This window comes from Ptychodera flava, chromosome 17, assembly GCF_041260155.1.
Source record: "Ptychodera flava strain L36383 chromosome 17, AS_Pfla_20210202, whole genome shotgun sequence".
NCBI lineage: Eukaryota > Metazoa > Hemichordata > Enteropneusta > Ptychoderidae > Ptychodera > Ptychodera flava.
In genome coordinates this window covers 15,389,944-15,534,122 of record NC_091944.1, presented here as the reverse complement: position 1 = coordinate 15,534,122, position 144,179 = coordinate 15,389,944, and the positions used below count along the sequence as shown (strand labels likewise).

Sequence of the window (144,179 nt, the reverse complement as noted above, 5' to 3'; positions counted from 1 at the left end):
ATTTAGACAATTGGAGAAGCGTAGCTTGGACGGCACCTGTCAAGCTTGTCTACCGAGAAGTAAAGTCTATATAGTACCAACGAAACACTATTTCGAAATGTTGGGGTAAGCTTACAACAAAAAGGTGTTCTTGCAAAACCTGAACATTCCACATATTAAACTGCAAAAGTTACTGAGTATAACAAAGTATAGATGTCACTCAGAAAACAAATGCTAAACATCTTGGTAAAAGGTGAAACTGTCTCTTCCATACAACACAGTCCCTCTATCCATAGTGGATAGAGGGACTGTGCATACAATTAGAATTTTTGCAGTAAGAAGAGTGGGTAGCTGAGCAAATCATAACAGCCTCGAGTACAAATCCTCCTTTTTAAGTGTCAAATAAATACTAGTCCTGAGCACTGTTTCTGTTGAGTTAAATGCTCCATTAGCTGTAACTTTAAAGGCTATTTATTCTGAATTTTGTGTATCAACTAGTCTTTTACCCGCAATAGCGCTGTTCACGGTTACAGGTTTGTTACTAAATATAGCTGTACGCGCGCGACATTGGACACGCAGCTTGAAATGCGGACAAATTTTATCAATGTTGCATGCGTGGCTGTTTTTGCAGCTTGTACTCTGAGTCGTTAATATGTTTTTTAGTATTCATTGTTACACTAGCAGTCACCCACTGAGATGTATTTTCGTCGTTCTTGCATGCGTAATTTTCAAAAGCGTAATCTAAAAATGCGGACAAATATTTATTTTTGCATATTAATGAGAGAACAGTGACGTAAACTGTGAACAGTCCTATTCTAATAGCGCTGATCTCGGTGTCAGGTTTGTTAATAGCTGCGCGCGCGACTTCGAACACCGCTGCCTGAAAATCGGACAAATTGTGTTACTGCATGCGCGGTCGTTGTTGCAACTTGTAGTCTGAGCCATAAATTCATATGAATTAGTGTGATTTTCTGTATGCATTATGACACTAGCAGGTTTTAATTTCATTGTTCTTGCCGAAAATGCGGACAAATTTTTGCACATTAATGAAAGAAAAATGACGTTAAGTGATCAGCGCTATTGCATACTAAAATGCTGAATATTCTGTTTGTCAAGACAGCAATGCCGAATGGCCGTTGCTATTTTTGAAAACTGAATTCTAATCCGGACTTATAAAATGACCACATCGTTTTTAGCACAAAACAGTGTTCAAAGTGAAAGCAACTTATACTGCGTACGAACTATTTGGAGCATTCAAGAACGAACATTTCATCGGCGGTAACTGCTTGCCCCACCACCGGGCTGCTTGCCCCCTCGTGATCAATCGTGGATCGCGCAGAAGCTGATGGAAATTCAGTTCCATTCCTTATTCGAAGCTAAACCAGTCAAGAATTGTTTTCGATCCGTCTTGTATGGAGACCAAGCCAATACAGCGCACTTCCGCCGATTTGGAAACTTTGAGGGAGAAATAAACTTGTGAAACGGTCGATCGATCTTCACTTACGGTATACTGCAGTCCACTACAACAGGAGGTGCACATGTACACTTTACGTACAGCGGTTGATGTAACCCTTTACGATAGGTAATCTGATTTGTATCGAAACGATCGTACGACATTTGCGTTTTGAGACATTTGAGTAAGTTGCTGCGTCATTGCCAACAAAGGAAGGACACAACGCGTCGTATTTTCGAGCATACGATCTGTGTTTGTTTTTCATATTTCGTCCAAAAACCTACCCGCACGCGGACGGCAAACAAAGAATTTATTTTACGGCGCCAAAGTAAGTAAGACAGAGAAAGACTGACATTCATCGTTGTCTAATTCTTTACATGCTGTATTACGCGCGTACACCATTGATGCAATGGACAAACCATTCCCGTATTTTTATATCGACATTAACAATAAAATGCCAGTCTTTCTGTTAAAAACTGTCTGTCTACACTTTATAATATTTGCCACATGAAGTATAGAATGTCAACGCTCCCTAATCTTATATGCACCAGTACCCATTACCTGAAGCTTGTTTAACAATCGATCCTATGCAAACAACAACGAAGCTACACTATAAGCATGATAAGGCGTTACGCTAATATAAGTTAAAAGTCGATGATTAATGCCACTATCATGTTGTGCAGCAATACCTCACCAAGTGTGATTGTGTGACGTCAATACCGACAGGATCAATGGTCTATTATTTGTCCCTCCCTTATCATGCTTATGAGCTATCGCATCAAATAATGCCTAGGAACTGTTCAGAACGAGTAAATGCAGACTTCGCTTTAAATTTAGGGTCGAACGAGCCTCGGGGACAGACATTCGGTTTTACAAGTCTTTCCTGATCTACCACTTGTCGGGGTTCATTTTAAAGCCCTTTTCAGAAAGAAAAACTTTCGCCGTCTTAGTGTTTTGAAAATCGAAACTTTTATTTTTCTATTTGGAATTAACACAGGGACGGCGGCCATTTTGAATTTCAAATATCGATCAATCTTGGGTAATTTGTTTCTGTGACGGTGACTCCCAATTTTTATTCTTGATTTTGAAAGAGAATGGTTGAAAGAGTCCCTTGAGGAAAGTTTGAGCAAAAGTTTAAGTCTTTCACTTTCAACTAGTGTAGATGTTAATTAATTAAATTTTTGAAACTTTTCTTTTATTTTTTCTCATTTCTTGCTCAATTTTCCTCTAAAACTGTTCGTCTTTGTAACTGTTTGGCATCATCCTGGAAGGACCGAATGTCATGTTTATCTGTGGACTTGATGAAATATAGGACGACATTTAATTATTACGGAATATTCTTCGTTGACAAAATTATCCCTACACAGGACACTTCATTTGCTCAGCTCGCATTACGAAAGACGTGAGTAACAGTTGCGGCAAGAATGCCATTAGAACAAACAAACTGACATTTTTCTCGATTATAACTTCTATATCTGATTTTTGTATTGCTTTTTTATTTCCCAACAGTGATAGTGTCCTTCGGGAACAGAATAGGAGGATTGAGGGAATTCCCCCACACTCTTGACTTCAAAGTCTGGGGTTTATTCGAGGTTTGTCGGGACGTGAAAGCAACCGAAGAAAGGTCTTTTGGTGGCATGTACTGCTTGTCAGACAATGTAAGTTTCTAGAAGGGAGTATCAATTTCACTTTGATACATTAAAGCACTAATAGCTGCGAATTTTATACACTTTTTTCATGATTGTATTCTCAAACCAAAGTTGTTTCGCATAAATGTGCTGACTGAAATATATGTATAGAAGTATCACTGCTCGCTGATTTGGACCATGCCTACACGCTTAAACAGGTTAAATAATAAACGGATGCCGCATTCATAAAATGGCGCCCTACGGAAAAGTACAAAAACGCAGTATTTCCTGCACATACACATCGTGATCACGAAGGAAACAAACGTTTGTTTAACATGATGTCATTTACTTGAATGCACATCACACGATGGCCAACATTTTGTTGTTGTAATCTTCATTTTCTCTGTCACATTAGTTTTTGAAAATGGCGGGAAATCTAAAATGATGTTCAAACGTTTGTATTTACTTGCTACTTTCGACACCTTTGACAGTGTTACACACTTTTTCAGCCTTTAATGGATCTTATTCAAAAAACATTCTTGGAAAACAGGATATTTTGTGACCAGTTTAATACATATTTGCAGCTATTGGGGTTTTACTACATATACAGCTTTAGAACTTACCTATTTAAAGTCGCTTCGCCTTTCTATTTTCTCAGGTGTGGGGAACTTGTTTTCCAGACAGTTGCAATGGTACTGAAGTACAATTCATTTTAAACGAATGTAAGTAATGAACTTGCTTATAAATATTATCCGTATTGTACACATGGTGGCTACATCTGTCTCTCCACCAATCTATCAACCTGTCTATCGATAGATCGACTAACCAATATCTCTGTGTCTGTCCAACTGTATTTCTGTAAATCTATCTGTCTGTCGGTCTGTCGGACTATCTCAAACTCTCTGTCTCTTTACCCAAGTCGCAACTACTGTATCTTCGTAAATGTATATACTTGTAAATATATTCATATCATATGACACATATTACATATCTATTAAGATGTTTGTAATCTGGAATTGACATATCTGCTAATAACATTCTTCTGCTAACAAGATAGATGTCTTCTGAAAGGGTTTAATTTCTTAAATTAAGATAAAAATAGAGAAGACAATAAACCGCGTTAACGTTTTCAATGGATTCCCATTATAATCTTAATATCTTGGTTCTATCTGGTCGAACACTTGCGAATAATGATTTTGCAATCCATCTACTCAATGTTTCTTTTTCTGTTTTGATCATTTTACTGTCGTATCTTCTATGAACAGTGCCCTCTACCGCATTGTTTTGTTACACTGCAAAAATACTCCTTTACACCTCACACCGTCTACCACGCTATCTTACTCCGCCGAGTATCGTCTGTGAGATGAGAATCTTACATTTTGTTTCTTTCCCCTGAAATATCTACATCCGTTTTATATATCTTATGTTGGACAACAAGTGTCACTATTATTTCACTATTATTTTCTATTTTCTGCTCAACTTCAGGATTGTGTTTTTATATATATATATATATATATATATATATATATATATATATATATATATATATATATATATACATTTTATATATTATATATATATATATATATATATATATATATATATATATATATATATATATATATATATATATATATATAAATTTGTTACATAGTTAAAGGTGGAAAACCTCCATATAAGCTGACGCAGGCATGTACAAACATTAGTAAAAAACACAGATAGACAGACACAAATGTATACATACCTGCACAGAAATAAGTCTGTCGCAACATTTAGTAACTTATTACGTCAAATATATACAAAGACTTGACAAGGAACGATTCTTTTATTTTTGTACAGCCGGCATTGCAATATCGGACAATGTATACTGCGTTAAAGACATCCCCTTTCGGACTGGAGATTACGTAGCCATGTAAGACACGAACTATTATTTTAAATTTTCCTTATCTGCATCGGGCTATTCCCTTCAAATGAGCTCACTTTTTACCTTCGCCGGAGGGCTGCGGTAGGTCCTATTGAAATTTATGTGATCACTGTAGCTGCTGTGTAAATTTGAGAACAGAAATAAAAGAAACGCTTCTAGAGTTCAAGAAATCGTTAGAACAAATTTCTACCGGAAACTTTGCAGTCTTTGTACAGGGGAAGTAAATACTTTTATTTTTTGTTTGTTTTTTAGGTTATTGACATTATCTGTCATGACTTGTGTAAACAATAACTACAAAATACAAATCACATAATTCGCCACAATCAAAAACATATACAAGTTTGGTCGGTAGACTTTTACTTCTTCAACAAAATGTTATTGAGTGACCTCCCTCGGAATAGATAGTGCCTATGCAATAAAGGCTGTACCTGGCATTGTGATTTAATTTCTTTAACGTAGCATGCGCCTCGAATGAGAGACTTAAACTTTTGCTCAAACGTTCATTTATTCTCGTTCGAAATCAAGAATTAAAATTGAGGGTGCAAATTTTGGTACTAGAGAAACAAATAACCCAAGATTTACCGATATTTGAAAATAAAAATGGCCGCCATCCCTGTGTTAACTCTATGAAGGAAAATAAAAGTTTCGAATTTCGAAAAACTTCGCAGATGAAAAGTTTTCTTACACCTAGAGCTTAAAAATGAGCCCCCACAAGTGGTAGATCAGAAAAGAATTGTAAAAGTTTGAGAGTTCGAATATCTGTCCCCGAGGCACATTCTACCTTAAACCTCCAGACCAGTCCAAATCTGCCAGCAGTGTTTCTCATAGTTTTTTAGGAGAACTCATTGTTCGGAAGGGCTTGAGACCTTCATTTACATTTACATTTTAATGCTACATTGATTTATTTTCACAAAACATCATCAGTCAAAAATAAATTTGATGTATTCCTGTACCTTTAGTGATGCTCAACATGTTTTAAATGTAAAAATTATCAGAGTTTGTTGATTTAATCTGACTATGTCCCTCTTCGATAGCCGATGCATGGTTTTCGGGTTACGCTATTACGCTTCAAAGTATTCGGTGTGGGATTCCCATTGAAATACTAGATCTCCTAAGACAGTACAGAAAAAATACTCACATGAATTTCACCTCTTTATACTTATACTTACATAGATTTTCGCCAATACATTCATCTACCTAATCATTATCACATAACAGTGAGTGCGAATCTTACACAGCTTGTAGCCAAACAATCGGCCAATCGTCTTGTAATCTTTTGGGAGAAGACTTGTTTCTTCTTGTTAAAGAGATACAGTTGTCGGAACTGCGTTCAAACTTCGTATGGGACCCATTCGACCAATGTAAACACTGTATCCAAGGTACGATGTTGATTGATGAAAGTTAAAACAAGTCTGTCATAATCTACATCGAATAATTTAAATGTTGCAGCTATGATGATGAGGTGCATCTGGATATCTTGCACGAAATACATTGTTTGTAAACAAGAAACTCGCACAGGCGCAGTTCCGACGACTGTTTCCCTTTAAATTTGACGGAGAGTGACAAAATCAACTTTCTATATGTTATCATTGATGAAGATTGGACAATGACACTAGCAATGATTTTATCACTTTTGTTGATTATGTGTCATTAATTTCCTCATCAGCGTAATATGCAGTATCATAGCCGGTTTGATGATACTTGGCACTGCCTGCGATGTTATCTGGCAATGGAACCTCAAACGAAAGATCAAAAGAAGTGAAGAGATCGCTAACATGGACACAATAAAGGAAGAACTGATAAAATATAAGTCCACGGTAGACGAACTCAAGAAGAACACACCAGGTATGAATATACTGCAACTTAGTTGTCTTACTTAAAGAATGATGAAATCTAATTAAAATGTACCCCTTTCAATATATGTATTTCACAAACAGGATATATACAATTACAACGGAATCTTATAGGTTTCGTGATCCTAACATATAGGATGGGAGTCTAGTGTTTACTTATTCCAGAAAAACGTAATGTAGTTAAGTTGCAGTCTAATAACATGAAGAGTCCAAGTTTTCGCCGTTATTTTCCTGTTATTTTTCGTTATTTTCCTGTTCTAGGTGTTCTGGGCAGGGTGTTAATTTCGTTTTCTGTCGTCGCAAACGGTCGAAAACTTCTGAACACAAGCTCTGGTAGTTCCGGAACGATCTCGTCAATCAATGGAGTACGTGTAATCAGCATGATGTGGATAATGCTGGGACATTCCTACTATTTCTCCTATCGATCTGTAGGTTTGTACGTTATAACTCCCATTTTGGTGTACATAAGTAAAATGAGGGTTTTCCATATATATGGAAAATTGAGTGTCTGTCTCTCTATCTGTTGTCTGTCTGAATGTCTGTCTGAATGTCTATCTGTCTGTCTGTCTGTCTGTCTGTTTGTCTGTCTGTATGTATGTATGTCTGTATGTATGTATGTATGTATGTATGTATGTATGTATGTATGTATGTATGTATGTATGTATGTATGTATGTATGTATGTATGTATGTATGTATGTATGTGTGTGTGTGTGTGTGTGTGTGCGTGCGTGCGTGCGTGCGTGCGTGCGTGCGTGCGTGCGTGCGTGTGTGTGTATGTATGTATGTATGTATGTATGTATGTATGTATGTATGTATGTATGTATGTATGTATGTATGTATGTATGTATGTATGTATGTATGTATGTATGTATGTATGTATGTATGTATGTATGTATGTATTGTATGTATGTATGTATGTATGTATGTATGTATGTATGTATGTATGTATGTATGTATGTATGTATGTATGTATGTATGTATGTATGCATGCATGCATGTATATATGTACGTACGTACGTATGTATGTATGGACATGCGTATGTATTGTCTGGCTGCACATTGCATAAGCTTACAACAAGTCATCGTAAATGACATGTAGTCCCCACTTGGTAAATAAATGTGAAAAACCATTGACGGAAATCATTGTCTATGAATATGAAATAGAAAGCATGGTAATTTCTTACATCAGCTGTAATTATTACCTGTATGTCTGATCTAGTACCACACGGTCATTATTGCGAATACTCTTGTTTTCACAGGAGACTTTAAGTACATTCTTACTGAGGTTACAAAGAGATTCTCATACCTTGGATTGTTAAACACTTTCTTCGGAGTGGACACTTTTTTCCTCCTTAGGTAGGTCACCAGGTATGCACATAATCATGTTGCGGTATCCTTAGGCCCTATGTTCACACGACTGTAATCCCGTGCGTCCTAGCATATTTTATCCATTCTGATACCAGGGGAAAAAGTTACTAGAAGAATACGTACACGGTCTATGACCTGTGTGACATAACACCGACAAAATTCGTCTTTATCGTGCAATAATTGCATCTCTGCAAGGAATCTTATTCAATCATAACAAATGCTGTGAACGTCCAAAATGGTCAAAGTCTTGACAAGCCATGCGCCCTGTGTTGCAATTATCTTTATAGACGTTAAAAGAAAATAAACTTCATTTTCCGAAACACAAATATCGGGGGAAAAAAGGTTATTTTACCGTGCTTTTATGAACAATGAAGGATTTCTGTAAGTGGATTTGACAGCGATGTGAAGATAATATCATATACATTAAAAATCAAATCAAATCGCAATATCATTTCAAAGTCTATATAATAGGAGTATCTTCATCTTGCAGTGGATGCCTTGTATGCTACGTCACGCTGAAACAGTTACATAAAACCAAAGGCAGATTGAATTGGTTCCTATTCTACTTTCATCGTTGGTGGCGTCTCACCCCTGCGTTTGGACTGATGTTGTTGATATGGTCTACGCTGACACTGCACCTCGGAAGTGGTCCAATACACGATCAAAATGTCTTGGAATCTCAAGAATTGTGTCATGAGTATTGGTGGGCTACCATTCTCTACTTTCATAACTTGTATCCATGGCCGGCTAGTTTATCCATTGTAAGTATTCTTCTTATTAAAATATATGGACCGTACGATTTTACCTGAGACTGTGCATCACACGCATAAGCATGCATGTAATACAAAATTAAAGTTTTGATTTCAAAGCCCAAAAATCCGGGTCAGAATTTGGCGTTTGATCAATGTAGTAATTGTCAACTTGTGTCTACTTTTTCGTGTGTACCGTCAACGAAAATTTCTTCTCTGAACTTGTTTGCAGGATTGACCTGATTTTGTTTCAGATCCATAGTTCGTCCTAGCATATGGAACGCCGTAACTTTTGAGGTGATACATTTATATTATGTGACGCAGTGCACGCGTAATGTTATGTAGTATTCCATTGCGTGGTCTAGTCCTGTCAATATGTTATGTAGTCTTTCCATTATGTGGCGTAGTTCTGTCATTATGTTATGTAGTCTTTCCATTATGTGATTTAGTCCTGTCATTATGTTATGTAGTCTTTCCATTATGTGGTGTAGTACTGCCATTATGTTATGTAGTCTTTCCATTATGTGGTGTAGTACTGCCATTATGTTATGTAGTCTTTCCATTATGTGGTGTAGTACTGCCATTATGTTATGTAGTCTTTCCATTATGTGGTGTAGTTCTGTCATTATGTTATGTAGTCTTTCCATTATGTGGTGTAGTACTGCCATTATGTTATGTAGTCTTTCCATTATGTGGTGTAGTACTGCCATTATGTTATGTAGTCTTTCCATTATGTGGTGTAGTACTGCCATTATGTTATGTAGTCTTTCCATTATGTGGTGTAGTACTGCCATTATGTTATGTAGTCTTTCCATTACGTTAATTGATGCAATAATTGACGAATGATTGTGCAAAATCATTATTGTATGTTTGTGTTGTTGTTCTGTTTATTTACTAATTTACTTGTTTGTTTACTTTTAGTGTATGGACTGGGTTTGGTATCTATGCTGTGACATGCAACTTTTTATTCTTAGTCCATTCTTCATCATTCTGCTTTACAAGTAAGTCAGTTTATGTTACTTATCTTATTCAAAATAGTAAACATATTTCCTAGGAAGACAACATTTATTCTCTGGTTTGAACTTTAAATAGGATTTATTGTCGAGCATCAAGTTTCGTTGACACTGCATAAAAGGTAGACGCCACTCACAAGTTAAGGAATGTCAAAAAATAAATTAATGAAATTGTCAACCAATTATCTTGAACAATTATCCTGAACAAATAACGAACACATTCCCGTCGATGTAATGCTTGGGGAGTCTTGATTCAAAACCACCGGGAAAACAAACAGCGTGACAAAACCTCTTGACGATCAAATCAAAGAGCATCGACCAAATTCCCTAAAAATGAACAGGAGAACAGAACTGGAATCACAAAAATCCTTTTGTGTTTTTTCTGATATCATGTTTACATTACAAACAAGAACACGCAGACGGACTTTCAAGATTATTGTCAAAACTCTTACCTTGTTCTTTATTTTAGTTAACTTAGCATTTTAAAAGGGCATCAGACTGGTTCAAAATAGTGTACTTTGTCCATGGCATTGTGTAATTCTTGCACATTCCAGGCGGTCTGTGACGTCTCTACTTTTCTATTATAGGACTCCCATAAATTATACTTCATGATCTATGTTCCATATCTGTCAACATTCATTTCTTTTCTCCACACAGATCACCAAAAGTTGGTACCTTCATGGTTGGAACGTTCACCGTCATTTCCATAGCAATCGTAGCAGGGCTTGCAACCTACTTTGGCTATCCCTTAACAGCTGATCCCACGTAATTATAAATTGTAAAATTTCCTTATGAAATTTTGCTGACTATATATACATGCTCGATATAATTTCTCCATCATAAGTTTTTGCTATCCTTCATTTCAAGCAAAAATTAAAGTCTCCGGACTAGGCGAAAGAATTGCAAATGATTTTTCAAAAGGAAGTATATATTTTCAAAAGGAAGTATATATATATATATATATATATATATATATATATAATATATATATATAATATATATATATATATATATATATATATATGTATATATATATATATATATATATATATATATATATATATATATATAGTGTGCATATGTGTATGTGTGTATGTATGTATGTATGTATGTATGTATGTATGTATGTATGTATGTATGTATGTAACTATGTTTAATGTATTGAAATATATATCGCACATTGCTGTCTGCATTATCCTGTATTTGCCTATCTGTTCAGGTGCATGTTACGCTATATAAAACTCGTATCTACAACGATAAAAAATTCCTCCTAACTACGTTCATCTTACAGTTTCTACAATGATAATCTTCCACTTGGTTATGATCATATTTATCCAACACCTTGGGGTCATCTGCAGTCCTACCTGGTCGGTATCTATCTTGGTTATGTACTCTGTCGACTCGACGGACGGAAAATCAAAATTAATAAGGTAGACGGTTTAACCATGAACTTATTGCACTGTGGTGCTTTAGTATGCATCCAGGTACAATAATGATTTGAGGCTTCACGATTTGTTAGTTTGGAAGGCCAGTGAAGTTTTTGTTATGTACGGCGAGGTCACTATTAAATATCATTATAATATTATCCTTACACACGAATCAAAGTAATTGGTTTCCCGTAATTTTGTAAAGTGAGCCCCAAAGTCTTGGAGATTACTAGATAAAGAAAGTTCTCTACTGGGCCAATGATGTTGACGACTGTTTCACCATGTAGCTTTATTACTTACACTGTGAAACGGTCGTCGGAACTGCGCCTGTGCGAGTTTCTTGTTTACAAACATTTTATTTCGTGCACGATATCTAGATGCACCTCATCATCATAGCTGCAACATTTAAATTACACGATGTAGATTATGGCAGACATGTTTTAACTTTCATCAATCACCATCGTACCTTGGATACAGTGTTTGCGTTGGTAGTATGGGCCCCATGCGACCTTTGGGCGCAGTTCCGACGACTGTATCCCTTTAAAGTACACAGTGGCTACACACAGTGAAGCGTAACACTAGGGTGAGAGACAGTGCAATGTCGGCGTTGAGTCTAGTGACGTGAAGTGTCTCTGTAGAAGGTAGTAATGTCTCTGATTTGGGAAGGCGAGGTTTTCTCTTACTGAATGTTTTTTTTTTTCGGGAAAAGTCAATGAGTCATGAGAAAAGCACATGGTGGATTAAACCGATTGTCTTAGCAGATATAGAATCTCCGGTTGGTAGAATAAACATTAAGGGGAAGCTTTGCCTCAAAGCTGAAATCTTAGAAGGAATGTCATCAAAGTATCTATAGTAAGAAAATATGCTAAAATTACGCAATATAAGAATATATATCCTAACACAATCGGTTAAGTGTTATCTTTGTACCCAGAAAGTTGGATGAGTTGGCCGGAAGACATTCTAAGTGGTTTCCCATATGTGCGTATAGGGAATGTGAGAATGAGCGCATACAAAGTGTTTACGAGGGATGTCACGGTGCGAGTGGACGCGGACCTAAGCGATCAAATTATATTGATCTTGCACGTGTTATTGCCATATGATAATAGGTTTATGACAAGAAATTTTAACAATAAGAAAAGATGTGTCTTTCAATTTTATTTTCCATCTATAACCTTTGACATCAGTTCTCTGTGTGCATCAACCGCTTCATTCCTCAACTCATACTCTAAGGTAGTATGCGCCTCGAAAGTGAAAGACTAAAACTTTTGCTCAAACTTTCCGCAGTAAAATTTTCAACCATACTTTCATCAAATCAAATCAAATCAAATCAAATCAAATCAAATCAAATCAAATCAAATCAAATCACATCACATCACATTCAGGGGTCACCGTGCAAAGGTAGGTACCAGAGAGACAAGTTGACTAACATTTACCGATAAACTAGAAGTCACCATCTCTATATGATTTTTTTCGATTTTCGAAAACAAAGCTGGTGAAAATTTTTCCTAATCCAAGAGCATTAAAATAAGTCTCACAATTGGTACAACAGAGAAGAATTGTAAATTGTTTTTTGAGTCCGAATATCTGTCCCTATATTCCGCCTTTAACATTTCAAATTACGATTTAAGCAACAGTAAAGTGCATTTTCCAAAACCGACTTGAATAACTCTATCCAAAAAAATAAATGATCTTATTTACTTTTCAGTGGTTTAATTTGATTATGTGGTGTGTAGCTATCGGAAGTGGCCTTGCCGTGGTCTATGGCCAGTATCCAGCCTTACAAGGGAATCATCCAGACCAATGGGTGGCAGCACTCTACCAATCCGTCACCAAGTTTGCTTTCGTCACGGCCGTCGCCTGGGTCATATTCGCCTGCGCTACAGGAAATGGAGGTGACTATCGCTTTTTAATACTCCAAAACCTCATTTTTTTGTTTTTCGTTAAGACGGTATTATTTCAACATTATTTACAGGGAACAATACAAAAATACTCATTTTTCTTTTTAAGCCCCAATAGCTGCAAATGTTCAATAAACCGATCTCAAAATATCCTTAGTATTCCAAGAGGTTTCTTTGAAAAAAAACTCATTAGAGACTGAAATAGTGTATAACGCTGCCATGGGTGTCGTGAGTGGCATGTAAATTCAAAGGTTTTAACGTCATTTTAGATTTCCCGCCATTTTCAAAAACTAGTCATATGACAGAGAAAATAAAGATTACAACAACAAAATGTTAGCCACCGTGTGATGCATTCAAGCAAATGGCATCATACTTGTTTCTGTTGTGATCACGATGTGCAGGAAATACTGTTTTTTTTGGGGGGGGGGGTTTGTATTTCCTGTGGGGCGCCATTTTATGGGTGCGGCACCCGTTTATTATTAAACCTGTTAAAACGTGTAGGCATGGTCCAAATCAGCGAGCAGTGATACTTCAATACACGTCCTTCAGCAAGTACATTTAAACGAACCATCTTTGGTTTGAAAATAAAATCATGAAAATAATGCATAAAATTAGCAGCTATTGGGCTTTAAATATGAAGAAAAGATCAACAATTACTGTTACAGAAACTGTTCCTTTAAAGAGGAGAACTACCTATGGGTAACCATGGCTATTTGCACATTTCTGTACCTAAGAACTTTTCCTCATTTTTGGTGAAAACGTCTTCGCTGAAATAGATATAACAGATTTCACGTTTGGTTTAACGATGCCTAAAGGGTGAAAGCAGTAATATTTGTTAATAGAATGTGAAGAATCTTGCATATGTAAATACGAAGGGTTGGTTTTCTTAATTTTGAACACGACATTTGATTCTGAAACCTTTGAAACACCATTTTGTCTCTGTTTGTCCATGTTGCTTTCACATTGATGATGAGTGAACTTTTAAGGGACAACTTCATCAATATCTACAGTTTATAACAAAATTTCAGAGAGGCAATACGTGGCAGCACTGCTTACTTTGACCTTGATATCATTTTCTCATAATATAACCTGGCTGATCGCTGCAAGCTTTAAGTATGTAGGTTCCTGTAGGGATAAGCTTATTCATATACCAGTGCATATTGAAAAGATAAATTTGCATACATTAATTTCTGGACCAAAACTTTCTCGTTCTTGGCCAACACAACTCTTTCACTGCAACCAATTGCCTGATACACTGGAGCACTTACACTTTGCATCTTGCCAAGCATGTTCGCATGCGTAGATGGTGATTTCAACTTTATCAGTTGTCAAAACTGATAACTATATATAGGGTCTCTGTCACCTCTTGCATGACGTAAGTGTCAAAATAGTGTGTCCTACGTGACGTAAATCGGCAAATCGCGACACGGGTTATGGATGAGGTGTGCTACATAACAGCATGTTTGTCTTTGCAACTTCAGGTACGTTTAAAACATTCTGTCGACAACAAAAAATATTTCGGTATGTTAAATATATTATTATACTTAAAATGCCAATTTGACTTTTCTCATACACAAGAAAGACATTTCAAATATCATCACATTCTACAATATTGTTCCGCAATGAACATAGTCTTGGCTACCAAGACTGCTCTGCGGGGCTCTCTCTTCAGGCCGCCCCGGAAAAGAGAGCCCCGCAGAGCATTCTGGGTAGCCGAGACTACAATGAACACAGATTCTTACATCATTCTACAGGACCTGTTGATAGTCTCTTATCATGGAGTGCCTGGAGTCCACTGTCTCATCTGACTTACTGTGCATACTTGGTACATCCGATAGTCATGTACACTTACTATTGGAGAGAAAAACTGAGATAAATTATACAGAAATAAACATGGTGAGTTGTATAGTTTAATTCACTCGTATATATTTCATTTTTGTCATCTTTTGCCAAAAATTTCACAAACCTTTGTTTGTTTGTCGTATGTATTCTACTCATCTTACGTGAGATATTTATTATGCAAGGATCACGCATCATTTAGTTGCCTATTTTACATTTTGTTTTTATTTTTTGCATTACAGATTTATTACTATGTGGCAAATCTGGTTCTCTCTTACGCCGTGGCGTTTGTTGTATCCCTCGCTGTTGAGTCACCAATGATTGGATTGGAGAAAATAATTTTCCGACGATGATTTCTAAAACGTACAGCTCGTACAGTCTTCCCTGTTTAAGGGGACTTCGCGATGCGTGAAAAGCATTTGCCTAGCATTTGCCTGGTCTACCACTCTTGGGGGCTCATTTTGAAGCTCAAGAATTAACTAAAGATTTCACAGTCTTAGTATTAAGAAAATCGAAACTTCCATTTTCCCTCTAGAGTTAATACAGGGATGGCAGCCATTTTGAATTTCAAATATCAGTAGATTTATAGTGCTTTTTTTCCATTGTACCAACATTTGCATGGTGAACCTCCCCCCTATTTTTTATTCTTGCTTTGGTAGAGAATGGTCGAAAGTTTCCTTGAGGAAAGTTTGAGCAAAAGTTTTAAGTATTTTAGTTTCGAGTACATTACAACCTTAATAGAATAAAATACTTTCAAGTTGGTTATGTTCTCACAACCATCATATTAAAACATTTAAAAGCTCAAGTTTGTGGTCAATTCTTACGATCTTCACCCTGACTCACTCAAGGAAATCCGCATAAAATACAATCACATATAATACACTTTGTCTACTATAAGCACTGGTTTGTGTAAGCTAGTGACGCAACCAGCAGATCAAACAAACGTTCAGATTTAAAATCTATCAAATGCCATGCATTGAATGGATTTCATTTGGTGTCAATAAATTGTTCCTTTTTTCATTGAATCTGTGGTCACTATTTAAATATTTTAAAGCCTTACAGCTATTTCAAAGATTCAAGGAATACGTCGTTATTTTTCTGACCGTCCAAAATCAGTTAATGTACATGTGCTTACGGAAAGATGCGAGGGCACTCGTAACATTATTGACCTCAGGCTGGAATTGCTTGCTTGTTTGATCAACATAGATAGTTTAACGGGTGCTCCATGAAAACGGCAGACAGTCCATGTAGCCGATAATGACATGCTAATTAGATGCATGTGTACGGAGTTACAAGTTGGCCTTGCCGGAGTTCCAGTATATGTGTGTCAAGTATCAACTAAAGTTACACCATTACACAGTAGAAGCGAGATTGTTGTTACACCTATATTACTACCTTACCTACGTCTGATTAACCCGGCCTCTGTACGAAGTTGCGTACTAAGTTATGAACTTAGATGGGACTGGTTGAGAGCGTCCTACACATTCCAATGTGTACATGGGGGACTTACATATAGTTACAGAGTTACTCTAAGGGAACAATGCGGGGGGCCTGTACCAAGTTGCGTACTTTAATACATAGTTACAGAGTTAGGCTAGGGGACTTATGCCGGGGCCTGTACCAAGTTGCGTACTTACTTAGTTACAGACTTAGGTTGGGGAACTACGCGGGGCCTGTAGCAAGTTGCGTACTTACTTAGTTACAGAGTTTGGTTGGGTGAACTACGCGGAGCCTGTATGAGGTTGCGTACTTACTTAGTTACAAAGTAAGGCTATGGGAACTACGCGGGGGCCTGTATTAAGTTGCGTACTTACTTAGTTACAAAGTAAGGCTATGGGAACTTCGCGGGGGCCCGTACCAAGTTGTATACTTACATAGTTACAGAGTTAGGCTGATAGAAGTATACAGGGGCCTGTACCAAGTTGGGTAGTTACATAGTTACAGAGTTAGGCTAGGGGACTTATGCCGGGGCCTGTATCAAGTTGCGTACTTACATAGTTAAAGACTTGGGCTGGAGGAACTATGCGGGGGCCGGTACCAAGTTGCGTACTTACTTAGTTACAAAGTTAGGCTATGGGAACTACGCGGGGGCCTGGATCAAGTTGTGTACTTACATACTTACAGAGTTAGGCTATGGGAAGAATGCTGGGGCCCAGTACCAAGTTGTGTACTTACATAGTTACAGAGTTAGGCTGCGGGAACTATGCAGGAGCCTGTATCAAGTTGCGTACTTACTTAGTTACAGAGTTAGGCTGGGGGAACTATGCCAGGGGCCCTTACCAAGTTCCGTAGTTACATAGTTGCACTCAGATTGCAGAGTTAGGCTGAGAGAAGTATGCAGGGGCCTGTACCAAGTTGGGTAGTTACATAGTTACAGAGTTAGGCAGGGGGAACTATGCAGGGGCCTGTATCAAGTTGCGTACTTACATAGTTACAGACTTAGGCTGGAGGAACTATGCGGGGGCCGGTACCAAGTTCCGTAGTTACAGAGTTAGGCTGAGAGAAGTATGCAGGGGCCTGTACCAAGTTGGGTAGTTACATAGTTACAGAGTTAGGATGGGGGAACCATGCGGAGGCCTGTATCAAGTTGCGTACTTACATGGTTAGAGAGTTAGGCTAGGGGAACTATGCCGGGCCCTCTACCAAGTTGCGTACTTACTTAGTTACAGAGTTAGGCTAGGGGAACAATGTAGCATTTGAAAACCTTAAAATCACAATTTCTTGACTTCAAAACACATACGAAGGTATAATGTTACAATGTCATAACAAATCGCATTTCTTCAAATATATGTTAGATGTGAAACCCCGATTTTATGTTAATTTTTTCATTGAAAATCTGCGTCCACGAACCACACTCACTTCATTCATTTTGTCATAAATTTCATCTTCTTTTCATTGGCATGGTTTGGTCTGATTGATAGTCTAGTTTTCTGTTTACGCATTTAGAAGTGTTTTTTGTTGTCTATCTGATCTTAATGTAACAAATGTGAAAGAGGCTCCCCCCTTACTATCCAAAATGTTGTTGTATCGAGTTTGTGTTTGATTCGTTTTCCATATGTGTTCCTACATTCTTATCAGATTGTTTGTGTTAATATAATGTTTGTTTCGCTTCGGATATATGTAGGGAAGTTTGCATTAGTGTGTACGGTAATGTTTTGTTTGTGTGGGTAAAGCTTGTTTGATAGAGTAGCCCTTTGACGATTGCGTTTGAAACCTGAGTGTGTCTAGTCGCAGTGTAGATTCTTTCCTCAGTTTGTGTTTGTTAAAATTTATTTTAATGCATTTTAGTGTTCTTGCTCTTCGAGTAGCAAGGCAAGTATATCAATGTTTGGGTCTTGTTGTGAGTCCGTTTGGTGTTCCGGTTTGTTTGTTCTATGTTTTTTTAATTCTGTAAATTTTGTTTTGACTTGTCTTTTAGATTTTTGTTTATCTTGTAAGCAATGATTGGTGATTCTGGGAATACATTCCTTAGTGTTGAATCCTTCTCCAGTTCAGCCCAATATTTCAAATGACTTCCCCTAAGATCTATTGTTTTGATGTGTGGGCTGTATGTTGTGCTGAAGATGAGTTTGTTTGTTGTTTCTTTACGTGTACCTGTGCGGTTTGTTAGTGTATTTCAGATAATATGGTCTATTTTTGCTGTTATTTTCGTGATTTCGTTGTTTTTGTATTCTCTGTCGAGTAGTTTGTTTGTAAAGAAAGCGACTTTTCTAGTAAAGTCGTCATTGTTGTTACAAGTGCGAGCGTATCTAAGGATTTCGCCTTTGATAAAGCCATTAAAAGTTGCTGTCGGGTGACACGATTCTCTATGTAGAAATTGGAATGTGTCTGTTGGTTTAGTATGTGTTTTGATGTCGAGGATATTTTCTTTGTAGAATCTTGCACCTTTGAAAACAACTACATCAAGAAATGTAATTTCTTGTGTTGAGCTTTCGAATGAAAACTTAAATGTTGGGTGCATTGTGTTGATTTTTTGGATGAAGTTAGTGAGTTCGGTTTGTCTTCCGATAAAGATTACAAAATATCATCTCTGAATCTTTTCCAGAAATTAATGTTGTTAACGTTGTGGTTATTTACGATTATGAAAAGTAATGTTGGCTATTTCCGGTGAGGCGTTTGATCCCATGCTGCAGTCTCGGGTTTGGCAGAAATATTGCTTGTTAAATTCAAAACTGTTGTGTTTAAGAATTACTGATAGCATTTCTATTAATTCTTCCGTGGATCGTTTTTTGATGCTGTATTTTGTTTGATGCGCGGTTTGTGAGTTAAGTGTTTCACTGACTAGCCGAATTGCTTCATTGTGAATTGTCTTTGTGCACATTGACACCACGTCGAGTGTTAAGACAAATGCCTGTTGAGGGACATTTGTGTTTTCTATTTCTTGTATGAAATTTGTTGTATCTTTTATATATGTTGGTTGTTGCTGAACTTGTGGTTTTATGAAGTAATCCAGGAATTTTGTAATTCTGTAAGTGGGACTCAGTAGAGCAGCCACTGATTATTGGTCTGCCTGCAAATGTTGAGTTTTCAGGCGGCGGTTTGTGAATTGTAGGCAATGAGTACCACTGCGGAATATGGGCATTTATGTTTTCGGATCAGGATACTTAAAATATCGTGGTCGATGTGTTTGTTCTCGTACATTTAGTTTCATAGTTTGTCCACTTTTGTTTGATGTTTGTTCTGTGTCGTAACCGTCCAGTTGTGCATGATACTGAGTGTTGCGTAATTGTCTTTCCCATTCATGTTCGTAATCTTTTGTGTTGACAATGACCATGCCCCAAACCTTGTCGAACGGTTTTATGGTCGATGATACGGTCACTATACAAGGAATCACGTACTCCCCAAGCAGAAATCTGTAAATAAGTAAGTACGCAACTTCATACAGGCCTCCGCGTAGTTCCCAGAGCCTAACCCTGTAAATAAGTAAGTACAGAACTTGATACATGCCCCGCGTAGTTCCCCTAGCCTAACTTTGTAACTATTAGTACGCAACTTGATACAGCCCCCGCGTAGTTTCCCAAGTTGTCTCTACCCTAACTCTGTATATAAGTATGTACGCAACTACACAAAGGCCCCCGTGTAGTTCCTCCTGGCCAACTTTGTACCTATCTTAGTGGGCAACTTCGTAGAGGCCCCCACGTAGTTCACCAAGCCTAACTCTGTAACTAAGTAAGTACGCAACTTGATACAGGCCCCCGCGTAGTTCCCCCAGCCTAACTCTGTAACTAAGTAAGTACGCAACTTCATACATGCCCCGCGTAGTTCCCATAGCTTAACTCTGTAACTAAGTAAGTACGCAACTTCATACAGGCCCCCACGTAGTTCCCCTGCCAAACTCTGTAACTAAGTAAGTACGCAACTTGATACAGGCCCCCGCCTAGTTCCCCCAGCCTAACTCTGTAACTAAGTAAGTACGCAACTTGATACAGGCCCCCGCGTAGTTGGCCCAGCCTAACTCTGTAACTAAGTAAGTACGCAACTTGATACAGGCCCCCGCGTAGTTCCCCAAGCCTAACTCTGTAACTAAGTAAGTACGCAACTTCATACAGGCCCCCGCGTAGTTCCCCCTCCAAACTCTCTAACTAAGTAAGTACGCAACTTGATACAGGCCCCCGCCTAGTTCCCCCAGCCTAACTCTGTAACTAAGTAAGTACGCAACTTGATACAGGCCCACGCGTAGTTGGCCAAGCCTAACTCTGTAACTAAGTAAGTACGCAACTTGATACAGGCCCCCACGTAGTTCTCTCTGCCTAACTCTGTAACTAAGTAAGTACGCAACTTGATATAGGCCCCCGCGTAGTTCCCCCTGCCAAACTCTGTAACTAAGTAAGTACGCAACTTGATACAGGCCCCCGCGTAGTTCCCCTGCCTAACTCTGTAACTAAGTAAGTACGCAACTTGATACAGGCCCCCGCATAGTTCCCCCAGCCTAACTCTCTACTAAGTAAGTACGCAACTTGATACAGGCCCCCGCGTAGTTCCCCAAGCCTAACTCTGTAACTAAGTAAGTACGCAACTTGATACATGCCCCAGCGTAGTTCCCCAAGCCTAACTCTGTAACTAAGTAAGTACGCAACTTGATACAAGCCCCCGCCTAGTTCCCCAAGCCTAACTCTGTAACTAAGTAAGTACGCAACTTGATACAGGCCCCCGCGTAGTTCCCCCTGCCTAACTCTGTAACTAAGTAAGTACGCAACTTGATACAGGCCCCCGCGTAGTTGGCCCAGCCTAACTCTGTAACTAAGTAAGTACGCAACTTGATACAGGCCCCCGCATAGTTCCCCCTGCCTAACTCTGTAACTAAGTAAGTACGCAACTTGATACAGGCCCCCGCACAGTTCCCCCAGCCTAACTCTGTAACTAAGTAAGGACCCACCTTGATACAGGCCCCCACGTAGTTCTCTCTGCCTAACTCTGTAACTAAGTAAGTACGCAGCTTGATACAGGCCCCCGCGTAGTTCCCCCAGCCTAACTCTGTAACTAAGTAAGTACGCAACTTGATACAGGCCCCCGCGTAGTTCCCCCTGCCAAACTCTGTAACTAAGTAGGTACGCAACTTGATACAGGCCCCCGCGTAGTTCTCCCTGCCTAACTCTGTAACTAAGTAAGTACGCAACTTGATACAGGCCCCCGCGTAGTTCCCCTGCCTAACTCTGTAACTAAGTAAGTACGCAACTTGATAAAGGCCCCCGCACACTTCCCCCAGCCTAACTCTGTAACTAAGTAAGTACGCAACTTGATACAGGCCCCCACGTAGTTCCCCCTGCCTAACTCTGTAACTAAGTAAGTACGCAACTTGATACAGGCCCCCGCGTAGTTCCCCAGCCTAACTCTGTAACTAAGTAAGTACGCAACTTGATACAGGCCCCCGCGTAGTTGGCCCAGCCTAACTCTGTAACTAAGTAAGTACGCAACTTGATACAGGCCCCGCGTAGTTCCTCCAGCCAAACTCTGTAACTAAGTAAGTACGCAACTTGATACACGCCCCTGCGTAGTTCCCCAGCCTAACTCTGTAACTAAGTAAGTACGCAACTTGATACAAGCCCCAGCGTAGTTCCCCAAGCCTAACTCTGTAACTAAGTAAGTACGCAACTTGATACAAGCCCCTGCATAGTTCCCCCAGCCTAACTCTGTAACTAAGAAAGTACGCAACTTGATACAGGCTCCCGCGTAGTTCCCCCAGCCTAACTCTGTAACTAAGTAAGTATGCAACTTGATACAGGCCCCTGCGTAGTTCCCCAGCCTAACTCTGTAACTAAGTAAGTACGCAACTTGATACAGGCCCCCGCGTAGTTCCCCGAGCCTAACTCTGTAACTAAGTAAGTACGCAACTTGATACAGGCCCCCGCGTAGTTCCCCCAGCCTAACTCTGTAACTAAGTAAGTACGCAACTTGATACAGGCCCCTGCGTAGTTCCCCCAGCCTAACTCTGTAACTAAGTAAGTACGCAACTTGATACAGGCCCCGCGTAGTTCCCCAGCCTAACTCTGTAACTAAGTAAGTACGCAACTTGATACAGGCCCCCGCGTAGTTCCCCCAGCCTAACTCTGTAACTAAGTAAGTACGCAACTTGATACAGGCCCCCGCGTAGTTGCCCCAGCCTAACTCTGTAACTAAGTAAGTACGCAACTTGATACAGGCCCCCGCGTAGTTCGCCCAGCCTAACTCTGTAACTAAGTAAGTACGCAACTTGATACAGGCCCCCGCGTAGTTGCCCCAGCCTAACTCTGTAACTAAGTAAGTACGCAACTTGATACAGGCCCCCGCGTAGTTCCCCCAGCCTAACTCTGTAACTAAGTAAGTACGCAACTTGATACAGGCCCCCGCGTAGTTCCCCCTGCCTAACTCTGTAACTAAGTAAGTACGCAACTTGATACAGGCCCCCGCGCAGTTCCCCCAGCCTAACTCTGTAACTAAGTAAGTACGCAACTTGATACAGGCCCCGCGTAGGTTCCCCAGCCTAACTCTGTAACTAAGTAAGTACGCAACTTGATACAGGCCCCGCGTAGTTCCCCAAGCCTAACTCTGTAATAAGTAAGTACGCAACTTGATACAAGCCCCCTCGAGTTCCCCAGCCTAACTCTGTAACTAAGTAAGTAGCAACTTGATACAGGCCCCGCGCAGTTCCCCGAGCCTAACTCTGTAACTAAGTAAGTACGCAACTTGATACAGGCCCCGTGCATTCCCCAGCCTAACTCTGTAACTAAGTAAGTACGCAACTTGATACGGGCCCCAGCGTAGTTCCCCAAGCCTAACTCTGTAACTAAGTAAGAACGCAACTTGATACAGGCCCCCACGTAGTTCCCCCAGCCTAACTCTGTAACTAAGTAAGTACGCAACTTGATACAGGCCCCCGCGAGTTCGCCAAGCCTAACTCTGTAACTAAGTAAGTACGCAACTTGATACAGGCCCCCGCGTAGTTCCCCCTGCCTAACTCTGTAACTAAGTAAGTACGCAACTTGATACAGGCCCCCGCGTAGTTCCCCCAGCCTAACTCTGTAACTAAGTAAGTACGCAACTTGATACAGGCCCCCGCGTAGTTCCCCCAGCCTAACTCTGTAACTAAGTAAGTACGCAACTTGATACAGGCCCCCGCGTAGTTGGCCCAGCCTAACTCTGTAACTAAGTAAGTACGCAACTTGATACAGGCCACCGCCTAGTTCCCCCAGCCTAACTCTGTAACTAAGTAAGTACGCAACTTGATACAGGCCCCCGAGTAATTCCCCAAGCTTACTCTGTGACAGGCCCCCACGTAGTTGCCCCAGCCTAACTCTGTAACTAAGTAAGTACGCAACTTGGTACAGGCCCCTGCGTACTTCCCATAGCCTAACTCTGTAACTAAGTAAGTACGCAACTTCATACAGGCCCCCACGTAGTTCCCTCTGCCTAACTCTGTAACTAAGTAAGTACGCAACTTGATACAGGCCCCCGCATAGTTCCCTCTGCCTAACTCTGTAACTAAGTAAGTACGCAACTTGATACAGGCCCCCGCGTACTTCCCCAGCCTAACTCTGTAACTAAGTAAGTACGCAACTTCATACAGGCCCCCGGCGTACTTCCCCTAGCCAACTCTGTAACTAAGTAAGTACGCAACTTGATACAGGCCCCCGCGTTGTTAGCCCAGCCTAACTCTGTAACTAAGTAAGTACGCAACTTGATACAAGCCCCTGCGTAGTCCCTCGGAGTTCCCCCATGTTCGTGTGCCCGTATATTCGTGTAGGCTACAGTCTATCCCCTCCCCCATTACCATATTTGCCTTGGACTCATTAGCATAATTTTCGTGTAGTCCTATATTCGTGTCGGCTACATGGACTATCTACCATGAAAACATGGGCGCCACCATAGCAGCTTTAAAAGGGTAGACGCGGACTTGGTGCATACACGCATATATTGTTTTGACTTTGAACATGTGGTAATACACTTCTTGTATTTTGTATTCTGTGTTCTCTTTGCTATTCTGTAAGCCGCGAAAATTAACCACCCATTCTGCAAATAAACTTCTTTTGAAGTGCACTGGAAATGCTGCCTCGTTGGTACAATTGAACGAATACCAGGCAAAATAGCAGAGCAGTGCGAGTTAACAAATCACAAAGGGATTAAAGGGCCACTGACCTTTAGAAGGTTCAAACAGATACCTAATCAACGAGAAAAGAGTATTATGAAGCACTAAATTTATAATGTTTGTTGTTACTCTATGCTTGGCCAAAGTTTTCTCTCGTTGTCTTTGTAGCCCGCCACAATGACTGGGATGCGTACTTTTCGGGTTCGACGAATTGTGGCACTATCAATATGTATACTCACTTCCTAACTATCTTACTTACAGCGGGTGTTCCTGTCTTTGCTTCTTCAAAGCAGCACGTTAATGATTAATGAATCTTTGTATCATCATATCAGCTTTAAAATGATAAGAGACATAGTTAAGTGTAATTCCCACCATATGAGTGCAAATGAAGCTGAGTGTATACATTCATAGTACCCAAATTTGTCAGCGTTTGTCGTTTGACACAACTCTTCAGAATGTTACGGTCACAAAATGGTCACAAAATGTTAGGCTGCTTTCAGGATCTCTCGTTCTACCACACTATTAGGAGAAGAATCGTCTTTATTTACTTCTGTGTCATCTATTTATTGGAAAACACCTGTCGGCAGTTGTTGAGGGCGCTTGGCAAAACGAAAGTCTCCTTTGCAGCAATTTAAGATTAGAGTAGACTTAGAAAATAAGAATTTTAGCCACAATCAAGATATAAGTAAGATTCAGAAAATCAGCCAATCCCCAACCTTTAAGTGCAGATGTGAAAATTTCAAAGTCAGTTCTAAACACTCTGTTTTACTTTGATAAGGCCATAAACAAACCGACATGAATCAGCGTCCCTCCCGTTATTGCACTGTACACTGATCATTTCAACTTCTTTCACTCGAACGGAATTCTGTGTACGTGTCTTTTCCATCCTACAACCCCCTAAACAGTTGAATACTCAAGAACCAATAAACGACTTTCAAGAGGGAACGCACAGGCAGAAGAGAAAACAGTCACCGATTTTTACAATAAAGCTCTGATAAAGGGAAAATTATTGTCATCATTGTGCATGTCCATGCCTCCAAATCCTTCGAGGAGTCACATTCAAGAGCAATTCAATTAAGAAAAAATGCATATGAATCATAAAGAGAAGAATCACAAAAACACTCGGTGAGCATCACCAATAACTTCCATCCCTAAATAACAGAAAAAATTGATTTTTGTCTTTTCAGCTGAATATCTAAGGGGCCAAAGCTGACGCATAAGACACGTAATTTCTGAGTTAAATGAGGGAGGGGAAAGACCCCAATACTTTTTGCTTGCGTCAAAATCGCAATAAGGATTCTGCTTTAACAAAAAATAAATAAATAAAATAATACAATAAGTATGATACTTCAATTGCAATGCATGAAAGCAGAACAGAAGAGAGAAATTCGACAAAAGAGAAAGGATTGCAATTCAGACATGGGACAATTATTCGTGCACGGCTTCAAACGTGTTGACTCAACCACAGAGTAATATCATAGACTGTCTATGATATTACTCTGTTGACTCAACTAAACGTGATGATATGGTGTATAGATTACTTGGAACATTGGAAAAGTGTTTATAGTTGTTTATCTATATCCATGTGTAGATTTTGCATAACGTGTGCGCTGAAGACGGGTTTGTATTCTCCATACACAATGATCAACACAGTTTTTCTGAAACCAATTTCGCAAAAAGAAGTTTCCTTTTGAGATGGGGGATGGACACCAAAATTTAGGAATAACGTTTCTATTGCTTCTGCTTTTATGATCGACGACTGCCCAATAAATGTGAATCTTGCAAATATTTGGATTGGTGTTCACGTCAACATTAGTGTGAACTGTAAGAAGATTTTTATTAGCAGAATATACTGCAATAAAATGGAACGCGTCCTCAATGGCGTGATATTGTTCATTATGGACATTAAATTTTCGAAATGTGTACGGTAATATTTTAGAAACTGACTCAGTTTACATGTAGATAGGATTTGGTTTAACTTGATAACGCTATAATAAGCAAATATATCGTTATACATAAACATGGTTTATTGTCGAATTTGTGACGTAAATATAGCCAGTAACATTTTAAATACATGAACTTCATTTGTTTCAACGTTCCAATTTAACGAACAAAAACGCCAGTCTTCTAATCACAAATCGGAAAGCGTTACTCGAAAGAGTATATACGAGACTGGGTGTTACAGATCAGCAAGACTGACTAGGGTTATGCCAAACACGAAGCAAGTGTCTGTCACATTTTTAACGACAGTGATAGTTACATATGCACTGCCTATAAGCGTTTTGAAGGGGTGAAAACGGATTGCTTGATTCAATGTCATGTTCTCGTGCAACGGTATGGAAAATGTTGATGTCTGCAGGCTAGCTAGCTCAGTTCATACGATTACAAAGATGATCATGCTGATATTCCCAAGGTTTCGAAAGGTTAAAAACGTCAGTGAAAATTCATAATATCGTCAAATATACTGTTTCCTTGGACAGAAAACAAGAACAGTGCACTGAAAGAAATTACATTCTATAGAGCAACATATTTTAATCGACTTTCAAAGCTTTGAGGGGAAGGAAAAATAGAAGATGAGAAAGGGAAGGTTCATTTGAATTCTGTCAGACTCAACGTCGACGACGGAGCAGGATTTTCTCTAATCCAATCATTGGTGCTTCGATTGCTAGTGACACCACGAATGCGCAGGCGTAGGATAAAACCAGACTTGCGACGAAATAGTATACCTGTAGATAGAAGTGAAGATGAAAACGAAAGATTAGTGAAAGGCAACGACATGGCGCCAGAAATGTTGGTCAGAGGAACATTCCATCATAAATGACGTCAGTGCCAATGGAGTAAAGCTAAACACGCCCTGAAATTGATACATCTAAACCTTATTTCAACTAAGCATCAACATGAGAGAAAATGCCGAGAGAGTTTGACCGGTTGACCTCGCTGTTAATTTTATGCAGGAAATTACAATAACAATGATTGTCGAATGACGCAGTGCCTTGAGGGTGGGATCACCAGTGGTATATGGGGAGGAGTACCTTCCCGATGGTGATAAGTGGTGCAGATTACCGTCGCCTAGGTGACTGGCGTATACGCGTGCCAAAAGACACCTATGGTTGATTTCCTGTTGACCAGTCGGATGGCAGAGTTGCAAATACCTGGACTGAACCATTTGGTTTTTTGTGGGTGTCGGTGGTACTTTGACAATATAAGTAAAAATGCACATATATTGAGTTTATTGTCTTGTTTATGAGCGGCCAGTATTTCCAACGGCATAAATTATGTGCATTTGCCCTTGAAGGAATAAATAATTTTCGAATAAAACATTGCGAATGTAACTACATTCCTTAAGCTCGACGTACACTTAAGTGCCCCAAAGAACCATGAAATCGCCCGACTTTCGATTGAAGAGATGAGTTTTGCCAAACGCGTATACAGAAAAAGTGGCAGATGACTTTATTTTTAGAATCATAGACAGTATAGCGAGATGTAAAAAATGTGAAACAGGCTCCCCACCTAACTATCCTAAAGTTTTTGTGTCGAGTTTGTGTTTGATTCGTTTCGAAAATGTGTTCCTACATTCTTATCCGATTGTTTGTGTTAATGAAATGTTTGTTTCGCTTTGGATATTTGTAGCGAAGTTTGGATTAGTGTGTACGGTAATGTTTTGTTTGTGTGGGGAAAGCTTATGGCGAGACGCAGCCGGACCTATGTTGTTACAAAAGTTGATAGAGTCGCCCTTTGACGCTTGCGTTTCGAAACCCGAGTGTGGTTTCTCATCAGTCGCAGTGTAGATTCTTTCCTTAGTTTGTGTTTGTGAAAATTTATTTTAATGCATTTTAGTGGTCTTGCTTTCCGATTAGCGAGGCAAGTATATTAATTTTGGTCACGTTGTGAGTCCGTTTGGTGGTTCGGTTTGTTTGTTCTATATTTCTTTACTTCGGTAAATTTTGTTTTGACTGGTGTGTCTTTTAGATTTTTGCGGAGGTTTGTGAATTTTTAAGCAATAAGTACCACTGCGGGGTACGGATTTTATGTTTATTGGATCAAGATACTTACAAGTATCCTGGTTGATGTGCTTGTTCTCGTACATTTTAATTAATAGCTCATTTACTTTGTTTACTGTTTGTTCTGGCTTGTTGTGTATAATACTGAGTGTTACGTAATTGCCTTTCGCATTCGAGTACGTAATCGTTTGTGTTGACAATAACGAAAAACCGACCCTTGTCGAAGGGTTATTTTCCCAAAATTTGTCCAATGTTTGCAAGCTGGTTTATCGCGATTCTTTTGGCACGCGACATGTTTTGTTTCCTTGTTGAAAGGGTATCTCTAGAAGTGCGAGTTTAGCAGCTTCAGATAGCTTCAAGTTTTTGTTTTTTGTTGTTCGTGGAGTCCAATTTGACTTTTCTTTGAATTGGTCTTGTTGCGATTGTTTGTGTCTCACGATGTAGCGTAGTCACATTATACGACTTTATTTGTTGAAATCCTGAAGTGGTTTTATTCTGTTTGGTTTTGTTGGTGTCCGAATGAATTTTAAGGCTTTTGCCTAGTACTATTTTTCGGAGTTTCATAGTTTGAGCGATGATAGGTTGTTGTTGAATTTCATGTTGTTGTCGGCTTTTCTTTGGAAATAGCTGATTTATTTCCACGGCCATGTTTTCTGTTACGTTACTGTGATTGTTTATTTTGTATTTAATGTTGTGTTTCAGTTTTTTGTTATGTGTACGATTTTTGTTATTTCTTTTAAGTGTTTGTGTGTTCTATGTCATCTTATCGTATTTTTTGGTAGTTCCCTTTTTGGAGTATTTGGTGGCCCTGAAAAGGGCCGCTGTATGGTAGGTGTTGGTTTTTGTAAGCGCTTGGCGCGTTTGTTCTGGCGATAAGCCTAGCTTTTATGCTTCTTTTCGCCGATTCGATGTGCTTGGTGAGTAGGTGTTTGCCGCCTTCTTGTCACTGTGTGTGCTTACATGGACAGTCTGCATAGCCCTTGAATGTGGTCTCGATTTTGATCAAACTTACAATTTAGGAGTATATATCAAAACTGATAAATGATTTATGTGATTACTGTAGCTATAGATAGGTACATTCAGGACGGGCAGCTTCGGGCAGTAATTAGTAGGCAAAACAGGTGGTTTTCACCGTGGGCAGAACTCGGTGCAATGATACTGAACATTAATAGTAAGCCTGTCACCTTGAAGGTAATGCTGTAGGTGAAACAAGGACACACGATGGTACAAACAACACCACAAGTGAAACGTACACACAGAAATACACGCGTTCCTACGTTGTGCCCACCCGGGCCACGCGATTAAAATATGACTGATACTGCTGGATAGTGTTAATTGGGTCGGTAAACAGTCAATTAATAGTTTAATTGACTACCTGGGTGATTGGCAGGTCGTGTCCAACGACGCATATGCAAAGCAGGCCAAAAGACAAAAGCCCCCAAAGTTATTGACAGCTGGCCAGGGGTCACCATGAATACGTAATGAAGCTTCACTACGCAGAAACTGCGTAGTCAAGCCCTTCTTAACCGGTCAAACTCTCTCGGCATTTTCCGGCATGAGCCATTCTAGCATATCTATAGTTTGATTTCACTCGTTTGTTTTTCACCGCTTACTATATTTTTCGATTTCGTAATTGAGGATGATAAAATGTGAATTATAATCGCACTTTTGTAGGCATTTTTGCCGTGTTAATATTACGCAGAGCCTTTTGCTGAGCTGCACCAAAACAAAATCAAGCTTTTAGCAACAGGAATATCAGTAGACAAAGACAACAACAACAACAACAACAACAACAACAATAATAATAATAATAATAATAATAATAATAATAATAATAATAATAATCACCATATTCATCTCTGTGTAATGTATCGGTGTTTTTCTACTCCAGTAATAGATGTAGATCACTATTGGATGAATTAGGTAGGTACAGTACGTTAGACGTGACAGAGGAATCCAGGCACTCCACGACAGAAACGTGTGTACAGGACCTGTAAAAGAGAAATCATGGGCTAAACCTGCCGAGTCTACAGTAATATATTTAAAAAATATGTTTAATTACTAGAACAAGAAAAACAGATCATATCACACCTTGTCTTTACAGATTACACTGGCTTCCAGTTAAGCAAAGGATAGAATTCAAAATTCTTGGCATCACTTATAAGATACTCAATGGTCACGCTCCAAAGTATTTAGGTGAATTGCTTACAGTCCGTGACACTCAGCGCACACTTCGCTCTCACTCCAGTGTTGTAAATTTATATCAGCCAATAGGAAACACAGTGTATTACGGTGATAGGGCTTTCTCAATTTGTGCACCTCGCTTATGGAATTCCCTGCCATTACATATTCGAGCGGTTCAGTCATTCGATGTTTTTAAAGTAAACTGAAAACTCACCTTTTTACGTCTTTTTATTCATGATTTTTGTAGTTTTTATGATGAATTTTTATAACATGTTGCTAATTTTAACTTTGCTTTTTTACTGTCAGTTTATAACAATTTTTGTTTCATCCTTCTTTTTGTTGATTTTAAGTGTAAAGCGCATTGAGATTATTTTTAATGTAATGCGCTATATAAGAAATAAAGATTAAGATTAAGATTAAGATTAAGGAACTAAGCAGAATTTCAAGAAGAAAGGGTTCGCGATGAGATCTTATTGCAACACGTATATGTGCGTATGTGACAAGTATATATAATAAAGAAACTCAATGTTTTCAGAACAGTGCCTCTAGTTCCATTATCGTCTGAGTCTAGTTGAAAATGAGGTTTGTGGTGACACAATCAAACACGTTGGTACGCTCTGGACGCGCAGAGGAAAAATCTTAGGGTGTTTCATTTTCAACATCTTCTGTTGACCCACAAAATTTGGTACAAACGACTTTCTCGGGCTTGTTAAACCCGTGGCATTGAAAATCTAGTCTTCGTTACAGAATTATTTTGATCTGGCAGTATTAAACCTGGGCCGCATCTTCGGAATCATGGCTTACCCCCGTTTCCAGTTTCACAGGCGAATATGACCCACGCAACAGATGTGACGAAAGCAAAACTTGTGGTCGACCTGTAGAGAACTGCAACCCATTGTTCCGGGCGTTCCCCTATGGTGATGACGGTAGGCCAGACGCCGTAGACGATGGCAAGGGCAGTGGCGGCTGCAGCACACCATAGAAACAAATTAAAAATCTGAAATTCAATGAGAGATTAGTTGCGACACAGGACTAAATGAGGTCAAAATAGATCCGTGCTCCTTGTAGTCGAATATGTTACGGACATGGGTTTACGCGGATTAAATTTCTCAGTTTGTAAAGTAACAGGGGTCGTAGAAGATTGGAGACTGCGTTTGTCAAACGCAACAAACATAATAGGAAATTTCGAAACACAACAAAAGGAATACAGTTAATGGAGCTTTAACCTTCGATATTCTGATTATGCGATCTACACATGAATGACATTGTCAAAACAATATCAATTCTGTCTATCATGAGATGTGTATTACATCCATGTCCTGCAAGACTCTCATCCATACAATCTAAGAAATAAAACTACTGTTCCGATAGCTCGATGAGACGATGAGAATTTCTTGCAGGCTGGTGTTGAAATGAAGTTGATTTGAACTCATGTCACAAGATGACTCTGTTAATACTTTTTTATCCAATCTTCGTGACCCTGTGGTTGATTTTCACTTGCTATAAAAATACATCCTTTCTCACCTTGTTAATTTTGATTTTCTGTCCATCGAGTCGACACAGCACATAACCGAGGTAGACACCGACCAAATACGCCTGCAGACGACTCCATGGTTTCGTATAAATGTGGTCGTCCCCTGCCGCCACGTTGTCGTTATAGAATCTTTGAGAAATTTCAATTGCAAAAGTTTGTAATTACAAGTCATGGTGACAAACAACGTTACCAAATTTTACAAAAAGTTATGGTACTCTCTACTGCTTTTGAATACGGATGCGCATTATCGTGTAGCCGTCACTAAGCCATCACTTGTGACGTCAGCACCTGAAAGTATGCCTCAATAATTTTTAGATGTTTTTGTATACATTTGTGTATCTTAGAAAGGCCTTACAAGTGTAAAGACAAACTTGAATATTTCGTTTAGCATTGACCTTGTCGAGTTAATAGATTTTTCGTACATCTTTAAACTTTTTGTCCGAAAATGGCCTCCAGAAAGCAATTGTGGATTTTCATGAAAAATGTATCAGCATGCTCGTGTATATCATTGTGCATAAACTGATGTATATCATCGTGATTGCTATGAACATGAAAAAATGCCACTAAAAGTGGCCGTCTTGTACCCATATTGAATTATTTCGTCTGACAAATTGATCGTCGTATATGCATTGCATTAAAGGAAAACGGGCTTTTGAATTGAAACGCAAAACGGATTTTTTACATTGCATGACAAAAAATCAAAAATAAATCCTTACATTGGATTAGTATTTCCTATTGGATATCCGTAGTATGTCGCAAGCCCGGCAACAGTTGCCATGGAAGCAACGGTGAAAGAAGCCACCGCCAACGTACCTAATTTGGCCGATCTGTAAAGTGATTATCAAAAAGAAAAACACATTGTTGAGGTGATTTCATGGTCTCTGATTGGAAGATTAGAATCATTTTTAAAAGGTTCAAGTCAGCTGATACTTAAGGTAGTCTAGTTCACTCCTCGAAAATTAAAGACATGAACTTTTTCTAAAACTTTCCCAAAGCAAACTTTCAACCATCTTCTTTCAAAACCAAGAATAAAAATCTGAGGTGACCGTTCAAATTCTGGTTCTTTACTGATATTTGAAATTCAAAGTGGCCGCCATCACTGTGTTATCGGTATGGGAAAAATCAAATTTTCAATTTCCGAAAAACTAAAACAGTGAAAACTTTAGTTACTCAAAGAAACCCACGGGTTGACCAGAAAAAAAAAATTGAGAGTCCAAATATCTGTCCAAGAAGCGCATTCTACCTTAACAACAAGTCTGACACGGAAAGATGACATGCCTTATCGGTTAATCTTATGTATCGTTTGACAATACTATTGTAGAGCTCAAAAAGTCGACCATGGGTGATTGGCAAACCTATTCCACAAGACATTTCCATTTTTATATTGGATTAATAAAGAATAATGATAATAATAATAATATTCTCTCACGTTGCCGCCCATGAGAATTACATAATCAGCGCCAGTGAAAGCGGGAAAATCATGATCGGCATGATTTTGATGACATGGAACACTTCTAAATCTAATACTGGTTATAAATGCCGTCGGTTTACTTACTTGTGAAGTAGAATTATGAAGAACGGGCTGATCACATACAGCTGCATGTCAACAAACAGATACCAAAGCCAACCCATGCACTGAAGATGAAAATATACGGTCATCATCGTCCCTTCAAGCTATTGGAGACTGAAAAATGTTTACCGTTTATCAAAAATTTATTTATATGCCATTTAGTTTACACAGGTATGGTGGCAAATTTGCTTTTCAAATATTAGGCTATTTGCTTCTCCACTTAAGTCTATCAAATTTTGCACGGTGACCCATGATTTTTATTGTTGGATTTGAAAGAGTACGGTTGAACGTTTCATCGAGGATTGTTTGAGCAAAAGTCTAAGTCATGCACTTTCGAGGCGCATATAATCTACAAGTCAATTGAATAAAGTTACACTTTGGAAAGGAATTTCTGATCGGTTTGCCTGGGTCGGTTTACTCACGAAGCAAGACCGCTTGGTAGCAAATGGCTCCGTATTTCAATGGTATGTATGCACTGTTCGCTTATTCTGAAAGGCAGGAGTGTGGACGAAATGATTTTTTGAGATGCGTTTCGCATGTTTGTGCTAGTGCATGTGCGAGCACATGGGTCTTTATCCTCGACATGCTCAATGTGATTTGAAATATGCTAATTACATTCTAAGTCTGGGGCATTTTTTATCAGTTCACCAGAGAAACGTTGCGCCTTGCGTCCTCTGCCGCATAAAATCAGCTTTATGAATAGAAATTCGTGCATCATTAAAAACCAATTGTAAAGTATATATTATTATAATGTGGCTACGAATTGTAATTGTAACAGGGGATATGTTGCAAAGAATCGTCAGCGCTAGCTCGTTCAACCCAAATACAGAAGGAAAAGGAAAAACAATGTGAAAATCAACGTACTATATCGACGCCTCCAACCCAGGGGTACATATTGTGAAAGTAGAGTAAAACTGCCCACCAATATTTCCGGCATTGCTCTTGCGCGTACAAAGGCCTTCTCGTGTAGTCGGGGCCGTCTCCTAGATGCAACATCAGCGTCGACCAGAGCAACAACATCAGTCCTAGTGCTGGTGTAAGACGCCACCAACGATGAAAGTAAAAGAGGAACCAGTTCATCTTCCCTTTCGTTTTGCGCATGTGCCGCAAGGCGAGGTAGGTCACAAGGAACCCACTGAAAATAAATTTAATTTATAAAGAAAGTGTAAATCTTGTCTGAGTTATCGAGTGTATTATGAATTACACAGTGATACATGGACGCCATGTCGTATGGAAAGAGACAAAGGCAAATAGACGCAGTTCGTCCGTTTTCAGTATGAACTGAATATAATTTTGGCAAACCTCGTAACTTTTCATTTGTCCCTTTGTTATTTTGGCCCTGGAAGACATCTTTTTTTCTTCTGCTTCTCCTTGCAGTATGCAATGTTAGGTTTCCTCACTCAGAATTTGCATAAAATATAAAGAGTGGTCGAGTCGAGTTGTCAATATAGCAATATTACTTAAAAAATTCAAATTCTAGCGGCAAATAGTGTTTGAGCTGGCTAGTTTGACCTTTAGCTCATCGATCATCCAACGAACGCCCAATTACAAGATGAGGTACCCATAACCCACTACTGAATGGAGCAATGGGGAGTAAAGTGCCTTGCTCAAGGGCACAACGCCGTGTTAGAGTCTCGAACTCACACCATCCTCCGACAGTGAGTCCGTTACTCTGGACTTAACGGGTCTCGAACTCACCGTCTCTCTGCGTCCGGTACCCTAACCACTGTCCCACGGTACCACGATTGTAGTATGGTGAATGGTTATATGCTTGGCAAGTACAAACTGCACATACGTCATATTATAGGAGGGAATTAATTATGAATGAGAACAAAAGAAATGATTCACCTCAACAGGAAAAAAACGTCTACTGCGAATATTGACCCGAATACCGTGAGGGTGGACCATCTTTCAAAAACATAATCGACAAGATATCTGGCATTGTCTGCGATCGAGAAAGAGACATAATACAATATGACGATTGCAGTATGGTGAATGGTTATATGAAAGGTCAGAATAAAGAACGAAAGATCATTGTTTGATAAAATGATGTATCACCGATTTACCAATTGTCGAATAAATTGAAGGAAAGACATACAGACAGATAGAGCCAAAGGGATTGAGAGACAAAATGATAGAGAGGAAGGAGGCGGGTCGGGGTTAAAGACAATCTCACCGTCCACAATAAATAGAGGTAAGTACCTTAGATCTTGAGCTCGGGGACTTCAATTTGGACCTTTAGATTTTTTCAATCCTTCTTTAGTTTACCACTTGCGAGGGCTCATTTTGAAGTTCATGGAGTAAGTACACTAGTGTATTCATCTTTTTATTTTGAAAATGCAAAATTAAATTTGTCACATAGAGTTAATTCAGCAGCGGTGGCCATTTTGAATTTCAAATATAAGTGATTTTAGGTAATGCGTTTCTCTAGTTCCAAACTTTGCACCGTGACCCCCGATTTTATCTTGATTTCGAAAAGGAAAGGTCACGATTTTTAGGAAAGTTTGAGCAAAAGTTTAAAGGGCCTATGACTGCCCCACACAACCAAACGTAAAATCACTGTTTGGGTCTTGAAGTTAGCCTACGTCACTGTCTTGCATTGCGTATCGTCCCCCTTGTCCAGATAAAACGCAAGTAAAAGTTACGGGTGGGCGTGTACCCTAGCCCAATTCGTTCGACTTTTTTCGGCTTTTCGAAGTTGAGCCGACGACTTATCTTAATACGGGCAAACAGTCTTTCACACCTTCGCAATCGCATGTCCGTATGAGGCAAGGGCTTCCTTTGCTCAGAACGTACACCCAGCTCGCAACGCACGAGAGAACATTGTAAGCATGGTCTTCAGGAAATCACCAACGGTCACATGTCGCCTACGGTAGATCGCCTCGCCGATCGAGTAAATTAAAATGACAGAAATTAAAATGACTTGTAAGGCTATGTGATTATGTGTACTATGCTTTCGTGCCAAATATACGAAATAAACATTACAAGAAGGATGACAGTCGATGTCTCATTGTCATTCATCGGGAAACATCTGTGCGGCAGGAAGCTTCCCGTCTCTACACGATCGTGAACGGTGAAGACGGCGATTCAAATGGCGACCCGACAATGCGGCGACAAGCTTTCTTTGTTTTTCTTCATCAAACATGTACAAAATAGGCCTAACACGTCACTTTTTTCAGGATTCATTTGCTCTGAAAATGCACGGGAACATGGGTCGATTGCACAATTTGTCTCGTGCTCCAAGGAAATGATAGTTCTGTCAAAGGTCGACGTCCAACACAGCTACACTCAGAGTGATAGTTTTCGGAAAGGGTATGTGAATTTCGCCCAAAGCCGTTTTCATAAATGACGAGCACTACGAATTTTTATTACCATACCATTTGAACCTTTTTGTATATCCTCAAACTGTTAACGCAACAGAAGTGGTATTTAGGGGTCAAGTTGCAAATTTTTTGACCCCGTGTTGAGTGCGTAGTAATCGGACTGCTATCGCAGTGATCGGACGTCATATTTGGAAAGTGATTAGCGGCAAAATTTTGATAGTTTGAAACTTCAAAACCCCAATTTTCATTTTTGATGTGTTAAAAAAAGTGAATGTAAATATTTCCTGGTAATTAGTTACGTTTAGTAGACGACATAACCATACTTCGACGTGTTTGGCGTTTCATACCGGACATATGTTGCTTTCGGCACCTTTTATCGTATGGTCTAGCTAACTTCGCCAAATTTGTATAGCCCAAAATAGCTTCTACTAAACAAACTATCCAAAACAGGACAGCAGCATCACTTGACTTAATATGAGGTCATACAACTTGTAAAATGCTATCATTACGGAGCGAAGTGAGTCGGACGAACAGCATGTGATTGAATGTCCGAAACTGAGGTCGTCGGGAAAACTGTCACAGTGCACCGAGAGTATACTGAATAGTACTGCAGCTACAATATGCAATGCATTGAATCGAAAGACTCAGGCGCGGGATTGCTCTACTTTTATAAAACAAATCCAACCGTGAAAAGCTTAAACTAAGACTGATACTGTCTACTTCATACAAATAAATGAAACGTAGCCTCATCGTACTTTCAATTCTGTCCCGAGCATTCTTATTGCTTTGTCCGCTCACACTTTGTTCTTCAGAGTCAGAATCTGACTCTGATTTGGAACCACTCGTCCCGGATGCCTGGGGTTGCCTATGCGCCTTCAAGCTAATTCCCCTCGAAATCACTTTCTGAATTCTGGTCAAAACTGTCCCCGCTGGAAGCAACTTGATATTATGCAGCTGGACCGCCGGTGTGGCTTCCTTGCCAGTGTTTACTGGGCGTCTGTGAGCACTGTTTATATAGCTGACTTTATTTGTGGTCTAATTTATGCAAGAACCGCTAAATACACTTTAGTGACAATAGCGTGCCACAAATGACGTCAATTGTACATGTTGGTCAATATGCTAATACCGCTGCCTGGCTCGGGTAGGAAGAGGCCCCCTGATCACCAGGCATGAAAAAGGAGTCAAATTTCGCCCTTCTCGCACGTCTTTCAGAACTGACACAATCTTTCAGAACTGACACAATATGCAATCCATAGACAGGTCCCCTAGCTGAGTTTTTGAAGGGAAAAAATAAAAACTTTGGAAATCATGTCATAGGCCCTTTAAGTCTTTCAGTGTCCGTTAGTTTCTTTATTTTTAAGTAGGTAAATTCAATCAACAAGTGAAAATCTGGGGTAAACGGCTAGCAGTGTCTTACCAACTAATTCAAGGGGAAAGGAGTAAACATGTCCCAGTATTATCCACATCATGCTGATCACCCGAATTCCGTTGATTGACGAGATTGTGCCGGAACCACCCGAGTTCGTGCTCAGAATTTTCCGACCATTTGAGACGACTGAGAAAGTAATCAAGATCCTTCCCAGAATACCTTTCGAAAGAAGTACGACTCGCTGTTATTTTAATAATACACTTCTTACCATCGCCCAGCATTCCAATATACGACTACATATTTCAGTGGAACGCTGAAGTTTTAATAGGTAGGTTAAAGGTATACTGTCACCTGTTCCAATTTTGCCGCAGTTACCATGGAAAGAGAAAATCTAACCAATCACAGATTTTAAGCGGCTGACCGCTTTTAAAGACAGCGCCCTCACTTAGGCATTTTGAAGACCAAGGAACGCCCCTTTGACCATATATGGGCATATTTAGATTACAGGTGACTGTATACCGTTAAATTTGTATTTTGCATCATTTCCGTAGAACTCTAGAGACCGAGATATCTTTATATGACAACTATATATTAATGCTTCAAGTTTAGTTGAGACACAGTTATCAGTGAAATGCTTCCCAACTGAAAAAAACTGTCGGCACCATTTTCTATCATACTTTACCACCAGATAATAATCAAACCTGGCCTTTTCTTCTTAATCTTGTCCAGTTTTGACTTATTCTTGACGAGTTCTTCTTTCATTGTGTCCATGTTAGCGATCTCTTCACTTCTTTTGATCTTTCGTTTGAGGTTCCAGTGCCAGATAACATCGTACGCAGTGCCGAGTACCATCAAACCGGCCAGGATACTAAATATTACACTGTGGATAAAAGAAAAGAACGGATTTAAATGTGCATATGATGAAGATGCATATGGGTCTTCAGTAACAACATAAACTGTAACACACTCGATCAATACTTTGCTTCATCATAACATGGGCAAATATAGCTGAATGCATCTAGACAAATATTCAATAGTCAAGCACCAAGATACATATCTCTGTTACAGCAAATACTTAACACGATTGGAACTATAATTTGGGATAATTGGATTTTCATATTTTTTTAAATTTCTAAAAAGTGTTAGGTGCCAGATAGTTGAATGTTTCAATAATACAAATAACTCATAAAAACGAGTGTGTAATGTAAAAAGAAAAGTAGATGAGATTACATTTGTAGATTAAATCGGCATAACTTCACCATCCAATTATCCCAAATTAGTTCCAATCGTGTTACTTGGTTCTTAACCAAGTCTGTGCTGTTTTAAACGTTTAATTGAGCAGTCACATCTTACATGGCGATAATGTCTCCAGTTCGGAAAGGTTGGTCTTCAGCACAACGCACCTCATCAGGAGCGCCAACACCAGCTGTAATGACAAAGATAGTGTACGCTGTGTTGAACGTTAAACTGAAGAAGACATTTGGGTTCAAAAGCAGTGTCTTAACCTAACTGTAGTCCGAAGTTGAGTTCACTTTCTTGACTTACAAAGCAACTGTGATTGCTTTGATTGCAGATTTGAAGGAAATTGAGCAAAAATTCGAGAAAAATTCAAAACTTTTAGTATGCTAATTTTATGCTAATCTAACTCTCACTTAATAAGGGTTTCTTAAGGAGATCCATGTCAAATTTGAACTCTGTCAAACTATCGGTATCAGAGAAAGTAATATTTTTACCGAAAGCGAGAAAATCAGCAAAAATTACTTGTCATATGCAATTTCTTAGTCACTTACGTAATTACTAACTTACTTACTTACTTACCTACCTACCTACCTACCTACCTACCTACCTACCTACTTACTTACTTACTTACATACTTACTTACTTACTTACTTACTTACTTACTTACTTACTTACTTACTTACTTACTTACTTACTTACTTACTTACTTACTTACTTACTTACTTACTTACTTACTTACTTACTTACTTATTTTTACTTAATTACTTACTTACTTACTTACTAACTTACTTACTTACTTATTTACTTACTTTACTTACTTACTTACTTACTTACTAACTTACTTACTTACTTACTTACTTACTTACTTACTTACTTACTTACTTACTTACTTACTTACTTACTTACTTACTTACTTACTTACTTACTTACTCACGGCAGTTCTGATAACCTAAAATTTCATACTTCAAATGAAAAAAGATCTGATGCACACAGTCTGTAACATCTCTATTTATGTTTGTTGTAATATAATCGATCTTACCTTCAACTATGGCATTCTTAACGTCAGCACTATTGCAGCTGTCCGGAAAACACACTCCAAATCTTCCCAACTACAGGTGAACAAGTAATGTTCAGATCATTATCAAAATTGTGGACTTCCTCCTCATTTTGAGGTTTTCTCCTTTTACTGTCTCAGAAGACAGACGATCAAATCTGTTTAAAATTAAGGATAATTTTTTAGGCCTTTCCTTTGGAAAGCCAATTTTCCAAAATATTAATTTTTCTAAACACTCTCCTGTGATAGGAAGGCAGATATAGAGAGAGGGTATTCAATAGATGGAATGCTGTAGGTTTGTCTGTTGGTAATACTGTTGTCAGGTAGAAATGCTGGCAGTTCGGCAAATATATGGGTGAGCTGTTCGATTATAAGATAGATAGGCTTGTTGGCAATGAGGTAAGTAAATGTTCAACATAGGTATGCTTGAGGTAAGTCGACAGGTAATACGTTTTATTGGTGAAAGGTGGACGGGAAGGGAGGCAGGGAGTGTCAAGGTAAGGTAGATAGAAAGCAGCAGATTGTTACAAGGTCAAGAAGTCACTGGTAGCTAAACATTTCATGCAATATATGAACTTATGTTCACATACCCCTGATGCGAGACAATACTGTCCACCGAATGATCTGTCTGCAGTGGGTCTAACTTCTCGACACACTTCGAACAATCCCCACGAATGAGGGTTGTATGTGTATTCAAAACGCCTAATTAAGTTCAGTCTGCTTCCAAAGGACGCCACCACTGTGAATACGAATATAAGACAAGAAAACAATATTATTGAAAACGCCAATGCGAACACTTTTGTGACTGTGAACTTGTCTTGATGAAGGATTGCATTAACATATGTGCAATAGCAGCTATTTTGTCTGACTTATACATAGTTCCTTGAATTTTTAGTGTTTCCATCACACCATATTTTACGTGCTGTAAAGAAAATCGGGCAAGCCAACTAAACTGAACCGTTTCCTGGAATCTGCTAATCATCATAGGTTAAACTTTCAATTCTTTGGCATACCATGTACCAGTTGCCAAGACACAATTGCACTGGTTTACATGGTCATAAGCATAATGACTTATATTTCACCTTCTTTTGTTGCCTTATACAGAATTTCAACATATTGTTTATAACAGTCATGCGCAATTCAATGACCTTTGGTGTTACTATCTGACCGCTTACTTTATAAACGTTTTATGTAAACAACGAGTAGCTCTTCTACAATTTCAATATTTCATTCTTAAAAAAAATCATATACATGACTATCAATAATCATACAGTGAAAAAACACTTGTATAAAGCCTGTGAGTTTACGTGAAACAATTTGCTACGATTGTTCCACCACACCATTGTTTCAAATTTGCGGGTTAAATTTCGGTTGACGCGCAGCTGAACAAACCCAATCAGCAAGCGATATTAAAACCCAGTGTAGGCAAATTGTATTGCGAATTAAGAAATTGTATATTTCTCTAACACAGTAAAATTTGATTTTCATTCGCATACGATAACTACACAAAATACCAGGTATGGTATGTACGTTCAACTGTTGTCCTCGATACTACACGTCTTGGGCAATGCATCAAGTGAACGTTGTATTTGGCCTTAAATTCCAGTATTTTGTGAATAATTTCATATAATAACAATTTTTGGTATCGAAAAAATATTTATCTAGAGATGGCTAACTTCGTCCTGTCTTCATCAGATGTAACCGTTACGTTATATATATTCACTCGTCCTCGTGACTGTTAAAGTTTGAAGCGAGTATTTCACGCACTATCTCGGTTGAGGTAATGTTGACATTATCAAAGGTGACGCTCAGAGAGGTGTTTCACATGAAAGCAAACTGGAAACAGTCAAACTGGGATTTCATGCCATGGCTTTCTACTCACTTTGCCGAGCGTAAGACGCATCAGGCCAATCGTTGACTAGCCTTGTAATATCCTGAGCACATGCTGCAGACACATTGCTGGAGCTGTTCGCGGCTCCAACATCTGACGAGATAACACTGACAAGCTTTCTCAAACGCTGCACTAATTCCTCGTCTTCATCGTCGGGTGCTTGGTCTTTTAGGTTCCCAATCTGCGAAAGGCCCGATTCGATCTTTGCCTTTAATTCTCGAACGTCACTGTCGAACTTTTGAGAACCGGCGAAGTTTGCGCACGACACAACCACGAAGACGGCGATGTACAATGTTCTTCGAACAACCATTTCGGAACAACACAAGATCATTGAAGATCGCGATGTTCACTGGCCTTGCAATCTACAGTTGAAAGATAGTGCCTGACACCATATGTACGAAGTGGATGACTCATCAATCCTCTTTCTTCTAATCATTATGTAATCGTCTTCTGACTCCGTTCGACGACACCGTAACCGTGCTTATCGTCTTCCCTCTGCGATTTCTGCTTATAATGCTGCCTTTTTAGTCTAGCCGTGGAGTTTAATGACAGTGAAGCTTTATCGCTGAAGGTTTTCCATGAAACATGCTGACAACACTGCCCTTGTTCTATGGAAATGTGAAAATAATATGCCAATTCTATCTTCCCGTACTTTCTAGTTTGGGCACAGGGTAGCCAGGTAGAAAAAACAAACAAACAAACAAACAAGCAAACAAAATAAACAAAAATATACAAACATACAAATAGGCATACAGATACATAAATAAATTACAAACAAAAATACAGACAAACATAAACAAACAAAGAATATCATGAATAAATAAACATACAAACAGATAAACATCTATATTTATATTCTATCTATCCATATATATATATATATATATATATATTATATATATTATATATATATATATATATATATATATATATATAATGTGTGTGTGTGTAAGAGACAACAGCATATCGAAAAAAGACTGAAATAATTAACTGAACCGCTCATGCCAAATATTCTACCACGGCGGTATCACTCTTCCCGAATTCCCTATACTTCCAAGTATAGGGAAGAGTGATACCGCCGTGGTAGAATATTTGGCATGAGCGGTTCAGTTAATTATTTCAGTCTTTTTTTGATATGCTGTTGTCTCTAACACACACACACCACAAAAATTTATATATATATATATATATATATATATATATATATATATATATATATATATATATATATATATATATATATATAATATATACATATATATATATATTTTATGGATAGATAGAATATAAATATAGATGTTTATCTGTTTGTGTGTTTGTTATTTATTCATGATATTGTTTGTTTGTTTATTTTGTCTGTATTTTTGTTGTAATTTATTTATGTATTTGTATGCCTATTTGTATGTTTGTATATTTTTGTTTATTTTATTTGTTTGTTTGTTTGTTTGTTTGTTTTTTCTGCCTGGCTACCCTGTGGTTTGAGACCTTCAAAACTGACACCATTTTTGACACCCAGCACTTAAATTTATGAAGTTATGGCATCCTTAGAATTGGCTTTACTCAGAGCTTGAAAAGGTATTTTTCATCAAAGAATCTGTTGAGTCATGGGATGTTTACAATACGATCGAGATAGCCTTGTTTTCGTACAGTAAATACGTGATATCGGACCAAAGGAGCAGCCGATAACCACGCCTCAATGAAGGAGATAAGACTTGCAGTTTGTGCACACAAAGATTAACCACGCCTCAATGAGCATGAGAGACTATGTTCGTGCAGAGATACTAGAGAAACCCTTTCCAATTCCTATACATGACGCAATTGTAGCCTTCAACCTGCCTTTCTTCACGGCCTGAACTTCTACGCTGTGGTTCAAGAGGTCGAAAATGGATGGTGTTTATAAATAAAAGGAAGGAATCTTGAGTGTAAAGGGTTGCCCTAAAAATGCGTGCTTGTTGATTTTTGAGAAAACAATATTAACATGAAGTTTGTTAGGAAAAATGTTTCGGAAATTTTGGGGGAGGGTTAGTCAAAGTTTGAAACGCTGAAGAAAAACGTGCACTCTGGTATCCTGACCACCCCACTAATGATCTAATGCTCCGTCTCAAAGCAGGTGAACTTCAATTATATAATTATAAAAACGCAGGACCAGTGGCAGCTGATGACACTCTCTTACGTCATCGCCGTTGCTTTGGTGTAGTTTTGCCTGGATGGATTTTGCTCTGTGCAGTATCATGGGCTTGAAGAGACTACAGGGAAGTTCAAGAACTGAACTACGAAAATCGCAATACCTAAATCAGATGAATGACGACGGCTGTGAATTTTGACAGTTTATTTATTATTTGAGTTTCTGAAAGCAACTCGTACATTTTCAATTCAATTTAAAAGTATAATTTTCAAATACATCATGGTACACAATTTAAAGTATAAATCTTGCCAACAAAACCTTTATGTACGCAATACAGTACCTCAGTTTGGACTAATATTCAGTTATCAACATAACATTTAACATTGCTGTGTTGTGTATTGAACATTAGACATTTCAACACTAGTTGGAGCAAAACAATCGATTGTATTTCCAACAGAACGAAAATTACGGAAAACATATTAAAAATTCACAGCTAGAGTCTAACGTAGATGGCGCAATTTGATAGAAAATGATAATAAGACATTGAAAGAACTACTAGTAATCTGATTTGCTGATAGAACTCTGTCAAGGTACAGAATGTCTGGAGAGGAACAACGAAGTAGAAATTAATAATTACAAAATTTCTGGAGTGGGACGAGGTTAAAAATCGAGACACAGGGAGGTTGATTTGCATAATTGTTGAATTGCTAGGCAGTCTTCCTCTCAATTTTGTAAGTTGAAATCAACGTCGACGACGGAACATGATTTTCTCTAATCCGATCATTGGTGCTTCGATTGCCAGTGACACAACGAATGCGCAGGCGTAGGATAAAGTCAGACTTGCGACGAAATAGTATATCTGCAAATAGAAGTGAAGAGAAAATGAAAAGATGAGTGAAAGGTGACAACAATACAACCAAGAAGTTTGAAACTGTGCATCATAAATACTAGTAGTGCCAGGGCTTTTGTTAGCCAATTTACTGTGACCTGTGTAACCGATCTTTTGTTTGTACCGTGACATCTGCTTGAGGATAGAGCACAAATAGATGCGCCGCCACAAACTTGGTTCAAGTCGGTGAATTTTTAAAAAATGAAATCATTTATAATAGTTTCTCTTGTGTCTCTCCTATTTCGTACAAACCTATTCGGATTTGGTAGCCAAGACCAGGTAATCCCAGCGATTGAATGCATTACCTTTGAGTCTGCGCAGTAAAGTGAGTTAGTTTCTGTGTGATTCTGGGTGAAACTCCCCTGTATAGCGTTCACCTCACTCATCGCGTCCACTCACGCGCGCGTTTCACATGAAAGCAGAATAGAAATCATTGCTTTCACTCCACTCAAATTCACAAATCACAGACTTGAACCAAGTCTAGCGCCGCCACAAAAACTATGTATTCATGATGAGAAGTGTAGAAATGTGCAAGGAAAATTAAACCACACTATGTACCACCGAAATATTGCAGTAAACGGGTAAAAAACGACAAACTGATGACCAATTTCATTTAAGGGCCACTTGGCAACTCCGGTCGACCACGAAAATCTACAACATCGCCATCAAGTGGTCACGTGAATCCTACTGACGTTCAACGAGAAAATTACCATGTTATAAGGGCAAGTCTGTTTGATGTAAGATGGAAGTCAACGTAAACTATATAGAAAACAACGACTATCAGATATGGATTTGTAACAGAAAATTGAATTGTTTTAAGGACTGGTCAGATTAGTCCCGCAGATCCTATCCACCGTCCTTCTTTCGAAACACGATGATAATTTCAGTCACTTGTTCAAACCGATTACGAAATGTTTTGAGCTCGTCATAGAATATCATCAGATGCACCCAAAGATAGGAACGTGGGTAATTTTCGTCGACAGTTTTCATTTTTTCGAAATACACTTCCATAAAGCGTTTAATATTTTATCAACGAGCATATTGTGCGTGAACACGCTTAGAGTATATGAACAAACAGTTTCAAAACACTTTCCGTTTTTCTCAATGTTGTCTGGAAAACTGCGCCTAGATTTGTACACTACCAATCCTTTTCTCTTGGTCATACGTTTTGATAAACTTACAGAGGATGGTCGCCCGTTGGAATGTAAGGTGTAGACTTGCCGGCATGTCATTGTTAATCAATACTCGTCATCACGTTGACACAATCAAGACTTGGTTTAAGTCGGTAAATTTTAAAAGAATACAACATTTTGCAACAGTCTCTTCTATTTCAAACAAACCTATTTGAAATTTGGCAGCCCATGTCAGGGTAGTGTAGATTGCAGATCATATGAAAACAGAACTCAAATCATCGCGTTCATAACACTGACTTGGATAAAAGTCTAGCTGAATCAGTGAAGCCTGTACAACTTCAGAAGTTATCGCGGTGGCAAATTTACGTTTTAATATCTCAGAGATACGACATAGCTTGTAAAACCTCTGAATGTATCACCATGGTCAATTGAACCCATCATGTCTTCAATCTGCACTTATGTAACACCGTGACGGCATATTGAGACGTGCATCGCACCAGATAATACATGCTATACGTATTTCTATAACAATAATAATAATAATAATAATTAATAATTAATAAAGTATTATATAGAAATAATAACACGAATAATAATAGGTTCAATTTCCGTGAAAATTTCACCATAAGGGTATTTTGGGTCGAAAAGACCAAATATGATATCGATTTCACTGCCTCATGTTTCCATGGTAACCATTTTAGGTGTTGAAAATTTCAGTTTTTCTAATATCCCATGAAAAGTTACTTTGATTGATATGAAAATTATCTAGTGGGGAAGTTCGGGTCAGAGAACACAAATGCCAGACTTATTTTAATGTTTCGAGTTGCCATAGTAACTATTTGGGATTGAAAATGTTACTTTTTCCCTAATTCCTATTAAAGAACTATTAATTGATGTAAAAATTGATAATAAGGGGTTTTCTGGTTAGCACACCAAAAAATCACACTCATTTTAATGTGAGACGTTTCCATGGCAACCATTCAGGAGTAACAACACCTTTTTTCAGAAGTCCCACAGCTTCAATGAACTGTTTTTAGATTTTATATAATACGTATAGCCCCTAAACTTGTAATAATAATAATAATAATAATAATAATAATAATAATAATAATAATAATAACCATGTTAAGGTCCGTGTAATGTATCGTTGTTTTTCTATTCCAGTAAAAGCCATAAATCACAATTGGGTGAACCAGATAAGCACCGTACGTCAGACGTGAAAGTGGAATCCAGGCGCTCCAAGACAGAAACGTGTGCACAGGACCTGTACAAAGAGGAAATAAAGTCAGATCTCGGCATATCTAAATCTCCAAAGTTTGTCGTAATGTAGTGGAAAAAAATGACTGAGTAGAGCAGGCATGGAAAATAACACTCGTTTTGTTCAAGAGGGGTTGACTAAATTTCGATTGTAAATCAATATCTTCTTGCAAGTTGGCACTAACTGATGCACGTCTGACTTTCATTTACAAATTCTCTTTTAGACAGGAGAACGTGAATTATTCATTGTCCATCACATTACACTCTCTACCTTACGGTGGTTTCTGGAAAGGCTCGGGTTTTTTTCTGTTCAGAATGAAAGTTGGCGAGCTTTTACGAAAAGAGAGCGATAAAAAATGAAAAAAGGGAAAGGAAATGAGATGATCTTTCCGACCGAAAAGGAGAGAAGGATTACAACGCTCGAAGACACACCACAGGAGCAAAAGCAATCTTATGACGTCAGCATTGTTCGGTAACCGGGATTGATATAATAGTGGTCACTGATTGCATGAGATCAGGATGACATTCAGATATTCTGGATTGGGTTCGGTCGACACTGTAATGTGACATCGACAATCCTGCGATATTAAACGTTGTAAACAGTCGGAATTAATTAAGGTGATATGCGTCTCGAACTTGTCTCAATTCAGGGAAACTTTCATCCATTCTCTTTTAAAATCAGTAATAAAAATCGGGGGTGTCACAGTGCAAATTTTAGTATAAAAAGGTAAGATTTGCCGATATTTGAAATTCAAAATGGCCGCCATGATGCATGTGTTAACCGTAACTCCGCGAGGAAAAATGTGTTTCAAATTTTCAAACAAAAATATAACGGCGAACCTTTTCTTACTCCAAGAGCTTTAAAATTGGAGTTTTGAAATATGTTCCCGAGGTGCATTCTACCTTTAACAAGCAATATCACCAGACTTTGACATAAATTACTGATATTACAATAAAATGCTCTTTCAATGTATAATACTGTGTTGTCCTAGAAAACGGCGAACAAAATGCATGGCTTCCTGTATACAAATCATTGTACAACGTGGTCACAAGTCTAGTCGTGGTGATATTTTAGAGAATTTGACATATTACCGGTAAATGGCAACAGAAGTTCTATAAATTTTTCTCAAGTACAATATTTTGTTTGTCATACACAATGCGCGACAGAATTCAATGCAATACCAGATCCGTGGGTGACTCGAGAGTTTTCTATCGCGAACAAATTCACTTAATTTAGTTCGCGCCTCAAAGGTGAAAGATTTAAACTTTAGCTGAAACTTTCCTCAAGAAATCTTTCAACCATTTTCTTCCAAAATCAAGAATAAAAAATCGGGGGTCACCGTGCAAATTTAAGTACTAGAGAAAAAATAACCCAATATTTATCGATATTTAAATTCAAAATGGCCGCCATCCCTGTGTTAACTCTATGGAGAAAAATAAAAAATTTGAATTTCGAAAAACTAAGCCGGTGAAAAGTTTTCTTACATGAAGAGCTTTAAAATTAACCCCAACAAGTGGTATATCAGCAAAGAATGGTAAAAGTTTAAGAGTCCGAATATCTGTCCCCGAGGCGCATTCTACCTTAAAGCTCACTATCCTATACTGGGACGTCATCTGAACATACACATTTGAGGGGAAGACCAATGTGGGCATTATTGTTTACCTCCGTTCCCGGTTTCACAGGCGAATATAACCCACGCCACAGCTGTGACGAAAGCAAAACTTGTCGTCGATCTGTAGAGCACGGCAACCCATTGTTCTGGGCTATCCCCAATCAAGGAAGGGTAGACTCCATAAACGATAGCGAGGGCAGTGGCCGCTGCAGCACACCAGAGAAACAAACTGAAAAGCTGAAATCAAGCAACAGTTTTTGTTATAATTGATGGCTACAGAATATGAAAGCAGTTTCATTTCTGTATAGTTGCACATCATGCTATATATACTGAAAATTACTTCTGATGAAATGTAACTGCTGATTGAATGTTAACGTTTGAGTTATTTTGCATATGACCTCAATAGAGATAACGTGTACGGCAATATGTCTGAACAATATCAACTCTGTTTCTCATGACGTGTGTACTACAAGCACAATCTACAAGACTCACATCGTATTTTTCACAAAGTACTCTACTATGACGAGAAGAAACATACTTTCTTGTTGCTTGTTGAGACGGTGGGAATGTCTCGTTGGTATCGGAATACACAGACCTAGCCTGAGCGTGATCTGAGCGTGATTTGAACACACCATGCTAAAATAATCCAGACAACGATGGTGGAGTTTTAATAGTGAAATGCAATTTTTCTAACTCGTCATTCGATAGTTAAGGTAGAAAGCGCCTCGGGGACAGAAATTCGGACACTCAAACTTTTTCCATTCTTTTTTGATCTACGACTTGTGTGGGTTCATTTTAAATTTCTTGGTATAAGATAACTTTTCACCGGCTTAGTTTTTCAAAAATCGAAAATTGTATTTTTACTCCACAGAGTAAACACAGGGATGGTGGCCATTTTGAATTTCAAATATCAATAAATCTTGAGTAATTTGTTTCTCTAGTACCAAAATTTTTCCGGTGGATCCCCCCCCCCCCGATTTTTAATTCTTGATTTTGAAAGAGAATAATTGAAATATTCCTTGAAGAAAGTTTGAGCAAAAGTTTACGTCGTTCACTTTCGAGGCGCATACTACCTTAATCGACATAAACATAACCTTCCCTACCTTGTTAATTTTGATTTTTTGTCCATCGAGTCGACACATTACATAGCCAAGATAGACACCGACCAAATATGCCTGCAGATGGCTCCATGCCTTTGAATATATGTAGTCGTTTTCTAATGGGTCTACCAAGTTGTCGTTGTAGTAACTTTGAGGGATTTTTAAAAGTAAGAGTATACAATTACAAGTTATTGTCAAGCGTTGAAACTGCATTGCTGTGAAATCCTCATCAATTCAGGTTCATGTTGGAGAGGTTGCAGCACTTAACCATGGCGTGAGACAGCAATAACATCATACACGTCAGTTATCACTTTTAGAAAAAACATAAAAAGCAAGACCTCTAAGGGGCGTTCAGTTATTATGGCCAGGGGTGGGCCTGCAAATTCTTCATGTGCATCAGTCAAAAGGAGTAAACCCCCCTACCCATTGCACCAAAAAAATCATGACCGCGTTTTGAGATGACAAAAAATTCATGACCACCCCATCCCATTGCTTGAATGAAGATGCACACAGAAACACCCCTGGAGCGATAGCACCCAAAAAGAAATTCTCAGATTTTTTCAAATGACCTCCTAACAAACTCACAATGCGTTCAAATTTCCCCTTGTGACTTGCTATAATTTTGAAATCCCCCTAAAGGATTAGACAGAAATTACAGATGGGTCGCTATTTAAATTTACGCAAGCACTTTTTAGGGTCATGAAATTTCACGCATACCTTTTGGTAGCGTCGCCATTTTTTGCGCAAGTATTAGAAGTAAAAATGTGTCTGATATAGTGCTTTGTCCTAGAATGCCTAAAAAGAGAATGAAATCATGCAGCGAATCATTTTTATTCCCCGGACTTTTTTTAAACACCAAAACAGCTTTTTCACGGGACCAATACTTACGAAAACAAAGTGACCTCCCTCTGTGCTGTTTGAAAAATACATGACCCCCCTTTGCTATTTTCAACTTTAGGGTGAACCCCCTCCCGATTTTGCCGGCTGTAATAACTGAACGCGACCTAACTTCTTTAAAATAAACACAAGTCGTTGTATCTTAAAACATGCCTTCTAATGTCAAACATCGTGCCCGTTAGTTGCTGAAATCCATGGTTGATGTGTGGACTTTTTGAGATTTAGCCAGCCCATGCACGTAGGCCGCAGTAACCAGTTAGCATGTGACAAGGCCTGACTCATTACGGGTGATTTGAATAGACTCCTAAACGATTGATATAGACCTGTTTATATCTGGTCTGTGTATCCTTTTAAATTGTCACTAAAGTAACTTGTCTTCACTTATTTATACAATTTGTCAAATAGTATAAAAATGCAAAGTTAAATGCTGACTGAAACATGAATTTTTTTAAAGACTGATGATCTCGAACTTTTTGTGTATAAATTGGTCACCAAGTTTTATTGATTGTAAGCAATGATTTAAGGCAATGTCATAAGTCCGTTTAATATGAAATGAAACATCGCAGTCACAGTTTGACAGACTCTAGTAATGCGATTGGACAAGATCGCGCGCTTATTAACCTAGCCCTAGCAGTGGACGTATTTGTTTCATAAACTTAAGACAGTTCTTCGTTAGTCATGCAATCCTTAGGATGGACCATTTGATATCCTCGGGGGTCTAGAAGATTTTCGGGAAAAAAAAGATTCGCACCAAATGTCAATTAAATCAAAGTAAAACTTAAGTTGCCCACGCGGTAATTGTTGAAAAAAGCAACATGAAATGGGAGAATAGGTTTCAATAACAAAGTGTGTCATTAGAAAAACTCCTCATGGAAAAGAGGGTTTGTGAGAGTATAGGATAAACTTTCATGAAAAGCGTTAAGAATAAAAAGTGACATATGTTGAATAGTGTCACAAGATTAAATGTAACATTGGTTTTCATAAAAGGTCTGAGCAAAATTCACCAGGAAAGTATTTTGTTGCGGAAGTACTACGGAAATACTTCTGAAATATGGTAAAATATTTTTGTATATGGTTTTAAGTTGTATGTCATTATTATGCTCTATGTTTTTATTTCAGTAAATGCACTAACAGAGATTCAGTTGTATACAATAACTTTATTTCACTTTTATTTGTGTTTGTGAATGGGTTCTTTGATTTGAATTTATCTTCATGCAATAGTAATCCTCCCAGTGGAAATCTGTGAAGAGGAAAAAAGGAGGTGCAATGATATTAGTACAGTGCATTCTGAATGTTAATCAAAGTAAGAAATGCAAATGCGTAATGCTTACAATTACGCTCATAATGTTTTTAGTATTTCATACATTCACACTTGGATACATGACCTACTTATACAGAATCAATATATATAAATGTAATCACAATGAAACTTGAGGTATGACTTAATATAGTGTAGATATAAACAATCCATAGTAAAACCAGAACACATTCAGCTGATTCATATTTCATCTGTTGAAACAGTGTGTCAATGACACTTGGCTTATTCAATGTGGCAGGCACAGTGAGTAGTACCTGTGGGAACATGCATACCAAGTTTCAGAGCAATCCGAAGAGTGATTTCAGAGACAATGATTTTTGACAATACTAGGTACTGCATGGGCCAACATCCCACAATATCCCACAAAATGTGTGGGAAAATAAATGTGGCTGCTTGACATGAATAGATTCTCTTAGATGTACCTTGAACATCACTTTGTAAAAAAATTTGTTATCAGAATAAGAATTGTTCATATCTAACATTTATGATAACTTTTCAATAAAAGTTACAACAAAGAAACTAGACATGAAAGCAAAAAATCAAAAGAGTTACAGTAAGTATAGCTTTCATTATCCCTGTATTATCAAACATCAAATGCTGAATTACCTGAATCAATATACACCCAAGGATACTGAAATTTCACCAACATTTTACAATTTGTATTACATTTATGCTATGAACACTTACTTTACACGAAACCGTTTGTTAATATCTTTTGAGGAACTGGGAAACACGTAGATTCGTGTCATAGAATTACTAGTTCTTGAACTGGTTACTTTACAGTGTACATGCGTCAACTGAACTGAACTTGGCAGTACCTGTATTTTAGCAGTTCTCTTGGTAGTATCTGTTTTTTAGCGGTACGATTTCTTCTACTCAAGTTCAACGCGTGCACGCATCCAAATACACCATCATCATATTCTATTCTAATCTGCATTACCTCCCTACAAAGTACTGTACACTTCAGTGTACAGATCAGCTCACTATGTCTGTTGTAAAAGTCAATATATTCACAAAATTCCATATTCAATGATTCATTTTGACTTTTTAAGGTATTATTATTCCCGCGACTAAAAACGCTCACGTTACGTTTGCGGCAAACCTGCTGCAATGAGCAGTATCTTCTGAGTTGCCTGTTTTGAAAACATACACACACATGATACATTTATGAGCTATCATTCATTTCGTGTAACCTAACGACCATTCTGCTGAACCGCTATCTTTGGAGCATGAAAGTGAAAAAATCTTTTTTGACGTCCAAGGTTGTGTCACTCCGGCGCGACGCAACTACTTGAACTGAGGGGCCCACAGCAAAATCGTTCCCCGTAGGCATCCGGCCCGACAACAAACTGACATTTTGGGTGATTCCGTAGTTTACATAAATTTAACGTGAATAATGACACATGCATAATGAATTGAAAAGCTGTACAATTTGCTAAGCACTGTGATTTGGCTGTAGAGACAATTGGAGCTTAGCGTACCGCTTGGCTTCCTGCAGACATGGCTTCGACCTCAACCCACCCCAATTTGCAAGGACAATAAATACAGCACGGCGAGGGAGTCGCGAACAGTCAATTTGGACCAAAATAACGTGATCGATGCATGAACTTGAAACATGAAATGGACTTAAGAAAATTCATGATCACTGGTTCTGACAAACGGACACACGGCAGTGTTTTATGGGGTGAGAACACCGCCAAAATTATCTTGAAAACTTTATTTAAACTTATCTCATTATTATTATTCCATTGTTGGTGATTTAATGATAATTATATCAGTATTTGGCCATTATTTGCAATTATTTGATCATTATATGGATATTATTTTGACATGATTATGAATTTATTTGGTAATTCGGTTGTTTTGACATTATTCAGCATTGATGTCTTGACTTGGAACTTATTTCATCATTATTATGCCATAATTTGGTGATTTGGTCATTTTTATGTCATTATTTGGTCTTTATTATGCAATTATTTGTCATGATTACGACATTGTCTCGATTTTATTATGTTAATTCGGTTCTTTGCCATTACTCGGCATTGATGTCTGGATTTAGAACTTATCTTATCATTATTATTCCATTATTTGGTGATTTGGTCATTTTTATGTCATTATTTGGTCTTTCTTATGCAATTATTTGGTCATGATTACGACATTGTCTCGATATTATCTTGATATTGTCTTGATATTATTATGTTAATTCGGTTCTTTTGCCATTATTCGGCATTGATGTCTTGATTTAGAACTTATCTTATCATTATTATTCCATTATTTGGTGATTTGGTCATTTTTATGTCATTATTTGGTCTTTCTTATGCAATTATTGGTCATGATTACGACATTGTCTTGACATTCTCTTGATATTGTCTTGACATTATTATGTTAATTCGGTTCTTTTGCCATTATTCGGCATTGATGTCTTGATTTAGAACTTATCTTATCATTATTATTCCATTATTGGTGATTTGGTCATTTTATGTCATTATTTGGTCTTTCTTATGCAATTATTTGGTCATGATTACGACATTGTCTCGATATTATCTTGATATTGTCTTGATATTATTATGTTAATTCGGTTCTTTTGCCATTATTCGGCATTGATGTCTTGATTTAGAACTTATCTTATCATTATTATTCCATTATTTGGTGATTTGGTCATTTTTATGTTATTATTTGGTCTTTCTTATGCGATTATTTGGTCATGATTACGACATTGTCTTGACATTCTCTTGATATTGTCTTGACATTATTATGTTAATTCGGTTCTTTTGCCATTATTCGGCATTGATGTCTTGATTTAGAACTTATCTTATCATTATTATTCCATTATTTGGTGATTTGGTCATTTTTATGTCATTATTTGGTCTTTCTTATGCAATTATTTGGTCATGATTACGACATTGTCTTGACATTCTCTTGATATTGTCTTGACATTATTATGTTAATTCGGTTCTTTTGCCATTATTCGGCATTGATGTCTTGATTTAGAACTTATCTTATCATTATTATTCCATTATTTGGTGATTTGGTCATTTTTATGTCATTATTTGGTCTTTCTTATGCAATTATTTGGTCATGATTACGACATTGTCTCGATATTATCTTGATATTGTCTTGATATTATTATGTTAATTCGGTTCTTTTGCCATTATTCGGCATTGATGTCTTGATTTAGAACTTATCTTATCATTATTATTCCATTATTTGGTGATTTGGTCATTTTTATGTTATTATTTGGTCTTTCTTATGCGATTATTTGGTCATGATTACGACATTGTCTTGACATTCTCTTGATATTGTCTTGACATTATTATGTTAATTCGGTTCTTTTGCCATTATTCGGCATTGATGTCTTGATTTAGAACTTATCTTATCATTATTATTCCATTATTTGGTGATTTGGTCATTTTTATGTCATTATTTGGTCTTTCTTATGCAATTATTTGGTCATGATTACGACATTGTCTTGACATTCTCTTGGCTTTCAATTATCTGACCTCCTTTATTATCTGAACTCATTATTTGACCTGCATTTGAACCCTACCAGAAATCATTGCACATTCACAATGGCGCAGATAATACGGTCTGTTCCCTCGCATAGAGATAGAAAAAACGGGCTTTGCGAAAGTTTTAAAGCGCAGCTCAGCACATCGCGTATCTAGAATAGTTGGGCGTGCTCGAAAACTGAGTTCGACCACAATTTTGGATTAAAAATCGATTATTTTCGGCGGCGGAACTGGGCTGTGTTGGGTAGCCTTTGGTGGCCTGTAGTATAGCTACTACACCTAGCCGAGCGTACAGGTCTGTGTACCGTGTGTTCTCGGCGTTATATGGTACAGGCCCACGGCACGTTTCGTAGATCGTCGTCGGATGGGAAGTGACTAAGACCGAGGTTCGGTCTTCGGCCTCACAGTGTCAGTCACTTCCCATCCGACGACGATCGACGAAACGTTGCGTGGGCCTGCTATGTTATATGGTGGAGGCCGTATAACACCGGAAACACACAAGACCTGTATGTACGCACGGCTAGGTTACACCCAGCCTGCCACACAGAGATCAGTATAAAAGGTATCGATACCGTGGACGAAAACGACAATCGCCGCGCTGTCTTAAAAAAACCTGTCATGGTATCACTTAATTAAGTAAATCTTCACAAAGATGAAGGCAGCCGAGTGAAATCATGTGTAGTTTGAATAAGATGAGTGATGAATGATACTATCAGGTCACTTCACCACACAAACAGAATAAACAACGATATTAATGTTGACGACCTATCCCTCTGACACCATATTGTTTTTTTGATCAGTACACTGCATATATTTACTCCTTCCAAGGTTCGCATTCATCAGTTATCATAGACCAATTACCAGTGGTTGCCTGCTTTTGATTACAACTTCGAACTTGCAGTAGACAATGTTGACTTACAATATATTTTGCTTGCAGTAATTATCAAAATATAGTTGCACATTTTTATCTGAAACCAAGAAGTTTTCACATTTAATGTTACACATACTAGTCATACAACTAGGAAGTTATTGAAATCTTTCAATTTTTCTCTGACGTCCTACATTCGAAAGTTAATTGACCTGTTGGAGGTTTCCTTCTCACCAGTTTATTTGGTGTGTATATTGCACATTGTATTCTTGGCTCATCTGTGTATACTTAACTCTGAGTAAATCTTAACATTTCAAGCAAGGACCATCAAATTTTTACTGTTGATCTACAAAATTGAAAAGTGGCTGTTAAAACGGAATTCTGCCCATGGAAATTGAAAGTTCAAACTCTTTGCAAACACAATAGTATTTTGAGTGAATAAGTGGAAATAGGAATACCTCTTTTGTTTGTCAGATAAGAGCAATACTCTGCCCTTGGTGGTATATTTTTAAATGACTTGCAGAAATTGATATTATTACAGTTGTTATTATTGCTAACTGTTGTTTTGTCTGATTGAGGCACACACCTAGCTATCCTATGGATTCTCTTGAATATTATCACAGTACAGCTACATGAGCCACCGAGCCGCTGCTAGTTGAAACGCCTATTTATAGGGTTTTAATGACTGCTAAGCTAGGCGAATTAGTATGTAGATATTGTGAGTTCAAGCCCCATAAAATGCATCAGCAAGACTGCATCAAAGTTGACCACTTTTACTGTACATGTTGTTCACAAATTTTGTTCTAAGGCCATCAAGAATATTTTTATGGGTCTTTTAGAGTAATTTAACATAAGGGCCTGGGGGGGGGGGGTCAGAGGAATGTGAGGGTAGTCACTCAAAAAATTGAAAGCTACAAGGAGGTTGTTCAAAATTGGGGAGAAAGAAGAGGGGGTTGCTCAATTTTGGTACAAAATGAATTGAAATACATCTCAGATTGCACCATTTCATCAATTTCTCAAAATTCTTAATTCGACCCCCTGTCACTTCCTCTCCCCCTGGGGTGTTCTGACAGTTTTACTCAGTAAAAACAAATAGAAAACATCTAATATTACACCAGACTGCATCATTGAACTCATTAATTTCTCAAAATTTCCGACGTGGCAGAGGGGACACGCCTCTCACACTTTTCCCCTGTGGGGTGTTCTAACAGTTTTACACAAATTGATAACATCTCTCATATTGCACCAGACTGCATTATTGCACACATCAATCTCTCAAATTTTCAACACGAGAGGGTACAACTCCTCTGACACTGCCCCCAGCCTCCTGACTGTTCTCCTGTACTTTCAAATTCTGCCCTGTCAGATATCTAAGTGGAAACCTTGTCATGATACCCATCCAAAATAAACAATACTGTATGGTAAACAATACTATATGGTTGGATAGTGGTTACAGTATGAGCTTTTGTATCTACGTTTTATTGTGACTTTGAATTTCCTTTTGAAATTTTGGTTCTAATAATGGCAAATTTAATAACAAATAAAAGTTTCCATTTAGTCACACATTTTTCCATTTAAATTAGAGTCTTTACTGTTCAGAGTTTAACTTTGTGTTATTGGTACAATGAGATGTGAAAATTTAATTTACTGCATGAACTTGAAATGAATGGTTTTATATATTGATTTTAAGTGATTTCAGAAAAACTTACTTTTCATCGTACACTTGCATAAGATCAAGTATGGTGACCCCATCTTTTTTCTCTAATATTTGATTGTTCTCATATGCCAGAATTCAAAAATCCATGGTAACTGTTAGTCCCCTAGTCTTCTATGTGTTGCGAATTTTTTAAGACAGCGCGGCGATTGTCGTTTTCGTCCACGGTATCGATACCTTCTATACTGATCTCTGTGTGGCAGGCTGGGTGTAACCTAGCCGTGCGTACGTACAGGTCTTGTGTGTTTCCGGTGTTATACGGCCTCCACCATATAACATAGCAGGCCCACGGAACGTTTCGTAGATCGTCGTCGGATATGAAGTGACTGACACTGTGAGGCCGAAGACCGAACCTCGGTCTTAGTCACTTCCCATCCGACGACGATCTACGAAACGTGCCGTGGGCCTGTACCATATAACGCCGAGAACACACGCGTACACGGTACACAGACCTGTACGCTCGGCTAGGTGTAATAGCTATACTACTAGCCCTGCGTACGATGCTGTGTGTTCCGCTACAGCATAGCCCCGCTCACCACAGCCTTGCAAACACCCGTACGTAGGGTTGGTGACTTCAAATCCATTTTTGGACTTGACGTAAAAAGCCAAATTACTGCCGAAATTCAGCGTTCTTGGGCCCAAGTCGTATCCCTTCCTACCTCAGCTACTCGATCGCTTCCAAAAATGCCAGTCTTTTATTCTTTTTTGGTAAATAACCGTCGATGTCGGCAACTCTCTCGCTAGCCCTGCGTACGTACGCAGTGTACGCTGTGCATTCCCTGTGTACGTGTGCGTTCCTAACACACAGCGTACACTGCGTACGTACGCAGGGCTAGCAAGAGAGTTGTCGACATCGACATCGACGGTTATTTACCAAAAAAGAATAAAAGACTGGCATTTTTGGAAGCGATCGAGTAGCTGAGGTAGGAAGGGATACGACTTGGGCCCAAGAACGCTGAATTTCGGCAGTAATTTGGCTTTTTACGTCAAGTCCAAAAATGGATTTGAAGTCACCAACCCTACGTACGGGTGTTTGCAAGGCTGTGGTGAGCGGGGCTATTAGCTGTAGCGGAACACACAGCATCGTACGCAGGGCTACTATACAACAGGCCACCAAAGGCTACCCAACACAGCCCAGTTCCGCTGCCGAAAATAATCGATTTTTAATCCAAAATTGTGGTCGATCTCAGTTTTCGAGCACGCCCAACTATTCTAGATACGCGATGTGCTGAGCTGCGCTTTAAAACTTTCGCAAAGCCCGTTTTTCTATCTCTATGCGAGGGAACAGACCGTATCATCTGCGCCATTGTGAATGTGCAATGATTTCTGGGTAGGGTTCAAATGCAGGTCAAATAATGAGTTCAGATAATAAAGGAGGTCAGATAATTGAAAGCCAAGAGAATGTCAAGACAATGTCGTAATCATGACCAAATAATCGCATAAGAAAGACCAAATAATGACATAAAAATGACCAAATCACCAAATAATGGAATAATAATGATAAGATAAGTTCTAAATCAAGACATCAATGCCGAAATAATGGCAAAAGAACCGAATTAACATAATAATGTCAAGACAATATCAAGAGAATGTCAAGACAATGTCGTAATCATGACCAAATAATTGCATAAAAAAGACCAAATAATGACATAAAAATGACCAAATCACCAAATAATGGAATAATAATGATAACATAAGTTCTAATCAAGACATCAATGCCGAATAATGGCAAAAGAACCGAATTAACATAATAATGTCAAGACAATATCAAGAGAATGTCAAGACAATGTCGTAATCATGACCAAATAATTGCATAAAAAAGACCAAATAATGACATAAAAATGACCAAATCACCAAATAATGGAATAATAATGATAAGATAAGTTCTAAATCAAGACATCAATGCCGAATAATGGCAAAAGAACCGAATTAACATAATAATGTCAAGACAATATCAAGATAATATCAAGACAATGTCGTAATCATGACCAAATAATTGCATAAAAAAGACCAAATAATGACATAAAAATGACCAAATCACAAAATAATGGAATAATAATGATAAGATAAGTTCTAAATCAAGACATCAATGCCGAATAATGGCAAAAGAACCGAATTAACATAATAATATCAAGACAATATCAAGATAATATCAAGACAATGTCGTAATCATGACCAAATAATTGCATAAGAAAAACCAAATAATGACATAAAAATGACCAAATCACCAAATAATGGAATAATAATAATGATAAGATAAGTTCTAAATCAAGACATCAATGCCGAATAATGGCAAAAGAACCGAATTAACATAATAATGTCAAGACAATATCAAGATAATATCAAGACAATGTCATAATCATGACCAAATAATCGCATAATAAAGACCAAATAATGACATAAAAATGACCAAATCACCAAATAATGGCATAATAATGATGAAATAAGTTCCAAATCAAGACATCAATGCTGAATAATGTCAAAACAACCGAATTACCAAATAAGTTCATAATCATGTCAAAATAATATCCATATAATGATCAAATAATTGCAAAATAATGGCCAAATACTGATATAATTATCATTAAATCACCAAACAATGGAATAATAATAATAATGAGATAAGTTTAAATAAAGTTTTCAAGATAATTTTGGCGGTGTTCTCACCCCATAGTGTTTGGTTTCTGACCCTTAACTATAAACAACCTGATCTCTTCATGAAAACACACTTGTACCATGGACGTAATAGAGAGTATACACAGTGAGGCCAGTTCAGGGTTGTACCGACGACTCGTTTATGTTCAATGACGTTTTAACTTGTATGCGTACGGGGACTTTGAAATTGAGAGTGATACCTTCGTTTATGTGATTTGATTAAGCTAGCTGAAAACTATCATAACTACAAAGACGCATGAGTACTTTGCTTACCCTGGTAAATGAAACGGACCTAATCATTGTCAGAATGGGAAAATTTCATTCACACGGTCAAGAATGAAAGTCACCAACAAGATCAAATAACATGGTCAATCACTCAGATATGACAGCTTGCAAACCATGAAATTTCTTACCTGCTCATCAAGTGAACGACTTTGATTCCAAATACCACCGCACAAACTGTATTGCTTCTCTTCTGGTCGGTCCAAAATTAGAGATCACACACGTTTTCAAGGGCACCGAGAGATCAGCTGCCCGAGATCAGACTATCAGGAAACATCAGTGATGATGACGTGCGTGCCGAGTGCAAAGTTGAGTCACGTGTTGTAGGGCTACACCATTCTTTACTACACAGAGAGGGTTCATAATCACCATACCGATTATGATGTGACCATGGGTGTTTAAGACATACGCACTTATAAGTTATATCTTTATCACTTCATTTACAAAACTACATAAAATTCTAGGGCGTACAATTAGGTATGGACCATTTGTTATCGGGGGGGGGGGGTTCCAGGAGGACTTGTCGGGTCAAAAAACTCCATCCAGTTGCTTACTAAAAACATAGGGCCAATGTCCCTCTGAAGCTACTATACACATTTATGGAAAGCTAAGTATTTCTTGAATGTATGAAATTATCTCACTAAAGTCATCCTAGGGACCTGTATACCCAATATTAAAGCCATCTGACCGGCAGTTTTGAAAAAGCAAGCGACCTAACAGTCAACAGAGGTACGTGTTATGTTGAGAATAACTTTTTGTGACACAAAGGTGGATATCTTTGATAGCTCATTTCAGGAAAGCCTGGCCAAAATTGCAAATTTAGCTGCAAAAATACAAAATTGAACATTTCAATATATAACATTAATGTAAACCCTCGGAGCCTGTATACCAAATATCAAAGCTATCAGATGAGTAACTTTTGAGAAACGAAGATTTTGACCAAAAATGGCAAAAATTCACCCAATAAGACAAAAATTGAAGATTTTCATCTGTCTGATCAGATGTTATGAAGAAGATTTTTCACCAAAACTGCCTTTTTGTGCTAATGTCCATTTTACGATTGGTGGAGATTTTTACAACACCCCATTAAGTGGGGTCTCTATGAACAATGCACTGCCATGAAGCACATGCTGTTATCATATCATTAATATTTTAACTCATATTTTCCTTTTGTTTAGGATGTACCTACTTATACTTTAAGTAGTTTATTCATTTGATGTATTTCTGCTGCTCATTGTATTTGTTACTTAATAAAACATACTAAAATAATGAACTGAGATTGACCACACTGCCAGCACCGGGTTGAGCACATAACCTATGACAGGATTTTATCAGACTGAGTCTTCATCGACTTCTTTGCAATCACTTTTTCCTAATCCCTACACTTCCTTCCATTTTCTTTTCAACTTTTCAGCTATTTGAAGAAGATGCTGTATACCTTAAATTACATCTTTGTCCTGCTGTACAATAGTCTCTCCTAATGATTGTGCTTTCATTACACCATGTAAAGGAAAACATTAGAACAAAAAGAAGTATTCAACTTTTGGTATATGTGTGTCAATGATTAAAAAGTTCTGAAAATTGGCGAAATTAAGACGACAATACTCCTGAATCAATTTTCCTCACCTGCCAGAATATAGAATTGTGAACCCACATGTACAAAATCGTTTGTTTATACTCACATTCATGATTCTATAGTGAACACAACCATACATATACATTTCATTCACATTTCTCAATTAATGCACAGAAATATTGCATCCACATATTAATTACTACTTAATATAAATATCAGGGCAAAATAAATTTCTGGAAAAGTACATGTTAAATATTCAACCATATCGATATTACACATAGATAATATAACAGGTTCAATAATCAAGGTACTATTTCAGATAGATAATTTCCAGGCCGTAACAATACACATGTGGTAATTTTGAACCTCTATTTATTTTGATACAAGTTGCTGATCCACAGTTTCAGTTGTTTCTATGATTTTGAGTCATCTAGGTATACATACATAAGATAATTTGCTGTATTATAGGTTGTTTAAATTCATTAGATCATTTATGACTTTATAATGCTTGGCAATCCTTTTACATCCAATTTGTGCAGAAACTACATCAACTCAGCCTCATATGAATACAATAGGTTTGCAACAAGTGGTGCACAGTTTATGCCTATTAAATGCCTATACTTTGCCTCAATATCATATCAGCTAATATGATAGATTTGTTCCTCTATTAAAAAATGCAGCATCTTGATTTCTTCCTAAACGATGTATTTGTGTTTTGGCATCACTGTTGTCGTTTAATATCATAACTTGCACAAATTTAGAAAAACAAAATACTTTCAATCAATTAAATATACAAATTTATTTTTTTTTGTTCAATGTTCTGTAGCCCACCGCTATAATTTAGTGCATCCTCCCTTGCTATGTAAATGAGCAAAAATGAGCAAAAATAAGTCAAAATATTACTTCAAAATTAATTTCTGCTCAACTATGCAACCAACAAACCCAAAAACCTAATCCGATCTAGTTCCCATCCTAAAGATTCTGTGTACCTAATTTTATGACATTTGATGAATGAGTTTGAGAGATATCGACGAAACAAATCCATAACACACACACACAGACAGACACACACACACACACACACACATACATATTACAGACACACATACAGACTAACAAACGCCACCCTATGACAATGGCCCACTTAGGTGGGCTACGCCCACCGCGTGGGCCAAAAATCAGCCAGAGAAGGCTTGACCGAAAGAATTAGAACCTTCCACACGGTCTGAACATTTGTACCAAATATCAACGCAGTCTGTTCAGTGGTTTTTGACTTTTTGTCATTTACGGAAAATTTCCCACTGTCCGACATGATCAACCCAACCACAATAGCACGATTGACCTTTGGTCAGTTGTGTTAGAGAAGTGGGAGAGTGGGGGGGGGGAATAATGTACAATTGTTCAGGTAAAGAAAAATAATACTGCAGCATCAATCTTCTAGACCCAAGGATATCGAATGGTCAAGCCCTTAGATCATTGAATAGTCTTGGAGAAAACTAAACATTTCGATGTACCGTGCAAATAGTATACAGGAAAGCCAGTGGAACTGAACAAGCACGGGGATGTGTGATCTAAAATCGAATAAAATGCATATAAACCTTACTTTGAATCTGTATTTGCTATTGGGTATCCGAAGTACGTTGCAAGCCCGGCAACAGTTGCCATGGAAGCCACGATGAAAGATACCACTGCTAACGTACCAACTTTGGCCGATCTGTGCAGGGATGCATGGTCAAGAAGAAAGCAAATTGCCAATGAGTGATCTTTTTTTGTTTATGAATGACACATAACATACTTTATCAGAGGGCGCACATTACTTCAATGGCACTTCGACGATAATTCAATGATACTTCAACGATACTTCAATGATATTTCAATGATATTCCACACCTCCTAAGTAATGTTCCACTCTCACCAGCTTATGGGGTATACATTTTCCTGCTTATTGGATATGCAAGAGCATGCAGTTCATATGGTGATTTTGTAGAAAGACATGGCCATCTCTCTTACAAGCTGTTATATCAAGGTTACACCAGAGCAAGATCGTTTCTACATTCAAACGCTTTTTTGGCAGATATCGCAAGCTGGTAGATAAATAAAATATCTCTCTTCGACAAATGATCGCTGATGGCATCGGTGACATTGAGCCTTAGTGACCACTACCTATCTGACTTACAGATTGATATATGGCGGATGCCATATGTGGGGCAGGATGCGCTTACTATTTTCGAAACACCTGACATCACTTCTTGGTCTTCTGGCCAGAGGTCCATATATCTTTCTTTCATGAATATGACTTTGTTTGTGTACCGTCTATTTACTGTCTGTTCTGTGCTGTTTTGTGTCTATGTTTACAACTATTGTCTTACGAATTTTGACCTAGTGTCATCGGATTATGGATTGGTATGATATTTCAATGATATTTCAACGATACTTCAATGATACTTCAATGATACTTAAATCAAAGTGTGACTCGACATGACAATGTGCACTGACGAAGGTGCTATGTTTATGATTTACAAATCTTTATTTCTCATCTCATCAAACGAGATACGAGATCAACGCAAGTGAAAGTGTCAAAACTACTATATGGCTCGACACCGGCACCAACGGTTTTGAGTCGATGACAGTGTACACTTTAAAGGGCAAGTAATGTTAACTTTCGATGAGTTTTTCATTATTTTTATTTTATATATCAATTGCAACTTCTTATTCTACTTCCCAAAGAATGTTGAAATACCAACTATTTAGCTTGTCAACTCAGCGTCTATATGTGTCAAATGCATTGTTATTTTTTACATTAGAATTCTAGCCCGGACCAGCAGTCACTTTTCAACAATAACAATGCGGTCTACACACCTATGGGCTGAGTGGACAAGCAGAATACTGTGTATATTAACAGACTTCGGGGAGTAGAACAAGGAATTATGTTCCACATTCAAAACATGGTGAAAATATTATCAAAAGTTAGCATATATAAATGTCGATTTCCGACACGTGAGTTCACTTACTTGTGAAGCAGAATTATAAAGAACGGGCTGATGATGTACAGCTGCATATCAACACAGAGATACCAAACCCAGCCCATGCACTGAAAATAAAAAATATACGGAAATAATCGTCTCTTCTATTTCATCACTATAGTCGTAGCTGTAGCCTCTAGTGACATTTTCACAACCTTTGTTCTGAAGACGAGCAGAGCTTCGTTTTCCACAAAGTACATTGGACATGTTGGCCTTGTAAACACCAAACATTGCACACAGCAGTTATTGTTAAAGTAAACGAATGAATCCACTACGGACATCAATGCAGTATATAGCTGTTGACAATAACGTCGGACACTTCATACATAGAAACTACAGTATGTTGACAAGCCTAACGAGTCAATTATTCACTTCTTGTGGCGTTGGAAGGTTTTTGGTAAATTGTGGACTTAAATGCTGATTTTCCTATAATCGGCGTCCACGTTTCAGATCTTGTGCTACGCAGCATAACAACGACTGTACTTTGACAACGGATTCTGAAACCTATCGTGTATTTATGAAATGATAAAACAGAGGTACCGTTTGTCATTCGTTTGGTTGAAATTACCCGACCTAATCTGTTTACCGACCACGACACAATATGTTGCCAGTATTTTTAACCTCAAAAGTCAATTCAAAATAGCACATAGCAGCGCTTTACTGATACCAGATATGAACTGTAAATGCTCACGTGTTTCATTATATATTGAAGTTATGTGTAAATTTGAACCTTTGCCACATGTTTGCAACTTCATTGAAAGTATTATGATCAACATAATGAACAATATTCACCACAGATTAACTTTATAGGTCATTAAGTATTCAAATACGCAATTAGCTAAAATAGAAATAGTTAATTTCTTTGACTGCTGTCATTGTATCACCACTTTATATAGCAAGTGTAATTGCCTTTGGTCAAGTCCTTCAAACTATATATTCCAAACTTTGAAAGCTCATTGGATATGCAAACTATAAATTAGCTGACACGAAAACTTAAGTGTGAAATGACTTTCAAAACTGGTATAACCTGGTATAATCATCAATGTACATAGCATGTTATGCCAACTTTGATCAAATAAATCCTAGTTTTATCCCTAATTAAAAAAATTCATTATATACACAAATTAGGAATTGGCTGAAGCAAAAATGCTTAATGCCTTTCAATAATCCTAGCCTACATAATAGTATCTTTAATGTACACAGCAAGTTTCATCAATTTTGGTCATGTAAATTCAAATATATATCCCTAATTTCAAAAATTCATTAAATATGCAAATTAGGAGCTGGATGAAGTAAAAAGCTTAATGACTTTCAGTAACGTCGTATCATAGTATCTTTATGTACATAACAAGTTTCGTCAACTTTGGTCTAGTTAATACAGATAAATATCCCTGATTATGAAAGTTCATTAACTATGCAAATATGGAATTGGCTAAAGTTCAAATGCTTAATGACTTTCAATAATGTTCTATGATAGTATCTTTATGTACATAGCCAGTTTCGTCAACTTTGGTCCCGTCAATTCAGATAAATACCCCTAATTAGGAAAGTTCATAAAATATGCAAATTAGGAATTGGCTGAAGTAAAAATGCTTAATGACATTTAATAATGTTCTATCATAGTATCTTTAATGTACATAGCAAGTTTCATTAATTTTGGTCATGTAAATTCAAATATATATCCTTAATTTCAAAAGGTCATTAAAAATGCAATTTAGGATTTGGATGAAGTAAAAATGCTTAATGACTTTAAGTAATGTTAAATCATAGTATCCTCAATATGCATACCAAGTTTCGTCAATTTTGATAGAGTAAATTCAGATATATATGCCTAATTAGTAAATTTCATTAAATATGCGAATAAGTAATTATCTTTCACGTCACCATTTAATAACTTTTACAGCTGATATATCTTTATGTGATCAACATTTGTAGCAAATCTCATCAAATTGTGTGCAGTCGTTCTCCATGTATATCCGGTTTTTCTAAAATCATTAATTATGCAAATGAGCAAAAAGTAAGCAAGCCACACCAACCAAAAACTAATCACTTCTTGCCATTTGCAAAGTGAATCTACCTACCATATTTGATTTTGATCTGATGAGCCGTTTTTGAGATATTGAGCACACAGACAGACAGGCAGACACACAGATACACAGACAGACAGACATCGCTGCGACATATGCTCACGTGTGTAAACACGTGAGCAAAAAAGGGGATTTCTGCTTAGCTTCCCTTGATTGGCTTCTAAGTAGCAAGACAGTGTAGAAGGTCCTGTCCTATGCTGTGATTTAAGTAAATGGGAGAAGTTGTTCACTAATATGTCATGAAAGGCAAGCAAATATGGGGCGTACCACATTTTCTCAGGTCCGCTTAGAGTGTTGTGCGGGGGGGGGGTGGGGGGGGGTTGCCAGTGCATGTGTATTTTATAGCGATCATTATTAACTGAAATATCTTATATAGGATTTAAAACTGAGATCATAAATTTCCGAACAAATATCCTAATATCTCATCAGAATTGCGATGCGCATTGTGTCTTCCATCGGTATTCATTAGAAGATCACTGAGATCGGTTCTAAAGAAGCATCAGACACAGAAACTTCACGTACCATATTGGTGCTTCCAACCCAGGGGTACATATTGTTGAAGTAGAGTAAAACTGCCCACCAATAGTCTTTACACTGTTGTTGCGGGTAGGCAAGGGACGTAGCGTGCATGGGGCCGTTCCCAAGGTGCAACATCAGCGTCGACCAGAGTAACAGCATCAACCCCAATGCCGGTGTAAGACGCCACCAACGATGAAAGTAAAAGAGGAACCAGTTCACCTTCCCTTTCGTTTTACGCATGTGCCGTAAGGTGAGGTAGGTAACAAGGAAACCACTGAAACATGAAGTAATAGAAAGTTATATATACAGCCTTTGCTGAGTTATTGAACTGATAAGAATTTAGACATGGCACGAACAAATGCCATATCGTATCGAGACATACTTAAGAAACTAAACAGTTTGTCCGTTTGCAGTGTGATTGGAATATATGGGGAAAAAAACACAGCATTGCGTAGAATGTGTATTCTCCTTCAATATAAATTCCTGGACCAACGTAAACGTAGTTGACTGTCTACATTGACATTATTTTGGAAACAATATATATATATATATATATATATATATATATATATATATATATATATATATATATATATATATATATATATATATATATATATATATATATATATATTTATCACATGAACTGGCCCGAATCTTCACCTGTGTGACGTAGAACAGGACGGATAAGAAATCCGAATTACCCCTGTTATACGTCATCAACCGGAACTTTTTTCGTGCATAGTTGCAGGCGTCGTGACACAAACAGATCTGCTGTGATCGATGCCGTGCTAGCTCGCACATTATTTTACAAAAAGGTGACCCGATAAATCCAGACATGGAAACATAGAAGGCATATTTGTCCAACGAAATTTCAAGTCGCTAAAACTATAGCTTATTCCGAGAATCGAATGGAGATACCGACGATCGTTTTATTTTAATGGCTCAGTAACGTCGCGGCTCCAGTCGAGTCGTGTGGGCATAATATGGACGTCGTACCTTGCGATCCCGGTTGGCGATAAAACCGAAACCTACACCTCAACGTACGTTAAACTGAATAAATGAGGACAGCTTAATCTTCGGGAAAGCGACAAAGGAGGCACAAGCATAAAGTCATTCGAGTAACAACGATCAATGTCCTTAATCGCACTAAAACTCCGTAAATTCTTGCTCGGAATCAAACTTGCAGCGCGGCATAAGGCTGTAGCGAAGACATAAGCTTAAGCTGTCGAGCTGTGTGCAGCGTTGTTGAATCCGATAGGCCTATACTTCGAAAGTTGAATCAGACAACACTCAAAACAGAGTTTCCGTCAAGTAACAAAATAAGTATGTATCCACGGGTTAGATATGTGTCACTGCAAACATCAAAGTCCGTAAGACGAAAACATTGAGGACCGAGATCGGGATTGACGAGTTGACACCGGCTGAGACCGGTGACGGCAACGTTGTGAGCACAAACATGCAATGAGTGTGTCATCGAACCCCGGCATCGAACGGAATCTTTCGCGCTCGCCAAGATCGTAAACTTGTGTGATATTTTGAAAGCCACAGCATATCTGAGAATGGGAATTACTGTTTCGATCGTGTCGTTGCATTTACTTCATAAATCTATTTGTAAATACTCTAAGTAACTCTGAATATTATGGCTATCCGTCGCTAGCATGGTGAAAGCTAGTCTGCCGATGGCCATCTTGCCTTGGCATCGGTGCAGGGCGAGACAATGATTGACACGTTCACGTGACCGAATCCGTATGTCTGGTTGGTGGAGATACCATTTGATGTAGCAAATTTCAGCTTGATGGGATTTATGAATGAAAGTATCTCCTGCTGGGTGACGGGCCAGCTTTACTCTTTAAAAGAAAGTAGTCCGCGTAAGTAAAACACAAATAGAGACGAAATTCATGCAATTTGTCACGATAATTTTGATCCATCTACGTCAAAAGAAAAATAAGAAGACTGTTCATGTGATAAATATATAATCCCATGGTATTTCTCTCTGTTTGACGTCATCGTATACTCGTGTTTTTCGCGGAGCCGCACAACTTCTCATCTTCGGCTCGAAGTTATACGGCGATGACGTCAAACAGAGAAAAATACCATGGGATTATATATAACTATACATATATATATATGGTACAAATATACCATGTATACATGTGTGTTGACATATGTTTCCTTCTTTCTATTTTTCATTAATACAATATGTATTCACAGTTATTTAACATTTAGGAAGCATGATTGAACTGAAATACACCACTTTTTTATGAGTTCCACGATGTTATATTGCCTCAAATCTTAATCATGTTTTAAATACCAATATTTGACTCTACATTTGTGCGAAAATGTAGCGAAATCAATAGGAAACGACTGACTTTACCGGAGAAGTCTGCATTTTAAGTTCTCTTAATTTTGCATCCGAAAGTTGAACGTCGGTCACTAGTCTTTACAAAAGATTGCATCACGATGATACACGTCAGCTTTAAATGGCAATGGTTGTAAAGTAGTGAACTTTGACACTTGCGCCCTGAAACAATTATCCCTTTTGTCAAATAGGCACTACCGAACGGCACTACCGAACCATAAATCCAGTGTCAAACATTTACTCTTGTATAATCAAAATAGAATATTGTAAGACAATGAACGCCTCTTTAAGGTAGAATGCACCTCGGGGACAGATATTTGGACGCTCAACCTTCTACAATTCTTTTCTGATCTACCACTTGTGGGGGTTCATTTTAAAGCTGCCCGTGTAAGAAACATTGTCATCTTCTTAGTTTTTCGAAATTCGAAAATTTTATTTTCTCCATAGAGTTAACGCAGGGATGGCGGCCATTTTGAATTTCAAGTCTCGGTAAATCTTTGGTAATTTGTTTCTCTTGTACCAAAATTTGCACAGTGACCCCCGATTTTTATTTTTTATTTTGAAAGAGAATAGCTGAAAGATTATTTAAGGAGATTTTGAGCAAAAGTTTCAGCCTTTCACTTTCGAGGCGCATACTACCTTAAGTGAACATCCAAGATAAGTGAAGAATGCATACAGATTACAACAAAGGGGGACTACATGCACTTCTGAAGGAGAACAACTGAAATTATAATTACCTCAACATAAAAAACACGTCAACTCCAAACACTCCCCCAAATAGTGTGAGGGTGGACCATCTTAGAAGGACATCGTCAATAACATACCGAGCATTGTCTGTTATCGGGAAAAAAGCATATCATACTTGTTAAATGATGAATGGAATCATTCCAAGTCAGGATAATCGACGATAGATCATTGTTTAATTTATAGCAGCTGTCTTAAAGGTATACAGTCGCCTGTAATCTAAATATCCCCATATATGGTCAAAGGGGCATTCCTTGGTATTCAAAATACCCATGTTAGGGCGCTGTTTTTAAAAAGCGGCCACCCGCTTATAATCTGTGATTGGTTAGATTTTCTCTGTCTATGGTAACTTTGGCAAAATTGGAACAGGTGACAGTATACCTTTAATTCTGTAGTTATCGCATTGGAATCGGAACAGGAGGGGAAGACACAGAGCATAGACTTTGTCTGAGAAAGGAGGAGGCAAAATTTCAGGAGGGGATAGATGGATAGAGGTTGTCAACCACACAGTCTACCACAAATAAAGGTAAGTATCATCGTAAATATTTCATTTTGAATCCGTTATTTTCTTTTTCAAAGGAATTTAGAGAAATAAAATTAAACAAAAGAGTAAACAGCTCCTTACCAAGGAAATTAAGATGGAATGAGTAAACATGTCCCAGTATTATCCACATCATGCTGATCACGCGAATTCCGTTGATTGACGAGATCGTGCCGGAACCACCCGAAGTCGCGTTCAGAATTTTCTGACCATTCGACACGACAGAGAAAGTAGTCAAGATCCCTCCCAGAATGCCTATCAGAATAAGGATGAGTCATTGTTATGCAGATATTTTAATAGCCCACTTCTTACCATTGCCCAGCATTCCCTTATTATTATACATCTTCGGGTGGAATGCTTATATGTTTGACTTTTACGTATAGCTGGTTCATATTAATATGAAATATTATTTTCTGACGACAGTAAAAACTAAGAATGCCATCAGATACATAAACGCTTAGAGTCGAGTTAAGCCATCTTATAAGTGATGCTTCCCAACTGAAAAAATATTGCTATCATCATTTTCTATTATACTTTACCACCAAGATACTATGCCCACCTGGTCGTTTCTTCTTGAGTTCGTCTACCGCTGACTTATTCTTGATGAGGTCTTCTTTTATTGTGTCCATGTGAGCGATCTCTTCACTCCTCTTGATCTTTCGTTTGAGGTTCCAGTGCCAGATAACATCGTAGGCAGTGCCGAGTACCATCAAACCGGCTATGATACTAAATATTACACTGTGAGTACAACGAAGGAACGTATTAATATAATGCAAACTATGCAAATTTCAAGCATATTGACACTAAGTAATATCATTCGACGGCAACACATTCGATGCATAACTCTAAGCTTCACAGGCAAATATGGCTGTATGCAGCCTTAAAAACGTCCCTCCCAATCCTTCTAAGAATAACCTTTGTTGATGGGTTTACTTTACTTAACACTGTTTTTTCCAATTACATTTAATCGAACAATCACATCTTACATGGCGATGATGTCTCCAGTTCGGAAAGGTCGGTCTTCGGCACATTGCACCACCCCGGGAGCTCCTAATCCAGCTAATATTATATAAAACCGAAAACTTACGTTAGGTTAAACGTAGTGTCTTCAGGTTACGATGGTCCGAAGCAGTTTAAACGTCCGTAGCTCGGAGATGAGTACACAATACTCTATCTTAATTTTTCCATAAGTAATAAAACGTCGATATGTTCAGGAGCCACTGAAAGGTGGAATGCACTTTTAAAGCTTTTAAATGAGCTTTTAAGTGAGCTCCCAAAACGCCTGAAAGTATTGTAACAATTTGAGAGTCCGAATATCAGTCCCCGAGAGGCATGCTACATTAAAACCCATTTTAAAGAGATTGAAATACAAAGAGATGAATCAACAAGCCACCTTATGGCCGATGTAGCCCCGCTAAATGCAGCAATGACCGCCGAGTGCAACAATGACCAGTGATCGTCAAAGAATAAACTGATACAAGAAGGTCTGCGCCTCCGAAAGCTGAGCTAAAATCTGTCTATACGACGAATAAAATCACAATATAAACACGCATAAGTACGTAACGGGGTGTAAAGGAGTTCATACCAAGGATATTATTTATTTATTTATTTATTTATTTATTTATTTATTGTTGTTTGTTTGTTTGTTTGTTTGTTTGTTTGTTTGTTTGTTTGTTTGTTTGTTGAGGTTTTTGTTTGCTTGTTTAATATATTTGTTTTTCTATTTATCTATTTTAAGGAAAATTTTGTTTCATTTTAAGATCATACAGATTCCGTCGTGACATGATACATTTTTGGTCAAGTTAGTAATGTGTTAATAACGTATTTCCCGATGAGCTGCATGCCAGTTGAATGATCAATAGCAAATCACAATCAAACTATTTGAACTGTTTGGAAGGTTAGGAATATATTAGCAAGAACGTCACTTGACTGTTATCGATTGACTTGGGAAAGAGTACAGTTCAAGATTTGTTCATGTCGGAACGATTGTCGATAATATTCATTCTTCTCCACCAACATCTCATTCATATATGTAAACATACACCATCCCAAAATGTACCCCAAAGTTGAATGCCGCGCCTCGGGAACAGCTATTCAGACTCTCAAATTTGTACAATACTGTTTCGGTCAACCGCTTGTGAGTGGCTCATTTTGAAGCTCATGGAAATATGATTTCTCCGGCTCACTGTTATGTAAATCGAAAATCTGATTTTCTTCATAGATATAACATAGGAATGGCTACTATTTCGATGTTCAGATATTGATCAATTTGTTTCTCCGGTAATAAGTATTTTGCATTGTGACCCCTGAGTTTTATTCGTGATTTCTAAAGGGAATAGTTTAAAGTTTTCTTACGGAACCTTTGAGTAAAAGTTTGGGTCGTTCAATTTCAAGATTCCCATGGATCGAAGAATGTTTCCGTGTATCAACTTAATTCCTGTTTGTAGGTCATTTACCTTCAATAATGGCGTTCCTGACGTCAACGCTATTGCAACTGTCCGGAAAACACAATCCATATCTTGCCACCTAAAGGTGAAAAAATGTTGACGATGGGACATTTTAGTCTTTATTTTTAGGAAAATATTACGGACATGAGACTCCTGCCCAAGACATGGACGCGCCCTTCATTTCGGCGTTTCAGAAACACGTATGATGTCGACACAAAGAATAATGAATTAAATCCAGTCTGTCAAAACTGCAGAACAAATTTTTTGACGTCTTTGTTTGGAAAGAGAGTTTTCCAGTGTGATAAACCACTAAAAGTTCCCTTCCGATGAGGAGGGAAAATATTGAAAGAGAACATTTAGTGGAACACTACAAGTTTGTCAGTTAGTGATATGAGAGGAAGCTAGAAAAGTCGATTAGTAGGCAGGTTAGTATAAGGATAAAGTCGATTAAATATTGAAGTATACTGTCAGGTCAATGACCTATTTTGGCTGGTTGACGGGTAGGTAGATAGGTGTGTAGCCTCGGTAGCTATGAGTTAAGGTATTATACGCCTCGAAAGTGAAAGACTTAAACATTTGCTCAAACTTTCCTCATGAAGCTTTCAACCATTCTTTTACGAAAGCAAGAATAAAAACCAGGGGTCACCGTGCAAAAGTTGGTAATAGAGAGACAAGCTACCACAGATTTTCCGATTTTTGAAATTCAAAATGGCCGCCACCTCTGAGTTAACTCTGTGGGAAAAAAGTTTGGATTTTCGGTAAAACAAAGGCGGTGATTTTTTTCACAAAGAGCTTTAAAATTAGCCCCAACAACAGACAGATCAGAAGAAAATTGATAAAATTTGAAAGCCCGAGTTTCTGTCTCTGAGGCGCGTGCTACCTTAAGCAGATGGGTGGGTAAGATTGATAAAGGCGGATAGAAAGAGTAACATGAAGTGTATGAGAGAAGTCAAGTGGTTAAAAACAGGCAACACTGTGACTAGGGTAAGGGTAATACCACCAAGTATAATTGCATTGTAATGCTTGTATGAACTTGTGTTCACATACCCCCATTGCGAGACAATACTTCCCACCGAACGATCTGTCAGCTGTAGGTTTCACTTCTCGGCACACGTCAAACAATCCCCATGACTTCATGCTGTAAGTGTATTCGAAACGCCGAAGTGCGTTCAGTCTGCTTCCAAAGGACGCCACCACTGTGAATACGAAACAGAATAGGGGTCTGAAAACATGAATACGAACACTTCTCTGGCTGCAGTAAATTAGTTTCATTTGAGGATTGAATTAACACGTATACTACAGCAGCTACATTTTTTTACTTCTGCTCTGTTCCATTAACATTATTTTGTAAAGAATTAAAAGACAGGGGATAATACAACTGCAAACAAGAAACAAATATATGCACATTTTTCTTCAACAAGTTTTCGGGGATCGGCATAGTCATCATAAGCCTTACAATTGCAAATACCCCTCGCCTACATGGACTGTGTTCTGATCAAAGACCATTGCACTGTTCTAAATATGGTCATAAAATTAATGATTTATCAAGCACCTGTCTTTGCTACTGAATTTATCATAGTGGTCGCTGAGCCTAAAATTAAATAGTGGCCAAACAAACCTACGGTGTCACTGGAAGCTATGTACATTTTGACCTCATAGATTTATTATGCAAACAAAGGGAAGAACTCACACGATCACATTATTTTTCCATTGTGTGTAATATGTACTCGATATGCAAATGTTCGATTTAGCTTACAAAATTTAGCTGTATTATAACTATGCTATTCACAAAAGAAACGCACTTATTGTCGCGTATCAGACAATGCCTCTGCTATTCGATGTAATTGGGAAAAGCACAGAAACAGCAAACTGGCCTGAATTTGTCATTGCATGTTGACGTAGGTAATTTCTAGTTCTATTGTCATAACAACTGACACTGAAGTAATATGATAATGTATGTAATGTAATGTATGTATGCAATGAATGCTTGTGAATCAAGCTTTAAACGTAGGAACCTAGGAGGAATTTATGGAGTTTAAGAACATCTAAAATATTAAGTTGAGTGAAACAATGAGCTGAGAGGTCTGTGGTTGATTTGAACAACATCGTGCGAACAACCATCTCTGAGCTGCTTAGATACAGTTTAAGCGTGCAGAATACAAACTTCTTGGCCATAACTGATATGGGGAAGTACAAATGTATTGTACAAAAGAAGCAAAATGTGTAAAGCTGAAATGAATCTGTGTCTGTACAAAATTCTACGTTTCTTCAAAGCAAACCACTGTAATTTTAATTACCTTATCAATGTGATCAGACCAAGGAAGATGCTTATCCAACAAAATACCAGCAAAAGGGGCATTATCAACTTCTCTGATTTGCTCGTCACGAGTATAAACAGAACCCGAGACATTTAGTTTCTTACGATAGCCTCTAAATATTATATTACAAAGATCACGGAAGGATCACGTTCAGGTAGCACGCAACTCGAAAGTGAATTAGACTTGATTTTCCTCAAGGAAACTTTTCGAATATTCTCTCTAAAAATCCCAAAACAAAAATCGTGAGGCCACCGTGCAACTTTTGGCTCTAGAGAAAAAAAATCACACAAGATTTGCCGACGCTTGAAATTCAAAATGGCCACCGTCCCAGTGTTAACTGTATGGAGAAAATACAGTTGTGATTCCCAAAATGAACCTAAACAAGCGGTAGAACATAACAATATTAGAAAAGTTTGAGCGTCCAAATATCTGTTCCTGAGGCAGATGTGCGGATATAAATTCATCCCTGTAAAGCAGGGGTGACGGCCTGAGCGGTTCCATGAATTAGCAAATGGTGGAATAAAGTAATAACTGTTTTATTTCGAACTTGTAGTGAGTTTGCCTATTTTAGGGATTACTACTTACTTTGTCGAGCGTAAGTCTCATCGGGCCAATCATTGGCCAGCCGGCTGAGATCGTTACCACAGGCAGCTGAAACATTGCTAGAAGTGTTCATGGCTCCAACATCTGAAGATATACCGCTGACAAGCGTTCGAAATCGCCGCACTAATTCCTCATCTGTCATACCACTGGAAAGTTGGTCTTTTAAGTTCGAGATCTTTGACAGACCCAGTTCGACTTCCGCCTTCAACTCTCGGATGTCGTGCTGAAACTTTTGCGAACTGGCAAAGTTTGACAACAAAGCCACGAAGACGGCGATGCACAATGTCCTTCGAATAGCCATTTTGGAATGACATGAGACGAAGTTCAATGCGATGCAATCTATAGTATTGGAAGATAGTGCCTGATACCATATGTACAAAGCGGATGACTAATCAGCCCTCTATCTTCTGATCATTATGTAATCGTTTTCTTCTTAACTTAACTCTGATAGTATCTGCAAGCATACAGAGCTCCATGGTAACTCCTGTGATCTTTGAGCAGATCATACATAACTGATAATAATCTAGCAGGGTACATCAGGATTTGAAAGGTCTTTGCTATTGCTGTATTTTTGTAAATTTTACAAATACATGTATTGGTATTTCACTCTTCTAAGTGGGGAGGGGGGGGTCAGTCAAAAATTCTGAGTTAGAGAGGGGGGTTACTCAAATTCATCATGGTCGGCAAGAGGGGGTTACTCGAAATTTCGGAGTTCCGATGAAATTCCTCTGACTCCCCAGGCCGTAAATAATGACGGCTCCCTTATGTCAACACTATTTGTGTTGTTTGTTGACGGCTGCATGCTTCACATTTTCCCCTCAGCACTCAGGAAGATTATCCGCTGATATGTCGCTTCTGCAGTGGAAGAAGCAGATGCAATGAGGGATCGGTCAGTTTCTTCGGCCCAGCGGGGGATTGTTTTGCAGACGTAAAAAAGTGGCTACCCTCACCCCTATTCAAACTTTTGAAAACAGGGTGGCACCCCTATTCTAACTTTCGGAAACAAGCTGATCCCCCATGACAAAGGTGAAAAAATCATCAAAGTTAGCATTACTGGCCCTTTAAAGTTTCAATAAAGTGTTTTGAATGAGCTGTAAATGTATTTCGCAATTTCTATGCATAAGCAGATGTCCAGAACTGTTGTACATAAATGGATGACAATCATTAATATCAAAGCGAGGACAGCAGTCGGTAATTAGATTATTAGCATCATCCAATTACATTTACTGAGAAGCCAGAAAGAGCTTATTTTATAAGTTGTAACCAAAAGTAGATGTGCATAGTTTCTGAGAGGACCTTTTTTTCAACATTGAAACCATTTCACCGCAGCAAATAAAGACAAAAACTGCCGTTTTGTTAACTATAATCGTTTTACTCATGTAAAACACCTGTGATGTGACGGAAAAAAGTTGCATCAATGAGAACGAAAAATATCTTGTCACTTTACTCTTCCTAAAGTATTTCACTGTATCAAATGTATTGTGAAATATTAGTGCATGTTGCTTTCCTTTACTGAATTCTCATAGAGAAAACAGAACAGGATCAGGAATTTGTAATGCCTTTTCATATGAGCTGCGGATTTCATAATGATTAGTACACTATGAAAAACAGTGTGTGTGTGTGTGTGTGATTTTATGAAAGTTATGTGCCGAAGGGCGCGCCAAAAACTGTGACTGAATGATGCGATTTGTGGCTGTCATGATGTTGTAAAAACAAACTTTTAATATGCAAACATCCAGATATCTCTGATATATATGTCTGAATATTAAAGTTATGCACCTGAAGGGCGCATACAAAGATGTAACAGACTGATGAAATTCGTGGCATGATGTAATTTGGCAAATATGAGCTCCTGCTGTAATTCAAAAACACACTGACCACCCCACCCCAATTAAGCATTTCAAAAACATGGTGACGCTCCCATCACCAAAGTAAAAACCAGGGTGAGCGAGCCCCTTTCCCAGGCTGAAGAAAATGACCAATCCCTAGTACATGTAATACACAGCATACTGTATTTGTATGAGTGAAGTGGGCCCTTTAACTTGTTGATGCCATCAGTAGGATTTTTGCTATGATCCATCTTGTTGGGTGGTTTGGTTTTTTTGCTGGTTTCTGTGTGCGTTTCTTTGTAGTTTGAGATGAGATTAGATTTTGCCCCTGTGTACCTTATGTGCTCATTTTGCTTCTTGAAATTGGTGGTTTGTGCTGGTTAATGTTGGTTAAGGCTGGTTTCCAGATGGTTTCTACCTTTAGAAATGTAAACAGGCTCGTCGACAGCGGTAAATTTAACCACGCCTCAGTGACGAAGATAAACTTCACAATCTTTGCACATAAAGCAGCACTTCTCTATTTTTCATGTTGTACAGTCGTTCAATCTTTGTCTCGATCTTCGTGACAGAGCAAATGCCGTGTGATATAAGGGGTCGCCATCTTGGCGGCTAAATATCACGTATCCAAGACCTGCATTTATACTGATGATATGTCTTTTCTCAACCAAGTAAGTTTGAAAATGTATTTAAATGCTTGATATGGAAATTATTTTACCAAGAGCTACACGCAAATTCTGAAAAACATTAATTTTCGCGCGTGAACCGACACTCCACTAACGCGTTTGTTAACAAAAAGGTAGTTTGCTAGGCAACGACAGAGTCCTTTGTTACGTTTCTACTTGATCATTTCTATCATGTCGACATTAATTAAAGGTCGTCAGTCAAGCAGAACGTAAAAGTGCGCCAAACGAGAAAAACACAAGACAGTTGTAGAGGGCGCTATACGCCGCTAAAATTTTTGGTCTCAACATGGAGGTAGTACCTCCATGGTCTCAACAAGATACCCAGAGGTGGAGCCAGCTCAAAAGTGATGACTCTTATAATAAATGAACTTGTCTTGCATTTGAAATAAAATTTAAATGAAATGAGGGCAGTTGTAATTATTTTGTTTTAATATGACGAAACCGTGAAAGTTAGACCGCTATGATTCGGCATACTGTCCTAATCGCACAGGAACTCATGCCAAGGTCTTTCAGTTGAATGAAATACCATGGACTTTTTTTAACATTTACAAACCTGAAAGAGTCTGTTGGGGGAACAACTAGCCCTAATTCTCTTCGCAATTCACAAAAGTAGAATGTTCTTCATATTCGTGACATGAAATTTAAGAAACACGTACTGTTGTAAAAGCGAACAGTGGTTTATTATTAACTTTCATTTGAAATGACTGTTAAGGTAGAACGCACCTCGGGGACAGACATTCGGGCTCTCAAACTTTTACAATTCTCTTCTGATATACTACTTGTTGGGGTTCAGTTTAAAGCTCTTGGTGAAAAAAACCTTTTCACTGGCTTAGTTTTTCAAAATTCGAGAATTTTTATTTTTCTCCATAGAGTTAACACAGGGATGGCGGCCATTTTGAATTTCTAATATCGGTAAATCTTGGGTTATTTGTTTCTCTAGTACCAAAATTTGCATGGTGACCCCTGTTTTTATTTTCGATTTTGAAAGAGAATGATTGAAAGATTCCTTGAGGAAAGTTAGAGCAAAAGTTTAAGTCTTTCACTTTCGAGGTGCATATACTACCTTAATCAAAAGTTGAGTGTAGCTATAACCTGATTTATCAATTTATCAAATTTGAGAAGTAACATCAGAAGTTAAAGGGATTTGGGTCTTCAGAACTGCGCTTACAGGTTGTATGGGACCATTATGACCGATGTGAACTCTGTATCCAGGGTATGTAGGTGATTGGTGTACATTGTAAAATTCAAATGTTGCAGCTGTGTTGACGTCTAGATATCATGCGTGAAGTACACTGTTTGAAAACAAGAAAGTTCGGACTATCTCCTCCCTTTGATATCGTTTATACATGTTACAATTATGTCACTGATAGTTCAGCAAGCATTACTCGAAATAACATAAACATGCTAAGTGTCTTCACAAGATGAAAATATGAGGAGAATCGCCTTTTTTCTCCAGAATAATTTTGTTCATTCAAACAAGAGTTTTCGATAGGATCGATATTTAATCTGAGTCAACCATTCCTCGCCATGCTGTGTGAAAAACAGCATTACCCTTTTGTAGTTTCCCACTTTCAGATGACCGCCCCTTGAATTTTGTCGGCTACCTCCCGAAAATAATAAATCGGCGTTCTTTTTAAAACTGGAAATGACATGTTCACGGATTGGGAGAGGAACGGAGTCGGGAACACGAGGCAGAGTCTGAATATAAACTCATCCTACATATATGTGTTAAAATCAGCCGCTGAGTGCGTTTGTTTTCATCCTTGTGTTTCACGTTTACTGTAACTTGGCAGACTGGGCAAGAATGGGATGCCTCGGCAGATGCACAGTAGAAGCGACCAGGTCAGTCCCTATGCATATGGCGGATATAGTCCGCGGCGTATACATCATCGATGAAGCGGTTTATAGATGTACGTAACAAGCAACAAATTCCGCTTCTCTTCCGAGCCAGGTATACGGCTGAAATGGCAATTGGCTATACCTTTAACAGTGTTTAATCAGGTGTTTGTACATACATGGACGATTAAAGTTCCAACAGCTGCCAATTGTATGCATTATTTTCGTGATTTTATTTACAAACCAAGTTAGTTCGTGTAAATGTGCTAACTGAAGGGTGTGTATAGGAGTATCACCGCTCACTGATTTATACCACGGGTACAGGTTTTAACAGGTTAAACAACAAACGGGTGCTGCACTCATAAAATGACGCCCCCACACAAAAGTACAAAAAATGTAGTATTTCCTGCACATACACATCGTGATCATACACAAGCACGATGCCATTTACTGGAATGCACAACACACGATGGCTGGCCAACATTTGCATGTATTTTCATGTTTCGTAAAAAAAGGCCGGCGGCCTACTATACTGAATAAAAACTATTATTATTATTATTATTATTATTATTATTATTATTATTATTATTATTATTACATGTCTTATTATATTATTTTGTTGTTTTTATCTATATTTTCTCTGTCACATCATTATTTTTTTTAAATGCCGCGAAATCTAAAATGGTGTAGAAACGTTTTAATATACATGCCACTTTCGACACCTTTGAGAGTGCCATACACTTTTTCAGTCTTTAATAGGTCTTATTCACATACAAATCTTGGAAGACTAAGGATACATGTATTTTGAGATCGGTTTAGTACACATTTGTTCGGGCTTTAAATATACTAAACCATTTCATGTCCTATTTAACAGCGAAATTTTCTAATCATTTTAGTTATCACTAATAAGTCATCCCATAGACAACTCTCGCTTCTACTAAACGATAGCTAGGCATTACAGATGATGTAGTCGATATTAGATCAACCATCTGGCATCGAAATTAAAGAAAAAAATCAAAATTATAGCCGAGGACATGTCCCCTCAAAAAATTCTCCTTCTACAAATACACGACTCGTTATAATCGTATCACCATGTAGCTATCACATGTTTATTATATTTCACAGGAGTAATAAAGAATCACTTCAAAATGCTGCGGCTGTCGTCTCGTCTCCCGGACTCGGAAATTCGATCACACCACACCTGTTCTCATTGATCTGCACTGGCTGCCGGTTGATGCTCGCATCAAATTCAAAATTTTGTTAACCACCTATAAAACCATTCATCGCTTCGCACCACTTTATTTAATTGATTTACTTGAAATTTACACCCCAGTCAGAGATCTCAGATCAGCTGACTCTTTGCGGTTGGTGCCACCTCATGGAAACTTTAATAAGGCATACGGGCAGAGAGCATTCTCTGTTTGTGCACCTGCTCTGTGGAATTCGCTGCCGCCAGTGATTCGCAACGCCAGATCTGTGGACTGCTTAAACGTCTTTTAAAAACTCATCTTTTAATCAGTTCTATTGGTGATTGAGTTTTTAGGATCATCTTCTGTATGGTTTTTAACTGGACTTTTTAACTGGGACTTTTTAACTGGGACTTTTTAATTTATTCTACTGCTTTCATAATTTTTTTATCACCGTCTTTTGTTTTATTTCATTTTTTATAATGAATTAACTTTTTAAATTTTTATCACCATCTTTTGCTTATTGTACGAGAATGGTACAGGTGCTGACAGATTTTGACATTGTTTATTTTCGTTTTTCTTTTATTGCTTTTGCTGGTTTTTAGTATTTGTTTGTTTCTTTTAAAACATGTAAATCGCACTGAGACGTATGTGTAGTGCGTGTAAGAAATAAATATTATTATTAAATATTATTAATATTTTCAATCGGGTTTGAACCCAGTCACCTAGTGGACAAGTCACAGACAAAAACCACGCGGCCAAATCCCCACTCTCAAAACAGACTGTTCACAAATAACGATTGGGGGGGGGGGCTGGAGGAGTCGCTATTGAAATCTTATTTTTTTCAGACCCCTCCCTTCAATGCCCTCAAAACTTTTCAAGTCCCGGCCCCCGTCTAGATGACCAAAATTTTTCAAGTCCCCCTAATTATCATATTGCCGCATATTTATTAGGGATGCGTGCAAAGAAAAAATAAAAATGTATCGGGCAGTTTTGCTTGAGCAGTTTGTAGAACCATATTCCCAAGGCAAGTTCTTAAATTGATTCATTTTTAGACGCATCAGTGGACTCAAGATTTATCAGTCAAAGCCGACTTGAGTTAACCCAACTATTATATTTCACAGGAGTAATAAAGTGTTTTCAATCGGGTTTGAACCCAGTCACCTTGCGGACAAGTCACAGACAAAACCACGCGGCCAAATCCCCACTCTCAAAACAGACTACTTTAAGCTATGTTCACAAATAACAACTCTGGCCAAGTCAATGGCACTTACTGAAGAACACACAAAATGACGATCATGACAGAATATGCAAATTATGAATTCCTGGCTACATTAGATGCTACTTATAAAGGTTCTACAAAATTGACAAAACTGGAAGGTTAAATATTTCATCAAATAAACGTTTTAAACTTTAACAGTTTTGGTGTAATTATAGCAAATTTGGTACCCGTTAAGAGATTTGATTTTTGCGTAGGTCAGCGGAGCGGAAATTATTGCTCTGGCTCGCGAGAATGCGTGTGATATCGATGACCATCGTTCGTCTTATGGACAAAACTAAAATCAAACTGGGGAAAAATCAGTCCTAGGATCTGTGATTATTCATTGAGCGCGGATGCCGGCCATAATCTCTGAATCGTCAAACCATAGAGAGTTCCCGTCTATTGCCTAGCGGTCAAAGGAATGTCAAGAACTGTCCCGTCCTTGCCCTCTCAAGTTACAATGTTTTAAAGTTTTCTTTGAAGCATTGGCATTAAACCAACTAGACATATTGTCTAAATCGAGGTGTTGTCAACACTGTCGGGTGCAATTAACAGCTGAGCGGTAACATCAGTCGATCATAAACGAATCAACTCTGCAAAAGTTGAAACATTGTCTAACAGACGGTCAGACGTAGTCTTAGCAACACCACCACCTTTGTCCTAGCACTGTCCAAGTCTTATCACTTACCTTCAGGCGTAGTTGTTTTGACTACGTCTGACCTCCTGCAAGACAATGTTTCAACTTTGGCAGAGTTGATTTCTCTGTGGTTGACTGGAATTACTGCTCAGCTGATAGCGCAAGGACGGGACAGTTCTTGACATTCCTTTGACCGCTAGACGATAGACGGGAACTCTCTATGGTTTGACGAACACGTGGTCAACATCTCTGACAGCGCCCTATCGGACATGTCTCAATTCTAACAAAGCCAGTTCTCAAAATGAATAATGGCATATTTTGCGAGAATAGCATCATGCTTCAGTAGCATGGCTAAATCAGCTTGGTAACAATAACAGCTTTCGCGGCGAAAGAAAGAAAGCGATTATGTTTGTCGCAACCGATTTACCATGAAAAGACAAGTGGTAAGGCACCAGCAGGCGAGTCTACTTTATTGGAGGGATGCAACTAATCTTCCAGATCGTTGCAAGGTAATATAAAATGTGGACTTTGTCTTACTGAAGTATTAATCTTCATGTAAGCAGCAACTAATATTATTGTTATTCTTATATTTTCTCAAGGTCATCAATATAGCTTGGAAAATGTAGTAATCCAACAATATAAATCCCCAAACGGTATTGGGTGGACGGCGTCCTCAAAACAGTCACAGCAAATTGCTTGACGCGTGACAAATTAGAGACCGTACCAAGTTCTTCGTAAAAGACAGGCAAAGTACATCAGCTTGTAACTTTCGGCTCAAGTGAAAACTCTGTTGCACCGATGTTAGGGTGGCTCGAATAAAAAAAAATCTATCACCCTATTGCTTTTTGAAAACTTCTCAAGAATAACTTATTGGAATGTATGTCATGCATGTAGTGGGGTCTCTTTTTTACCTCAGTGATAACTATTGATGAGACAAATTACTGCCATGACCGTCAAAGTTATCTGGCATCTGGCCTCTATACCACTCGACAAAAGCACACGTCACATTCCTTCTTTCCTCGACCAGTCAGCAAATTCCTACGCCGCCTACGGCAATCAAATAGGCTTACCCTCTATCGAAAATAGGGCATCAGTTGCAAGAGTAGCAACATCGTTCCCTCAAACACCTAATAAAATTGATGTCATTGCGGAGAAAATGTCGTAACGGCATTGTCAACAGGCAGACCTGATGTCATCTTTCCCTGACAACCAGTGATTCGTAATATGTTGCGACGAACGAGACGCAAGCGGCTCTTTCCGCTTGTCGTGTCGTGCGTTGCGCCGCTGCAAGACAGATTCTGGCAAAATCTGATACCATAAATAAAATCCCGCTATAGTGCAGTGAGGCTGGTAAGCATTTAGGGCAAACAGTGCCCTTTTGCGGGGATAAAAGTTATTTTTATTGATTTTATATGCAAATGACTTCTATAAGATAGGAGTGACATTTATCACTTTGGTGTACATTTTCAATAAGTATTAATATGTACCAGCACAAGACTATCTTAGCACTAAAGATGTCCTCAAACATAATGTCCTGGGCATATTCTTGATTTTGGTTAGGCTAAGGGTACGATAAGGATTAAATTTAATGTCAGAGGTAAGAGTTAGGGTTAGTGGTACACCATCCCAGAATTTTAAATTAAAGGGAAACAGTCGTCGGAACTGCGCCTGTGCGAGTTTCTTGTTTACAAACAATGTATTTCGTGCACAATATCTAGATACGCCTCATCATCATAGCTGCAACATTTAAATTATACGATGTAGATTATGACAGATGTTTAACTTTCATCAATCATCATCGTACCTTGGATACAGTGTTAACATTGGTGGTATGGGTCCCATGCGACCTTTGAGCGCAGTTTCAACGACTGTATCCCTTTAATAGCAATCGTACCCATTCGTTATCCAAAATCGTAGGTCAAATGTCGTTTTACTATTGAACAGTTACTCAGCATTCACAAATATTAGTTAGGGAGCTGAAGGAATTCAGAGCGTTAGGGGTAGTAGAGGGGGATGTCAAAGTTTTGCTATGCGTATAAGGGGGGGGACCTGGAAATGTTTTGGTTACTTATTATTTTTTACATTTTCAGATTCCATAGTTTGGTGACTTATTCAATGAAAAATGAATAACATTTTTATGTCATCCAATGGTTCTAATGTTAGTAATAATTAAACAAAATCTAGAACCACTTTGTTGCATTTCATGATTGCTATTTCGCAAAAGTCTAAAACGGTATGAATGCCGTATTTTCATAAGGAAAACAACAAGTAGGCCTTGTGACGGGGCAGAAACTGCAACTGTTGATAATATTTTCATATTTCTATGCAATGTTTCAATTATAGTTTCTTTCTGTCTCATTACAGCATGCTGAAACAATATTCAGTCCGTCAACAAAGCCTGTATGCTGAAACACAAAATTCATTCCGCCAACAAAGCCTGTGTTTGTACTGTATATGCCATTAGTGATAATTGAATTGGAGTCAACACTGAAAGTCCGTACACATACACAGGCTGTGTTGGTGAACTGAATACTAGACAGTTCAACATGCTGTAAAGAGAACAAAAACGCAGTTTTATAAATTGAACAAAAATATTGTCAAAATTACCAAAGTAACAACTGCCCTGCTACTACCTACATACAGTGTCACTGTCACTGCATACCGTCAGTGACATTGACAGAGATAGCTCTGACTCTGATGCAGTTGAAGAAGAGTTGGGGTCATGTGACGCTCATGACAGTGAAACATGTGCACAAACCAGGCCAGAGAGCAACGCATGGAAGACCAGAAGAATTGACAGTCACATGTTTCAATAGACAATTGACATATGTGTGGACTGTTAACAAAAATGTTGACTATGGTACACAAAAAGAGTGCATCTTCTTGAATGAAATAGTACTGATTACTTCTCTTCCCATATGGCTACCTGTATTTGTCATTTTATAATGAATTATATATCGACATTTCGATGTATATGAAATGCAACTGACAGTAACATAAGCGTAAGTAACACATATGTATATTGTGGTGATAGGCTGAATACTGACAAGAGTTTGAAGTTAATACAAAACAGCGAAAAATACTGAAGAGTATCAAAATTTTATATTTGTAATATTGTTGGCTTAATGGTGTATGATCAGACAAATTGAAGCTATTGTTATACTTTCATGAGGGAAAATGCCGAGAGAGTTTGACCGGTTAAGAAGGGCTTGACTACGCAGTTTCTGCGTAGTGAAGCGTCATTACGTATTCATGGTGACCTCTGGCCAGCTGTCAATATCTTTGGGGGCTTTTGTCTTTAGCCTGCTTTGCATATGCGTCGTTGGACACGACCTGCCAATCACCCAGGTAGTCAATTAAACTATTAATTGACTGTTTACCGACCCAATTAACACTATCCAGCAGTATCAGTCATATTTTAATCGCCTGGCCCGGGTGGGCACAACGTAGAAACGCGTGTATTTCTATGTGTACGTTTCACTTATGGTGTTGTTTGTACCATGGAGGTAGGAATGTTTGTACCATCGTGCGTTTGAAGTAAGCTTACTTGTTTCACCTACAGCATTACCTTCAAGGTGACAGGCTTACTATTAATGTTCAGTATCATTGCACCGAGTTCTGCGCACGGTGAAAACCACCTGTTTTGCCACGGTCCCTCTGTGGAGGGACCGTGGTTTTGCCTATTAATTACTCCCCGTCGCTGCCCGTCCTGAATGTAGCCTATCTATAGCTACAGTAATAAGTCAATGTATAATACCCCGCGCCTTATAATTTTTATATAAACCACAGTCTCTCTATCCACGAGGGACTGTGTATAAACTTATAAAATCATAGTCCGTGCCGTAAAATTGTTGACTTTCGATGCGATATACAGGTTGATCGTTGAATCGCACCGGCGCATCCATATTTACTTGCCCCATAAGCTTACTACTCTGTAAAGGGTGGGTAGATGGAATTCCTGGGCCAAAAATGAACACCAGGGCGAAACTTTTTGTGAACCCATGTGAAAACATAAATCATTTATCAGTTTTGATATATACTCCTAAATTGTAAGTTTGATCATGGAGGTACCTCCATGGTTTGATCAAAATCGAGACCACATTCAAGGGCTATGCAGACTGTCCATGTACGCACACACAGTGACAAGAAGGCGGCAAACACCTACTTACCAAGCACATCGAATCGGCGAAAAGAAGCATAACAAAGCTATAGGCTCATCGCCAAAACAAACGCGCCAAGCGCTAACAAAACCCATAGCGAGCGGCCCTTTTCAGGGCCACCAAACACTCCAAAAAGAGAACTACAAAAAAAACCATAAAATGACAGAGAACACACAAACACTTAAAAGAAATAACAAAAATCGTACACATAAAAATAACGTGACAGAAAAAATGGCCGTGGAAATAAATCAGCTATTTCCAAAGAAAAGCCGAAACAACATGAATTCAACAACAACCTATCATCGCTCAAACTATGAAACTCCGAAAAATAGTACTAGGCAAAGGCCTTAAAATTAATTCGGACGCCAACAACACCAAACAGAATAAAACCACCTCAGGATTTCAACAAATAAAGTCGTAAAATGTGACTACGCTACATCGTGAGACACAAACAATCGCAACAACATAAATTCAAAGAAAAGTCAAATTGGGCTCCACAAACAACAAACACCAAAAACTTGAAAGCTATCTGAAGCTGCTAAACTCGCACTTCTAGAGATACCCTTTCAAACAAGGAAACAAAACATGTCGCGTGCTAAAAGAATCGCGATAAACCAGCTTGCAAACAATAGACAAATTTCGGGAAAAAAAACCCTCGACAAGGGCACAGGCGACCCAATAAGTTCTGAGTTTTTCACACTGTTTTCTCTATTATTTTCTCTTCTTTCTTCATGCTCTGAATGATCGGAATAAATAAAATAAATGGTTTATATAACCTAACCTAGCCTCTGTGACTCTTTATTTATTTTACACTCCGTTACAAGGACGTATATCTCTCATACACACATGCTGTAATTAATTAGTCAACACAACTAATTATGCTAATCTGTGGACTTATCAGGGATTTTACGGGTTGGTCAACATCGCAAAAGATAGGAATGGTTACTAATCATTAACATCACTATCTTTCCGATGTTGACCAACCTCTGATAAGTCCACGGATTAGCATAATTAGTTGTGTTGACTAATTAATTACAGCATGTGTGTATGAGAGATATACGTCCTTGTAATGGAGTGTAAAATAAATAAAGAGTCACAGAGGCTAGGTTAGGTTATATAAACCATTTATTTTATTTATTCCGATCATTCAGAGCATGAAGAAAGAAGAGAAAACGATAGAGAAAACAGTTTGAAAAACTCAGAACCTATTGGGTCGCCTGTGACAAGGTCGGGTTTTCGTCAATGTCAACACAAACGATTACGTACTCGAATGCGAAAGGCAATTACGCAACACTCAGTATTATACACAACAAGCCAGAACAAACAGTAAACAAAGTAAACGAACTATGAATCAAAATGTACGAGAACAAGCACATCAACCAGGATACTTGTGAGTATCTTGATCCAATAAACATAAAATCCGTACCCCCAGTGGTACTTATTGCCTAAAAATTCACAAACCTCCGCAAAAATCTAAAAGACACACCAGTCAAAACAAAATTTACAGAAGTAAAGAAACATAGAATAAACAAACCGAACCACCAAACGGACTCACAACGTGACCAAAATTAATATACTTGCCTCGCTAATCGAAAAGCAAGACCACTAAAATGCATTAAAATAAATTTTCACAACACAAACTAAGGAAAGAATCTACACCGCGACTGATGAGAAACCACACCCGGGTTTCGAAACGCAAGCGTCAAAGGGCGACTCTATCAACTTTTGTAACAACATAGGTCCGGCTGCGTCTCGCCATAAGCTTTCCCCACACAAACAAAACATTACCGTACACACTAATCCAAACTTCTCTACAAATATCCAAAGCGAAACAAACATTTTTATTAACACACACAATCGGATAAGAATGTAGGAACACATTTTCGAAACGAATCAAACACAAACTCGACACAAAAACATTTAGGATAGTTAGATGGGGAGCCTCTTTCACATTTTTTACATCTCGCTATACTGTCTATGATTCTAAAAATAAAGTCATCTGCCACTTTTTCTGTATACGCGGTTTGGCAAAACTCATCTCTTCAATCGAAAGTCGGGCGATTTCATGGTTCTTTGGGGTACGTCGAGCTTAAGGAATGTGGTTATATTCGCGATGTTTTATTCGAAATTATTTATTTCTTCTAGGGCAAATGCACGTAATTCATGCTGTTGGAAATACTGGCCGCTCATAAACAAGACAATAAACTCGATATCTGTGCATCTTTACTTTTATTGTCAAAGTACCATCGACACCCAAAAAAAACCAAATGGTTCAGTCCACGCGTGGGTTCAGTCCAGGTATTTGCAACGCCAGTCACCTAGGCGACGGTAATCCGCACCACTTATCACCATCGGGAAGGTACTCCTCCCCATATACCACTGGCGATCCCACCCTCAAGGCACTGCGTCATTTGACCAAGCATTGTTATTGTAATTTCCTGCATAAAATTAACAGCGAGGTCAACCGGTCAAACTCTCTCGGGATTTTCTGGCATGTTATACTTATGCATCAGAGATTTTTGAATTCTACTATATTAGAATAATCAAATATTGAAGAAAATTGATGCGGTCACCATATTAATTTTCTACAAAAGTACGATAAAAAAGTCAGTTTTTCAGGAAAACAACTGACAATCAATATTAAAAACATCCATTTCAAGTTCACGCAGCGCAGATAATGTTTACATTCTCATCGTACAATAACACAAAAGTAAAACTTTGAACAGTAAAGATTGTAATTTAAAAGAAAAACTGTGTGAATAAATGATTTTTTTTAATTTTCACCAAATTTGCCATAATTACACCCAAACTTACACAGATTATAAGATTTGTTTGATTGAATATTTCAACTTTCAAGTATTGTCAATTTTGAAAAGCTTTTAAGTAGCATCTATAGGTCATATATGTCTTATATTTTTTTATAAAAATCTTTCTTCGGTAGGTCACCATGCTAATTTTTCACTATTTGGCAAAGTTTATAGCAAGGAATTCACAATTTTCATACTCTCTCAAGATCCTCATTTTGGGTACTCTTCAGCGGGTTCCATTGACCCGACCAGATTTGGATTAACTGAAGTTGGCTGAAACTGATAAAATGCAAAAAGTCCACTGATGCATTTAAAAAATGTATCAATTTAAGAACTTGCCTTAGGAATATGGCTCTACAAACTACTGACAACATTGCTATAAGCTTAATCACTACAGAATATTCATGTTTTCATCAAAACAAATGTAGTATCGAACTTCGAGAAGAAGTGCGCAATAAATGTTTATTTATTCCGCGAGTACATTCTCTCAAAAATATACGGCCATATCATAAATGGGGCGACTTGAAAAATTTTGATCATATATAGGAGGGATCTGAAATTATTTTGAGGGTATTAGGGGAACTGAAAAAATGAGATTTAATTCGGGATTCCTCCAGCCCCCTCACCATTACTTGTGGACGCAGCCTTATAGCATGGATAGGACAAACACATTACAACACACAACAAAGTACTGGTGCACACAATACAGTCAGTGTATAAATGCTAACCCTAACCGTAGCCCCTGGCAGTAACTTTGACCCGACCCTAATGTCATTACCTTAACCCAATTCAAGATTGTGACAGTGACATATGGGACATGCTTGCTAGTACCTCCATTTTTATGTGTATTGAGAATGCAGACACACATTGATAGTACCATTATTTATCAGGTTTTGGGCAACACGTATGATTGACACAGCATTGAGTCACTCAGTGTGATTCAGCCTATCTCAACCTGTTGGGCCATTGCATTTGTAGAGCGCGTGGTATGGAAGACAATGTACCCGCGTTCATAGCACCACGTGATCTAGTATTCATTTCCCAGGGCAAAGCTGTCTGCCTACAACCGTAACTAAAATAAATTGGATTGCTCGAAACAATCAAACAATCTCATAAATACAGAAAAATGTCGTGCTGGTGGAAAGAATACCAATTGTCACAACATCAATGAGCTTCAGTGTAGCTTGAAGATTTTGCTATTTTTGAAAGACTTAGTCTCACAGGAGTTGACGAAGGAGAACATTGTGTGATCAAGTCGCGATCAAAAACTCCAACCATCTGTTGCACTATGGTAAGTCTATAATTTATCGGGGTTCTTGTTGTTAGTGTCCTGGTACGCGTTTGGAGATTTCGTCACTTCGCTATTTTGGTGTTCACTGGCAACTACTGACACTCGTCTGTGCGGAGACTTGTGATAGTTGACCTTTCCCCTAGTCCGCGTAAGTTGACCTCAAAAGGGAAAAGCACATTGCACTAATGTTATTGGCGATCATCTATCAACGGTTAGGAAGGCCGTGTCCATGTGCCATCGTTCACTTTGGCAGAGAACGAATCAAAGATGAAGACAACGATAAAAATCGACGACAACATTGTGTTTTCACCGATAAGACTTGCCGCTGAAATGATTTTATATACGAATCGTCGGTTGGGTTCTACAGGGCACGAAATCGCGAATGTTCGTCGAAATGTGTTGGTAGTTGAAAATCTTGTGATTGCGGCTGTTCCAAACGTCATTATTACCAACGCGTTTGATTTGTTCCTTCATACCAATCATTGCTACAAGCTGCAGTACTTATCCGCGACGTATGACCAGATGGTACATGCTTTGACATGGATTCCTTTGTACCATGGTCCATTTGACAAAATTGAAAAGAGTGAACCATGATAAACTTACCACGGCAGATATATTGTCTTTTTGGCTGATTTAAGCTGCCAACGTGTTAGCACATTCTCATTAAATAACTCCGCTTATGTCAAAAAGTGAAAACTTTAAGAGCGCCCCCTGAAAGGTAGAATGCCCCTCGGGACAGATATTGGGATTCTAAAGTTTTTTTTTCCATACTTTTCTGGTCTAACCGCGTGCTAAAGCTCTTAGGATTAAATAAATTCACCGGCTTAGTTTTTCGCAAATCGAAAATTGTGTTCTTTCTCATAGAGTTAACACAACGATGGCTGTCATTTTGAATTTCAAATATCGGCGAATGCTGGACAACCAAACTTTACACTGTGAGCCCTGATTTTTATTCTAGACTAATAAGAAAATTGTTTAAAGTTTCGTTGAGGAAAGCTGGAGTCAAACTCGAGTACCACCAAATCTGTTTTGGCTGTGAAATTGATTGAGTAGACTTTACATTATCACACTTTTTCCCTTATAACCTTTTACCAAGGATAACATAATTCGTCTTGGCTCACAAGATGCGTACTGCAAACGATAAAGTCTTCAGAAAAGCACAGGATCGATATTACGGAGAGTCCTAACCATGGTACAAATTAAACAAGATTTCTAATATATTGTGTGTCACTTTTCACTATTACAGGTAAAAATTTCTCCAAGGGCGCGATCATGATTCAGGTCAAGGTGAACACCGTAAGTCAACGATGACAGCATACGAAAGTTTATCAGGAAAATCGTCATGTGACGATGAAGCTGTTCGTGAAAAAAGGTTTTTGCAAGCGGTTCGATGGCTGAAGGGCAGATATTCTATTCTCTCAGTGGGCGGGGCAGAGGGTATATGTTTTCCTTCATGCCGGAAATAGGGCGACTGTTTTATGCCAGTTCGGTTGGTGAAGAAATTCTTGTGATTTCACAAAGGGCGACCTTATCATCAAATGCCGGTAAATCTGAGGGCAAGTTGAACTTCATCATCAGTGAGTCAGGCGTACTATTTTCAGGATGATTTGTCATATCACAATGGCTATCGCTGTTAACGCTACTGTTTTTCAGCTAAGGACTTCAATATGCGACACCGTCGGTGGTAAGCTGAGAGTGAACGCGTGATCGAGTCCGATCGCATTTCGGTCTAAAGTAAAAGTAAGTCAATACGAACCTGAAACTTGAAATCGCACACTTTAGTAGGAAAGACAAAATCACATGCTGATTTGAAGGCAATGGGGAACTTTTGTTGTGGGGCCAGGGGAGACCAGGGAGCTTTGACTGTGGAAAGGGGAGACGATATAATATTTGATGGGAGGGGTAGCTTTTTAAAATTGTGGCGGAAGGGAGTTGCGAACAACTTTTACTTTTCCCGCCAATATTTTGTTTTGCCCATAGTTATTTTATTAAGATGCTATATTTATACTTCAAAACAGTGAAGGTACCTTTCGTTGAAATTTCTTGAAATAGGTTGGTTGCATGGCTGCCCCCGGGGATTGTACATGTGATTTCTACTGTTCAACAACACAAAAAGAGGCGATCTGCAAGAATCACAGTACTTTTGTTGAGTGACCTTGATATATGTGTTCGTTGTCAGACGTGTGATCACGAACGCTGGTTTGCCGTCCATGTTCAGACAGAACATTGGTCAGGAGTGGAGTCTCGCGCCCTCGAACTTACATTGCTATGGTGTAGGAGCTACTTTTAGAGATAAGATGGATATTTCTGCATTGTTAGCGTGGTTTTTATGCCCGAATCCAAAATATTGTTGTCGCAACCACCTGCGTGATTTATATAACAACAGCGTGTCGTAACATCAAAGTTTCAGCAGTAGAACTACGCTTGGGTGTATACAAAAGGCGTTTTGTTTCAGTCAGTGGTAGTCAGATATAAAGTTTGTAAACGGCAGTGTGAGCTTTCGTGAAAATATCTTGAGCGCACCTGACAATAGTTACGGTAGTTTATCTCGCAGTGGATGTATGGCGGGGAGACTGGTAAGGCCAAAAAGAAGAAATGTTTCTGGTCAGGCCTTTCTTCAAAAAATGGTGCGGCGACGCGATTTTTTAAAATTTTTTTCCCCTCAAGGGAGGGAGGAGGGTCATTTTATAGTTTTATCAATACAGTCACATAATACTATTCATGCAGTCACTGATCATGCGCCCCAAAGAATTTTTTCTTTTCTCTTCAGCCGTTTTTGGTTTGGTGTCATAGCAATCAGTACATGTCAGGTATATGTCTGCCCATCAGGAAGTACTCACGCTACTCTCTACGGAAAATCAGAATACGGCTCCAGGACAAATCTATCGCCAGTATTCAGATTACCCCTGCTCAAAATATGGAAGAGTCTAAGTAAGGTCGTCTCTGCCGATACATCGACAAGGCCAAAGGGTCTAAGATCTTGACCCGAACGTAATTTGAGATTAACATGTCAATACACAGAACGTACGTGCTCCTTGTTGACGGATTAAGAGGTCGGCCATGCTAGGTGGACCTTATATCTTGAAATATCCTTCCAAGCACCCTTGCGCAATGTGTGTAATACTGATAGATAGACGTTGAGTTGTTGGTAAATATTTGGAGAAAGAGGTACATGCATGAGGTAGATGTATGAAGCCCGCCACCAGTGTCCAGTGACCCTTACACTTACAACTAGCTAAAACTAGCTGAAGCAGTACGTAGTTTGCCGCCGGCCACAAAGAGGAAAAAAAATGGTGACACATTGTTGTTTCAGTGACGCGAGCGCTGACCAGAAACACTTTTTTTTGCCTAAACATCGATCATGTGACAGCGTGTGCCGAAGTTTTCTGTTCTGCAATTGGTCACAGACAAGGAGAAAGGTATTGTCTGTGGATTGGTCAATGCAAGAATTGCGTGTCTCGCGTTGCATGTAGGGAATAAGCACATTACCCAATGGGCTCGACAACCTGCATTTGGAGGTGTGGCCGGTACCATTGATTTGATTGACTATTGTCTGGTTATTGGCATGAACGACATCGCGTGAGAAACCATCTTTTTAATAGGTGGGTTCACCCCTTATGGCCTGAATGAAAATTTATATTTGTCATCATGTGAAAATATTCTACAATTGTTTGATAATTTTTGTAATTTATATAAATATTGTCAAAATAATTATATATCAGAAAAAATCAACTGTCTTGAAATTATGAATGATACCGAAAGACCTTATTTTTCGCCCTGGATTGTATTTAGGATTTCAGACTTAAAGGTACGGGGTGTCAAAGAGAGGTCCTGTCAACCCTCTGAAAAATGTACCCTCCATTTCTTTGTGAAATTAGGTCACCAGCCGAGCAGGCGGGACTCCGTGTTGTACCCGCGTAAACGATCGTACAAGCCTTGCCAAACGTGACACTTGCAGCTCTCCCAATCACCGTCGACCCAAAGACCAGGATTATGCCACAAAATTGACAACAAATTTCATATTTTGCCCGGTAATCACACACGTGAATGCGCTCCATTTCTGCTGACGATCGCGTACCAAGTGACCTACAGGACCTAGTTAGTTTTGTTTTACGTTTATATAGAAACTGACGTACGTTTAATCTGCACAGTTTGGCAATCCTGGCTTTGGACCAAAAATTACAAGTTTTAAAAGCTGAGTTTGTTTCAAATCAAGTAATTTTAGCCACCCGATTGACAAGTGATAAAATTACATTCTAAAATATGTATATATTGCCAACAAATTATTTGAAAATATTCTTCAGACCTACAGTCGGTACTTACGATCCCAAAATAGTAAAAATATACCTTATTTATGAGATAACCGCAACTTTACTGTTGCAGTATCTCTGGCTTTTTTGGTGTAATGAAAGACGCACTGATCTTGAAAGACGCAATTGTTGCTGATATTACCCGTCATGCAATGGTACTGGAAAAGCCCGGTTGTCGTGCAGACCCTACCGTCGCACTCACTGATCACATTAGTCCTCCACAATGGAACAGGAGTCGGTGTACGTGCTAAAATTGTCGCCAGAGGAAACCGAGAAGCTCTGTCGTGGCGTGAACCTCATAAGGCGGGCAGAGAATGAATCGTTTGTGGTCTTTAAGGACGACATCGAATACAAAGCGTGTCGGAATAAATGCAAGCACCAGGGAGGCACTTTTGTCAAAGACATCGAGGATGTTGATTCCAGGTAAGACACAACAGGTGTGAAACAAATTTCAATTTCAAATCCCGAATGCTAATAACCCGCTGAAACCTATGTTGAATATATTATCTTAACATTCAAGTATGTTCAGGGTATGAATCTAGTGAATTTACCTCGCGGTTCGATCCGTTCTTACAAGCACTTTGATATTTTCTGACGGATTGAGCATAACGTAAACACACATTCATATGAAAGCTTATTAATCATGAAATGTGATGCGCTGCCGTATGCAATTCATTATTCCTTATTGAAAGCTTCATTAGGCATTATGCATCTCTAAACTGAAAATTTCACTGATTTTAGCTCCAGTTTTCCCCAGAGAAACTTTTAACCACTCTCTTCCAAATCTTTTGATGGTCGGGAATAAAATCATTGGTCACTGTGCGAATTAAGGTACTACGGATCGAAGCAAATTACCTATTACCTACATTTTAAATTAAAAATGGCCACCACCCCTATGTTATATCGGGGAGAATAAGATATCGGATATTTAAGCAATGCAGGAGGGTATACACGAGATTTTGGTAGGCCTATAATGCGCGACATAGCACGAGCCGATAGGCGAGTGCTATATGGAGCGAACTGTACCAAAATCGAGAATGTACCCGACTGCGAAGGGGGTTATCAGCTTGTGTGTCTTTGTTGTCTTCTACTTGGGTATTTTCATCACTCTAAGCCCCAAATGCAGAAAACGGACGTCTGAAAGATCGAACGTCGGAAATTTTGCGCCCGAGACCGAGCATTTTATAAGTTGGGATTACGTACAGGCACCCTACGATAAATACGCATTACGTTCATATCGACATTGCATTTTATTCGCATGCAACACGAACACTATACTTGTCCAAAAATACCTGCTGCAATCACACAGAAAATGGGTCAAGAGTTCAAATCAAAAGAAAAAAGTAACAATTTTTTTCGTAAATTTACATAAGAACAATAGTCCTGGCTTTTTTGGCATACTAAAAATAGATTTGTCTCATTCTGTACCGCATACGCGTATACGTCGCGACATTCAGAGGTGGCACAGTGAAGTTGCAGGATCTATTTTTGATGGATAATTTGGACGTTAATTGTACCAGAAAAAAGCAGTTTTAATATAATCAAGACATGCGATAACTGCAACTGTGATGAATAGTTGTGCAGAGTGTGTTGCCCGATGCAGGGAGAACTGGACGCTGACACTGCTCGTTGCATTTGATGTCAAATTTCGTCGCAGTCGCCAGGAGTCATCCCATCGTTATTTTGAACTTCTTGGTCTACATCGTTAGGACACCCCGGTCTGTTACAGCCCAAACTTTGGTAAAGAATATCTGACATACCGTTACTATGCGCCTAGATCTCTGTTCAGAGATTAGGCGCATTACAAATGTACTTTATTACTGTGAGGAAGTGTCAATTTATTTGTGTATGAACGAATACTATCTTCATTTTAAAGAGCGGTATAAAACTATAGGATATATCGCGTCTCGGCTACCGCAATATCAAGCAAAGTTCACGGTGTGCTATGTCCCCTATTATATTATAGCTTTGTCAATACCAGTGAATTTTGTGACGTCATATCCATACATTATTACTGATAATGTATTCCATTATTCAGCATTGCGGCACCACAGCGAGCATAACAATAAGTTTTTTGGGGGAAAACGAAAAAAAGACTGCGCATTTAAAAGGAGGGAAAGTATCGGATAAACCATGTAATACACAAAACGATAAATCTTGATAATGGTGCACAATATGATAATGTCTTACTGTACGATTTATCAATTTTTTTGTCCTCCCGCATGCACTCGTCGTCTGCTCTGTCTGGCTCGCGCCCAGCATGCATTCCACCTTCCGATACGCTGGTTGAACGACTACGTTTGTTTACAACATGGTTCGCTTTGTTGCCGTACAGGTTAAACAGACCTCAGTACGTTTGCAAACTCCTAGACGGTACTGGGTTTGACACATGGCATATTATGTATGTCAGTGGCTATGTAAACGATGCAAGCGTGAAAGGCCACTCGAACCAGCCGTAAACAGGCCAACAACGGCACCTGTCATCAATCTTGACTGGAAGTGTTTGCTGGGTCTCGGTCCAAGGTCAGATACTGCCAACAATCATGACGACCGTGGTCTCTCCATTGATCTATCATCTCGGCCACCTAATACTGATGCACTGACTGTAATCGGAGACAACTTTCATTTATCTTTTTTTTTCTCGTCTGTGGTTTCACCTTGCCTTATTTACGATATCGCGACGGAAACCCAGTGTTGTTTTGTCAACTGCACCTTTCGAGCACCCGTTTACGTCAAGTTTTCTCGTTCGCGGAAATAAAGTAGTTCTTCTCAAGAATCCATCAAAAATGAAATTTATAGAACAATTATTAATGAAATTTAAACGTTTGAATATCATTGTTGAACTCTGTTGATATCGTTTGCAATGAATGCTGTACTACTAGCGACATAATAATGATCGTATTGATCAGCTGATACCATGCAGCTCGCTGATCATGCTGATGTCGATGTATGAACATTCCGTTTTCTTCATGTCTGGCATTTCACCGTGTCGGCTTTTTGAATGGCATGATATTTAAAGGTGATGTTTCAAGTTCGATATAGACGGTAGGGATGCAATTATTTTCATTTCCTTCGAAAATACATCGTTTTTAATTCCAAATTGAACCGTGAAAGTGCTGCTCATTTTTTGTGTGTTGAACGTGCATGTTCAGTGCAGTGCAGTGTGGAGTGCGTGTAACAGAGTCAGGGCTGATCATGCCGGACGACGCTCACTGGCTTCAAACTCAGTTTAAATTTCCTTTTTTATTCGTTTTCTACAACTACAAATTCACTGGCATTGCCAAAACTATAAAATAATAGCAATAATGCACCCCCTCCCGGCCCATAATGGACTCAAGCAAACTTTGCACTTCATAATGTACTCGGCTTCGCCTCGTACATTATGTCGTGCAAAGTTTGCTTGAGTCCATTATGGGCCGGGAGGGGTGCATTATTGCTTAATATTTGTGTGCATCACACCCCGAATGTGCTGCTTCAGAGATGTCTTTCATCATGTATCCCAACTTATTTACACCAAGAGGTGAGTTACAGACCCACACTTTATCTGTGTATCAAAATTCGGTCTTCGGTCTTTGAAACAAAGTGGACTGTTTGGGTTTTTCTCGAGCGGAGGGTCTATGGTTTATATAGGTACGTTCAAATGCACCGACCGGGCAATTTTCGAAACTGCTGGTTTAGGGGCCCGTTTTACCACCGCTATCAGTGCTAAAACAGTATTTTAGCATCGGTGGAATGAGCTCTCGTCCAATCAGAATGGCGCATGGTAGCATGATATAATATAATCACATTCTTAACCACGGTCCCACGTGCAAATATGAAAGAACGGGCTTATACATGAGTTTAGAGGGCAGACACGATTTTATATGATAGGTAGATTGTAGAATGGGTATTTAGTCTCCTAGACTTGCTTAGATATAACAACAGCTGCAACAAAACGAAAGATCGTTGTGATTTCAGAGAATTGTTTGCCTTAAAGTAATATGCTCCTCGAAAGTGAAAGACTTAAACTTTTGCTCTAACTTTCCTCAAGGAATCTTTCAATCATTCTCTTTCAAAATCAAGAATAAAAATAGGGGGTCACCGTGCAATTTTGGTACTAGAGAAACAAATAACCCAAGATTTACCGATATTAGAAATTCAAAATGGCCGCCATCCCTGTGTTAACTCTATGGCGAAAAATAAAAATTTTCGAATTTCAAAAAAGTAAGCCAGTGAAAAGTTTTCTTTTACCAAGAGCTTTAAAATAAATCCCTACATGTGGTATATCAGAAGAGAATTGTAAAAGTTTGAGAGTCCGAATGTCTGTCCCGAGGTGCGTTCTACCTTAAAGGGCAACATTGCTGTTTCCCGAATGCAGATCACGTGGTTTAGGCCGTGATTTGACAAGTAGTCATCTCTTGCTGCCCGTGTCATGTTTGGTCAAAAGGGAAAATCGATTAGTCGGTCAAGTAGAAAACTTTTTTGAAGGCAGGCCATCTGTAATGGTTTACTGTGGTAAAAGCAGAAATACTTTAAAAGAGAGCCCGCATTGCGTCCTGGGCTTTTTCCTGGCATAAGATTCTACGAACGGTACACGTTTTGTAATTATACCTTTAGACAAACTGAAAGTCACAATATGACCAGCATGCGTTCAGGAAATACTGAACAATGTCACTAGTAAGTACCAAAGTCACGACTTGAGATAAATGCATTACGGGTACTCCGATAAGGAAGTGCCGCTGTCATTATAACCGGCGATACGGTCAGACACTTCGAATTCGCAGCTAGAAATAGCATAATGGCGACATTAACAGTACAGGCGTTTTCCTAAATAAAATGGCATTTGAGAGATCTCAATGTAATTTGAATTTCCCTTCGATATTTGGACTTGATAACCGAATCTATTTATTCCATAAAGAAGAAGTTTTGGTTTTGTAAATATTTTTCTTATTTTGTTACTTTTTGTTTTGTTGTTGGCTTGTTCAACTTGACGCAGTGTTTCTTTTGAGTTTTTTGAAGAACCCGGAAATAGGACTTCACCCCGTAGGATTTCCGAATACATATATAAAAAAAGGAGGCAAGAGAACAGCTAAATATGTTGCTTCTGTTACGAATTGCTGAATGAACACGATTGGAACTAATTTTGGATAATTGGATCTTCATATTTTTCAAAATTCTCAAAAGTGTTAGGTGCCACATAGCTGAATGTTGGAATATTTTAAATTACTCATAAACAAAGTGTGTTACTTAAAAGGAAAAGCAGATGAGCTTACATTTGCAGATCAAAACGTCCTAACTTCATCATCCAATTATTCCAATGAGTTCCAATCGTGTTAATGTGTTTTCTGTTTGACAAGCAAATCAATTGCCCCCCCCCACCACCACACATACACACATGCAGAGCTGTCTTTAGTATAGATATTCGAAAAACTGAATTCTTGATCGTTTATTGCTAAACGTTTCAATAATATCTGACTTAAGATACAGAGGAGTGCCATGATTTTTGAACGAGGAAATGCAAAGAATTTCATTCTAGTTTCTGACCTATTTTACGTCTGTAAATTTAAACAAAGAGAAACACCAAACAACAAAAGTGCCTAGTATTATTTTCATTCTGTTGCTGAAGACACGTTTCAATCAAGCATGGATCTTAATTGATTGTTCTAATAACTGTAACAAAACTCTCAACGAACAAGGATTATTCATTACACGATTGAAATGGAAAATTCCATAAAGACAGCTTTTTCATCCATTTACAAAGATGTAGAATGTTCTGTATGATAAAAACAAAGAAAAGGTAAACACGCACGTTTATTTCGCCTTTCATCCCTATGCAATTACTCGAAATAATGTGAATAGTGTTTCGTATTAAAACTCGATGGAGATATGTTGAACATTATCAGATTAACACATCGCTTAGTTTCGGGAAGGCATCAACGGTTTAAACTCTAGCCGTTCCTCTTCTGTACCCAACTTACCTATCATTTGATAACAACACAATAGTAAGTTAGATGTGGATAAGTATGAATATTCAGGCTATCAATTCGTAGTATATGCTATGACAGGCCCGGAAGGTAGAAAGTACCAGACTCTACTTGATTTCAACTCATTTCAATTCAAAAGACGCCGGAAAAGTTGGTCAAAACGAGTCCAAGCAAGTCTTAGACAGGACAGGTCAAGATTTGTAAACTTTAGGACATGAAACCATTGCTGCAGTGTTTCCGCTCGCCAAATCGCAAATGCGAGAAAAAAGTAGCGTTTGGCGAGAAGATTTTGGCAAAAGTTAGCCAAACTTGCGAATCGAAAATTGCACTATGACGTCATCACTTTGTCCGCGCGCACATGTCCTGCATTCAACTTGAGACGTAATACTTTATACGTATCTCTGTGCATCCCCGACCTTTGTAACACATACAGTATGAATAAAATTGTAACGAAATAACTCACAAATCAATAGTACCGCATGTATATCATGACTAGTTGACTAAAATGTTGCGAAGTTTTGGGTTTGACTACGCGCAATGTGTGCCTACAGATAACTCCGTGCAGTGACAGCCATGTCATTGTCAACACTGAATATTGAATTGAAGGATCGTAGTGACGGTGAAACTAAAACGGCAAACTTTCCTTTTTGACTTTGGCTGCTCCACCAATATGGGGGGAACCACCCTTACAACACACATTTTAAGTGCAAGTAAAGCTGTGAAACGGAAAGAAAAATTATGATCAATGTAGGAAAGTCGACCGTGAATTTGGAAAGGAAGGTAGCGGCATGCATGGTCAAAACCCGGGGTCAAAAGCATACCCATGGCATTTTTTAGAACGTAGAGCGAGTAAGGCACTCCTGAATAGCGAAAATGTTCGTGGTGTATTGCTGCCAACAAGAAAATACCTTTACTTGTGTGAATTGGCTCCCTTAAATATAAATTCGCGACAATTTTCAGTGTATCACGGACCGTGGCGTATTGTGACGTGACATCGTACAGACTTTCAGAGAAGCGCTCACTCGTCCGCCGAGTGGGCCTAGTTCCGCGTTCACAACGTCCAAATAAATACGCAAGTCTTGTCGCGATATTTGAGCATTTAACTTGATCGTCAGTGAAACAAAAGATGTTTCTCCATATCAAAAGGGTATATATTTTATATTTTACGGTTCTGTTTACATAATAGACGTGAACATTTGGATTTATGATCCGTGATTTCCGCGATCCATGGCATGATTGAAGCTGGCTGTGATACACACTGACGTCTAGTTGATGATGACCCCTGCCCCAAGCGCCATTGATACGCTGTGGGCTGTCCGAGCTTCGCTTGCTTAACTTCAAGCGTAAAGCAAATGTATTGGAAGTCTAAAAAATGCACATATTTCTCAAGTCTGAGAGTATTTACTTTCGAACTGCTACGAGAATGGATATCTGATTCGTTAAAACTTTGAAAAAACTAGTATGCTGAACCAGGTTTCGTGCCGTTGTCTGTAGCGATATGTACAGTATCGCACGATAGCGATTTCAGGTTTGTTACTGAATAACTTTGCATACACCTAACCGTGGATGGACATCCATGGCCTAACTTTGGACAAGTGTCGCTTGGAATTCGGACAAATTTTATGTTGTATGTGTGGCTGATGTTGGCACCTTGTAATCTGAACCATAAATTGGTGTTACTTTTAGTATCCATAGTAACACTTACAGGGTTTATTTCCGTCATTCTTACGGAAAATGCAGACAAATATTTATTTTTGCATATTAATGAGAAAGAAATGACGTCATTTGTGATCAGTGGTATCGGCTTGGCTAATTGAATATCTGGTTTGGCGAATAATTTTTTAGGTCTTCTAGCCAAATTTGCAACAAGATTTTGGAACCCAGGGGAAACCCTTGCTGACGACAATCCTACTTGACTACGTTTCTTATGGTTACTGCTGGAGGTCAGAAGGGAAGCGCACTTTGATTCTGTATGAAAATATCCCCTTTGAAACAAACTCCGGAGTAAAGTGTTTTTGCGTCATTGAAGCTAGGAAGCCCGTCGTAATCATCGACATTCTATTATTGTTCGACAACCTGTGCTTCAAACTATGATGAAAAGTCGCCATTATTGAGACTTTACATTTTGTCCAGTTGTTGTTGATCCGCGTGCAATGACCAGTGAACTTAACTTCGTGAACCAGTGAACCATATTCTGAAACCATTTATTTGTTTGGCATCCTATGCTCGTTAATTTTGACAAATCTAGTACGTCCACTATTACCGTGAGCTATCCAGCTTTCTTCATGGATAGATTTTTTTGTGTTAGAGATGCTGATATTGAATTGCTTCCTTTTTTTTACTTCTACTATGGGATTTGTCGTTGAACTGTCTCTGATTCTTTGATTCTGTCTTCTTGATCATTTATCTATGTATCTATCTATCTATCTATCTATCTATCTATCTATCTATCTATCTATCAGCACCCTGTTTGTTGATAATTGTTCGTGGGCGAGTTGACTTCAAAGTTCAAGCTTGATTGCGACTGACTGTTGTTTTAACATTTACGCTGTTGAGGGTTATCTGCAATTAAAGTAAAGCCCCACTAGCTGTAACTCTTGAAATAGTTGACCTCAAAAGATCTTACTATTCTGTCCTGGTTTTCTCTGAATTCTACCCTCTGAAGGGATACGGGATTTTACTACTGTGTAACATTGGGAATTAAACATTTGACAAGTAAATTCAAATTTTACGGTCATTTTGATTTCCCGCCATTTTCAAAATTAGGTAATATTACAAAGGAAACAGATACAATGTCACAGTTGAAAACATCCACCCCTATACATTACATCGGACCACTCTGTGCAGTTTACATGAAGATTTCAGTGCAGATATGCAGAGTATCCATGGTTTTTGCTATATTTGCATGGTCTGGCGATTTAATCAGAGGGCGCGCATAAAATCGCAGTGAAAATTTGAAAATTGCACATACAGTCTCAGCGGGTAGTTAATGATAACTTAGATGTATACATACACCTAAATTTACATTCCCAAACAATTATTTTAGTTTGAAAATAAAATCATAAATTAAAATAATGCTAAAAGATACACCTAGTGGGGCTTTAAATGGGCAAAACATTGTAAGGGATAATTGTACCCTTGGTATTTCAAAAACCTGCTTTACAAATTCATGCGGTTATTGCTGGTTTTTTATTTTCTATTCAATATTTGCCAACACCAATGTTTTCACAAGGCGCCTTGGATTATCATTCTATTTCCTTGTGGTCGCAATGCTGCTGTTTTCTCCTCATTTTGTTTGAAATTGCGAAGGCCCCATCCTTCTACTAGCAACTTACGGCTAGTTCATGCATGGGTGTCATTAATTTTGTGCTCATGAGTTGAAGTCTAGTATCTGACTCTGCAAATGACACAACGCTGCATGTCACAAGGAACATCGAAATATAGGTAATGACCCATTTAACATACACCCATGCATTGAAGTTTACCAGTAACTGTATTCGGTAATGTAGTGTGCTGTGGTCTTTTACTAATAAGTCTACGCCACGCTGGCAACTAATTCTGTGTTTCAAATTTAACAATAGGAATAATAAAATTTGAAACGCTGCCATTAGTGTACATGCATAATATATTATTTCATGTCCACACCAAGAATGACTCTGCCAGCTCTTTTCTGAAGTTTATACAAACGTTGCAGATTTGTCTTAGACGTATTACCCCATACAATACAGCAGTAATCAATCAAAGAAAGAAACAAAGCATTATAAACCAATAAAAGAACATTTCTTTGGCAAGTAGCGCGAAGTCGTCTAAGAACTTCTTCTGGTCGAAAGCTTTTTACAGAGATCATTTATGTCGTCGTCCCAACTTAAAGTGTTGTCTATTTGTACACCAAGTAGTTTGTGGCTAGTAACATCGTCTATTCTAGTGTTATTAATATGGATATAAAACACAATGTCAGAGTCAAGATGCAACAACCATACACATTTGTTTTTGTAGTATTGATAGCCATGTTATTGTTATGGACCCAATTTGAAACTGGAAGAAGATCTCCGTTCATACGATTTTCAATGTGATTATATCAATACCTGAAACACACATGGTCTGGTCATCAGCAAACATATTTAAACTTCCCGAATTGAGACAAAGCGGAAGATCATTAATAAACATTAGGAATAAGAGGGGGCCTAAAATAGAACCTTGAGGAGCTCCACTTGCCATCGGCATAACATCAGAGTGTGCTCCCATGTAAGTGACAAATTGTCTACGTCCTGAAAGGTAGGAACGGAACAAACTATGTTTGTAATGGATCAAATGTCACTTGCTTCTCAGGAACTCATTTAACATGGAAGTTGTTGTCCCTTTGTGTTCGTCACGGTAATTTTGCAGCCCGAATGAACTTTGGATTCCAGGTGTTGAAAGTCTTTTCTATTCATTGCCTGATGAACAAATATTTTCATGTGTCATTGTTTGATTCAATAACAATTTCCAGTCATTCATTAAAGAAGTAACGAAAGGCACCAATGAAAAGTTCGCGCTTGAATAATCCTGTTTCTTTGAAAACGCTGCAGGAAAATAGACATTAATAATACCGAAGAGTGAAACGTACACTGGCTTACAAGATGCTTTAGACTCGGTTTTAATTTTATTTGATAGCATTTTACTTCTTGCTCATTAATAATAAGGTTCGCTCCCATGTCTGGCGGTTTTGGCCTTACTTGTTTTTAACAGTTATACACTCTCATCAACCCGAGAATTGTGCTTCCAAACTTGTAATCTAACTAAGGCTGCTGTACGAAACTATGAAAGAAGACATGCAAGCCAATACTGAATCTTTTGTTGGTTACTTGAACATGGCTGTCCCGCATTGCAACTAGATATGTCCTTTTAACCAGAGTCCCTCCACCACACTCGGTGTGTGGAGGGACTGTATTACAATGTCAATGAGTCTCCTGCTCCATTTTAGCCGGTGTATTCGCACATATGAGATGTTGTCTTGCCGCTGTTGGTCTATGTGTGTCAGTGTATCAGTTTGTCTTTCTGTTTGTCATTCTGTCTGTTAACGCGAACATCAAGGACTGCTTAGGGAGGCTTCAGTTACTATGAGGGGGTGGACCGGAGGAATTGCGGGAGGGTCACATTTTACAGTTGAGACATCTAGTGGGCATGAGTTATAGTTAGGATGCAATTGCAAGAGGCGTTGTTCCCTACCTATTTATTATTATTATGTTATTATTATTATTATACTTGGGCCTCAGCCAAGTACATTTGTTTTCATTCCGTGGGAAAAAACTCTGTAAGGTATAACCATTTCTGGCTGAGACCAGGGAGGGCAAAATGTCTTGGCTTCATCTTTCTTGGCATAATAAATGGCGTAATGATGTTAACTGAATGGAAGTGCTGCTCTCAGCCAGTCTTGAATAAGTGAGATGTGAATATTAATGCTTCTCTATCTGAGTTTTTGCCACAAAATCTTCTGAATATAATCAAAATGTGCATCGAAATGCAACAATTAATGCACCCTCCGTTTCCTAGGCGATGGCACGACCCTTGCTACACCCACTGGACGAGCCAAAGTGGGAGGAGTAATTTCAGTTTGGTTGAACAGGAGGGCTCGAGACCAGAATTTAACATTTAAACTTGAAACATGTTTAATCGCTGACAAGATGTGGACTAGTCTTAATCAAAGTGAAAGAGTGAAAAGGAAAGGTTTTATATCCCGGACACAATGAAAAACATTACGACTGGAAACTGTACCCCCAGTTAAGAATAGTAATGCCCACAGCGATGGAGAACACTTATCCTTGAGCTGAGAAAACCAGACCATCATTTCGAAATAGAGCTGCAGATTCGAGAAGCTCGTTCAAAATAGCTAGGTACACCCCATAAAGGGGTGGTTTCGAGTTTTGAGGGCAAATTTCGCCTCCTTCATATAGAAATCGTACGTTTGTTTTTCCAGGAGAACACACCATTTGACACAAAATTTGCATGCATGTAAAGGGGTCGCCAGTAAGCACGTGGTCAAATCTGGCATAAGAAACAATATGAAATGTTGGGTAAAGCCAGTCCAAATAAACTGATTTGAACTTTTGTGTTTTGTAATTTATACCACTGCAGTAACATTACCTTTTTTTGACAACATCACACAATGTAATACGTTTTGAAACTGAATACTCCGACGTATTCTGTGTCTCCTTTGCTAAAAAATACGGTATGCCGATTACCATGTAAGGAGATGATGACGTTAAGACAGATTTGCAGTGCGTTTGGTCCTGGATGGTGCACGAAGTTTTGTCAAGGTGGCTTGGTATTTATTTCCTAAATGGGAGAGATTAGGGTCGATCTAAACGAAGGCCGAAGAATGTTATGATACTCTAAGCGAGCTGAACTCTAACGCGAATGGTTGGATAATTTGGAGGATGTCTAGAATGATCTCGTCTCATTAAGATTATTTTGCGGTCGGTATTGAATTTCAACTGCGTCACAAGTTTGCGAAATGAGTATTCCGTCGAACGGTCAACGAACGATATTTTAGAAATCTGGAGACATGGCACATCGCATTTTTATTTTAGTATTTTATATTTTACAAAAGATTTAAGAAGCAATGATTTTGTCGAAAATTCTGAAAAAATATATGAAAATTTGATCGCGAACACATTTTCACGTTGGGGTCAACTAGCCCTGCGTACGATGCTGTGTGTTCCGCTACAGCTAATCGCCCCGCTCACCACAGCCCTGCAAAGACCCGTACGTAGGGTCGGTGACTTCAATCCATTTTGGGACTTGACGTAAAAGCCAAATTACTGCCGAAATTCAGCGTTCTTGGGCCCAAGTCGTATCCCACCCTACCTCAGCTACTCGATCGCTTCCAAAAACGACAGTCTTTTATTCACTTCTCGTAAATAACCGTCGATGTCGGCAACTCTCTCGCTAGCCCTGCGTACGATGCTGTGTGTTAGCTGTAGCACATAGCATCGTACGCAGGGCTAGGGGTCAACATGGGGTCGCAGCCATGTTGCCTCAAAACTTATTTCTGTCTGCACTCAAAACTCAAAAATGTCGGATATGAACCTGAAAAATCGATGCAATTTTGTCAAACTTCGGCGAAATTTCAGCCTATAGACAAAATTTCATCCAGGTAAGGTAAATTTACTGAAATTTGATCGACAAATAATCCTGAGCTTGAACGTGACAGCTCGCCTTCTCCGGGAAGTCAAGCATCCAGCTAGCTGCACATACAGTTGCCCATATGGCCAGGTTTATGAGATTGTTTTCAAGCGACGGCGGCAGACCGTACGGGGCTCTGGATATGAACCTACCGCCAGTGTAGCTGTAATAACTGTTGCGTTGTTTTTAGTGCCCACGGACGAAGTCCTGGAGTTATAGGTTTGGTCATGTCAGTCCGTCGGCCGTCCGTCCGTCCGTTCACGCAGATATCTCAGACATGCCCTGGTCAATGTCTTTCAAACTTTGCACAAGAATAGTACCCAACCCCATACAGATGCACGTCGATTTGTTTCACAATGCGATCGAATTTGGCCGTGTTAGAGGACTTTTTAGTTTACACCTCCATAGACTCCCAATGTCCCATGTATAAGGCCAAGAAAAATAAAAATTTAGTTTCTCATCGTATTCATATTGCCTAAAGGATGCAGTGACACAGTTTTTTGTCCCCACGGATAAAGTCCAGGGGGCTTATAGATTGGGTCATATCCGTCCGTGAGTCCATCAGTGAGTCCATCGGTTCACGCAGATATCTCAGACATTTTGACAAAATATCATGTGACCTTTGTGACCTTTGACCTCAAATATACATTATTGTCCATAACTCAGTAACCACAAGTGCTAAACCTTTCATATTTGGTATGATGGGACACCTTATGACGCCACATATTGTACTCCATTAATTATGCACATATCTTATTTTGAGCGAGCCAATAGAGCTGGAGGTCTGATTTTTGGTATATAGGGATAACTTAGCAATATAATTTGTTTGACAAAACGTTACGTGACCTCAATGACCTTTGACCTCAAATATACATATTTGTCCACAACTCAGTACATCTACCATCGAGAAATTTGCTGTAATTTGAATATTTAAGGAGTTTAAGCAATTTCCACTATAAATAAAGAACCCCTGCCTCACACTCCACAAAAGTTGCTAGACATATTTTGCCGTTGTCATGCCATTGCTTCGTTTAATAACCAGTTAATCAAATGCCTAATTGACAGGAGGAAATTCAAGACCATATTTGAATAGTAGTATATACTGTCCTCAAAATTACTCTATCACGGCCCAAGTACTCATTGCCTTCAGCAATACTGCCTTGTTATACCTATTATTATTTATTTTGTTCAAAATATCGTAGAATAATATATACGCAATCGGCTACAAAACTAACCCTGAATATACAAGCGAATGATATGTTAGCACTTTCGTGTTGATTAGTGTAAGTTAGAATGAACCTCGGGTACAGATATTCGGACTCTCACATAGCTCTGATACATTTCTGGTCCAACTGCTTGTGGGAGCTCTTTTTAAAGCTCTAACAGTAAGAAAATAATTACAGAGTTTCCGTTCATATGTCACTCAAAAATTTTATTGTCCCCATAGAGTTAACATATGAATGTCGGCCATTTTGAATTTCAAACACTGATAAATAATGTGTAATTTGTTTCCCTAGTACAAGACTTTGCAGGGTGAACCCTGATTTTGATTCTTAGTTGGTAAGAGAATGGTTGAAAGTCTTGTTTAGGAAAGTTTGAGTAAAAGTTTAAAGTCTTTCTCTATATAGGAGCATACTACCGTGACCTTAATGTTTACAGCTATAGTTGTTTTTAGGGTTTTTTGGTTTTGGTTTTTTTTTTGTGATAACGAACAGGTTGATTTGCACCTGAGAATATTTAGGATTAAAGGCACATGAGCTGCGACTTTTTGGCATTATTGTCAAGATTTTACTTTTACATTAAAATTAGTTCGTAGAAATGTCCTTACTCAGAGATGTTCACTCAAGTATAATTAGAGTCCACAAAGTGGGACTGCATGGGGAGGTTTTAGTAAGACAAATAATAAACGGGTGCCGCACCTAAATATATCCGCCTCCATACAACTACATGTCACATGATAAACAGCGTAAATGGTGTATGTACATATTTGAATCTTAGCAAATACAACCTGGTGCAACCCACTGAAGGGACGGGAAAGGGATTCAACCCAAATTGACAAAAAGTTCTCCGGCAATATTTTGAAAATGGCGAGAAATTTAATATGAACAAAAATCTGTTCAACTTCTTGCCTATTCTGCCACAAGCAAATGTTGTTGAGGCATAATGAATGACTATATTGTTCAATTTGCTGATTGCAATGAATATCTAAGAAAATTAGGGGTGCCTTGAGGTGGAAATATTTCGCAGAGTTGCAGCTCATGGGCCTTTAACACGTAAATGACGATATGTTGATGGGACTTACTTGTATCTAAAAACGTAAATGGTCAAATGGTCTAATGATTTTTCCTAACAATACTTTGGCTAGAAATATATTATGCCTTACTATTGATGGGCGTGACATACGTTCCAAGGTGTAATTCACATGTGCAATATGTATTCTGAATGAGAGTGGTTTCTTCAAGGACAACCACAGTCGCAAAGCTATACTGAGCAGGCAGTAGATCTTCAATCAGTGGCGAATTCCAACAATGTCTCGTTAACACGAAAGCATAAACTTAATCATAGCTATGCGAGACACACTTACACCTCAAGAAACTACAGCAAAGTAAAGACAGTTTAACTGAACTATAAGGAAGTTTTTTTTTCTCCCAGAAATATGTTGTTCACTGTGGTCGACTCATTAGCATTCCCGAATTGGGATGTAAAATCTATATGTGTCCTTGAAATAAATCTTTCAAATGGACGTAACCTGTTTGGATCGTTTTTCCAAGCATTAGTAAGGGAATCGTTAGAGTACTAGCCGAAGGCACCAGGAAACCTCTTTAGCTTGTATCTAAAATGTCTGTGACTGTTCATTATGTTGACACGGGCCTCTTCCTGGTGTATAAAAACGAGGTCTCAGGCCAATACATTTATAGCCACTCGTGGTACGGACAGTGTGGACTGTGATTGACACGCGTACAGCAGACGACAAAAAGTCACTAATCTCAGAGAAATCAAGAGTTAGACTCTTATATACGATTTTAGCTGTCTGAGAAATGACATAGACTATTTGACAACAGGAAAATATAGACTTTCAATTTACAAAGCTCTGGTATATTGCTGTAGCACTCCATACACTAGCAATCATGAGAAATTGTTTTTATTCTGTGGGCCAGTTTTGAAACACGAATCAGAGTTTACGTTTCTTGTCGCGTGCCCCTCATGTCACAAGTTTAGACAAGTTCAAACTCGCATTGAAATTGAAGACGAGACGAGCACATTCCTATTTACCGGCTTCCATTCTTCAGATTGTTGATCCTGTGTGGCGTGTCGTCAAGGCAGCGGGTGTGACTGTCTACAATGGCTGCTAAACTGGTAACTTTCCTCGTCCGACTGCCACGCTCAGCGTCACGTTGTATCTTACAGTTTCAAATCACGAAAGGTAAAATTTGGATTCGCGCAACGATCGCTCCAATACATTTGAATTGCAAAAAGATTAGGCGACGTCATGTAATATGTAAATTTGTTCGATATCAATATTTTCTTAGTTTTATTATGGTTTGACCCCAGTAACCTTTCGATAAACCCTTTTCTAGTTTGACCTTACGTTATGTTACCAGGTTAAAGCAGACGTAGAGATGGCCGTTTTTCCTTGTTACTTGTTGTTGTTACCCGCTGGTCGCGACTAGCAGCTCACGATAGCTTAAAACGTCACCACCTATCTCTACATCTGATTATATTCAGGTTGGCCTTTACACTTTTCACGAGAAGGTGACAGTCCCTGAACTATCACCACCTATCTATTATTGTAATTTGACATCTAGCTTTCCGAAGCACTTCTTTCTAAATTGACCTTTATGTTGCTGACAAGAAGACCGCCATTGTTTACATCCAGTGGACCCAATATAGATCAGGGCGGCCGTATGAATGATTAGTCTGTAGTCTTTCAAAGTACTAATGTCGAGTGTGGTCGTTATTCTTCAGGAAAGAAGGAATAGTTTACACTTTCTGAACCCATACAGGTCAGGGGAGATCATCTTCAACCATTCACTTGTGCCAGGTGAACCTAACAAGTTCGACCACTTAGTAAAACGGAGACTCACCGTTACTCAATTGACCTTGTGTGAAATATTTGAACTTCGATGCAAGTATACGTATTGTGTGAATGGCTGTTGCACGTTTATTGCAACACATCAGATGAAACTGTGAATGCCTCTTCAAAACACATGATTCAGGGCGGGGTTTCATAATCACGTTGTAAAGTTCTGTCTACTGCATACAATCGAATATATGTCCATACCGATGGATGCCAAGAGTGGGACTATTTCTTGCCTTATTTAAGGGACAATGTCGTCCTTTTTTCCAATTTTGCATGACCTTCGTTTGGTATTAAAAGTAGTTTGTGTTGTTTGCCTCCTTGAAACATACTTCATTACTGGCCAACTGCGCAAACCTAAACTCTGCTTCCCGACAAACAAGATTAACCACTCAGTAAAACATTGTATGGCCTGTACCAAACAATCAGGTCCCACGCACAACTCTCATCATTAATGACTGATCAAATACTAGTACAGTAATAAAGTTTGGTCTTCATGCAAGTTCTTATTATGAAATCTACAATGGACGTGCCTTTTATATAAATAAGTATAGCCGAGTTTTCTTGCTCACTGAGATGAGCTGCCGCATCGGCTGTCGTTTTTCTTTCAAAAATATGTTGGTCACCTCGGTCAGCTCTTAAGTATTCCCGGATTAGGATGCAAAATGAAAGTAATGGTTACTAGCATGTACCACGACATGTAACATCCATACTTGTCGTGGAAAAAAATAATTAATATGAGCCTAACCTCTTTGGATCATTTTTAAGACAAAAGTGAAGGAGCAGTTAGAGTAATGGCCGAAGGCAACAAGACACCTTTTCAGCTCGTATCCGAATGTTCTTGACTGTCTACTATCTTGACACGGCCTCTTCCTGCTGTATACGAACGAGCTTTCGCGCCAATAACCACACAGCCACTCTTGGGTGCGGACTGTATGGACGGTGATCGACACGGCAGACGATAAAAAGTAACTAACTCAGAAAAACCAAGCGTTAGACTCTTATGTTGGATGTTAGCTGTCTTAGAGATCGCATAGACTATTTGAAAAAAAGGAACGCTCTTGACTGTCTGTCACTTTGCAAAACTCTGCTATATTGATGTAGCATTCCATGTCACACTAAAAATACAGAGAATTTGGACAGACTCTGGAATATGTTAAGAATAATATTATATGAAATAAATCAGTTATCAATTGTCAACTAATGCCGCGGTTTTTCTCAAGCTGTTTGACATTTAGCTTTCCGAAGTACATCTACCTAAATTTGTCTTTATGCTGCCGACAAGCAGAAATAATTTACATACCAGGGACCGAATAGAGACTAGGGCGGCTTTTTGAAAATTGAGTCTCGAGTCTTTCAAAGTACTCATGTCTAGTATAACCTTTATGTTTCAGAAAAGTTATGGAAATTGTTTACACTCCGTGAAGCAACAAAGGTCTGGGCAGGGTCATCATGGCAGGGTCATCTTCGATCATTTATCTATAGCTTTAGACTCTTGTATAGGATTTTAACTGTCTAAGAAATCACATCGACCATTTGACAGCAGAACATATAGACTTTGACTTTACAAAGCGCTGGTATATTGCTGCAGTACTCCATACACTAGCAATCATGAAAAATTGTTTTTATTCTGTGGGCTTATTTTGATGCACAAATCAGAGTTTATGTTTCTTGTCGCGTCTTCCTTTTAAGTCACCAATTTAGACAAGTTCAAACTCGCTTCGAGAATGTAGACGGGACGATCACATTCCTATTTACCGGCTTCATTCTTCACATAAGTTGTTTAGCCTGTGTTTGGCATGTCGTCAAGGCAGCGGGTGTGACTAGTGACCTTCCTGGGCCGACTGTTACCTATCGCGTGTGTCTTTCAAATCATCAAGGCAAAATTCAAATTCACGCAACAATCACGCCAATAAATGTAATTGGAAAAATATTCTTGTTCCTGCTAGTCGCGACTACCAGCTACGAACGAGCTTTCGCGCCAATAACCACAAAGCCACTCTTGGGTGCGGATTGTATGGACGGTGATCGACACGGCAGACGATAAAAAGTAACTAACTCAGAAAAACCAAGCGTTAGACTCTTATGTTGGATGTTAGCTGTCTTAGAGATCGCATAGACTATTTGAAAAAAAGGAACGCTCTTGACTGTCTGTCACTTTGCAAAACTCTGCTATATTGATGTAGCATTCCATGTCACACTAGAAATACAGAGAATTTGGACAGACTCTGGAATATGTTAAGAATAATACTATATTAAAACAAATCAGTTATCAATTGTCAACTGATGAGGTTTTCTCAAGCTATCCTTGAGAAGATTTTGAAACATCGTTCAGTTTATCTTTCTTGTCGCGTGCTTTTCATGTCACCAGTTTAGACAAGTTCAAACTCGCATCGAAAATTTAGACAAGACGAGCACATCCCTGTTTACTGGCTTGCATTCTTCACATTGTTGAGCCTGTGTTTGGCGTGTCGTCAAGGCAGCGGTCGTGACTGTCTATATAACCACTCAACTACAGGCATTCCTCGGCTGACTGTCACGCAATATATCTTTCAAATCACAAAGGCAAAATTGAAATTCACGCAACGACCACTCAGATAAATTGCAATTAGAAAAATATTCTTGTTACCTGCTAGTTGCGACTATCTGCTTACGATAACAGCAAAGAGCAAGCAAAGTTTGAAATGTCGCCATCTCTACATCCGATTTTGTTCAGATTGGCCTTTACACTGTCGACGAAAAGGTAATAATTTACATACAGTCTGTTAACTCCAAACAGCTAGTCACAGCTCTTATTAGACATTTACCTTTCCGAAGTACATCTACCTAAATTTGTCTTTACGCTGCCGACAAGCAGAAATAATGTACATACCATGGACCGAATAGAGACCAGGGCGGCTTTGTGAGTATTGAGTCTCGAGTCTTTGAAAGTACTCAGTCTAGTGTAGCCATTATGTTTCAGAAAAGTTCTGGAAATTGTTTACACTCCGTGAAGCAACAAAGGTCATGGCAGGGTCAACAGGGCAGGGCAGGGTTATCATTGCAGGGTCATCTTCGATAATATATTTGTGCCCGTAGTCCCTGATGAATGTACAAGTTTGACTAGTAAAACGGAGATTGTCACTCCATTGAGCTTGTTGAAATATTTTAACTTCGATGCAAATATCCTTTCACTGTGAAAGGATGTTGCACGTACTAAAACTGCATGATTCTTCAAAACAAGTTATTTAGGGCGGAGTTTCAGGACTAAATCTTAAAGTTTTTTCCAGTACCGTATACAAACAAATGAATGTCCATACCTGTGGATGCGAAAAAAGTGGGACTATTTCTGCCTTATCAAAGGCACAAAGTCGCTGTTTTTTAACTTTTTTATAAACTTCGTTTGATATGAAAGTAGTTTGTGTTGTTTGCTTTCTTGAAACATGCTAAAATACTGGCCAATTCATCAAAACCTAAACTCTGCTTGACGCAAGACAAGTTCAAGTATTCATAGAAACGTTTTACGGTCTGTACCAAAAAATCAAGTTCCGTGCTCAACTCTCCCCATGCGTGACTGAGCATACGCTGTTACATTTAGTTTGGTCCTCATGCTACGCAACCTTTTGTAGTGAAATCTTAAATGGACGTGCCTTTCATATAAAAAAGGATGGCCTTTTCAAGTTCACGTGTTCACACATGTGAGCTTATGTCACAGCGATTTCTGTCTGTCTGTCTCTGGGCCCGATATCTCAAAAACGGCTCATCAGATCAGAATCAAATCTGGTACACAGACTCTGTTTGAGAATGGCAAGAACTGATTAGTTTTTGGTGGGTATGGGTTGCATATTTCATGCTCATTTGCATAATTAATGATGTTAGAAAAAAAGACATACATTGAGAACGGCTGCACAGAATTGGATGAGATTTGCTACAAATGTTGATCACACGAAGATATATCAGCTGTGAAAGATATTAAGGGGTGACATGAAAGTTAATTGCTAATTTGCATATTTGATGAACTTTCCTAATTAGGGATATTTATCTGAATTGACTCAATCAAAATTGACAAAACCTGGTAAGTATATTGAAGATACTATGATTTAACATTATTGGAAGTCATTAAGTATTTGTACGTCAGCCAATTCATAATTTGTATATTTAATGAATTCAAGCCTGGAGGTCTCTAAAAACAGTTTTTGAAACTTGCTATGTATATTGATGATGTTATATTTTGGATATTATGCATTTTCATGTCAACTATTTCATAATTCGTATATTCAATGAGCTTTCACAGTTTGCATTATAGCTTGAAGAACTTAACCAAAGGCAATTACACTTGCTCTATGAAGTGGCGATACAATGACAGCTGTCAAAGAAATTTAGTGTTTTTATTTCAGCTAACTACATATTTACATACTTAATGACCTTTGGAATTACGGTAATCTGTGATAAATATTGTTCACGATGTTGATCATAAAACAATCAATGAAGTTGCAAATATGTAGCAAAAGTTAAAATTCAAATATGACTGCAATATATACTGAAACACGTGAGCATTTTCAGTTCATATTGGTCTCTTGTTGTGGCAATGTTTATCTGTCATAGGAAAGCAAGTCATATTACGAAAAATCAATTCTGTCCAACAGCCACAAACGATGCCATGTTTTTGCATTCAGCAAAGGGGTAATTTTTTAACAATTGGCAGTTATATATTATCGTCATTTTGTACATTTAATGACGTTATGCCAGTATTCCAAAGGTAATATGACAAAAAAGTAACAAGCGACCTAGCGGCCAGTAAAGATCCGCTGTGTCATGTAGAGAATAACTATTTTTGATATATGTGTTGATGAAGAAGGTGGAAATCGTTGATAGCTCATTTCAGTGTCCTGATAAAAATGGCAAAAATTGTTGAAAAAAACATACATTTGAAGATTTCATCATGATTTGAACATATCACGTTAAGATCATCCCTAAGAACCTGTCAACCAAAGCTGTCAGACCAGTAGTTTTTTTTTTAATTTTTCGAAAAAAATGGCAAATATTTCCCCCAAACAAAATTTAAGATTTCATTATTTCAATGTATTATATTTAAATAACCCCTTGGAATCAGTATACACAAATATCGAAGCTATCAGACAAGCAGTTTTTTAAGAAACAAATGTTTTGACTATAAACTGGCAAAAATTGACCGCAAAAATACAGATTTCATCATTATTTCAATATATCACATTTAGAGAATCTGTAAAAAATTGTAAACCAAACATCAAAGCTATCAGACAGATCTTGAGAAACACATTTTTGAACAAAAATGGCGAAAATTGCCCAAAATATAAAAAAGTGCAGATTTCATCATTATTTCAATACATTATAAATAAGATAACCCCTAGGAACCTGTTTACCAAATACCAAAGCTATTAGATGAGCAGGTCTTGAGAAACAAATTTTTGACTAAAAATGGCAAAAATTGTCCCAAAACTACAAAATTGCAGATTTAATCATGATTGAATATAGTACATTTTGCTTATCCCTATAAACCTTTATACCAAATATCAAAGCTGTCAGACAAGCGGTTTTGGTGAAACAAATTTTGTTACCAAAAATGACAAAAATTGCCTTAAAAATACAAATTTGCATATTTCTGCACAATTTGAACAAATCTGAAATAGGTCATCCCTAGGGACCTATATCCAAATTATGAAATCTATCTGACCTGTAGTTTTGAAGAAGATTTTAAAAGATTTTTTGACCAAAAGTGATCAAAAATTGCCTTAAAATACAAATATGCAAATTTCACCACAATTTGAACAAATGTAACTGAGGTCACCTGAAGTAAACTGCATAATAAATTTCAAAGCAATCGGACATGCGGTTTCAGAGGAGAATTTTTTTTTACAAAAAACAGCAAAATATGCCTCAAAAATACAAATATTCAAATTTCACCACGCTTTGAACAAACTTAAGTGAGGTCACCCCTAGTGAACTGCTTATTAAATTTCAAAGCGGTCGGACATGCAGTTTCAGAGAAGAAGGTAATTGTTGACGAGCGGCGGACCGACAGACGACGACGGAAAATCAGCCTATTTTAAAAGTTCCGCGTCGCTGACAGCAGAGCTGAAAGAGCGACTTTGTCTTTTTAAGGTGCAATGCGACTAGGGTATACAATGCAGGATGCGAGGCACAATATTTTGCCCAAGGTCTCCGCTACGTAGCAATCGCTATGGGGTAGCAGTAACTAAATGTACTGGAACTACATAGACGTCCATCCGTAATGTGTTAGTGTGCTCGTTCAAGTGTTAATGCTTCCGTTATAGTACAGAAAACCCGGACTTCTGAAACATACAGTAGGCCTACAAACTCTTATGGAAAGCAAGAATTTCAAATTAGTACTAGTGTGAAGTGCATGTTGAACATCTGTTTGTCAATAAATTTTTCTCTTTTGAAGTTTTCATTCACCAACGTAACTTTCTGCAATTTTTAAAAGGTGAGTAGTTTAAAGTTTCTCATCGGATTTTTAAACATTTGTAGCCCATATACCACAAGGTAGCGAATGGGTAGCCGACATTTTCTCCATCCCGAATATGTCAAAAAAGTAGCCCATAGGACACAAGGTAGCGGAGGGTAGCCGACGGGTAGCCGACATTTTTTCCATCCAAGTGTGACAGTAGCCTTTTGAACACAAGGTAGCGGTGGGTAGCGGACATTTATTTTCACTAAAGGATTGTTTCGAAGAGTCAAAAAGCAGTAGCCCATAGGACATAGGTAGCGGAGGGTACGGGACGGGGTGACACAGACAACACACCAGACGGATGAAAGACAAAATGTAAACTTACAGACAAATATGCTCGAGCCTTGCAGCGTCATCGTGATATTAGTATTTCCCCTGTTACATATATGAATATTTTAATAAAATATACTTCTTTCTGATTGTGTTCGTCAATTAATAAAAATTACAATATCCCTAATTTACCGATTCTTTCTCTTTGTCTTTGTCGATCGATCGAATACTTTCATCCCCAATGTCCTGTCTTAATTTGTCTGATTACTGTATCGTATACTATTAGCCTATTGTGATGTGTTCCGGCAAATGATCACACAAAGATATGCCAGGCCCCAGTATTGTACACCAAAACGGACATTTTGCGAGATGTTTTTGCGAAACGACGAAAAAAATGTCAATATGGCCCGCGGCTACACCAGGTCATCCTCAGCATGAGGAGGAGAGACTCCTGCTCAAGACAAAGTTTGCCTATTTCAAGGCAGGGAAGTGGGGACAGTAGCGATTGCGATAACAATAAACAAAATTGCTTGAATAATGAACATACTATCTATTCTACGATATTTTCTGCACATTCAACTTCACCATGAACTAATAATTTACAGGTCAATAATTGATATTTTTTAAGAATTCCAAATATTATTGGAGTATAAAGCATGCCGCCATTCACACGTTAGTCACTTCGGGTTATGGTCATAACAACTTTGGCAAACCCAAAATGTCGAGGTTATTTTGCATTTATTAAAAATTACACCCGTCTGTGCATGTAACTATGGCATTAGTTGGTGAATTACTGACTGATTTGCATACGCCAGGCCGTGGATGGTGTTCTGTAGATGTGCCTGCTGTTGTTATTATGATGTGTTCAGTTGCCTGCCTTGGTCGTGAAGGAGTAGGCTGTGTCCCTAGCCGCTTTTTAAAACATTGTTGAAATGAACGACCAAACACAACATGCTTTCAGAGGGGCGCAGGGTATGAGCCTAAAATTGTCCTGGACAATTTTTTTTTTCGGCACGTCAGTTTACATCCTCATCAAGCAAGGTCATGCATATTTTCGTGCGACTGTATTGACAGCGATCGACATGATAGACGACGAAATGTTCTCAGTCTCAGAAAAATCAAGCTTTAGACTCTTGTCTAGGATTTTAGCTGTCTAATAAATCACATAGACCATTTGACAGCAGAATATATAGACTTTCACCTTACAAAGCCCTGGTATATAGCTACAGTACTTCATACACTAGCAATCATGAGAAATTGTTTTTATTCTGTAGGCTAATTTTGAAACACAAATCAGAGTTTATGTTTCTCGTCGCATCTTCCTTTTAAGTCATCATGTAGACGAGACGAACACATTCCTATTTACCGGCTTCATTCTTCACATAAGTTGTTTAGCCTGTGTTTGGCGTGTCGTCAAGGCAGCGGGTGTGACTGTCTGGAATGGTCATTCACCTAGTGACCTTCCTCGGCCGACTGTCACCTATCGCGTGTATCTTTCAAATCATCAAGGCAAATTCAGATTCACGCAATAGACATCAAATCAGGTCCAATAATCGTTATCATTCAAGGTAAACTATGAAATTTACCAGGTCCAAGGAACATATAGATAATGACAAAGGCAATGGGGCCATCTTGAACCACGAAATAGTGGTGGTACCAGGTGTCCGGAATGGGTAAGCGTACCCTGCCAGCTAGCCGCACCCGTCAAGATTGACCAAAAGCGACAAATTCATTGTTATTTGGTGAATCGATCACGCCAATAAATTGTAATTGGCAAATGTTCTTGTGTCTGCTACGACTACCAGCTTACGATAACAGCAAAGAGTCATGCACATTTTCGTGCGAACACCAGACTGTCCAAAACCCTGAAAACCCAATTCCGAGGCGATTGCCTGGTTAAAGTATGCGAAGGAAGAAGAAAGCTTCTAAAAAAATGCAGTGAACTGTGAAAGTAATGAAAGACAGTAGTGGAAGACATTCAGCATTTTCACGTCAGCCAATCGCTAATTTGCATTTACCAATTAGTGAAATTAGACTGGATGGAATTTGAAGTTGAGGAAACTTCAAATGGATATTGAGTCGATGATATTGCGGTAGTGAATGACATTTTTCATTTGCACGTTAACTTGTATGTTATTTGCATATTTGATGAGATTTCACAATTTCACGTGTAAAACTTGGAAGGGCTTCACCAAAGGCTATCCAACATGCTACATTAAGCGATAATTCAATGATATGACAGCTGTGAAGAAAATCTGGCATTTTTCATTTTAGCTCATTATTACTTTGTATACTTATCGATTTTGTTACTTACCAATTAAGCTACAGGAATGTTTAGTATGCACGACATAGCTAACGTATTTTACGTAGGTTTTACGATGCTTCTAAAGTATTGCGACAATACGAAGGCACAATATGATTTGAAACAAAGTGACTACTTGGCAGCATTTTATCGTTTGATTGTATCTAATGCGACGAATCATTACTGATCGTTTGGTTTATAATGCTTAATGGCTTTTGATTCTCGTATCCTGTGAGAGTTTCGTTTGGGTAGGGGCTTATTCAAAATAAGATGTATATCATTTTTCTGATTTTTGTATTTATTTTATGATATTTGAATATGCTGTGTAGTTAAGGCGAGTGTTCCTATCTTGATTATTCATGTACATCTTATGAAAATCATTGTAGAATACCCATTGATTTTATGCAGTTGACTTGATGATCATTTGCAGTACCTCTTGTACAGAATGAAACAATGTTGCCAATTTGTCTTGGCATACAGTACGGTGACGCAACTTTTCAATATGATTTACAAAGTGGATTCTCATTCCAAGTATTTTGTGAAAGTTTCAAGGAAATGACAATATTACAAGTAGAATTTTTGCATATCTAGGTATCTTGCCCAATAGCTGTGTACACCGAAAGTCGACTTTGGCGAAAAGATCTCCCAAACACATACCCCTGGATATGCGAAAATTTTCAAAACCAACATTATCGATTCTGTCACACCTTACCAACATCCATTATCCACTCAGGTGACAATTTCGTTCAGGCTTTGCAGCGCTGGCCTGTACGGGCCGACGCTGCACAGCCAACAGGTCAGAAAAGCCGGCGCATGGCCCGTGGGCTACAATTATTGCAGCTAGCCTGGGTCCTTCTTAGCCCTGCCATGGTACTTGTTTTAGCTCCATGTCCCTGCGTACGATACTCGTGTTCCCAGCGCGGCGATAGAGGCCTAACGTCTTCCGTCCACCACCGTATAACGCCGGGAACACACAAATCGTACGCTGGGCTACTAGGGTCTTCCTATGGTCTTGTGAAACACACAATCCCTGCTGTGTGCAGCATCGTGAATGCAACGTTTTTTTTATGTAAATCCACAAATCCACTTGCGACCATTAACATTAAATGAACATTTGGAAGTAACTATCTTGTTTCGAAACCGAGGATGTATACATATCAAGTTCCCGAGTCTAGCTGTGTGAAAACGAGTCTGTATATAAAATTTTGCAGTTGTATTATGAAAGCGAGGCCCTATATATATAAAATTTGTGCAGCTATATAAACTTCTTGCGGCTGTATAAAACGAGGTCCTATATATATAAAATTTTTCAGCTGTATCAGAACGAGGTTGAATGTAAATGTTTTCAGCTGTATGTCTCGAAAGCGAGGCTGAATGGCTGAAAGCGAGGCAAAATATTCGTCCTTTATCAAAGTCGAGGCTCTATGTATGTATGTATGTATGTATGTATGTATGTATGTATTCTACATGTACGAATGAATACACTATATGCGTGCGCGTATGATTATGTGAATGTATATGTATGTATGCATACATATGTATGGCCAATGTATGTGTATATGTATATATATATATATATATATATATATATATATATATATATATATATATATATAAAGATTTGGCGCCTCGTATTATCTTATCTTGGATTTTACGCATTTCATGTCATAATGTTGTGGTTACGTTGCTGCGATTTGTGCCAGTGTCAACTTTGTAAGCTGGAAAATGCGTGACATAACGACTTTGTTGAATTAATCATTTGACGAGAAGTAAGAGAGAGAACCACCATCTTAACAGCATTTTGTTTCTGACTTTTTGTTGAACAGCGTTCTAAGATGCACCAAACACGGCTGGAAACTGGATTGCTCAAATATGAGATACGTTAACCCACCGGACAGTTTCAAACAAGAAGAACTCGGTAAGTATATTTCTCGCTTCATTAAATAATAAAAGTATACGCTAAGTACTGTAACATGCCAGCTTTTCTCGCTGTATTAATGGTAATGACCATTAATTCATTTTCATTGATCGTGTCTAAAACCGGGGTCGAATATATGCATGGTCACCCATTCATTCAGTATATTTCAACATGTCAAACAATATAGGTAGTATCTCGCATCAAACAAAATTCATGAACCAGATATGAACTGAATATGCTCACGTGTTTTACAACAGGTTCATTAATAGTAGTACGCTTCACAGAACAATAAGATATATGTTATCACTATATGTAGCAGGTTTTTTCAACTTCGCACAGTACTCTCAGAGTTTAATCACTAATTACAAAACTTTATTTAATATGCAAATGAGCTGTTAATTAACTTGACACTGCTCAATGCTTCATGGGACAATAGATATCCATCAGATCAACATTTGTAGCACGTTTTATTTAATTTAGTGCTGTAATTTTAGAGCAATGTCACTAATTACAAAATTCATTAAATATGCAAATAAACCCTAAATTAACTTGACACTGTTCAATGATTCATAGCACAATTAAATATTTATCAAATCAATTTCTGTAGCATGTTTCACAAAATTTGGTGTCGTAATTTCAGAGTTATATACCTAATTACAAAGTTTATTAAATATGCAAATGAACCCTTAATTAACTTTACACTACTAAATGCTTTACAACACAGTTAGATATTTGTCAGATCAGTATATGCAGCAGTTTTCATGACGTTTGATGCAGTTATTTCGGAGTTATATGACTAATTATAAAACTTCATGAAATATGCAAATGAGCTAATTATTAACTTGACACTGCTCAATGCTTCTCAGTACAATTGGATATTTATCAGATCAACATCTGTAGCAAGTTTCATCAAATTTAACGCTGTAATTTTGGAGTAATATCACTAATTACAAAGTTCATTAAATATGCAAATGAACACTTAATTAATTTCACACTACTAAATGCTTTACACTACAGTTAGATATCAGTCAGATCAGTATCTGCAGCAGATGTATGCAAATGAGCTATTTTTTAAATTGACACTGCCAAATGCTTCTAAGTATAATTAGATATATATCAGATCAATATTTGTTGCAAGTATCATCAAGTTTCGTGCAGGAATTTCAGAGTTATCTCACTAATAACAAAAGTTCATTAGATATACAAATAAGAAGATAATTGACATGACACTCACAGTATCATCATAATGTTCTGAGACTGTCATCTGTGAAAAGTTTCATGAAATTTGGTGCAGTATTTCTTGATATATGTCTACACTGTCATTACCGTCTCCATAGGGAAACCATTGTACGGAAAAAAAACAATATTGCATAACTTCATTAATATGCAAGCCACACTAACCAAAATCTAATCAGTTCTTGCAAGTAGCATATGGTACCTGTGTACCAAATCTGACTTGAATCCGTTCAGGCGTTTTTGAGTTATCGTGTAAACAGACAGACTGACACACACATACACACTCACTAACACACACACACACACGGACAGACAGACAGACATCGCTATGACATTAGCCCACGTGTTTACATAAGTGAGAAAAATGGCCGACTTTCCTTTCACTGGACAAGACGGAGTTTTTAAGACTTGAATACTCGGCATGAGCATATTTAAATTTAGTGATTTATCTTTCACAATAGTTCCGGAGATCTGTGAAGACGGGAGTCTTTCTCTGCTAGAACTCAGACCACCACAGCCCTGGCAGCAGGATGCGAGGGACCCCCAACCAGTTGCACCTGGTGAAGTTATCGTAAGTTACGCCATTAATCAGTAGAATTGTGATCGCCTTCGTGGAAGAGTTTCACATGTCACAATGGCAAGTTACACCATTATTATACAGCATTAAACAGCATTAGGTGTGCTAACGTGGGTGTAGAAATATCACCGATGAACAAACTGAGAGTGACCCAAAGAAGTTTGAATATTTTGTTGAATTATTACTCGGGCCACTTAAAGGTAGTATGCACCTTTGAAAGTGAAATACGACGGTGAGGGAATCGCAAGTATAGCGCTGAAGGCACGAGCTGGGCATTCCGAAAGCTTACGTTGACACAAGGGACTGTTGTCTGTTGCGGTATTTGGGTTGCTATTAATTATTCATGAGATATAACATCGAGAACAGGGTGGAGGCAAGAAATGAATTTGCTGTCGCCATGTTGGGTTGGTACTGTTTTCAGCTGGCAATGCCGTGACCGGTGACCTGCGACTCGCTTCAGCTGTCAATCATTTCCTCTGCATTAGGTTAAAATAGGGTTTTCCCGATTGTTGTCGTTCAGGGCGCAGTGGCAGACAACAGTCACTCGTGCCTTAGGGCATCCGCTACTCGCGTCTTCGGCGCTTCGCTTGCGACCCCACCCCACCCCCACCCAACTACCGTCGTATGTGCGAGCATGGATGTACCTCCATGGTGCGAGAGACTACATCAATAAGAGACAGAAAGGGCACAATTGACTGTCGACAGTCTAGTATCCTGCATATGTTTACTGTTAGGCTATCACCAGAAGGCTAATCTATTGGGCAAAATGCAGTTGAAAACCAGAGAACGCAAATAAACATGTGAGCCAAAACATAGAAGAGTGGTTATACTAAATGGACCACGTGCAAAAGGAACCTACACTCAACAATGAAGGTTAATAACTGCATTAAACCCTTTCAGGCCCTTGACCGCGCGTAATTGTCATTTATTCTCCCTTCAGTATTATATTAATTCTATTGGGAGGGCAAATATTTCCGTGCGACCATTTTGTTAAAAAATATTGGCCCACCGAATGTTAAGTCTGTCCAATTCCTCAAAGCTTTCTGGAAGTCAAATACTGAACGTTTTCTATGAATTATTTTCAGTTGACCTATTTCACGCATGCGTGTGTCGAGATGAAATTCGGCGAAGTCCGTATGTTCACTGATCCCTGGTTGACAGGTCCAAGTTTCGCACGTGGTTGGTGGCTGCTACATGAGCCTCCTCCTAATTGGTTAGATCGCTTGGCAACTGCAGATTTGATTTACATCAGTCATTTGCATTCCGACCATCTCAGGTAATGTTTAAAATATAATGAATTCAGAAAACTGAGCTCAGATAAAAACCAGAAAAAAGTGATGAGCGATATCAGAGTGTTATATCTGATTCAGATATCCATCGATCGATTTAGAGGACAGTTCCATTTGATAACAGTTTCATGGACATGATGAAGCCTAAATGAACGTTTACTCATAAGTCGAGTGCTATCTTTGATTCAGAGGGGTCAAATCGTTTCGAAAAAACCAAAACAACATTTGTGATAATGTAAATTGGGTTTACCTCCCTTAAAGGTATACTGTCACCTGTTCTAATTTTGCCACAATTACCATGGAAAGAGAAAATCTAACCAATCACAGATTTTAAGCGGGTGGCCTCTTTTTAAAAACAGCGCCCTCACATAGGCATTGTGAATACCAAGGAACGCCCCTTTGACCATATATGGGCATATTTAGATTACAGGTGACTGTATACCTTTAATCATCTGTGTTTTGAGCTCTAACCTAGTTTTCAGCTATTTTCTGATGTTCATGGCATTATACTTATAAACATGTCCAAATAATTCCTGTCTTCGACCGTTGATCCGTGTTGGTCACTTTCAGTGTGAGAGTGCAGAATTGCTACAAATCAAAAGGTGGCTACAAAGTCCTCGACGAAAAATCAAGAGAGGCGATTTTTTTAGATTGTCTCATAAAGAACAATCATTCTACTCAAAAGATCTGAATTACTGACAAATTAGTGCTCGTTTCTTATACATAGTTCAGAACACGAGTTCTAAAAGGAAGATAATTGTTGTCGCATTTATCAGACTGTTTTTAAGTGCATTTAAATTCGATTGCAGTTACCCGACCCTGGAACTGCTTGAGAAGAGAAATCCAAATATTCCCATCTTTGTCGGAAATACTTCAACACCTGTCTTCAGCAAAATGAAGCACCACAAAGTCAAAATGAACAACATTAATATTTTGAAATTTGGAGTATGGAAAGAGGTACAGTAAGACTTAAAGGGATACAGTCGGAAATGGGCTCAAAGGTGGCATGGGACCCAAACGACCGATACCGAGGCACGATGGTGATTGATGAAAGTTAAAACATGTCTGTCATAATCTACATTGTATAAGTTAGATGTTGCAGCTATGATGATGAGGTGCATCTAGATATCGTGCACGGAATACATTGTTTGTGAACAAGAAACTCGCACAGGCACAGTTCCGATTACTGTTTCCCTTCAACACAATTGGAACTAATTCGGGATAATTGGATCTTCATATGTTTCAAATTTCTCAAAAGTGTTTGGTGCCATATATCTGAATGTTGTAATATTACAAATTACCAATAAAAAACAAGTGTGTAACTCAAAAAGAACAGCAGATGAACTTACATTTGCAGGTTAAAACGACCTTACTTCACCATCAAATTATCCCAAAATAGTTCCTATCGCTGTTTCCTTTAAGGCCACCTGAAAAAAGTGAAGGTTATCAGTAGTCTTAATTGAACGTTATTCAGTCTTTCTCGTCTTGTTTACATGTTTTTTTCTCATGTTCTCCAAAATTGGTCTTTGTAGGATAAAGCCATACAGCGATTATTTTCGACTGCATTTGTTGCACAGTACAATAAATTACCCACAATGCAGTTTGATTTGTAAAAACGAGATTAAATTTTTTATAACTTTTTCAGTACTGCCCGAAAGCAATAATATAAAACCTCTGGATACTTGATTAATTATATCTATTGAAAGTAGGATTAGATATTTCAGTATAAATTTCAAAGAAACCATTAAATAACGATAAAAGTCACATTCTGCAGGTACTACAAATGCCATACTTTTAGGCAGCAACTTATGACAAACTGAAGGGGTCATTCTCTGAGGAAACTTAGCATGCAAATTTCTTTTGTCTTTCTGTTTGGAAAAAAATCAATATCCTTTTGTTTCATAAAACAGGTGCAACTAGTCTCCCTACTTTTCATTACATTATTCTGTATGGCTGAAGACACAATCAGTCGAAAATTTTACAAAAATGTTATCTCCTCTCTCAATCAAGCATTCTTTTCTCAATCATTTAAAATGGGAATTGAGAAGAATGATGTCCTCAAAAGTACGATTTCAGAATTTACAAAACTAGTCTGCGAATGTGTCTACACATGGGAGACACAGTAGATTTCACTGAAGAGTTTCCGTGTGTACAAATCATGATGAATTATGGGAAATCTTCAGTACTGTGTGTTGCCCCTTGGTCTATTTTTAACTCTTTTGTTTTGGCGTCCGATAAGTTCCAGACCTACATTCATACTCGGTTTTATCTTTGTCTTATTCAAAACACGGTCACGAAAAACAGGCATTGACACAGTCATAGAACAATATTTCACATGTACTGAAACATTTCAATTTTCACAATATTTTGAATGTCTTGCAGATCAACGAAGACCTACGCTTTATGATACTCATGGACGGTGTTCATCCTGAAATGGACACGTGTATCATAATTGATTATAAAGGTAATTAACCGTCCTTCCTAATGTTAATTACTGAATGCCTGAAAGGTTGGGTTCAGAAAGGCACAAGACTTATGAACAATAGGCACGGTAATTTTAAGGGCAAATCAAAACATCACGAATTCTCAAATCTTATTTTTTTCAGGTCATCTGATTTTGAATACCGTTGACTGTACCAATCCTAATGGTGGAAAGCTACCAGAAAACGTTGACGTTATGTTGTCCGACTTCGCTGGTGGCGCCTCTGGTTTCCCAATGACATTCACTGGAGGAAAATACACTGGTATGTTGTTCGAACTAATGAATGCGTACAACATAAAAGTGTAAATTTACTGTCAGGGAGACGTGAACAACACAGCGAGATCACAAAGATACACACACGCATTTATCTACCCATCCTTCTTTGATTCAAACATAAATTTGTATGTATGTATGTATGTATGTATGTATGTATGTATGTATGTATGTATGTATGTACGTGCGTATGTATGTGTATGTACGTGCGTATGTATTTATGTATCTATTGTCTTTGTACGTATCTAGTATCTATGTGTGTGTATTTTTGTACGTATCTATGTAGTTTTGAATGATTGGATTATCGTATTATTGTATTATTTAAAGTTTAACCAGACTCCCCTCTTCCAAGGCATTGCCAATTCCATCATTTTCTCTCTGATACGCAGAGGAATGGAAGGCAAATTTTATCAAGCGAGAGAGGACAAAACTCCTTTACTACAAGACCCAAATCGTGCGTCAAGTAAATCCCAAGGTTTACTGCCCATTCGCTGGATATTTTGTTGAAGCCCACCCGTCGGATTGGTAAGGCTGGGATTCGACCTGTCATGATATCTTGCACCCAGCCTTTTAGCTCCCGTGTTCACATACTGTGGTGTAGCATTAAATGCAGTTTCCATCATCTACCGAAAAAGGTGAAACTTTCCACGTGTATTGATGAAATAATGATGTAGTAGAGGCGAACAATATTTTGCATTTTACGTCGGCTAATTGACGATTTGCGTATTTAATTAACTCTCACCAATAAGGGTCATATCATGAAACTGAAAGAACTTGACCAAAGTGGTGAAAACTAAGTCTATTGATTTTACAATGATATAATAGAAGTGAAAGACATTAAACATTTTTTTGTGTGACCTATTCACTTATTTACATATTTGCTAAACTGTCCCAGGTATTGATGTTTAAGCAGATGCAATTAATCAAAATTGATGAACGTGCTATGAATATTAATAAATATACAATCATATAATAGTTGTGAAAGACAATATGCACTTTCAAATTAGCCTATTTGTAATTTGCATATTTTATAAGGTGTCAAGATTTAGTGCATGAAAACTGAAGGATAGAAGGATAATCGAACTCTCTAAACAATGTGATGATAACCATGATATCACAGCAGTAAACAAAAGTTAGCATTTTTCTCTGCAGATAATTAATGTGCATATATATCGTGATTTTCAAATCTTCGTGATTTTGGCACTTTTTGTAACGCTAACCACGCACGCTACTAACAATCACACGTGTGAAAAGATCACAAATGACGGCCCCATCCCCGGAATACGTGGTGTTAAAGCCATTCTTTATGTTGATGTTTTCAGGTATATCAAAGCGACGAACACGAAGAATGATGCGAAAGCCTTGAACGAACTGATAACGAAATTTTCGCCAGGTATTCGAACCTGGACACCAGTGCCGAGCTCAAGTTTGGATCTCGGTAAAATTGTTCGAAACCCTGGAGACAGGTAGATACAATATTTCATTTTTAAAGAATGATGTCGAATTAGTTGTGAATATACAGCGTTATACTAGCTGTGGAGTTCGTTACTTTTCTGAACTAAGGTCAACCATAGAGAAACATAGGTAGAGTGGCAACGGGTATTGTTTAAGGCGTGAAGCGGTTACGTAACCCATCCATGTTCGCCTCGCCTCAGGTTGCTCTCGCCTCTCTTTTCCGAAGAGTGCCGACCATGAATCCTTCGGTAATTTTCGGATTTTCGCCAATTGTTAAGCGAAAGTATGTTCGGCAAAGTTTGTGTTGTTGTTGTCGTGTGATGCTGAGCAGAATTGATGTGCTGACGAAAACGGGAGTGTTTTGAGCTTCAGGAAAATGAGTTTTACCGTTTTAAAAATTCCTCTCATATTTTTATGAATATATAATGAGTGTTTTTGAACCAAATTTGAAAGCCTTTTATCGATACTGTCTGGTTTACCCAATGGTTTACGGTCAGTCATACCCTCTTTTACACGTGCGTCAAGGAAGGACATGTTTATGAAACTGCTGGCGTGTTATGTTTTGATTCGCGTGAAGCAGTGTTTCTGGCCTGAGTGCTCACAAAGTAACTATGGTTGCTACGCGACTGGCAGTACGATGCCATCTCGTCGTATTTTTTGCATAATCTCGTGTAATTATCAACCACAAACAAAGCCTCCAAAAAGTTTAACACCTTTGGAGCTCATTTTAATATGAATAGCCAATAGTCTACTAAAACGACCATGGAACAAAAGGCATGCAAGCGTTGCGACTCTGCCTATGTTACTCTGTGGGTCAACCTAGGGCTCTGATCCACGTGTGGGTCTGAGTCAAGGGTAACCCTTAGCCGAATTCTCCACTGACATAATTCATCGCATTCACATCTCATATTGACAGTATCTCTAATAGTGACCACGCGTTATTTGTATCTCTATGTCAATTCTATAAATATAATTATAAATGAGTATGAACTTTCTTGTGATTGGCTAACAACTTTAAACCATGTGATGCTACGCAATCAACTTCGCACATAATTACATGCAGTACTCAATGATATTGCTTTGTCTCTGCAAAGTGGATCAATAGTGTGGTCATGTTCGTAAAATCTTGAAAGCTGTCAGGCGAGAAAAATGGTTAAATATCTCAGTAATGATTCTCAATTTCGTCATGTCGCTCATGAAATGGTTGACGTATGATTATTAGTCAACATGTGTGATATTTTGTTCTGTTTCCGGAGTAGGGCTGCCATTAAAGCCCCACCAGAAGGGACCAAGATATTCAAAGACAGGTAAATCAGCAAAACTAAATTTCCAGTGCATATCTTGTGTAAGCAATGAAAGCAACAAGCTGGATCCTTCAGTTTGTGTTGCTCTGTTTTTGCCAGATGGCTAAGGATTTTGTCACAAGGAGGATTGCCAGCAGAGCCCTCACGAGACCAACCTCAAAAAAGACTGCTGTTTGTGGAATTGCTTAAAATTTGTCTCAGTCTTTATAGTGAGTGAATTACTGTTGAAAACTTGTTTTTTTAAGTGATTTCATTGACACTTATGAGATCAAACTATCCGATATCCCCAGTCTTTTTGTTTGTTTGTGTGTTTTATAGTACAATCCATTCTTCATGATTTTATCAAAATTTGGACCAAATAAATCGCAACTAATAAAGACGTTTTGAAGTAACGAATATCCTAAATCAGAAAAAAGTGAATCTGCTATTTCATTCGGAAGCTTTCTTTTTAAAATTGACAGGCATAAAAGATAAATAATTTTAGTGACTATGAAATAATTTTATTTCAATATTTCAGCTGGGATTTTGACAGGTACATATCTCGGATAAATGCACACGTGACTAACGAAATCTTTGCCTTTCCGGAATGGATTGAGTTTTACTACAGGTGGACAGGATTCAAGAACTATAACCTGGTTCTGCGGGTCAGTAAATTCAAACTTTGCTTAAGAGTCAGTCTTTTTCGTCGCAAAGAATAATAGATGGAGGACTGATAAGCCATTGGGCAGGATAAAAAGAACATGCGCAGTGCTCTCGTTTCTACTGTTTACGGCTTGGGGAGGAAAGCAAGCAACTAGATTATAACGATGTGATTCACCCACCGTATTGAATAATTCACATGTAAGCATTAGTTTTAGTTACTCTCTACATTGTCCATTTTACGGGTAGATGATTGAAACCGATGACAATTTCGAGCCCATCGAATGTGGTTACGATTATCTGGTCGACTTTTCCGGGGAGATACCGACGTTTCCAGACGCCAGGCCCGCAAGGCAGCACAACTATCTGGAGGTAAGTTATTGGTCTCAACTTTTTTTTTAAAAAAGTCTTGTTTTGTACTTGGCGTAAGAGTTTAATAATTAGTATTCGATTCGGCAACTTGGAAGATAAAAATCGTCATTTAACCCTCGGTTCGTTGTAGTTTCGGTGGTGAGTACAGTGGTTTTCTTTGAAGCAGTATCGTCATTAGACATATTGTCTAAATCGAGGTGTTGTCAACACTGTCGGGTGCAATTAACAGCTAAGCGATAATATCAGTCGATCATAAACGAATCAACTCTGCAAAAGTTGAAAACACCGTCTCCGAGACGATCAGACGTAGTCTAAACAACACCACCACATATGTCCACGCACTGTCCAAGTCTTATCACTTTCTTTCAGGTGTAGTTGTTTTGACTACATCCGACCTGCTGCAAGACAATGTTTCAACATTGGCAGAGTTGATTTCACTGTGATCGACTTGAATTACTGCTCAGCTGATAATTATGCCTGAGAGTGTTGCCAACACCTCAATTTAGACAATATGTCTACTTCGCGTAATGTCAATGCTACAAAGAAAAACACTGTAACATTTTTGGATACATCTTTTAACTGATGCAGTGCGGATTTGTTGCTTCAAAATTTTACCTTTGCGATTGCAAAGTCAAGAATGCTCAAATTCCCTATCAAGGCATATGTACACAGCGTGAGACAGTATTGGCGCCTTATTTGGCAATGGCGCCTTACCTTCTGTATTTTAATGTCTCATGTTCTGTGCAAATATTTCTGAAAATAGAAAGACCTGCTGTACCTATCTTTCATCCCAACAGGTTGAGAATAGAATTGGCGTTCACAGGCAGACGGTCGTCTGCGGAATGTTATGGGACGACCTCTACATTGGGTTCAACAACCGTATCAGTCGGACGCCGGACACCTTTCATTACCTGTAAGTCGATAAACGATGTAATGAGTAGCTTGATTTCATGCAGCAACTTTTTTTCAAGTCTACATATATGGACAAGTATGGAAAATCTTTCAGCCTTTCATCAGCTTCTCAGGTAAATTAAATGATGTTGAGACGACACATGACGTCACATGCCTTTGCGCAAGTGTCGAAGACGGTAAATCCCGACCACTAACCTTGTCAGGGTACCAACAAACCCGACAACCTAGAGTGGACATACAAGGCTGCCTTTGCCTTCTCCGCCTTATTTCTGCCGTTTTAGTAAATAGCATTCGGCTAACAAACATAACTTTTTACTGCTTCTGCATAGTAAATTGTGAAACGTCTGGAAAATCCACAGATCCGATAGCATACTTGCCTTTACCACTCAATTTTAACATCGATACTTAAAGCTGGCCAGTCTCTCTTAAAGCTGTAAGCATTAAGGTAGTATGCACCTCAACACTGAAAGTCGTAAACTTTCAATTTGGTACTAGAGGAACAACTACCTAACGTTTACCAATTTTAAATTCAACATAGGAGCTACACCTGCGTTAAATCTACGACGGTAAAAATTCTTCTTGAAAATTTGAACTTTTGATCCAACTTTGATTTTATTTCTATTTCAACGTGCTTTTTATTTAGCTTTTTTCTTTTGCTTACATTCCCTTTTAACAGATTTTTTAATGTACAGTGCCATTGAACAATTTTATCGGATACTGGCACTTTATAAATTTTATTGATTGATTGATTGATTGATTGAATGAACTCCAAATATCTGTCCCCGAGGCGCATATAAGTCATTTATTTCCGAATTATTTGAAGGTTTTGGAATCACATGCAGATATTGTTGCCCTTGGAACCTCCCGACTGGGACGCATTCTTGAATGCTCAAAAGGCGAAGAAGATGAACCAACGATCAGTGTGGAAACCGAAAAATCTGTCTGAAGTAGCAGGTACTGTTGCCTACTGTTGATCGATATCAGTATTCTATGACACATAATATACTCAGCTGCTTTGCAAGTCAGTGGCTGTCAGGGCTCGAAATTAGCAGTAGTCCCGCGTCCACAGACTGCCAACTTTTCTCCGGGACTACCAAAATCCATTAAATGGTAGCCCACATGGACTACCAAAGCCTGGGAACTGAAATTCAGTCAGTACTTGGCATGCAATTTCCGGTCCGTCATTTTGCGACGAGCTAAATGCAGTCAAATCCAGATGGACACAGAAAGGCCAGAATATGTCTTTGTTACGCAAATTACGAAGACAACCCTGTGGTGGAACTTTGCAACAAAGTTTCAATATCTAAAATCTGTCGTACTTGAACGAAAGGGACAGGAAATGATGGCCAATGAAAACGTATTTCCATTGCATTTTGACAAGGACCGTGATTTTGATCATAATGTATCAATCACAATTACACGAAAATTATGCCTCGTCCCTACAGAAAGCCCATGGTCTACTTTAGCCCTAATACAGTATGTCTCAGTGCTGAGGAGGCTGTGTCGATGTCATGACGACTATCAAAATTTGCATACAACTCTGAGAGTGAAAGGGGTTGTCAATAGGTCACCAAACTTTTTGAGTATCACTATCGTCCATTATACCTTTTTCCCTGGATATTAAAGGTGTGCAGTATCCACATCAAATGACTAGAAAATCCACGTTATTCGCAGGATCTTGAAAAATAGCCTTTTCTTGTCTAGTTTACGAAAAAAGATATCCCTGAACTAAAATATGCATGGGTTACCAACTTCTGAAAATGGTAGCCCAAGTGGACTACCAGGGAAAAAAGTTAATTTCGAGCCCTGGCAGTAGGGATAATTGGGTGACGAAGAATTTGTATTCAGCCCACAAAGGTGACTGCGACCTCCTGAGATGTTGCATATCACTATGAGGAAACTAAGTCTGCGATGAGAAAGTGGGTGAGACTCTAATTCACCTCTTCCTAGTAAGAAAACGTGTTCCCTCACTGGTATTATCACACTTCCAGTGTGCCAGGAACGTGAGAAAAGGAATTCTCAGCACTGACCAGCGACGATGGATTGGTGAATATTGTGGACGATTCCGACCGCTAAGTCCGCAAACTGCTATAGGGCCACCGTTTTCACCATCGGTCCTCGGGAACAAAATCAAACTTTTCTAATCAGGAAGTGGTGAGAATGACAGTAGAGTCTCACCATTTGTGAAGAAGTCACTTTTTCACCGTAGTCTCACACTTTTGCCATAGTATATTGATATGGAAATCATAAGGTTTAAAGATTCTTGTGATTATTGTGGATAACAGCAGGAGACGTGTTCTGTCTCCATGCGAACCGAAAGGAAACGACATGTAAAACGATCAGTGTATAGAGTGTTCTTGCTTCTTCAACGAAAGCAAATCTAAATCTTTCAAAAGTTTATCATGTTCATTTTATAATACTTCAAATGTTTAATCGAAAGGACTTTAAAGCAATAGGTAATGAGATTGGTCTCCTGGTTTCTTCTGACAATCTTTACTTGAAAACATATTCGCTTAGCCATAGTTTTTTTTTTCACTTTTTTCCTCACAGGAAAGCCTAACTATAAGACCAACGCACCTGACGAAGACAAATTCTACATTGTCGCTACCGCTGCGGTACCTATCGTCCTTGGAATAGCCACAATTGCCCTGATTGGGTTCACACGTTCTGTATTCAACAAGTGAGGAAAAGAATAACCACAATGATTCAAGTTCTTCCAACCTTATATTGGTCGTCGTTTATTAGTCCCTGCCAGGACTGACGAAATCCGGCAGGGACTAATAGATTGAATGAGTGTGTCCGTATGTCCACAGAGATATCTCAGAATACCTGGACTGATTTCTTTCAAACTTTGTACACGGGTAATACACTATGGTAGACATATGCACGTCAAATTGTTTTGGTATACGATCCAATATGGTCGCCAGATGGACGTTTGTTTCATGTCTGTTGGCATTGTGGAGCTTTAAAATCTGATTTCTTTCAAACTTCAGACAAGGTAAATACACTATGACTCAAACCTGAATGTAAAATTATTCTTTGATGCAATCAAATTGGCTGTCTGGCGTCCATTCAGATCTAATTTTTGCACGTCCAGACCTGTAACTCAAACATTCCTTCACTAATTTCTGTCAATCTTTACAAAAAGGGGATACACACTGGTATACATATGCTTGTAGATTTTTGTTTTGGTATTTGGTATTGTTTTAACAATTTCTTGTTATTCGATTCTCAAATTTCTGAATCGAAAAACGAATATGAATCCGATGCGACGCAACGCAATTTTCTGAATCCCATTCGATACATGAATCTGAATCAGTGGCAATGCAAGATGGAAAGCAGAGGCAAGGGAGAGCTACATTCGCACCTGCAAATTAAAATCATATCTGGCGAACGTTTCATTTTGAACCTCTATCGCCACAGTGGCGAATTGAAATTTTGCCTTGTAGTGAAGGCAAACTGATAAGTAAAAATTCTGTCGCGATTCGACAGGTCGGGTTAGAATGGCGACATTTTGAACCCAGTGATTTCATCTGGCGCTATTAATTTAATAAGCCTAATAATTAAGCAAGTCTCGCAGGATTAACCCTAAAAGTTTTGCATTTTAAAACGCGGATGCGTGGATAATCTCAATTTTTCGAAAATTATTTCATATATATAAATGAAATAGAAGTAATGGTAAGGATAATTTTAGTTGAAAATTCTGAGAAAACAGTGAAAATCGAATCAAGCGAACTGTTCTAGAGAAAGTCAATGGGAGTGACGTCACTCCCAGGAGCACTGTACTCAACCCGGAAGTCAAAAACATCGATGAACACGTCAAAAATGTGTGTAGTGTAGCCAACATCCGACAAAAATGGCGAAAAATGGTTAGATTTCTTCTTTCTAAGCTTAACTGGGTGATTTTGGAAGCAAATCAACAAGTCTGAAGACCGCGAGAACGATGTATGGATGATGTATGGACGAGACTGAATGCTAGACCACTATGTGTTCACGAGTCACGATGCGTATCCTTTTCTGAGACGTAATATGAAAGGGCTGCTCTGGGCCGTGAATGTAAACACGGCCATGAGACCGTCTTTGAGCCGAACTCTAAACGATATTATGTATATCAGTATTTATGTCTGTGTATGTCTGTATGTATGTATATAGGTCTGTATCTGTATATCTGTCTGTATGTAAAATCACGGCGTCGTTTTCAGGCTTTCCGAGCCTCAAACATTCATAGCTGACCTATCTAAGATTCTATTTTGCCATTCATTCATAACAGATAACAAACTTCCCCCTCGCAAACGTAATATGGCAGCTTGAAGTAAGAATTGACGTGAAGTGTAATATTACCAGGCTCTAGAATACTGTCCTCTGTCTTACTTTTTACCAATACTACAATCTATAACACCTTACAATGCTTCTTTGGTCCGCAGCCTATTTGTCTTTGCACATTTAGAAACTTTCAGAGTATATTGCTTTTTTACGTTCTTGTCCGTTCGCGAAACTGAATTACTTATCTATTCCTACGGAGTAAGTGAGAAACAGTGGTACATTTCGATCAACAAGTAAAACAATTTGCATCTCAAAAAAGAAAATCGAAATTGCGCTAATTTTCAACTCACAAATGGTTTTATGATTTTGATTATTATTACTTTTTAGGCCTATTTTTAAAATTAAAATCTTTGGTCTGAGATTAACATATATAGGAAATAGGTATATACTGCTGTTAAAATGGCACTTTGCAGCCATCCAAATTTGTTCTAAAATCTCGCGAGATATTTTTGTCGTGAGTAAGAGAAAAAAGTTTTGGGTCGGTGGTTTTGAACTCACTTGTTGCTGAAAATAGAATTAGAATTATTTGTTTCGTCCAATGATAGAAATACACGTTTCCAGGGTTCATGTCCTAAATTACATTACTGGTCTTTTTGCCGGAGATCCGTATATCTTTCCTTCACAGATCTGACTTTGTTGTGTGGAACAATACATTGCTGTCAGTTCTGTGCTGTTTTGTGTCTGTGTTTGTAGAACATGACCATGTATTTAAGAATTTTAACCTGTTGGATTCTTGATGGGTATGATTGTGATTATTTTACCGCCAAGTTAAATTCAAGATGACGCCATTCTCTCTGTTTCCTTTACATGAAACTGTGAAATTTCCTATTTCTACAGTACAAAAGAGTGAAAAGGTTAACTCTTAAAGTTTCAAGGACGAGTCCGCACGACTTGAAAGCTGTAGAGACCAGCTGCAGCGTGTCGTTAATATTTCATTCCAAAGTCCGTACCTTCAGGCGTATTCCGCCCTAGTTAAATGATGAGCTTATTTTTGTATGCGTCTTTGTATGTGAGCACATATTTTATCTCTGCTCTACCACCTGGACGTTTAAAGACTCTTAGGTTAAATTCATAACAGCCACATTCTCTTTGTATACTCTGTTACGAAAAACTGAAATTCCGATTTTTACTTCAGCCAAAATGGTGCAGAGTTAATTGTTTGCGTTTTAAACTGACTTCTCTCAAAGTGAAAGCTATAGGCGAGCATTGAATGATACGATTTTTACATTCTGGTGTCTTTGCCCAAGGGCACATTTTAGTCTGATAGCGGCCCGGATGAATATGGGCGCCGACGTAGTTTGTTTTTCCGTCTGTCAGTAGCCCTATATTTGTGTGCCTGCTTTATTTTTCGAACATTATGTGCAATTTCTGTCAATGAACTGAAACTGAATTCAAATTCGATCACAAGTGCACATATGTAAAGAATTAACTCAGTACAGACATATGCATATCACGAGGAGCTCAAAAGTACAACCATTTATATAATTTTGAGATGTTTTAGCCGTTAAAGCAATAGACAGCACCACCTTCGTCAGGTAGTTACAATATCATTACAACAATATCTTTATATTTTTAAAAGGAAATAATTCTATTAAGGGCATACTGCAAATCTCAGAAGTGCACATAGAACACATTTTTGTAATTTTAGAACATTGATTATGAAGATGTTATAATCTGTGAATCTTTTTAATAGAGTGATCAACCACGTTTACAGCTTCATTTATTAAAATCAAAGGGAAATGTTGACAATTATTTCAAATTTTCAGAAATGGCGTGTTGTGTATATATTGGCTAACTATAGAATACTGACTTTTCAATAAAGGATATCTCAATACTAATAAAGTGATTTAGTTTATTTGTTGTATTAGCATAATTTATTCACTGCGTCACACATTGCTATCTACCGCTGTGACGTAGTACTGTTAACTCCTCAACTAGTAATGTTAGGTTTCCTGAGAAGACACCATAAAAAAATTACATGACTCTTGTCAATAATGATTCTTCTGGACCAACCGATTTTATTAAATCCAGTCTCACTCAATACAAATAAATATATATATATATATATATATATATATATATATATATATATATATATATATATATATATATATATATATATATATATATATATATATATATATATATATATATATATATATATATATATGTCTGGGTTCGTATCCCGATATATATATATATATATATATATATATATATATATATATATATATATATATTTGACATATACTGTGATATATGTATGTATATAAACACAAACTCTCTCTCTGTATATATATATATATATATATATATATATATATATATATATATATATATATATATATATATATATATATATATATATATATATATATATATATATATATATATATATTTGAACCCAACTGTACTAATCTATTATCGTAATATCTACCTGGACCGATGGCTTTCACGACTTCGCGCCCTGCCAACATTCTCTGCCACTCGATCAACTGTGTCTGATGCAGACCAATTGTTCTGATCCGTGCCCACTTGTTGGTTTAACGATATGCATTCATTTAGACTTCCGGACGCCCTATGGCATTGAATAAGTTGAGTGCCTCAGAGTATTAAAGACTGATCAGATGACCTTGTGACATGAGGTGATTCTGCCGGCAGATTCATAGGGTGATTAACGGGTACGCTAAAGGCA

General features: G+C 38.2%; 4 protein-coding genes across 6 annotated transcripts in view; 2 read left to right on the top strand and 2 right to left on the bottom strand.

The window, feature by feature from the left end:
• Window positions 1-16,359, top strand: part of LOC139115583 (nose resistant to fluoxetine protein 6-like) — a 17,573-nt gene extending 1,214 nt beyond the window's left edge. Inside the window, exons 2-14 of the mRNA XM_070677826.1 lie at window positions 2,942-3,090; window positions 3,719-3,782; window positions 4,900-4,972; window positions 6,651-6,829; window positions 7,099-7,269; window positions 8,098-8,194; window positions 8,697-8,967; window positions 9,877-9,956; window positions 10,626-10,733; window positions 11,260-11,398; window positions 13,101-13,287; window positions 15,048-15,189; window positions 15,375-16,359. Coding sequence (XP_070533927.1) covers window positions 2,942-3,090; window positions 3,719-3,782; window positions 4,900-4,972; window positions 6,651-6,829; window positions 7,099-7,269; window positions 8,098-8,194; window positions 8,697-8,967; window positions 9,877-9,956; window positions 10,626-10,733; window positions 11,260-11,398; window positions 13,101-13,287; window positions 15,048-15,169 — 1,640 coding nt within the window. The 3' untranslated portion in view covers window positions 15,170-15,189; window positions 15,375-16,359. The remainder of the gene's footprint in view (window positions 1-2,941; window positions 3,091-3,718; window positions 3,783-4,899; window positions 4,973-6,650; window positions 6,830-7,098; window positions 7,270-8,097; window positions 8,195-8,696; window positions 8,968-9,876; window positions 9,957-10,625; window positions 10,734-11,259; window positions 11,399-13,100; window positions 13,288-15,047; window positions 15,190-15,374) is intronic.
• A 10,274-nt stretch (window positions 16,360-26,633) lies between these two features.
• On the bottom strand, window positions 26,634-43,496 carry LOC139115581 (nose resistant to fluoxetine protein 6-like). Its single transcript, XM_070677823.1, has 14 exons — window positions 42,851-43,496; window positions 41,559-41,707; window positions 40,954-41,023; window positions 40,029-40,101; window positions 39,377-39,555; window positions 38,724-38,894; window positions 35,832-35,928; window positions 34,848-35,118; window positions 33,969-34,048; window positions 33,130-33,240; window positions 32,404-32,542; window positions 31,684-31,876; window positions 30,544-30,686; window positions 26,634-27,420 (listed from the first exon to the last, which is right to left on the bottom strand). Exons 1-14 carry the CDS (start codon window positions 43,188-43,190, stop codon window positions 27,304-27,306), a joined length of 2,133 nt encoding a protein of 710 aa, XP_070533924.1. The 5' UTR covers window positions 43,191-43,496; the 3' UTR covers window positions 26,634-27,303.
• Window positions 43,497-45,203: 1,707 nt separating this feature from the next.
• On the bottom strand, window positions 45,204-86,164 carry LOC139115582 (nose resistant to fluoxetine protein 6-like). Of its 2 annotated transcripts, none has more exons than XM_070677825.1 (15): window positions 85,924-86,164; window positions 78,422-78,893; window positions 76,566-76,714; window positions 75,528-75,597; window positions 74,058-74,130; window positions 73,631-73,809; window positions 73,156-73,326; window positions 72,524-72,620; window positions 69,428-69,698; window positions 66,807-66,886; window positions 65,399-65,509; window positions 50,980-51,124; window positions 49,927-50,113; window positions 48,128-48,270; window positions 45,204-45,843 (listed from the first exon to the last, which is right to left on the bottom strand). In XM_070677825.1, the coding sequence occupies exons 2-15, from the start codon at window positions 78,738-78,740 to the stop codon at window positions 45,727-45,729; spliced, it is 2,112 nt and encodes a 703-aa protein (XP_070533926.1). In that variant the 5' UTR covers window positions 78,741-78,893; window positions 85,924-86,164; the 3' UTR covers window positions 45,204-45,726. The 2 variants fall into 2 exon arrangements, with proteins under 2 accessions (XP_070533926.1, XP_070533925.1); XM_070677824.1 differs by having other exon boundaries at window positions 85,424-86,083.
• Window positions 86,165-98,599: 12,435 nt separating this feature from the next.
• Window positions 98,600-143,340, top strand: LOC139115580 (cytidine monophosphate-N-acetylneuraminic acid hydroxylase-like). 2 transcript variants are annotated; one of them, XM_070677821.1, is made up of 15 exons: window positions 98,600-98,863; window positions 126,531-126,622; window positions 128,320-128,429; window positions 129,521-129,711; window positions 130,534-130,681; window positions 132,107-132,188; window positions 132,331-132,468; window positions 132,869-133,004; window positions 133,802-133,945; window positions 135,194-135,241; window positions 135,756-135,882; window positions 136,127-136,249; window positions 137,047-137,162; window positions 137,985-138,115; window positions 139,712-143,340. In XM_070677821.1, the coding sequence occupies exons 1-15, from the start codon at window positions 98,664-98,666 to the stop codon at window positions 139,843-139,845; spliced, it is 1,920 nt and encodes a 639-aa protein (XP_070533922.1). In that variant the 5' UTR covers window positions 98,600-98,663; the 3' UTR covers window positions 139,846-143,340. The 2 variants fall into 2 exon arrangements, with proteins under 2 accessions (XP_070533922.1, XP_070533923.1); XM_070677822.1 differs by lacking the exon at window positions 98,600-98,863 and adding an exon at window positions 114,814-114,924.
• The last annotated feature ends 839 nt before the right edge of the window (window positions 143,341-144,179 follow it).

Excerpts from the sequence above, each read along its gene's own strand:
- LOC139115581 (XM_070677823.1), bottom strand. The coding sequence starts at position 43,190 with ATGATCTTGTGTTGTTCCGAAATGGTTGTTCGAAGAACATTGTACATC. Across the intron at positions 38,895-39,376 it reads GATTAAGAAGAAAAGGCCAG|GTATTCTGGGAAGGATCTTG; the intron begins GTTTGATTATTA and ends TTCTTTCGAAAG. Across the intron at positions 31,877-32,403 it reads AGAAAATCAAAATTAACAAG|ATTTTTAATTTGTTTCTATG; the intron begins GTGAGAAAGGAT and ends ATTGAATTTCAG.
- LOC139115582 (XM_070677825.1), bottom strand. The coding sequence starts at position 78,740 with ATGGCTATTCGAAGGACATTGTGCATCGCCGTCTTCGTGGCTTTGTTG. Across the intron at positions 65,510-66,806 it reads TTTATAATTCTGCTTCACAA|ATCGGCCAAAGTTGGTACGT; the intron begins GTAAGTGAACTC and ends ATCCCTGCACAG. Across the intron at positions 45,844-48,127 it reads ATTACACGGACCTTAACATG|ATATACTATTTCGTCGCAAG; the intron begins GTTATTATTATT and ends TTCTATTTGCAG.
- LOC139115580 (XM_070677821.1), top strand. The coding sequence starts at position 98,664 with ATGGAACAGGAGTCGGTGTACGTGCTAAAATTGTCGCCAGAGGAAACC. Across the intron at positions 128,430-129,520 it reads TTGCACCTGGTGAAGTTATC|TTGACCTATTTCACGCATGC; the intron begins GTAAGTTACGCC and ends AATTATTTTCAG. Across the intron at positions 133,946-135,193 it reads GTTCGAAACCCTGGAGACAG|GGCTGCCATTAAAGCCCCAC; the intron begins GTAGATACAATA and ends TTTCCGGAGTAG.